The following is a 144179-nucleotide window of genomic DNA, read 5'->3' as shown; positions in this document are numbered from 1 at the left end:
CCCCAGCCCACCACGAATCAATATTTTGGATCATACTAAAGTTTGATATTATAATTAAAAAAAAAACTAACCTGGCCAATCAACTAGAGGATGGCTACGATGGCTGCTAGCTAGGTCTATGGTGAAAAAAAAGTTGAATGATAATAATATAGAAATAAGATATACAAAGACAGGGCATTTGTGTCATTTTTTGTGAAAATATTTGCTACACAATTTCTTTCCATCCGTTACACCCCAAATTGGGAGGTAAATCGATTCTATTAATTATAGTTACACAAGGTTAACCCTTTCCCCTTCTGTACCCCTCACCTCCACCAAAATTTTGTCAACCAAACACAATTGGAGGGAAAGTTTTTTTATCTATTCCATTCCCTCCCCTCCTCTACTCTTCATCCAAACATGGTGTTAAGTTAGGGCTAGTTATCCATCGATCTTGAGACCTGAATTAATTGTATATAGTGAATGTTTAAACCTAGTTCTAATAAGTACTTGGAGGTAGTTATAAATCAATTTTGATAGGTACAAGTATAGCTTCCTGGTACACGATTCTTGTGGTATTGGTATAAAAATACATGTTTTGGTACATGTCCTTGACTGGCATGCGGAAACTGTCAACACCAAAGTCACTGTTCAGTACTGAACCAGACATGTTTCAGGTATGAAATTTGGGATACATGTACCACTGGACCAATAGTGGATGAGTTTTTGGGTAGAAGATTTTTCAGCTGGGATGAGTCGATTTCTTAGCAAATTTGGAATTGGAGGCAAAGGAACAGTACCAACTAGTGTGAGAACATACAAGAAGTAAACAACAACAGTTGCTGGTAAGATTGGGATGAAGGTGAATGAGTCCCAATCTTACTAGTAATGGCGGGACTATTAGAAGGCAAGAGGAAAAGTACAAACAGACCCTCATGTTTTCACTTTCTCTGAATAATTGAAAGAAATGGGTATTTATATAATATAATATTGTCCTTTATTTTAAATGTTGTTTCTTATTTACAGTAAAGTAGATATAAGTTTTAAGCTTTTCAAACTGTAGCTGTCTTTTATTATGGCATTATAAACTTTATTAATTTTTCAATATATCACACCTGCGGGTTTCACATAAAAAAATAGTTGTTTTTTTAAGGTTTTTCAAATAAGTTGTAAGATATAGCAGTATATAAAAATTCAATAAAGTCACCTATGGGTTTTCCATAAAAAGAAAATAGTTATGTGCGAACCAAATATGGTAATGGCACATTCCTTAGAATGCTGAAGCGATAGCCAAGCACGAACCAAACATGATAATGACATATTTTCGATAATGACATTCCCTAGCATTACATTCTCCAAAATTCTTCTATTCCTTGGAATGACCAATAGCATGAACCAAATGCCCCTTAAGGAGAATGTGAACATGTGGAGACGGAGTTTCTCTTGTGAGACTCCATTAACCTTGATCTTGTTGCATACATTCTTGAACCTATTAAGGGGGATCTAAGGATTCTCGTCTGATTGATCTTCAAAAATACTCCTAGTCACCAAGTTGATGTAGGTATTTTTGACATCAAAATTATTTGCCTCTATCTCGGGCATTATGACGCTTGTATTAGAGTTGCAACCATCATCTTCCCTTGCCATTTGGAGGCACTACTAGAGAGTTGCAAAGACTCTAAACTCAACTTATCTTTTAGGAGATAGTTTAGTGTCTAGGATTTAGTTCTAGAGCTTTCCCAAACTAGCTAGTGTAATGCACTTTTAGGGCGCAAAGGAGTACACTAGCTCGAGCTATATTGCTCAATATACTTAAGTGGTGCTGACTGTTATATTAGGGCGTGAAGGAGTACCCTAGCTAGTAACCCTAATATAACTAGCTAGTGTAATCCACTTGTAGGGTGCCTCCATATAGTAAGAGAATAGGGTAGTTGCAACCCTAATATAACACTATAAATGAAGGTCTTTGTAGCACTATAGTAGTATCTCTATATGACAATAGAAGAAGGTAATTGCAACCCTAATACAACACTCCAATTGAAAGCCTTTCTAGCACACTAGTAGTGTCTCCAGATGACAAGAGATGTGGGTGGTTGCAACCCTAATGCAACGCTCTAATTGAAGGTCTTTGATGCACATTAGTAGTCTACATGTGGCAAGATAATAAGGTTGTTGCAATCCTAATACAACACTCAAATTGAAGGTCTTTGTAGCACTCCAGTAGTGTCTCTTTATGCCAAGAAAAGATGATAATTGCAACCCTAGTACAACACTCCAATATAAAATTTCTGCAGTACTTTAGTAGTGTCTCCATATGACAAGTAAAGAAGGTACTTGATATCCTAATAGAAAACTCTAATTGAATGTCTATGCAGCACATTAGTAGTGTCTCCATATAGCAAGAGAATAGCGCAGTTGCAACCTTAATACAACACTCCAAATAAAGGTCTTTGCAGGCTATATGGTAAGAGAAGAGAGTAATTACAACCCTAATACAACACTCTAAGGGTTTGTTCGGTAACATAGTAATTTTTTGGGAATGCAAATTTTTTATATAGGAATGGGAATATCAATTTGTGAATTCCCAAAGGCTTTTTACCCATGGAAAATTTAAAATATAGGTGTTTGGCAACATGAAATTTTTTGGGAAGTTAATGTATTAACCTTGTGCAATATATAACATTATATGTGATATGTTAGAATAAATTGTCACATATTAAACTACATTGAAAAGAAACCTATCTATACTTGTTTGGTTTAGAATTTTATGTGACAATGTTATGGCCTTATTCATTATTTTAGCAATTTTGTCAATTAAAGTTTAATCCTTTTCAATGCAATAATTGTCAAATAATGATAAGTGTTTTTTATCACCATTATGTTTAGCATTTCCTAGAGATATTTTAGAAACTTTACCATATTTTTAGATGAGTTTTATCCAGTTTTATTTGTTAAGTGAAATGTGTGTTGTTCACAGTATTTTATCATTTTTTACCAACTTCAAATCTCATTTTTGGGAAAACTAATACACATAATTTTTTGTACTTTATATAAATTTAAAGAGGGAAGACTAACCTATTTACCTGCAAATTTTCATAATTTTTTAGTTTTTATTTCTGTATCAAACAGTATGTACAATATAGGGACATTTCTGGAAAATGTGCAGAAAAATACATAATTTGACAGTTTTCAGGTGTGAGATTCAAAAATAGCTTATAAATGGTAGAAAAATGCTAAACATGGTAAATCAAACTCTAACTTGTGTATTTTTTAATGATCTATCTAGCTATGAGGCTAGATTTTCAGTTTGGATTTCAGATCAGCCTACACTTGCTTATGTACCAGCAAATATCTTTTTGAGCTTTTTTGGCACCAGTCAACTACTCCTATTGATTTCATTGCTTCTTCCTTCAAAATAATACACAGATGTCAAATAAGCAAAATATTAAACATTAAAATTACTGAAACTAGATGATGATAGTTTCCACAAAATCACAAAACTAACAATCTTAACATAGTTTTCAAAAGAACTAGCAAGCAACCCCAATACACTTAGCCCTAATACAAGACAACTTAAATACAATAAACCCTAATACACATAGCCCTAATACAAGACAAAAATTAACAAATTCACAGCTTATTGTTTTGCCTTGTGTTGTTCAATCATTGCTTTGATCCATTCTGCCCTTCTTTCCCCCTTACAAGCCATAAATGCCTCACACACTCTAGCATCAGCAATGAACAAATTGCTTGCAAAAACAAAATCAGTCATGTCAAAACCTTCCAACTCTTGAAAGGCATCCATTGCTACAGTAACTGAAAACTTCTCATCACGAGCTGCAATTCTCACAGATTTTTCTTTTATTGCATCACTAATGAGTTTCGCCTCCTCTCTCTTACATGATAGGTAATCATCATGAAATTTAGATATGGCTAATCTTTTCTTAACGGTTCTCAAATTTCTAGGTATTGGATCTGAAGTAGAGATAATCGGCTATATTGGAGGTGGTTCTTGAGTAAAGTTAAGGTTGGACTGAGCACATATGGGGGAATTTTGTAATTGAGTGGCCAGAAAATCATCATCAACATCTAAAAAGGGTATTGTTGGGCTAGGTGACTCAAATTCTGCTTCATTATTTGTATAGTAATTACTTCCCCTTTGACGCTTACCCGTTGCAATGGAACCTGCAAATGAAATTATGATCTTGTTATACAAAGTAAATTTTTAAAGAAGGAAAAAAAATATTGAATTTTATATAAACATATCACAATACACTTTATGTAGATCATCATAGTATGGAAATGGCTTATTATACCACCTTTTAATCTCCTTGTCCTTCAAAAGAGGAGCCCAAACTTCCTCCGGTGCGGTTACCATATTATTAGTATAATCCCATCCAAAACCACTTTGATCTCTTAGGCGCTGTATAGTTTTGTATTGCTTTTTAAGGGTGTGTTCTTGTTCTTTAATTTGCTTCAGTGAAAAATTAGTATTAGGAAACTTAGCATTAAAACGTCTTGTCATTTCATTCCATGCAACACTGCCCCATCCATTTTGTTGGTGTGCACTAGGTCGATCAAACTCGAGAAGCAATTCGACAAGAAAAGCTCTTTGTACCTCATTCCAAGATGCTCTATTACTTGTTTCCTTATCATTGCCTACATAAGATTTAAATGAAAGCATAGAGAGAAATTTAATGTTGTATCAAATGTAGTATAGTTACTTTGAAAATAAAAAAAATAATGAAACTAATGAAGTCTATCAGAGAACAAAAGTATAACCTTAACCTCTTTTATTTTTATCAGCATTGTTATTCAATTTTAACTATAATTTGTTAAAGTGTTCTGCTAAGTTTTTGCTGTAACTTTTTTTGACCTCTTATGACCTCTAATGGCATCAAGCTCAAAAAAATTAGAAAATAACTTACATACATTTCATCAAACACCTTGTGTGCTCTAAGTATTATACAATGAAATATCCATAAACAAAGGATACAATTTACCAATTTTGTACAATAACTAAATAGATAGAGAAAGACCTGTACCAAGGCATTGAGAATCTTGGTTACCTCCTCCAGCCATGAATACACTGATCGTTCAGACTAATAAAAAAGACATTAAAAAGGAGAAATAGAAAGAATATGATATGTGAGTTTTGTGCTGTTGAGAACTCACATAAAAACAATGATAACTTATGGAAGAAATCAAAGATGAATTGAGAGCTTATTTGAGAACAATAGAAAGAAAATGAAATTAAAAAAAAAACCATAAAGAGGAGAATGATAACCTGCTCTGAGTTCGGTGTTGTTCATTCAAGCCTAAGAAAATAAATGAGAAAGCAAAATAGGAGGAAGAGTAATCTCTTTTTATTATGTATCCAAATTTTTTCGCTCCCGCGCTCTCCAATTTTGCTCTCCCGCGTTTTTGACAGTGACATTCAGCTTTTGGGAAAAATACAGAGGTCCAAGCGAATTTTTTTTTCCAACGAAAGATAGCGTAGACAAACAGAATGGGTTCTAAAATGGGTACAATAATGAGTTTCTTAATGGGCTGCCGAACACCTTACATGTAAAAATACCATTACCTCACTTTTACCCTTTAAAACCCATAGGAATAGGTGCCACCGAACAGGCCCTAATTGAAGATTTTTGTAGCACTCTAGTGGTATCTCCATATGACAATAGAATAGGGTGGTTGCAACTCTAATACAATACCCCAATTGAAGGTTTTTGATGCACACTAGTAGTCTGATATGGGTAAAACATATAGGATTTTAAGCACCTTGAACCCCCCAAAACTAGGCCAAATTCCTCCTTTTGTTATGTCCTATTTTATACTTTTATATATTTTTATATTAAAATTGCCAAGTTCCAAGTTACTACTGAAATCTGGTCTTAAATGCAGAATGGAGCAAAAACAGACATTTCGTGCAGCCATAGCTCATTCCCTATGGCCACAGCTTCTTTCGATGCAGCCACAGTCCAATATGTGTGGCTGCATGCCTGGGAAACTAAAAAAAAATCAAGAAATTCAAAAGTAAAGAAAACTACTCCAACATTTTCAATGCTTCCGTGCTTCCCAAATCAGACCTGTGCGGCCACACTAGCAGCAAATTCAGCAAGTTCGCAGAAATTCCAACTTTCGTCACACCTTCTTATTTTGGCCATATCTGGGTCATACGAACTCCGTTTTAGGTGAATCAAAACCTGTTGGAAAGAGGATAATAAGATATACAATTATAGGAATATTAGAAATAAGAATTTATAATGTGCAAGTCACAGGAACCATTTTAGAGAGGCATAGGCTATAATATATTACCATATCTTACGAAATCTTGATTGATTCCATGCTTGGTTGCTTACTCCCTAAGTCATCTAAATGACTATATATCTAAGAATGGGCATAATAGAAGGGACCACCGTCTCCCTTTGGGGAGTCCACACATTTTCTACTCTTTCTCCATCCTTCTAAGGTGCAAACGAGGTGTAAATCAAGGTTGAACAAAAAGGAGACGAAGGACTCGAAGAGGACGAGGATTACTACATGGACTTGGTGTTTTCTAACTCCCTTAGTTATCTTTATTATTTTCTTATTTTTATATTTATTTTATCATGGATGCTTTCGCTACCATGAATGAATAGTTCCCTTTCTAGGGGCGTAGGCATGTAAAACTTGATAATGGCGTAACATCTATTATATTTGGATTTCATTATGATTGTCTTGATAGTATGTTTATTCTTAATTTTAATACTTGTATGTATGACTTGTGTGCATGAGACCTTCAATCTTGTGAGCTAATACTTCATACGGGGTTAGAGTTGAATTGATTGATTGCCAAGTCTTGTATGAGAAACCTTAGGTTAGAAAAAACCGAACCACTTAGAATAAAGGTTTAAGGTGTAAATCTTAATAGTGAAGCCTTAAGTTTGGGACACCTAGATTTTATCAGGGTTTTGATGTGAAAAACTAGTAGGAGTTTAAGTTGCAAATTGTCCCAAGTAATGACCACTTGAGAGGAAGGTTCTCCAAACCACCCTAGTCCAATAATAATGACTTTTGAGATAGGTTTATGCTAAGCCAAAATGGTTTAGAAATCCCCTTATTGTTATCACACCTTAGAATACACACACTCTCTCTCTCTCTCTTGGAAAAACAAACAAATCTCTCTGGGTATTGAACCCAAAAAAGAAAGGAAATAGCAACAATCCCCCTATTAACATTATTGCACTATTTTATTATTAATTTATTAAATAAAATTAGATTCTCCCGTTATCTCTTGGATCGATACCTTAAATACTATAATGATAGATTGTACGCTTGCAATAATCTTACTTTGTGTGTCTTGGTGTTTTATAAATTTAAAAACTAAAAGTTAGAAATAGACCACAATAAATATATACCCTTTTCCACATCACAGTCTCCATGTGGTAAGATAACAAGGTAGTTGCAACCCTAATACAACACTCCAAATGAAGGTTATTGTAGCACTCTGGTAGTGTCTCTATATGGCAAGAAAAGAGGGTAATTGCAACCATAATACAACCTTCCAATTGAAAGTCTTCGTAGTACTATAGTAATGTCTCCAAATGGCAAAGGAAAATGGTAGTTTTAGTCCAAATACAACATTCCAATGCACGGTCTTTGCAGCGCACTAGTAGTGTCTCTATATAGCAAGATAATAGGGTAGCTGCAACCCTAAAACAACACTCCAAATGGAGGTCTCAGTAGAATTCTAGTGGTATCTCCATATGACAAGAGAATAGGGTGATTGCAACCCTAATATAACACTCTAATAGAAGGTTTTTGATGCACAATAGTAGTATATCCATATGGCAAGAGAATAAGGTAGTTGTGGCCCTAATACAACACTCCAAATAAAGGTGATTGTTGCACTCTAGTAGTGTCTCAATATGGAAAGATAAGAGGGTAATTATAACCCTAATACAACACTCCAATTAAAGATCGTTGCACCCCTCTAGATCACAAGAGAAGAGGGTCCTTGTAACCCTAATAGAACATTCCATTTAAAGGTCTTTCCAACACACTAGTAGTGCCCTCCATATGGTAAGATAATATGGCATTTACAACCCTAATAGAACACTCCAATTGAAAGTGTTTGGTGCACTCTTGTAGTGTCTCTATATGGCAAGATAATAGGGCATTTACAACCCTACTACAACACTCCAATTGAAGGTGTTTGGAGCACTCTAGTAATGTCTCTATATGGCAAAAGAAGAGGGTAGTTGCAACCATAATACAACACTCCAATTGAAAGTCTTTGTAGCACTCTAATAGTGTCTCTAGATGGCAAAATAAGAGGACAGATGTAACCCTAAAACACTCCAATTGAAGGTATTTTGTGCACTCTAGATGGAAAGATCATAGGGCGTTTATAGTCCTAATACAACACTCTAATTGATGGTGTTTAGAACAATCTAGTAGTGTCTCAATATGGCAAGATAATAAGGCATTTACAATCCTAATACAACACTCCGATTGAAGGTGTTTGCAGCACTCTAGTAGGGTCTCCAAATGGCAAGATAATAGGGCAATTGCAACCATAATACAACACTCCAATTAATGGTGTTTGGAGAACACTAATAGCGTCTCTATATGGCAAGATAATAGAGCATTTACAAACCTAATACAACACTCCAATTGAAGTTGTTTCGAGCACTCTAGTAGTGTCCCCAGATAGCAAGATAATAGGGCATTTACAACCCTAATACAACACTCCAATTGAATGAGCACTCTAATAGCGTCTCGAGATGGCAAAATAATAGGGCAATTGCAACTCTAATACAACACTCCAATTAAAGGTGTTTGGAGAACACTAATAGTGTCTCTATATGGCAAGATAATAGAGCATTTACAAACCTAATACAACACTCCAATTGAAGTTGTTTCGAGCACTCTAGTAGTGTCCCCAGATAGCAAGATAATAGGTCATCGACAACCCTAATACAACACTCCAATTTAAAGTCTTTCCAGTAATCTAGTAGTGTCCCAAGATGGCAACATAAAAGGGTGGTTGTAACCCAAATAAAACACTCGAATTGAAGGTATTTGGATCACCCTAGTAGTGTCTCCAAATGGAAAGATAGTTAGGCATTTACAACCCTATAACAACACTCCAATTGAATGTGCTTGGAGCACTTTAGTAGTGTCTCTAGATGCCAAGATTATAGGGCATTTACAACCTTAATGCAATACTCCAATTGAAGGTGTTTTATGCACTCTAGTAATGTCTATATATGGAAAGATAATATGACATTTATAACCCGAATACAACACTCCCATTGAAGTTGTTTGGAGTACTCTAGTACTGTCCCCAGATAGCAAGATAATGGGCATTTACAACCCTAATACAATAGTCCAATTGAAAGTCTTTCTAGTACTCTTGTAGTGTCTCCAGATGGCTACATAAGAGGGTAGTTGTAACAGCAATAAAACACTCCAACTGCAGGTATTCGAAGCACTCTAGTAGTGTCTCTAGATCCCGAAATAATAGGACGTTTACAGACCTAATACAACACTCCAATTGAACGTGCTCGGAGCACTCTATTAGCGTCTCCATATGGCAAGATAATAGGGCATTTACAACCTTAATGCAACACTCCAATTGAAGGTGTTTCGAGTACTCTAGTAGTGTCTCCAGATGGTAACATAAGAGGGTAGTTGTAACCCTAACAAACTACTCCAATAGAAGGTGTTTGAAGCACTCTAGTTGTGTCTCCAGATGGCAAGATAATAGGGAATTTACAACCCTAATACAACACTCTTATTGAAGATGTTTGGAGCACTCTAGTAATATCTCTATACGGTAAGACAAGAGGGTAGTTGCAACCCAATTACAACACTCCAATTGAATGTGCACAGAGCACTCTAGTAGTGTCTCGAGATGGAAAGATAATAGGGCTGCAACCCTAATACAACACTCCAATAGAAGGTGTTTGGAGCACTCTAGTAGTGTCTCCCGATGGCAAGATAATAGGGCATTTTCAACCCAAATAAAACACTCCAATTGAAGGTGTTTGGAGCACTCTAGTAGTGTCTCTATATGGCAGGATAATAGAGCATTTACAGCCCTAATACAACACTCCAATTCAAGGTGTATGGAGCACTCCAGTAGTGTCTCCCGATGGCGAGATAGTAGGGCATTTACAGCACAAATACAACACTACAATCTAAGGTGATTAGAGCACTTTAGTAGCGTCTCCATATGGCAAGATAATAAGGCATTTACAACCTTAATGCAACACTCCAATTGAAGGTGTTTCGAGTACTCTAGTAGTGTCTCCAGATGGCAACATAAGAGGGTAGTTGTAACGCTAGTAAACTACTCCAATTGAAGATGTTTGAAGCACTATTGTGGTGTCTCCACATGGCAAGATAATAGGGCATTTACAACCCTAATAAAACACACCTATTGAAGATGTTTGGAGCACTCTAGTAATATCTCTATACGGTAAGAGAAGAGGTTAGTTGCAACCCTAATACAACACTCCAATTGAATGTGCACAGAGCACTCTAGTAGTGTCTCGAGATGGCAAGATAATAGGGCAATTGCAACCATAATACAACACTCCAATTAATGGTGTTTGGAGAACACTCATAGCGTCTCTATATGGCAAGATAATAGACCATTTACAAACCTAATACAACACTCCAATTGCAGTTGTTTCGAGCACTCTAGTAGTGTCCCCAGATAGCAAGATAATAGGGCATTTACAACCCTAATACAACACTCCAATTGAATGTGCACAGAGCACTCTACTAGCGTCTCGAGATGGCAAAATAATAGGGCAATTGCAACCCTAATACAACACTCCAATTAAAGGTGTTTGGAGAACACTAATAGCGTCTCTATATGGCAAGATAATAGAGCATTTACAAACCTAATACAACACTCCAATTGAAGTTGTTTCGAGCACTCTAGTAGTGTCCCCAGATAGCAAGATAATAGGTCATCGACAACCCTAATACAACACTCCAATTTAAAGTCTTTGCAGTACTCTAGTAGTGTCCCAAGATGGCAAGATAAAAAGGGTAGTTGTAACCCAAATAAAACACTCGAATTGAAGGTATTTGGAGCACCCTAGTAGTGTCTCCAAATGGAAAGATAGTTAGGCATTTACAACCCTATAACAACACTCCAATTGAATGTGCTTGGAGCACTTTAGTAGTGTCTCTAGATGCCAAGATTATAGCGAATTTACAACCTTAATGCAATACTCCAATTGAAGGTGTTTTGTGCACTGTAGTAATGTCTATATATGGAAAGATAATAGGGCATTTATAACCCGAATACAACACTCCCATTGAAGTTGTTTGGAGTACTCTAGTACTGTCCCCAGATAGCAAGATAATAGGGCATTTACAGCCCTAATACAATAGTCCAATTGAAAGTCTTTCTGGTACTCTTGTAGTGTCTCCAGATGGCTACATAAGAGGGTAGTTGTAACCGTAATAAAAGACTCCAACTGCAGGTGTTCGAAACACTCTAGTAGTGTCTCTAGATCCCGAAATAATAGGACGTTTACAGACCTAACACAACACTCCAATTGAACGTGCTCGGAGCACTCTATTAGCGTCTCCATATGGAAAGATAATAGGGCATTTACAACCTTAATGCAACACTCCAATTGAAGGTGTTTAGAGTACTCTAGTAGTGTCTCCAGATGGTAACATAAGAGGGTAGTTGTAACCCTAACAAACTACTCCAATAGAAGGTGTTTGAAGCACTGTAGTTGTGTCTCCAGATGGCAAGATAATAGGGCATTTACAACCCAAATACAACACTGTTATTGAAGATGTTTGGAGCACTCTAGTAATATCTCTATACGGTAAGAGAAGAGGGTAGTTGCAACCCTATTACAACACTCCAATCGAATGTGCACAGAGCACTCTAGTAGTGTCTCGAGATGGAAAGATAATAGGGCAATTGCAACCCCAATACAACACTCCAATTAAAGGTGTTTGGAGAACATTAATAGCGTCTCTATATGGCAAGATAATAGAGCATTTACAAACCTAATACAACATTCCAATAGAAGGTGTTCGGAGCACTCTAGTAGTGTCTCCCGATGGGAAGATAATAGGGCATTTTCAACCCAAATAGAACACTCCAATTGAAGGTGTTTGGAGCACTCTAGTAGTGTCTCTATATGGCAAGATGATAGGGCATTTACAGTCCTAATACAACACTCCAATTGAAGGTGTATGGAGCACTCCAGTAGTGTCTCCCGATGGCGAGATAGTAGGGCATTTACAGCACAAATACAACACTACAATCAAAGGTGATCGGAGCACTTTAGTAGCGTCTCCATATGGCAAGATAATAGGGCATTTACAACCTTAATGCAACACTCCAAATGAAGGTGTTTCGAATACTCTAGTAGTGTCTCCAGATGGCAACACAAGAGGGCAGTTGTAACCCTAGTAAACTACTCCAATTGAAGATGTTTGAAGCACTCTTGTGGTGTCTCCAGATGGCAAGATAATAGGGCATTTACAACCCTAATAAAACACACCTATTGAAGATGTTTGGAGCACTCTAGTAATATCTCTATACGGTAAGAGAAGAGGGTAGTTGCAACCCTAATATAACACTCCAATTGAATGTGCACAGAGCACTCTAGTAGTGTCTCGAGATGGCAAGATAATAGGACAATTGCAACCATAATACAACACTCCAATTAATGGTGTTTGGAAAACACTAATAGCGTCTCTATATGGTAAGATAATAGAGCATTTACAAACCTAATACAACACTCCAATTGAAGTTGTTTCAAGCACTCTAGTAGTGTCCCCAGATAGCAAGATAATAGGGCATTTACAACCCTAATACAACACTCCAATTGAACGTCTTTACAGCACTCTAATAGCGTCCCGAGATGGAAACCTAAGAGGGTATTTACAACTCTAATACAACACTCCAAATGCTGTTGGTTGGAGCACTCTAGTAGTGTCTCTATATGACAAGATAATATTGCATTTACAACCCTAATACAACACTCCAACTGAAGGTGTTTGGAGCAATCTAGTAGTGTCTCCGGATTACAAGATAATAGGGCATTTACAACCCCACTACAACACTCAAATTGAAGTTGTTTAGAGCACTCTAGTATTGCCCCTATATGGCCAGATAATAGGGCATTTACAATACCAATACAACACTCCAATTGAAGGTGCTTGGAGAACTCTAGTAATGTCTCGATATGGCAAGATAATAGGGCATTTACAACCCTAATATAACACTCCAATGGAATGTGTTTGGAGCTAGTAGTGTCTCCCGATGGCAAGATAATAGGGCATTTTCAACCCAAATAGAACACTCCAATTGGAGGTGTTTGGAGCACTCTAGTAGTGTCTTTATATGGGAAGATGATAGGGCATTTACTGCCCTAATACAACACTCCAATTCAAGGTGTATGGAGCACTCCAGTAGTGTCTCCCGTTGGCGAGATAGTAGGGCATTTACAGCACAAATACAACACCACAATCAAAGGTGATTGGAGCACTTTAGTAGCGTCTCCATATGGCAAGATAATAGGGCATTTACAACCTTAATGCAACACTCCAATTGAAGGTGTTTCGAATACTCTAGTAGTGTCTCCAGATGGCAACACAAGAGGGCAGTTGTAACCCTAGTAAACTACTCCAATTGAAGATGTTTGAAGCACTATTGTGGTGTCTCCAGATGGCAAGATAATAGGGCATTTACAACCCTAATAAAACACACCTATTGAAGATGTTTGGAGCACTCTAGTAATATCTCTATACGGTAAGAGAAGAGGGTAGTTGCAACCCTAATATAACACTCCAATTGAATGTGCACAGAGCACTCTAGTAGTGTCTCGAGATGGCAAGATAATAGGGGAATTGCAACCATAATACAACACTCCAATTAATGGTGTTTGGAAAACACTAATAGCGTCTCTATATGGTAAGATAATAGAGCATTTACAAACCTAATACAACACTCCAATTGAAGTTGTTTCAAGCACTCTAGTAGTGTCCCCAGATAGCAAGATAATAGGGCATTTACAACCCTAATACAACACTCCAATTGAACGTCTTTACAGCACTCTAATAGCGTCCCGAGATGGAAACCTAAGAGGGTATTTACAACTCTAATACAACACTCCAAATGCTGTTGGTTGGAGCACTCTAGTAGTGTCTCTATATGACAAGATAATATTGCATTTACAACCCTAATACAACACTCCAACTGAAGGTGTTTGGAGCAATCTAGTAGTGTCTCCGGATTACAAGATAATAGGGCATTTACAACCCCACTACAACACTCAAATTGAAGTTGTTTAGAGCACTCTAGTATTGCCCCTATATGGCCAGATAATAGGGCATTTACAATACCAATACAACACTCCAATTGAAGGTGCTTGGAGAACTCTAGTAATGTCTCGATATGGCAAGATAATAGGGCATTTACAACCCTAATATAACACTCCAATGGAATGTGTTTGGAGCTAGTAGTGTCTCCCGATGGCAAGATAATAGGGCATTTTCAACCCAAATAGAACACTCCAATTGGAGGTGTTTGGAGCACTCTAGTAGTGTCTTTATATGGGAAGATAATAGGGCATTTACTGCCCTAATACAACACTCCAATTCAAGGTGTATGGAGCACTCCAGTAGTGTCTCCCGTTGGCGAGATAGTAGGGCATTTACAGCACAAATACAACACTACAATCAAAGGTGATTGGAGCACTTTAGTAGCGTCTCCATATGGCAAGATAATAGGGCATTTACAACCTTAATGCAACACTCCAATTGAAGGTGTTTCGAATACTCTAGTAGTGTCTCCAGATGGCAACACAAGAGGGCAGTTGTAACCCTAGTAAACTACTCCAATTGAAGATGTTTGAAGCACTATTGTGGTGTCTCCAGATGGCAAGATAATAGGGCATTTACAACCCTAATAAAACACACCTATTGAAGATGTTTGGAGCACTCTAGTAATATCTCTATACGGTAAGAGAAGAGGGTAGTTGCAACCCTAATATAACACTCCAATTGAATGTGCACAGAGCACTCTAGTAGTGTCTCGAGATGGCAAGATAATAGGGGAATTGCAACCATAATACAACACTCCAATTAATGGTGTTTGGAAAACACTAATAGCGTCTCTATATGGTAAGATAATAGAGCATTTACAAACCTAATACAACACTCCAATTGAAGTTGTTTCAAGCACTCTAGTAGTGTCCCCAGATAGCAAGATAATAGGGCATTTACAACCCTAATACAACACTCCAATTGAACGTCTTTACAGCACTCTAATAGCGTCCCGAGATGGAAACCTAAGAGGGTATTTACAACTCTAATACAACACTCCAAATGCTGTTGGTTGGAGCACTCTAGTAGTGTCTCTATATGACAAGATAATATTGCATTTACAACCCTAATACAACACTCCAACTGAAGGTGTTTGGAGCAATCTAGTAGTGTCTCCGGATTACAAGATAATAGGGCATTTACAACCCCACTACAACACTCAAATTGAAGTTGTTTAGAGCACTCTAGTATTGCCCCTATATGGCCAGATAATAGGGCATTTACAATACCAATACAACACTCCAATTGAAGGTGCTTGGAGAACTCTAGTAATGTCTCGATATGGCAAGATAATAGGGCATTTACAACCCTAATATAACACTCCAATGGAATGTGTTTGGAGCTAGTAGTGTCTCCCGATGGCAAGATAATAGGGCATTTTCAACCCAAATAGAACACTCCAATTGGAGGTGTTTGGAGCACTCTAGTAGTGTCTTTATATGGGAAGATAATAGGGCATTTACTGCCCTAATACAACACTCCAATTCAAGGTGTATGGAGCACTCCAGTAGTGTCTCCCGTTGGCGAGATAGTAGGGCATTTACAGCACAAATACAACACTACAATCAAAGGTGATTGGAGCACTTTAGTAGCGTCTCCATATGGCAAGATAATAGGGCATTTACAACCTTAATGCAACACTCCAATTGAAGGTGTTTCGAATACTCTAGTAGTGTCTCCAGATGGCAACACAAGAGGGCAGTTGTAACCCTAGTAAACTACTCCAATTGAAGATGTTTGAAGCACTATTGTGGTGTCTCCAGATGGCAAGATAATAGGGCATTTACAACCCTAATAAAACACACCTATTGAAGATGTTTGGAGCACTCTAGTAATATCTCTATACGGTAAGAGAAGAGGGTAGTTGCAACCCTAATATAACACTCCAATTGAATGTGCACAGAGCACTCTAGTAGTGTCTCGAGATGGCAAGATAATAGGGGAATTGCAACCATAATACAACACTCCAATTAATGGTGTTTGGAAAACACTAATAGCGTCTCTATATGGTAAGATAATAGAGCATTTACAAACCTAATACAACACTCCAATTGAAGTTGTTTCAAGCACTCTAGTAGTGTCCCCAGATAGCAAGATAATAGGGCATTTACAACCCTAATACAACACTCCAATTGAACGTCTTTACAGCACTCTAATAGCGTCCCGAGATGGAAACCTAAGAGGGTATTTACAACTCTAATACAACACTCCAAATGCTGTTGGTTGGAGCACTCTAGTAGTGTCTCTATATGACAAGATAATATTGCATTTACAACCCTAATACAACACTCCAACTGAAGGTGTTTGGAGCAATCTAGTAGTGTCTCCGGATTACAAGATAATAGGGCATTTACAACCCCACTACAACACTCAAATTGAAGTTGTTTAGAGCACTCTAGTATTGCCCCTATATGGCCAGATAATAGGGCATTTACAATACCAATACAACACTCCAATTGAAGGTGCTTGGAGAACTCTAGTAATGTCTCGATATGGCAAGATAATAGGGCATTTACAACCCTAATATAACACTCCAATGGAATGTGTTTGGAGCTAGTAGTGTCTCCCGATGGCAAGATAATAGGGCATTTTCAACCCAAATAGAACACTTCAATTGAAGGTGTTTGGAGCACTCTAGTAGTGTCTTTATATGGGAAGATAATAGGGCATTTACTGCCCTAATACAACACTCCAATTCAAGGTGTTTGGAGCACTCCAGTAGTGTCTCCCGTTGGCGAGATAGTAGGGCATTTACAGCACAAATACAACACTACAATCAAAGGTGATTGGAGCACTTTAGTAGCGTCTCCATATGGCAAGATAATAGGGCATTTACAACCTTAATGCGACACTCCAATTGAAGGTGTTTCGAGTACTCTAGTAGTGTCTCCAGATGGCAACACAAGAGGGCAGTTGTAACCCTAGTAAACTACTCCAATTGAAGATGTTTGAAGCACTATTGTGGTGTCTCCAGATGGCATGATAATAGGGCATTTACAACCCTAATAAAACACACTTATTGAAGATGTTTGGAGCACTCTAGTAATATCTCTATACGGTAAGAGAAGAGGGTAGTTGCAACCCTAATATAACACTCCAATTGAATGTGCACAGAGCACTCTAGTAGTGTCTCGAGATGGCAAGATAATAGGGCAATTGCAACCATAATACAACACTCCAATTAATGGTGTTTGGAAAACACTAATAGCGTCTCTATATGGTAAGATAATAGAGCATTTACAAACCTAATACAACACTCCAATTGAAGTTGTTTCAAGCACTCTAGTAGTGTCCCCAGATAGCAAGATAATAGGGCATTTACAACCCTAATACAACACTCCAATTGAACGTCTTTACAGCATTCTAATAGCGTCCCGAGATGGAAACCTAAGAGGGTATTTACAACCCTAATACAACACTCCAAATGAAGGTATTTGGAGTACCCTAGTAGTGTCTTCGGATGGAAAGATAGTTGGCATTTACAACCCTATAACAATACTCCAATTGAATGTGCTTGGAGTACTTTAGTAGTGTCTCTAGATGCCAAGATTATAGGGCATTTACAACCTTAATGCAACACTCCAATTGAAGGTGTTTGGTGCACTCTAGTAATGTCTATATATAGAAAGATAATAGGGTATTTATAACCCGAATACAACGCTCCCATTGAAGTTGTTTGGAGTACTCTAGTACTGTCCCCAGATGGCAAGATAATAGGGCATTTACAACCCTAATACAACAGTCCAACTGAAGGTGGCTATATAAGAGGGTAGTTGTAACTATAATAAAACACTCCAACTGAAGGTGTTTTGAGCACTCTAGTAGTGCCTCTAGATGGCGAGATAATAGGGCGTTTACAGACCTAATACAACACTCCAATTGAAGTGCTCGGAGCACTCTATTAGTGTCTTCATATGGCAAGATAATAGGACAATTGCAACCCTAATACAACACTCCAATTATAGGTGTTTGGAGAACTCTAATAGTTTCTCTATATGGTTAGATAATAGAGCATTTACAAACCTAATACAACACTCCATTTGAAGTTGTTTCGAGCACTCTAGTAGTCTCCCCAGATAGCAAGATAATAGGGCATTTACAGCCCTAATACAACACTCCAATTGAAAGTCTTTGCAGCACTCTAGTAGCGTCCCGAGACGGCAACATAAGAGGGTATTTACAACCCTAATACAACACTCCAATTGATGTTGTTTGGACCGTGTCTCTATATGACAAGATAATATTGCATTTACAACCATAATACAACACTCCAACTGAAGGTGTTTGGAGCAGTCTAGTAGTGTCTCCAGATTACAAGATAATAAGGCATTTACAACCCCAATACAGCACTCCAATTGCCCTATATGGCCAGATAAAGGGAATTTACAATACTAATACAACACTCCAATTGAAGGTGCTAGGAGAACTCTAGTAGTGTCTCGATATGGCAAGATAATAGGGCATTTACAACCCAAATACAACACTCCAATGGAAGGTGTTTGGAGAACTCCCGTAGTGCCTCCCGATGGCAAGATAATAGGGCATTTACAACCCAAATAGAACACTTCAATTGAAGGTGTTTGGAGCACTCTAGTAGTGTCTCCCGATGGCGAGATAGTAGGGCATTTACAGCACAAATACAACACTACAATCAAATGTGCTTGGAGCACTTTAGTAGCATCTCCATATTGCAAGATAATAGGGCATTTACAACCTTAATGCAACACTCCAATTGAAGGTGTTTCGAGTACTCTAGTAGTGTCTCCAGATGGCAACATAAGAGGGTAGTTGTAACCCTAATAAAACGCTCCAATTGTAGGTGCTTGGAGCACTCTAGTAATACAAGAGAAGAGGGTATTTACAACCCTAATACAACACTCCAATTGAATGTGTTTGGAGCACTCTAGTAGTGTCTCTATATAGCAAAATAATAGCGAATTTACAACCTTAATACAACACTCCAATTGAAGGTATTTGGAGCACTTTAGTAGTGTCTCCAAATGAATAGATAATAGGTCATTTACAACCTTAATAGAACACCCCAATTGAAGGTGCTCGGAGCACTCTATTAGTGTCTCCATATGGCAAGATAATAGGGCAATTGCGACCCTAATACGACACTCCAATTGAAGGTGTTTGAAGAACTCTAATAGCGTCTCTATATGACAAGATAATAGGGCATTTACAAACCTAATACAACACTCCAATTGAAGGTATTTTGAGAACTCGAGTAGTGTCTCAAGATGTCAGCATAAGATGGTAGTTGTAACCCTAATAAAACTCTCCAATTGAAGGTGCTTGGAGCACTCTAGTAATTTCTCTATACGGCAAGAGAAGAGGGTATTTACAACCCTAATTCAACGCTCTAATTAAATGTGTTTGGAGCGCTCTAGTAGTGTCTCTATATGGCAAGATAATGTTGTATTTACAACCCTAATACAACTCTCTAATTGAATGTGTTTGGAGCACTCTCGTATTGTCCCCAGATGGCAAGATAATAGGGCATTTAGAGCTCCAATTGAAGGTGTTTGGAGCACTCTAGTAGTGTCTCTATGTGGCAACATAATAGGGCATTTACAACCCCAATACAACACTCCAATAGAAGGTGTTTGGAGCACTCTAGTAATGTCTCTATATGACAAGAGAAGAGGGTAGTTGCAACCCTAATACAACACTCAAATTGAATGTTTTTGCTGCATTCTAGTAGTGTCTCCCGATGGCAAGATAATAGGGCATTTTCAACCCAAATAGAAAACTCCAATTGAAGTTGTTTGGAGCACTCTAGTAGTATATATGGCAAGATAATAGGGCATTTACAGCCCTAAGACAACACTCCAATTGAATGTGTTCGAGCACTTTAGTAGTGTCTCCAAATGGCAAGATAATATGATATTTCAACCTTAATTCAACACTCCAATTGAAGGTGTTTTGAGCACTCCAGTAGTGCCTATATATGGCTAAATAATAGGGCATTTACAACTCAAATACAACATTTCAATTGAAGGTGTTTGGAGCACTCTAGTAGTGTCAGCAGATGGCAAGATATTCGGGTATTTACAATACAAATACAACACTGCAATTGATTGTGTTTGGAGCTCTATAGTAGCGTCTCTATATAGCAAGATAATAGGGTATTAAAAACCCTAATACAACAGTGCAATTGATGGTGTTTGGAGCACTCTAGTGGTGTCTCTAGATGGCAACATCATAGGACATTTACAACCCTAATACAACACTCCAATTGATGGAGTTTCGAGCACTCTAATAATGTCTCTATATGTCAAGAGAAGAGGATAGTTGCAACCCTAATATAGCACTCTTTGCAGCACTCTAATAGTGTCTCAAGATGGCTACAAAAGAGGGTAGTTGGAACTGTAATAAAACAGTCCAATTGAAGGTGTTTGGAGCAGTCTAGTAATGTCTCTATATGGCAAGATAATAGGGCATTTACAACCCTAATACAATACTCCAAATTAAGATGTTTGGAGCACTCTAGTAATATCTCTATATGGTAAGATAATATGGCATTTACAACCCTAAATCAAATCTCCAATTGAAGGTGTCTGGAGCACTCTAGTAGTGTCTATAAATTGCAAGATAATAGGTCATTTACAACCCTAATACAACACTCCAATTGAAGGAGTTTGGAGCACTATAGGAGTGTCTCTAGATTACAAGATAATTGAGCATTTACATCCCAAATACAACACTCCAATTGAAAGTCTTTGCAGCAGTCTTATAGTGTCTCCAGATGGCAACATAAGAGGGTAGTTGTAACCCTAATAAAAGAATCCAATTGAAGTTGTTTGGAGCACTCTATTAGCGTCTGCAGATGACACGATAATAAAGCATTTACAACCTTAATGGAATACTCCAACTGAAGGTGTTTGGAGCATTCTAGTAGTGTTTATATATGGCAAGATAATAGGGCATTTGCAACCCGAATACAACACTCGCATTGAATGTGTTTGAGTAGTGTCCCCAGATGGCAAGATAATATGACATTTACAACTCTAATACAATAGTCCAATTGAAAGTCTTTGTTGCACTCTAGTGGTGTCTCCAGATGGCAACAAAAGAGGGTAGTTGTTACCCTAATAAAACACTCCAATTAAATATATTTAGGGTACTCTAGTAGTGTCTGTAGAAGGCAAGATAATAGGGCGTTTACAACCCTAACACAACACTCCAATTGAATGTGTTTGCAGCACTCTAGAAGTGTCCCTGTATGGCAAGATAATAGGGCATTTATAGCCCTAATACAACACTCCAATTGAAGGTATTTGGGGCACACTAGTGGTGTCTCTAGATGGCAAGATCATAGGGCATTTACTACCCTAATACAACACTCTAATTGAAAGTGTTTGGAGCATTCTAGTAATGTCTCTATATTGCCAGAGAGGAGCGTCGTTGCAACCCTAATAAAACACTCCAATTGAATGTGTCTAGAGCACCCTAGTAGTGTCTCAAGATGGCTACAAAAGAGCGTAGTTGCTACCCTAATAAAACACTCTAATTAAAGGTGTTTGGAGTACTCTAGTAATGTCTCTATATAGCAAGAGAAGAGGGTAGTTGCTACCCTAATACAATACTCCAATTGAAAGTCTTTATAGCACTCTAGTTGCTACCCTAATAAAACACTCTAATTAAAGGTGTTTGGAGTACTCTAGTAATGTCTCTATATAGCAAGAGAAGAGGGTAGTTGCTACCCTAATACAATACTCCAATTGAAAGTCTTTATAGCACTCTAGTTGCTACCCTAATATGCGAAGATAATAGGGTAGTTGTAACCCCAATACAACACTCAAATTGAATGTGCTTGGAGCACTTTAGTAGTGTCTCTAGATGGCAAGATTATAGGGCATTTACAACCTTAATGCAGCACTCCAATTGAAGGTGTTTGGTGCACTCTAGTAATGTCTATACATGGAAAGATAATAGGGCATTTACAACCTGAATACAACACTCCCATTAAAGTTGTTTGGAGCACTCTAGTATTGTCCCCAGATGAAAAGATTACAAGGCATTTACAACCCTAATACAACAGTCCAATTGAAAGTCTGTATTACTCTTGTAGTGTCTCCAGATGGCAACAGAAAAGGGTAGTTGTAACCGTAATAAAAACACTCTAATTAAAGGTGTTTGGAGTACTCTAGTAATGTCTCTATATAGCAAGAGAAGAGGGTAGTTGCTACCCTAATACAATACTCCAATTGAAAGTCTTTGTAGCACTCTAGTAGTGTATATGCGAAGATAATAGGGTAGTTGTAACCCCAATACAACACTCAAATTGAAGTTGTTTGGAGCACTTTAGTAGTGTCCCAAGATGGTAAGATAATAGGGTGTTTACATCCCTAATACAACACTCCAATTGAAAGTCTTGGCAGCACTCTAGTAGTATATCGAGATGACAACATAAGAGGGTAGTGGTAACTATAATAAATCAATACAATTGAAGGTGTTTGAGGGCATTTACAACACTAATAAAACACTCCAATTGAAGGTGTTTGCGTCACTCTAGTAATGTCTCTATATGGTAAGATAATAGGGCATATGCAACAGTAATACAACACTCTAGTGGAAGTTGTTTGGACCACTCTTGTATTGTCTTCAGATGCCAAGATAATAAGGAGTTTACAACCCTAATACAACAATCAAATTTAAGGTGTTTGGAGCACTCTAGTAGTGTCTATATATGACAAAATAAAAAGGCATTTACAACCGAAATACAACACTCAAATTGAAGGTTTTTGTAGCACTCTAATAATGTCTCTATATGGCAAGAGAAGAGGGTAGTTGCAACCCAAATACAACACTCCAATTCAAGGTGTTTGAAGCACTCTAATAGTGTCTCGAGATTGCAAGATAATAGGGCATTTGCAACCCTAATACAACACTACAATTCAAGGTGTTTGGAGCACTCTAGTAGTGTCTCCAAATGGCAACATAATACGGCATTAACAACCCTAATGTAATACTCCAATGGAATGTATTTACAACACTCCAGTAGTGTCCCCAGATGATAAGATATTGGGCATTTATATCCTAATCTCTAGTTGGCCGGTTGACTTCCCGCTTGGATTGTAAGGCCTCAACGATTCACAAGTTGTAATCCTTTCGTATTGGGTAATCGAAATGTGCACCTAGAAGAGGTTGCGAAGCCCCGGAGACGTAGGTCTTTGTTTTGCCCAACTCCGTTAACATCCCGCATATCAAATTTCTCTAAACTCATCTATTTTACTTTCAATTGCATTTATTTTCAGTTTTTGAGTGATTAACGGTGCATTTAGTATAACTTTACAGTCATAGAAAATCTAAAAATGCTTATGGATGTCGTAACAGCATATTTATATGATTCACTTGACAGTGACATATAGATGAAAATTCCCAAAGGATTCAAAATGCCTAAAGCATATAAGTCAAAACCAAGAGAGATGTACTCTATAAAATTAAGAAGATCTTTATATGGACTAAAACAATTAGGTCAAATGTGGTATAATCGACTAAGTACCTTTTAAAAGAAGGATACAAAAATAATATAATTAGTCCGTGTATTTTCATTAAAATATTAAATCTAGGTTTCATAATCATTGCAGTGTATGTTGATGATTTAAACATTATTGGATCTCCTGAAGAGATTGAGAATATTGTAAAATTGTTAAAGAATAAATTTGAGATGAAAGACCTTGGTGTAACAAAATATGGTCTCGACCTGCAGATCGAACATCTAAAGAATGGAATATTTATCCATCAATCAAATTATGTTGAAAAAGTATTAAAGAGATTCAATATGGATAAAGCTCATCCTTAAGCACATCAATGGTCGTATGATAGCTAAATGTAGAAAATGATCATCTTCACCCACAAGAAAATAATGAAAAAGTGTTTGGTCCTGAAGTACCATACTTAACTGCAATTGAGGCATTATTATATCTTGCAAATAATACAAGACCCAATATCGCATTTGCAGTAAATGTGCTAGCGAGATATAGTTTCAAACCAACAAGAAGATATTGAAATGCAATTAAAGAAGCATTTTAGTATCTCTGAGGAACTAGAGATATGGAGTTATAATATCAAAATGATACAAAATCTAATTTAATTGAATATGCAGATGCAGGATATTTGTCGGATCAACATAAAGTACAATCTCAATCAGAATACGTATTCATCTATTGTGGAGCTGTAATTTCATGGCGATCGACAAAACAAACTCTTATGGCAACATCATCAAATCATGCCGAGCTAATCGCCTTATATGAGGCGGATCGAGAATGTGTTTGGTAACGGTCAATGATTCAAAACATTCAAGAAGAATGAGGACTTGAAAACATCAAGGAAAATCATACTCCGCTACATGAAGATAATGCAGCATGCATTGCAGAAATCAAGGAATGATATATCAAAGGAGACCGAACTAAATATATTGCGCCAAATTTTTTTTTGACACATGACCTACAAAAAAAGGTGTAATAGATGTTTGTCAAGTCTGATCAATCGACAATCTGGCAGACCTATTCACGAAATCTTTACCGAAAAAGGTTTTTGTACAACTCACAAAGAAGATAGGTCTACATCGATTGAAGAATATTCAATGATATCAAAATGAGGGGAAGCGTTATACGCACTGTACTCTTTTTCCCTTAATCAAGTTTTTATCCCAATGAGTTTTACTTGATAAGATTTTTAATGAGGCATTACATGATCTTGAAGTACCGTGTTAATATTGATCCTAAAGTATCATATTAACAGTGTATAATGAACATTGTTACACCAAATAGGTATAGTTTAAGTTTTAGTACAATTAGATGTACCTTTTATCCCTAAATACACTTTTGGTTCAGATTGCAAGTATACAATCCTACCGCGTAGTATATTATCGGGTATCGATCCGCAAAGAGTATGGTTAAAAACTAGGTTTAAACTTTGTGAATTAATTTCAGAAAAAGTAAAGAAAGTAAAGTACGATAAAGTAGATGGAGGGTTTGTTCTAATTAAATCTAAATTTGGGTTCAATACCCGAATTGGAGGAATTTTAAAACAATTAAAGTAAATAAATGGAAGAAAGATTGGTTTGTTTTCTAGTTGAGAAGATCTAGGGGTATTCGGTCTACAATCCCTTGCTAACTCTATCTATTCGGTATTTGTTTAAGTTCATGTATAATTTGATGAGGTTTTTAACCTAATATGTCATTAAGAGTCACTTTCGTGAATTAATGACGTGTTTATGTAATTCGGACTTCACGATTAGGTCCTTCACCCTAGCTACCTAGACCCATTGAGCTCTTGTTAGTCTCTCCTCTCCTCAAATATTGGTACTTCACAATTAAGTCTATCATACCAATACCTGATTCGATTTCAGATGTCCTAATTAGGGTTTGGCTTCACGGTTAGGTCCTTCACCAAGTTCCTAACCTTAATTTCTGTAGTTCCGGCTTAGATTACAAATTGGTTAGATCCTAATCCAAACCTAGGGTATTTGCATTCATAATTTGGTACTATCCTATTGATCCTAGTCAATTTTGGTTCTTTCGAATCCAAAACGGGGTAACTACAATTCAAGTACTAATTATGTAATTAATACAAATGATAAATCACAGAAATTAACATCAAATCCCAAAAAAACAATCATAACAAAAACAAATATCCGAATAAGATACAATTAAACAAGTTCATGCATTGACCTAAATCTCTAGAGAGAGATCTACTCCCTCATGGAGAGATCCATTACAAAGTTTGGCAAAAATAAGAATAAATGAAATAAAGAAATGATTACACCATTTATTGAATCAAGAACCTCAAACTTGCCGACTTCTTGCTCGAATCTCTTTCTTCTCCTTCCTAGAAAAGCTTCTAGAACTCCAAGAATTACCGCAGATTTATCGCTATATTTTATGGAAATGGACATGCACTAAGGGAGAGAGAGATGAGAATGGATGTTGATGTTTCCTTGAATGGGAATGAACCTCCCCTTTTATAGCCAAGGATCATGCCCAATTAAGAGGCTAGGAAGTGGAGTTAGTGGGTGTTATATTTGGATTGTTTCCCAGGATTGCCTTGTCCACATTTGGCTGTCAAAACACGTCCTTGGTGTGACAAAAATAGAAACCGTGTTGAAAACGTGTAATTTTGGCTGTCTGCGAGTTTAGTGCGTTCGACTGACTCCAAATTTCCTTTTTTTTAGTTTATCATGTTGTAGATCTTCTTGCTAGCTTTCCAAAAAGTGGTCGTATGCCCAAAACGGAGTTACGAGTCAAAAAATATGGCTATTTTAAGTTCAGGCTTCAGTTATACGTTCTGCTACAGTGCGGCCAGGTCACCCGCACTGGTGCTACAGTGCATCCGCACTAGGCTCAGATTTTTTTTCTGTATGTTCATATTTCATATGCATCAATATCCGTGCGTCCGCACGGATTTTGATGAATAGCTTATTATACATTTTTAAAATTGGCGCGCGTCCAGAAATCCATCTAAGTACTTCGTGCGGCCGTATCGCAAATCATGCGTCCTCACTGGGTATTTTTCTTCGTTTTGTCTTCATTTTCTGCAAATTAAAACCAAACAAACGCAGTAACTTGATCCTAGGTGTATTCTATTCACTTTATATTCAAAATACAAGATATTTGGTGTTATTTCGTGATAAAAATCAGATCGAATATGTATATAATTTAGGCCTATCAAACATCCAAGGGGATGTGTTGTAAATCAAATTAAATATGATTTAAGTACATGTTCAATATATAACTCTCAATATTAATTATCATCTTCATTGCCCCCACTACTCCACTACTATGGGCATTCATGTTCTTATTAACTATCGTAATGACTCTTTATGTACAATTTCTAGCCTATAAATAGAGACTTTATAAACACTTACATAATAAACAATTAGAAGAGAATAAAATTATATTATTACTCTTTTATCTCTCTTGTTATTTACTTACTTTTGTTACAACTTCATTTTAATTTTACAACAATTTAGAATATATTTCGAGCAGCATCATTTCGAAATGAGAAAATAACACAAAATTAAGTATCAACTAATCATATATATTAAGTTATTTGTCCTCTTTATTTAAAGACATGTTGGGGTTTATAGTTACGGTGCAATTAATGTTCTATAAAAGTGAGTATCTACGAGGTTAAAATGACTATTGTCAAAAGTAAATCAATAAAATTATTATTTGAGAGAATATCAGTGATGGAAAATCTGCCAGGATATCACTTTTATTACCATTACAGTATTTATGATTGCATATTGCATTTCAAAATAAATAAGACATTATTTCTCTTTTTAAGCTCAAGACGTACATTATTTAGAGAAATATCTAAAAATAAGAAATTACTAAAACAAGGACTGCAAGTCTGCATCCCTTGCCCTGCAATCTATTTTTTTCTAGTGCCTGAAAAAAGAATATTTACAAAACGATTTAATTGGTAAAAAAATTCTTATTAAGTAAATTCCACTTCTATTTTACAAGCTATTTTGATTCACAAAAAGATTGGTCAATGGTAAAACCTTTTTGCAAGTAATCAACTTTTAATTAGGACCATCGCATCAACACCTACCATACGATAATACAAGTAGAATAGCTGAATTTCAAAATTAATTCTACAAGCCGTCCGATCATAATCAGAAGGTCAAAAATATTCTTACTAGGAAATAAGGTATTAATATACGGATTAGCATACATAGTTCAATCCACTGAAAAACCTATATACCCAACCAGCTGTTGTCCTCTCTTTTAAAATATTTTTTGCACTAAAATAATTTTTGTTTGACGAGGAAAATATATTACAGGCTTTTAAGTATTTGGATGATAGTTGGGGAACTTTTTATTCTAGACATATAAATTTACGGTTCTCATAGTTTTTGTGCAGTCAAATAATATTGGCTATAATCATAATTTTGATAAGGCAAAAAAAAAAAAACTATATAAAGCTACTGTAAAAAACTAAAGATGCACGTGTATTGTTTCTAGTATGATATAGAATAGATAGATGTTATCATGATTATTTCTTTATTTATGTAACAGTAACACTTGGCTTATATATTACTGTTTAACATCATTCATATCCTGCATGCCATTCTAATTTAGTTTTCTTTAAACATAATTGATACAATTATATATAATCTACCTAACAATTGGATTTATGAGATTCCGTCAAAAGTTACAGTTAGTATCCGTTGCATTTGACCACAAATGTCATATTATCAAATTTATTTGTTTTATGTTAGTTATATATTTCGATCGTTAAAAGAAAATATCATTTACAAGTGGATAAAGAAAAACAGGTTCATTCACAGTATTTTTTTTTTTTTTTTTTTGTACTTTCTTCTCCCAAGCAACGAGGGTTGATCTACTAAGAAATTTAATAAAATTACCAAAAAAATTCATAAAGTTTCAACAGAATCTACTAAAACATGCATCAAACTACAAAATATTACTCTAAAACAAAAGCTAGCAAACATAAAACCAAACTAAAGAAAATAACATTTCCCCTAAAGCAAGTAGACTACAAAAAAAAAAAACAAATTAATAACAAAAACCACACGAACTTTGATCCTAACTAAGAGACTAATTACCCCAGACCAGATCATATCATGTTGCTACTTTTGGCGCAGTCAAATAGTCGGGCTCTTCTCATTTGGTAAGATGGGCAAGCTCATTGCGGATCATGTAGGTAAACATAATGATTACGATGGTTAACATCGCCAAATTGAACACATGATGCATTATCCGAGGATAAATAATCTGCAATTTATCAGAAAAAAACGTTGTTAACAAAAGCAGCATAAGAGTGAAACCGCAACCTCGAGATACATCGTTGCAAAATTCCAAGGTTTTTCTTTGATTGGGGAGGGAGAGGAAGGTGGAAACATCTAAGAAATAAGACACTGGATGAGGAAATACAGCAAGTAGTGTCATGCCAAGAATCAAATAAGCAAATATTTTGATGCTTCTGCGAAATATTCTTTCATTCTCTCTCATAACTTGTTCAAGAATTGCAATTTGGAATGCCAATTCGTTTGGGATTGGGTTTGCGTTTGTGTTTTGGGAAGTTCTTTGATTGCACATGGTTTTAGCGAAAATAAGGGAAAAGGAAAATGAAGAGATTGAAATTGAATTTTGGAGAGTATGACTGCCCCTTCTTATAGCCGAAATTGCAACAAATTATTTTGGCTTTTTCTGAAGAAATTAACAAAAAACAAAAAAAGTTTTCCTCTGCCAAAGTGTCATATGGCGATCAGGCCTCAGCCTTCTGATTTCTGCCCTCTGCCACCTGACCTCTGAATGCTGTCCTCTATTTTGACTGCCTCTTTTTTATTTTTAACATATTTGCTTTTCATCCAGCACTCCGCCATGGTTTTGTTTTTCATGACGAAGGCGGTGAATGCGCGGAATTTTTTTTATAAACCATAGATAATTAAATAAAATTTACGATAACAACATGATTTTTTTTTTTTTAAACTATAAGTACCGAACAGTCCGTTCGGTCTCACAGTTGCATTTTTTCCAGACCGAACGGACCATTCGGTCTCAACTTTTCTTTTCGTTTTTTTTTTAGTTTTTTTTTTCATTTCTTTTTCGATTATTCTTCGATTATTGACTGTGACTACCACAGAAAATTCGATAGTTTTCTCCAGACTGAACAGTCCGTCCGATCTCTATTTTTTTTTCTCCAAATCGGACGGTTGGTTCGATCTTTATATTTTTTTTTCCTATTCAACCCGTGGCTCTGCGTGGTCCTTCTTCATTCTTTCTTTCTCTCCCTCCTTCCTTCTCTCTGCGTGGTCCTTCTTCTTCATTCTTTCTTTCTTCCCTCATCTAAATTTTTTTTTAAACCCTTATAATTAGTGTGATTTTGATTCTAATCACATAAGTTTGTTTAATTTTGAAAGAAGAACAATAAAAGCTTCAGATCTACAAATTTCGTTAGGTATGTATTTAATTCTTTTATTTTTGTTAAATAATCCGTAATTATGAATAAATGATTAGAATAAATGGTTTATGTAGTAATTGTAGTATAAATAAATAGTTTATGTGTAATTTTTTCTTTTTGTAGTATAAATAGTTTATGTAGGAATTGTAGTATAAAAAAATAGTTTATGTTGGAATTGTACTATAAAAAAATAGTTTATGTAGTAATTTATTTGCATGTAGTAATTATTGAATTATTTATTTATTTGCATGGTTTATGTAGATGCATGGTTTATATGCATGTAATTTTTTTTAGTGTAGATGATGCATGTAGTATTTTTTGGATTATTTATTTCATAATTATATAGATGCAAGGTTTATTTGCATGTAGTTTTTTATTAGTGTAGATGCATGTAGTAATTGTTCAATGATTTTTTTATTTGCATGATTTATGTAGATGCATGGTTTATGTGAATGTAGTTTTTTTGCGTATAGATGATGCATGCAGTATATTTTGAATTATTTATTTCGTAATTATGTAGATGCATGGTTTATTTGCATGTAGTTTTTTTTAGTGTAGATGCATGTAGTAATTGTTGAATGAATTTTTTATTTGCATGGTTTTTGGTGAATGTAATTTTTTTTAGTGTAGATGATGCATGTAGTATTTTTTGAATTATTTATTTTGTAATTATGTACATGCATGGTTTATTTGCATGTAGTTTTTTTAGTGTAGATGTATATAGTAATTGTTGAATGAATTTTTTATTTGCATGGTTTATGTGCATGTAGTTTTTTTTTTAGTGTAGATGCATATAGTATTTTTTGAATTATTTATTTTGTAATTATGTAGATGCATGGTTTATTTGCAAGTAGTTTTTTTTTAGTGTAGATGCATGATTTATTTTCATGTAGTTTTTTTTTAGTGTAGATGCATGTAGTAATTGTTGAATGATTTTTTTAGTGTTGAATTATTTTTTTTAGTTTTTTTTTATTTTCATGTAGAATGAATGTTAATATTTGATTGGGTTTGCATGTCATGCATGTCAATATTGATTTGGATTTGCATGTTAATTTTTTGTGTATGTATTTATTTATATAGTGAAAAATGGAACATGAAATGCAAGGTGACCAAACTTTATTGCAGTTGCCTCATGCACAACATCAATCACATGCGGCGACTGTAACGGTATTTGTTTAATATCGGTTTAATATCAGTTTGGCAATAATTGTTGTTCTGCATCATAAGCGCATGCCATGAATAATTTCCCTTTATACCTGCCGGATAGGTGTCCAGCATCTACACTTATAACTGGTCGGAGATATGGCCAGGATTCAATGCATGGACCGAAAGCCCATACCACATGGGTGAAGATACGAATACCCATTTTTGTAGATGGTTCATGCTCAATTACGTATTTTGTGCCTGGGGTAGACGTCTGGATTGCACCGAGCAGAGAAGGTAGCAGTTCGTAGGCTTTTTCTCAAGAACCAAATAAATCAGCAATAGCCAACTCCCTCCCTCTCTAAATTTTGTTGTATGAAGGCTGAACCATTTTGTATTGATTTCTAACTGCAAATTGACATGCTTTAATTGACATCTCCAGGTCCTCCTTTAGACCAGGTTTGATTATATCTGCAATCATCTTGGAAGTCAGCTAAAGACTGTCTACTTTATAAGCAATACTGTAACAATTGTGCTCGTCTGGGTTTGTTGCAATTGTCCAATTTTCTATCTCAGTGGTTTTTGCGTATAACCTCTATGGACACCCCTCTGCTCTATATACAACTACATAACCAGTACAATTGGTATATTTTTTTTTTAATTCTAAGTTATTATCTAGGGCAAATGCACCTAACTAGGATTTAAGATTGGCTTTGGATTCAAACATCTGTCCCACTAAAAATTGACCGTCAATTCTGGGTGGATAACTAAAAAATGTTTCATCTTTGTACGGCATCGGCACATCGTCATTAAATACCGGTAAAGGATGCTGCAATCCTTAAGGGACTAGAATTTACCCACTCCTTCATTACATCTTGTATTCTAATTTGATCCTCTATTTCAACCATATCATCTTCCCCGACAGCTGACCCACCAAGGTCAGAGTTCGTATTTGAGTTAGAGTTTGTGTCTGAGCTAGTATTATTATTCAGCTCGTCAAAATGAGTTACCAAATCATTCACTATCGGTATTTCGGGTGGATCATACACAATATATGGGTGAATCAGACACCATTGTGTCTTTGCTACTTCCAGGTACACTACCCGGATATGGGTCATAATTGGTCTGACTAACAACTGGTACTGACTCAACCACTAAATCAAGAAGTTTAAAATTCAGTACCGGAGTGACATATTCAAGTATCATGTGCCATATCGTTTCCTCGTCTACGCTAAATAACTGGTATTTTCTGCTGAGCCAGGTGGTGCCATGTTCAAATGAGCCTTGATTGTCAGATCGAACTGGCTAGGGAGCAAATGAATGTTAACATATATATATTTTCTTAGCTCATCAAGACTCGTTAAATTAGTAACAGAAAATGTGTAGCTCAGTGCGTCTAAAATTTCGCGTCCATAATAAACATTTATTATCACTTGAGACATTATCTGAACAAAAAAAATTCACAATCAATTGTCGATATCATTTTCAATTTTACAACCTAAAATATGATTGTAATTGAAAAAATTAACTTACTACAATCTTTAGATGAAAGCTATCAATACAATGCAGAGGCCAATCTGTAAAAACACAATATTTTTGATAGCTTGGTTTTTAGCTGAAAATGGTGGAGAAGAAGAAATCAATTGTATGTTGGAGGAAGAAAGAAGATGGATATTTATATTAAAAAAAATTACATGGAGACCGAATCCCTAATTCGGTCTCCAATTTAAATTCTCGAGCCAATAATAACACTTGCTTAGTCAAACTAATAATAATTATTTCTTTAGAAAAATTAAAAAGTTTACTTTATCTTTATTTTAAAATTATTTACAAAAAGTCACAGCAAACAAACAAAAACTGGTTGCAAAAATGATGAAAACAGTAATATCAATAACACTTGTTTAGTCAAACTAATAATAATTATTTATTTAGAAAAATTAAAAAGTTTAATTTATCTTTACTTTAAAATTATTTACAACAATCATGACAAACAAACAAAAAAAAATGATGAAAACAGTAGTATTAGAAGAAAAAATATAGAGACCGGCCGGAGAGCATTTGGTCTGGACCATTCAATAATTGAAAAAATTATTGAAAAAAAATGTCTGGTTGAATAGGAAAAAAAATAAAATAAAATATAAATATCGAACCAACTGTCCGGTCTGGAGAAAAAAAATAGAGAGCAGACGGACCGTTCGGTCTGGAGAAAACTGTCGGATTTTCTGTGGCAATCACAATAAATAATCGAAGAATAATAAAAAAAGAAATAAAAAAAAACTAAAAAAAAAGTTGAGACCGAATGGTCCGTTCGGTCTGAAGAAAAGGCAGCTATGAGACCGAACGGACTGTTCGGTACTTATGATTTAAAAAAAAAAAAGTAATCATATTGATATCGTAAAATTTATTTGATTATTTATGTTTTATAAAAAAAAATTCGAATGCGCGCCTGGTTTTCTCTGTAGTGGGAAAAAGAAGGAGACCAGTAGAAGAGAGCGAAAAGTGGTCTTAAATTTGTAATACGCTCGACTGCTCATCATATTCCATGACAACATTGTTTTTTCTTTTTTTCACTAAATTATTTAAAATGTATCATAAACTATAATAATTAATTCTTGCTCGAAGAGAAAAATGTTGGAACATAAAGGGAAAAAAAATTGATGGAAAAATAAACTAACCAGCCACGAATGGTTTAAGTTTAAGCAATAGTTTATGCAGTGCCGGCCCTGGCCTGGACCTTAAATTTCAAAAGGCCCCAAAAAAATAAAATAAAAATTTATATATGTTGAAAATACAAAATGTAGAAAGGGTAGAACTGTTGGATTATAGAAGAATAAAGAACCTAGTTTATAACAGACGGCCCAAAAATGTATTTGTTTCTTCAATCTTCGCCCAAAATTAAGGAAGGCTTGAATAACTTAACGAACAGCTGACAGGCGACAGCCGACAATCCTTTTGTTATTTCTTCGTTTCTTCACCCAAAATATTTCTTGTTTTGAATAACTTATCAAATCAAAAGCAATGCAACAGCCGACAGCAAAATATTTAAGAAGAAAAATCAATTCTTGAAAACCTAGTTCTAGTCTGCCGTAGAAGAAAAAAAATTAAAAATCTAGTTCCATCATTCTTCTCTGTAAATTAATAAATGAGGGAAAAATAAATTAAGACGACAGCGACATCGACTGGACTGGGTGAGGCAAGGCGGCGGACTGCGGCCTCTGAATTAGACGCCTCCACTTAATTACCTAGGTTCTATCCTTCTATTACTTGTGTTATTTTTAATTTAAAACAATGCTTCCTATAAAATATGCATCAGGTAGCGAAAAAAGAAACAGAAAAAGAGAGAAAAGAAAAAATAAAATCCAAAAATGTTCTATTCAAAAACTTTGGAAGAATATTAAACCACATAATGAGTCTTTGAAAAAACAAATTGAAAGTGGGGTGCTTGAAGAAACAAGAAATGCATCTGAAAACCAAAATCAAAATGAAATAAATGAAGATGAGGTAAATCAAGAAATAATAAATGTGTCTGAAAATGAAAATGAGGTAAATGAAGAAATAATAAATGTGTTTGAAAATGAGACTAGTGAAAAAAAATTAATCATGTGTCTGAGTGCTTAGATTTTTCATTATCTATAAATATATATGATTATAGAGTGTGGGATGGTTTAACTTCTAAACTAAGAGATTTGCTTATTGAGAATGGTCCTATTAGAGATTCTAATATTATTTTTTCTAAGGATAATTACAATAGGGGGTTTTCCACGTATTATTTTGATCAAAAATTAAGAAATGAAGAACTTATTGATAGGAAATGGTTGATTTACTCAAAAGATTTAAATAAAGTGTTTGGTTTTATTTCCCTCCTATTTTGTATGATCTATTGAAATATTAATGAAAAAAATTATTTATATTAAGACCTCAAAATTTTCTCTCGCCCCGAGCCCTGAAATGTTCAAGACCGGCCCTGAGTTTATGGTTGAGGGACCAGTATGCATTGTTAGAGAAGAAAATACGTAACAAATACACCGTGATTTGATTACGTGACGTGATTTTTTTTTCATGTGGCATGATCAAAATGGTGACACACAATCACATCACGTGTGGTCATGCCGTGACCACACGTGACGTGACGTAAATTAGTCACATCAAACTTATTTTATTATATTTTAATTTAAATTGTTAAAAATTATATAAAAATATATAAAAAATTGTAAATTTTTAAAAATAAGTAAATAATGTTGCAAATATTTTTTTAGGAAAGGTCGTTGGACATCTGACATTACTTTAAAAATTCAAATTAAAAATATTTATTGGACTAAAAAATAAAAACCCGTACTACATGAGTACCGATATCACTAAACCTACACTAAAAGAGAAATCTGGATATTTTGTGTACCAAAAAAAAACTGAAAATTAACTATAAAAAACTGGATACTCCATGTTTCATACCGTGATATGACCATGTAACATGACGTGACGTGTAATTTTCGCTCAAATGCAGCAACGTCACGCAAATGGCGACGTCATGCGACATACAAGTCACGTCATGTGATCGACACACATAACATAACGTGACATTTCATAACATGACTAATAACGACCTAACAAATTTTCTTCTATGCATGGTCTACGTACCATTATATTTTTTCTTTTCTTTTTATGGTCTTCGGCAAAATGCCGACAACAATTAAATTAAATAAGAAATTGTTTATTTACAATAAAACATCCATAAAATATAGGAAAATCTCTCCCATCATCCACGGCTTCGTATATACATCAATTCGCTAGTAATTGCTCATCCGCAATTTGATTAGGGAGATGTGAGCACAAAATCTATCCTAGCCATTATATATTCAACCACCTCTAAATCTCCAGTGTCGTGTCATTGAGAAGACGCGACACCGGCTTTCTCTTGTCTGAAAAGAGTCTTCTGTTTCTTTCTCTCCATAGTGCCCAGGCGTTCGCTACCCAGATTACATAAACCTCTAAAATGACAAGGCAAAGGTACAGTTTCGCATTATATGATCCCTGGTTTTCAAATCCGACCTTGAACATAAGTGACAACCTAGCTGGACCGCGCACCCTCTGAAATGCAGGACCTGTTGTGTTAGGATGCAATGTTTCGTATGCTGACGCGCAGGAGAATAGTCCCGAGGACGATCATTTCCACTTCTTTACTTCTTCCATATCAATCGAGATAAAGAGCAAAAAGGTAGTAATTGGCTCAGATCTCTCACGAAGAAGGCTTCTGAGTACCTTGTAATATACTAAAAAAGTTATTTATTTTCTGTGTCAGACTAAGCAGGATGCACTTATTTATGAAAATTGATTCGTTCATTTGAACAAGATCTGATGAAATCTCCGGGCTCAAAAGTTATTTTGTCTTCAATCTGTTTCAAACCTAAAAGATTTTAGTTCATGTCATAGTAGTTAAGAATTGATAATTAACATATTCTTCAAATACAAATATATAAATTTTCTCTTCATTAATTGTAATAATTTACTTTTACACTATTCATATACTTATGTTGTCAAAAAATATATATATAATTTATTTATCGGTCATGGTTTAACATAATGTTACTCGAAATATATTCTAATTGGGTTTGTTGTTTTATCAGAGTTGTTCATTACTTGCAGAAGAACATTGGACAAACTGTAAAAAAAAATTTGTCTACTCATTTTTCAAAAACATAATGTAATATATTTTTTTAATAATTTTAGGAATTAGTATATCTACCCACAAAATTGATCAGCTTTAATTTGATCTGAGCTTACTATGAAAAAACAAAAAGAAAACAATAGCCGATTACTAGCTTTAAAAAAAGAAATGAAAACAAACGCAGGGGTGGTTTATTTTTCTACAAACAGTAATCTCTCTTATTTTGAGCAGGCAAAGCAAGAACGTTATTTATTTGTTTTTCCAAGGATTTTTTTAATTACACACAAAATTCATATTTTTGTAATTACTGTATCTCTATTCTTTACTTCCTGTCTGCTTATTTGATATAATTTAAAATATGATTTTTAAGAAAATTAAAGACTGTAAGAGATATAAAAGACAGATTGTTGTGGAATGTAAAGTTATGCTTCTATCAGTGAAAAGCGAATGCATGTAGGAGGTGCTATGACTGCTGATGGGCGGGCTTTAGCCAAGAGCCCTGTCTAGTCCAATAGAATTGAGAAGCGATGATAGCATCATGGCAGTTAGCCAGTTACAAGTGTAAGACGTGCTTCTAAAAGGCACCCGGCCTGAAATTTACCCAACATAACGGGCCTCAATTAATTATTAGCTTTGACTAGGCTTTGCAAACGTTCAGTTGAGATGCCTGAAATTCATCCATCATAACGGGCCAGGTCTGTTCCCGGTTTCGCGCATGATCCGGTCACCTCCAAGGAGATCCTTGATGTGTTAGTGTTTTTTTTTTTTTAAACCTTGCCAGTGACTGACAAGTTGAACATTAATATAAAAGTTTTACATATAGGCCCTCATCACAGTGCTGATAGCAGCATATTTGGGCAACAAAAATGATGAAAGTATGCAACAAAACAAATAATAAGAGAGTATGCAACAAACAAACAACTTATACGAAAACTACAGCACAGCCATAATCTCACTTCCTGAGTGCATCTCCCGGCCAGCATTTTTGCCGGCAGCCTTTGACCTCGAAATACCAGTGCATTGCGTTGCTTCCATATTGCCCAAGTTACTGCACAGAATTTTACCATGCAAAACCATACAAGCAAAAATCTTAACGGTTGGAGGTATTTTACATTTCCAAATGTCTCTGAATTGCCACAAGATTAATCCCGCCTCCCCCCCCCCCCCCCCCCCCCCCCCCCTACTGCTTTGTACAAAGTTTGCATCCCATCTCCATCTAATTTTGTCATCCTCCTCTGTGAAGGTTATTGAGTCAAGAGGTAGTGTCTCATCTAAGTTAATTGTATGTATATCCTGCCATGCTTCTCTAAGTGATATGGTAGGTCTTTGAGCTATTGGTACCCCTGATATTGCTCTAGGCAATCCTTTCCATGAATCTAGCCAATATGAAATTGTATCACCTCTTCCTATTTCCCATTTAGTGCTCCAATCAAACAGTGTTTTTATTTTCTTCAACTAAGCCCAAAAAAAGGATCCAGTGACTAACCAGAACCTCGGCACAGAACCGTTTGCCCCCTTGCACTTTAACTTGGTTACTGTAACTAACCACAGGCCTCCCGAGTCTTGATAGGCCTTCCACCACCACTGTAATAAGAGAGCTATATTAGCCAAGTTTAAATTTGAAACTTCCAACCTATGTTACCTTGATACTCCTAGAAACCTATCGTACCCGTGTCCGAACGTATCCGACACCGACACGCCTCCGACAGGCTAGCTGGCGCGTCACCTTACGTGGCGTATCGATCCTTAGTCCTTTGATACGGCCTCCGACACGCTCTAACTTGTCTGGATACGGCCTAGACATCGATCTGACATGTCCGAATACGCTATGGATACTGCGCAGTGATAGACCTAAATTATATACACATTCGATCTGATTTTTATCACGAAATAACACCAAATATCTTATATTTTAGATATAAAAATAATATAATACACCTAGAATCAAGTAACTGCGTTTGCTTGATTTTAATTTGCAAAAAATAAAAAAAATAAAGCAAAACGAAGAAAAAGAACCCAGTGCCTGTATCAGCCAGTGCGGACGCACTGTAGCAGCCAGCCAAAAATGGAGCCTGAACTTAAAATGACCATAACTTTTGACTCGTAACTCCGTTTTGGGCATATGATCACTTTTCGGAAAGCTAGCAAGATGATCTACATTCTAAGAAACTAAAAAAAGAAATTTTGGATCCAATGCAGACGCACTCAATACTTAGACGAATTTTCAGCATCTTAGCACTTCACAGAAAAAAAAAAGTCCGAACCTACACTACAGCAAAACCAACTATTTGGGACTGGCATTTGGGATCAGTATGTTAGCTGGATGCAAAAGATCCACCGGAAAACCAAAAAAAAAAAAAAAAAAAAATTCAGCTGGAACGGATTTGGTGCACAACTTTCTGAGACCGGCGCCCACACCTTCTGGGACCCATTTGGCCCGGTCCCAGAAGGGTCTCCGCCCAAGCCTTCTCTCTGTCCCGCGTTTTCGTCCCTAACCCTAAGCAAAAAAAAAAAAAAACAAAAAAAAAAAAAAAAAAAAGCTGAAAATGGAAAAAATCGGCTGTGACCGAGTTCTTCTCCTCTCCGCCTGAAATCTCTGAAAAAAGCTCCTCCTCTCCGTCGTTCTCTTCTACTTCAGCCACCGAGTTCTTTTCTCCTTCGATCGACCACCTCTTCTCCGCCCCGTTCCTCTCCCTTCGGCGATCTGCTCCTCTCCTCTCCGTTTTCGATCTGTTCCTCTCCACTCGCAACATCTCCTCTCCGTTTTCGATCAGGTTTGCTCGATTCTTTTGAGATTAAAGTTTTGAGATAACAGTACCTAATCCTTGCTCTGTTCCAATTAAAGAAATCTGAAAATGATTATCTAATGAAAACAAGTTAGCAATCAATGAATCAAATCAGCATGTGCTTCTGAAATTTACTAGTGTTGATAAAAAATACATTTTAATTGTCCAACTACAATCAATATTCAAGGAGAAATTGATTGGTTATTTCAGGAATATACCCCCATTTCAAGGAGAAATTGTAGTTCTCTGTTCGGTTTAGCAACTATGGTAGTCAGCATCATGCTTTAGCAACTATGCTTGAAAAAATATCAAAAATCTCAAGCATTGATGACAGGAGAAATAACCAATCTATACATGTATGGGGGTATATGATTACTTTCATTGAATACATATTTAAAAATAAAGTAGATTGTTTGAAGTCATTGATCGAAAGCCTCAACCCGCTTCTCTTCATGCAGTCATTGAAGTCAATCCAGACGCGTTGACTCAAGCTGCATGTGCCGATCTGGACCGGGAAAACAACTCTTCTAACCAAAACAGGTAATCTAGTCTGGTACAGCTTAACACTTCAAAAAAAATTGTGGTGCTTTAATTGTGCTACTTTAATATATACTTCAAAAATAATTATATTTTTTGTGAGCAGATTGCATGGTATACCAGTTTTGTTAAACGATAACATTGGCACTTCTGACAAGCTTAACACTACTGCTGGTTCCTTTGCATTACTTGGTTCTGTTGTGTTTTTTGTCAGATTATATGTATCATTGAATACATATTTACTAATTTCAAACAATCTACTTTATTTTGTTTTTTGTTTATTTTCATTAGCTTTCCAGTGGTATTGGCATATGCACTACAGAAAAACTAATTTTCAGTGACCGGTATCAGATCAGACCGGTCCATTCGCCGGTCTATTGCCTCAGCCGGATCAGGTTTGCTCGATTCTTTTGAGATTAAAGTTTTGTTTTGTTTGATTTGGGTAAAAGTCGATAACATAATAAATCCCAAGGACGGAAGCTGCTCCTTATTAATTCAAGGTAATCATGTAACTTTTGGCTGTCTTGATGGGTATGAAGAGGTTTGTAGAAATCAACTGATGTGGTGGGTTTCTATGCATTGTTTTTCATGCTACTGTTGCTCATCAAATTAAGCCTAACATGCATGCAAACAGTAGGTCTGAAATTTTATTGGTTTTAGGATAAGAGCTCATGCAATTCCTTAAAAAACAATATTTTCCTCTTTTTCTTAGAACTATGCTGCATTCACAAACTATGGTATTGCATCTATGTTTAAATTAGGTATCAATAGCCATTAGTGCTTACTTAAAACTTGGATTCTTATATTTCTTTGAATTTCATAACTTGATTCATATTTGGAGCGTCAAAATATTAGCAATGTAGTAACACCATACCAATCTCAAATTTATTTTCAATTTGGTTGTTGCTGTTGAGTGTCTCATAATTAGATGGATTATTGAATTACCTTTAATTGAGAGACTTATTTATGTTTATGCCTGGTAAGGAAAAGCTCTTGTTTATATTTAATTGTCCCTTTCAAACGGTATATTCTGAATTCAAATTCCATGAATAGGAGAAAAGAAATATTATTTTTCCTTGGTATTTATGAAATTACCTTAATTTTTCATTACAATTCAGATATCAAGCTACTATAAAACAAAAAGGCATAGAAGAAAGGCACTCAGGAATGATCAAAGAAAAGATAATAATTCCTGGCACAGAGAAGAAAGGAGCTGATCATCGCATTCTAACAGCACTAATGCAATGCAGGTAACATACAACAACACACGTTTACACTTGTATTCAATTTTCAGAGGACTTCTTTATCAAGTATGTTGAAGTTTGTGTTTCTATTTGTAATAGCTGAAAGTTTAGGGTCCTTTTGGTAAAAGTTTAGTTTTTTTGACACCTAGTTCGTTTAATATTTTTATGTTTAGGTGTCAGTGGAAATATTTTTATACTTGGAAGCATTGCTTGCCAAAACTAACAAATCGTAACCTAATTTCCAGATGTCAATGCAGTTGCTCAAAACTCAAAAGTCTAACATCTAGAATTCCCAAGTGTGGTTATATATAGAAACTATTTAACATTTTGGTAAATACTTAGCAACAGCTAGCATGTTGAGTTATTAAATTTTCAAATTTAAATTGCAATTTGTTAATCTGGGGACTCGCGGCTATTATATAACCATACACATTTGAAACCGTTGCAGTTTCTAAATTTGAGACTGTACCATATATTTTGCTCTTTACTTTGTTTATGGTTAGTAAAGATACATTAATTAGTTAATGCATGGTGTTTGTAAATTTGTGCTTGAAATTTAGTGCTTGAAATTCTTGCAGTAAATAATTAATTGTGTTTGCATTGGTTATTGTAGGAAAAGACGAGAATGATTTGTATGAAGTTCGTCTAGTTTCGCAAACTTATTAAATTCAAAAATAAAAGTTGTTATAATAATTAGCAAGGTGCTTCCTTTTCCCTTTGTAATGTTGAAAAGTTTCTTATTTTTGTGTATGATTTTGTTCATAACAGTATAAATGATGAGTTGAAAAAGAATGCGTCAGCTGCTGATTTGGAGCATAAAGGCTTTAATTTAGATTGCCATGTTTTATATTTGGTACCATAGACTCACTCTTTGCATTCCACTGTAATAGTTGTATTTAGTGCTATTTGGAATTGTTCAATGGTTTGAAATTTTTGACGAATATTGCTTAGATTTTTGGATGAATATGATCATGTTTTGGGATAATTTATTATTTGCAACATGATAGTTTGTTGCTTGTGTTGCATATGAATGATAGTTGAGTTAGGCTACTATGACATTGGTGTTATTTGAAATTAAATAACACCAACTTTTAAACCCTTAGATCTGCCTTGAGATTCGTAATATCCGCTTTTACTGTTCAAGCACTTTATTTTGTACGAATCTCAAGGCATATCTAAGAGTTTAAAAGTTGGTGTTATTTAATTTCAAATAACACCAATGTCATAGTAGCCTAGCCCATGATAGTTTGTTATATTTGTTTGGTACATTTCATACCAATTAGGATTAAGAAAAATAATAAAAAAAATACCAAAAAAAAAAAAAACCCTTCTGTGACCGATTTGGAACTCTTCTGTGACCGCTCAGTCGGTCTCAGATAGGTCTCTAGCCACGTCAGCATGTCGCATCCGTGATGGATGTAGTCGATCACTGAAGGGGTCATCTGCGACCGGCGCCATACCCTTCAGAGACCGGTGACGTCAGCGGGGCAGTCATCAGTGACGGAGCAACTACGACCGGGTCATCTGCAACCCATTTTGGTCATCTGGGACCGGCACCCACCTTCTGCGACCGGCGCTTCACCCATCTGCGACCCATTTGATGGGTCGCAGAAGGGTATTTCTGCTGTAGTGCTAGTACGGACGCACTCACCTCCAATGAGGCCCGAAGCATCCACACTAGACCCACAGACGGCAAAAAAATGCGTTTTCGACAATTTTTCTATTTCTGACGCATTCAGAACGTATTTTAACAGCTAAATTTAGACATGACAGTCTGGGAAACAATCCAAAGATAGCACCCACTAACCCCACCTTCTAACCTCTAAATTGGACATGGTCTTTGGCTGTAAAAGATGAGGTTCATTTCCATTCAAGGCATGCATCTCTTCGTAAAGATCATCTCATCTCTCAAAATCTTTTCTCCACCAATACTTAGCGTAAAATTCTGCAATCAATGAAGCAATTCAAGAAGGAGGAAGAAGAAGATTTCAAGAAGAAGGCAAGAATAAGGGTTCTTCATATAGATAAGGGTGTAATCTATTTCTCTATTTAATTTCTCTTTATTTTATGCCAATCTTTGTAATGAATTTTTTGTTGAATTCTTACATCTCCATGAGAGGCTAGTTTTCCTCTCTATGGATTTTGGTCAATGCATGAACTTGTTTAATTTTATCTTATTCGGTTATTTGTTTTTATTATGATTGTTTTATGGGATTTGATTGTTAATTTATGTGATTTATCATTTGTGTTGATTACATAGTTTAGCACTTGCAATCGAAGTAGTCTCGCTTTGAAATTTATTTGTAATGCAAAGAATCCAAAGAAGTTAAGATAAGATGAGAGTACAAAATTATGAACACAAATAGCTTAGAATTTGGATTAGAAGTGACCGTACTTTGATATCCATATCTGGAACTATAGAAATTAAGGGTTAGGGTTTGGTGATGAACGAAAGTGAAGTCAAACTCTTACTTAAGACACCTAGATTGACTAAGTATTGATATGTATTTTGTGTACAAAAGATTGTTAAATATCCCTTTAGGATAGGATGGTGACAGCACCTAAAATTCGAGGAACATTAACCCACCGCACCAAAATACTTGTATCAATAATTAGTTGAAATAAGCTAACAAGAGCTTAATGGGTCTAGATATCTAGGGTGATGAACGACGGTGAAGTCCGAAACTATATAGACACGTTATTAATTCCCAAAAGTGACTCTTTTTAACACTTTAGGTTAGAAACATCATCAAATCATACATGAATTTAAACAATAACGAATAGATAAAATTAGCAAGAGATTGTAGATCAAATGCCTCTAGATCTTCCCAATTGGTTGAAAGCAACCAAGATTCTATTTTACTTTTATTGTTTTAAACCTCCTCTTCTCGAGTATTGAACCCCAACCTTAGGATTGTTAGAACAACCCCCCCCCCCCCTCAATCAACCTTTACTTTCTTGCACAAGTCTGAAACAAATCAATAGAGTTCAAGACTAGTATTTTCCAATTTCTCTGTGGATCGATACCCAAAGTACTATAAGGATAGGTTGTGCGCTTGCATCCGACCATTCTTTGAGTATTTAAGTTTATAAATTTAAAAGTTTAAAGAGTATAAAAATAAGCATAAAATCCTATACTTAAAATACTCATCACGCAGTTCACCTGGTCCATAACTGCTCCCTGTGCACCGCACCTCCTGTGGTCCACCCCGCTAGGTTGCTACTCATGGTGCACCCAGCCTGCTGTGAACCGCGTCAAAAATTGGTTTTTCATTGCGGCAAGGAGGAATTGAACTGGGGTTTCGGCTGATAGCGCCAAAGGCATTAACCACTGCAATACTTTACCTTTGATGTTATAATCTAGTAATGTTTATATTTAATGTATATCCAGAACTTTTGATATTTAATTTATATAATACAAGTATTATTAAACTAATCATATAATATAATAGACGTATCGTATTCTTGATTTTTCATAATTGCCATATCGCCGTACCCGTGTCGTATTCAATATGATATCCATACCCGTATCCATGCAACATAGCTCCGAACCCTCCAAAATTATGCGGTATACAAACTGCTGCCCAATTTGTCAACGAGAAACCACCCATTACAACATCTCCCTTTTCCTCCATAAAAAATCTCTTCTTACCTTATCAATTCTTGCAATAACCCATTGCGGTAATCTAAAACACAACATATAATAAATTGGTATGGCCGACAGTACCGGCCTCATAAGCTCTAATCTGCCCCCTTTTAATAAAATTGTCATGATTTTTGAAGGTGTTTTGATATGTTAATCAGAGGTGCAAATTTGGGCTCAGAAGCACTCCTTCAGCAGTTCGGGCAATTTTTGAGAGTCGATCTCTCACGATCTGTTTTGAGATTTTGTATGAAACTTCACAGTCTTATTCTATGAAGTCAAGAATACATGTCGGTAAATTTTCATGATTTTTGAAGGTGTTTTGATATGTTAATCAGATATGCAAATTTGGGCTCAGAAGTACTCCTTCAGCAGTTCGGGCAATTTTTGAGAATTGATATCTCACGATCTGTTTTGAGATTTTGTATGAAACTTCACAGTCTTATTCTATGAAGTCAAGAATGGATGTCGGTAAATTTTCATGATTTTTGAAGGTGTTTTGATATGTTAACCAGAGGTGCAAATTTGGGCTAAAAAATAAAAAATAAAAATTTGGACCGTAAATATTCTATACTGTCCGAATTTTTAAATCAAAAAAAAAAATTCAAACCATAAGGAATATTTACGGTTTGAATTTTTAATTGAAACTATAAATAATCTGTACGGTTTGGGCAAAAATAAAATTTTGACAAAAATGTAGTTATTTATAATAAAATATTTATAAAAAAACTCGGCAAAAATACATCACAACACCCGCCTGATCCACTCAATATCATGGTCTTCCAAATTGATAGGCACAAAATTACTTTTTGCAAAGTTAATTTTGAAGCCCGAAACTGATGTAAAGATTCTTAGAATTAATTTCAAGATCGCTAAGGTTGTGATATCTGTTGGGGCTACCAATGCCGTGTCATCGGCTTATTGTAGCGTTACTATAGCTTCCTTTACTCTTCTTGTCATGTATAATCCCAGAATTTCATTTACTGAGCTGGCCATTTGCTGTAGTACATCTACTGCGATGTTGAAGATGATAGGGGACAATGGGTATGGCAGAAATATTTTGTTTCCTCGCCATTCACCAACGCTCTTGATTGAGCAGTTTGTAGTAGTGCCTTGACTCATACTATCCATCTGCTCGAGAAACCCCGTGCCTCAATTACTTGAAAGAGAAACTCCCATTTAACCGTGTCAAATACCTTGGCAAAATCCAATTTTACAAAAATAGCCTTTTTATTTGAGGCCGAGATATGGTGCAATATCTCTCTTGTTGAGACAAAGTTATCTGTTATCGTCCGTCCCTATATAAACGCTATTTGCTAATGCGAAATCAGTTTTGGTAAGGACTCTCTCAATCTATTAGCCATGATTTTAGATATTAACTTAGGAATTATGTTAATGATGCTGATTGGACTAAATTGCCTAACCTCTGTCAAGGCAGCTATTTTAGGAATCATTATAATATTAGCAAGATTGACTATTGCTAGATCCACTTGGTGGTTTAAAAAACCTATGACTACTGTAGTGATTTCATGTTTCAGGTGAGGCCAGTACGTTTGTATGAACTCGGATGGTATCCTGTCAGGGCCTGATGTCTTATTCTTTGCAAGACCTCTAACTGCCGCTTCTATTTCCTCATCATGGATTGCTGCATGCAGATGTGTTAAGTCTGGATTGGAAGGTTATAGGGCTTTTGGGTCAAATGGTTTGACCGGAACCATAATGCCCAATGTTGATCGCATCTGTTGCAGGAATACATTTTTGATCTCCTCTTTGTCTGAAATCTGATGACATGCAGTAAGGATAAAACCGCATTCCTTCTCATTCGGCTTGATGCATGTGATGTGTTAGTGTTACTGTGTTAGGAAGAAGCCGTCAGTTCAAAATGGGTAATTGCAATTATTTCCCGGAAAGTTTCAAAATTGTCATCAAAAGTTGTTTGTGGGTTTTTCAGCTCATGAAAAGATTTGGATTGTGATGCATTTTTTTAGGACTTAGGAACCTGTCTGAAACCATTCAGACATAACTGCTCTCCAAAGCTTTTTCTGGCCGGTGGATCAAAATTTTATCAAGATAGATGAAATTAATGCTAACAGAGTTGCCTTATCTCTGTTAAGCAGACAAGGAAATAATTCTCCTTTTTTTTCTTTTTTGTTAGTCAAAGATAGAAACTCTAACTCTATTGAAATAAAATCAAATCAGTGAATCACTCTATTGAGGCATCGGCTACTTCATCCTACATGCTTACGATAACAAAGTCTCGTTATGAGATTATTGCTCTTTCGTTTGGTTTTTTTTTTAAAAAAAAAGAGGCTGAAAACCTATTTTATTTCTAAAACAGTAAAATACATAGACTAGTTGGCAATAAAGAGAACAACTTCCTTGTGTGCTGTCTCACAAAAGCATAAAAAACATTAACAAAACAATCAAGTAAACAGCAAATTATCTAGCTTCTAGATATAGCTAAACTCCAGAAGTAAACTAAAGTTGCTAATACTAAACCACCGAGTAAAGAGTTGAAAATAATGCTAAGGACCAAAAAAGTCACATGGGTCTTGTTCTTTCATTCATCACTTGCATCAACACTAAGTGGAGGCTGGTACATCACCACTTCTAGATTACAATCTAGTGGTATAGCATCTTCAATAAGTAGCATCCATCATGTTAATGTCTCCTTAGCCTTCTTCTTCACATTGCATATTCAATAAGCAACAGTAATTTTTATTTATAGGATAATAGATCTAGCAGATTTAAGAGCACAATCATTAAAGCACATGTCGTTTCTATGTTTCCATAAAACTCATCATACAACACTAAAAACAATCAAAAAACCAGTTTTCTCAAAAGAAGGCAAGGTAAGATAATATTGAAATATATTATCCCAGTTAGACCAATGTTCCATGATAAGTTGGTTCTTACCTAACTAGAATCAGATCTGTTAGGCTAGGAGGCATTGTAGAAAAAGATGATCTCTAGATTCTAATGCTACACATAATTGACACTAACTGGAATGAAATATATCATCCCAGTTAGACCAATGTCCCATGATAAGTTGGCTTTTACCGTTTAATTTTATTTATTTGATATAGTTTTTTTGTTAATTTAACTGCAGGTTATTATGATCTTCCCCGATATAACAAATTTGGATTTTTTTTTTTTTTTTTTTGTTCATTTCCCTAGTGTAAGAATTCATTCATGTTAATTGTGATCTTGAGTTTCTTTTTTTATCCTACTCCTGTCTCCTAGAAACGGTACAAACAGGGATTTAGTTTTCTCAATTGTGAACTAATAACGATACAGGCTGGGGTTTAGTTTTCTCAATTTCCAAATACCCCAATCCGATTGTTTATCGTTGTCCATCAAAACCCTTCTTTCACTGGGTTTCTCCTTCAAAAGCCCATTGGGCCTAGAAGGTACATTTGGTCGAATCCGTATCCTCTCAGGTATTGTAGAGGATCACCTCACTTTACGGTTAAATCTCAACTGACTTAGGATTCGGATCAGCTGTATTTTTGTTCTTTGAGATTCGTGCCAAGTTAAAAAGTACGGTCCATATCAAGTAATTGTAAAAGATTCCCTTATCAGGTATTGGAGAGGATGTGAGTTCCATTTGGTCACCCCGGAAAAATAAATTAATGATGTCAAGTCATTACATAAAACTTAGGTAATGATGTTAGCATTGATCAAAATATAGTACAACTGTTGTTGTATACGTTAAAATTAGCAATAAATATATTGATTTTAGCAATTTCCGAATATAGTTATATATTGTGTGCAGCACTGCAGCTGTGCTATATAGTTTCAAATTTACAGTTTCTATTAATTACATAAAAGTCTAATATTTATATTTTTCTCTTCACTTTTAGTTGCTATAAGAAAAGAAAGGTGGTCAAGAAATATAAAGTATGGTGGTTAAGAAACATAAAGACGTCACAATTAAAAGGTAAATGAAAATTAATATTAAAGATAAATATAACACTAATTATAGTAGTTCTAGAATATCATCATTATGCAAATCAATTTTAAGAGATAAAGATACAGGAGTGAGACTATGCTACTATGCATAGCGCGGATTGATATGTACTACGGATTAATATTTTTGGTTTCGAAATTTTAACGATTGATTTGAACCTTTCAACATGATATGCATATTCATATGTAATTGTAAACAAAATTTACATTTTTTTTCAAAAAATTTAGATGTATAGAAAATCACTTAATTTGGAAATTCTAGACCATCTAACAACAATAATTTTTTACCCATCCAAAATAATAGTTAAAAAATTCTAAAAAATGTAAAATTTAGCTTACAAGTAGGAATTCATACGTAGATCATATTCAACGGTTTCGAAAATAAAAATATTAATCCGTAATACGTACCAATTTGCGGTATGCATAGTACCATAGCCTCACTCAAGATACAATTATACTTGGAATCAAATTGATTCTTATAGTTTTTGTATAAAACAAATCTATCAAATTGGTTTGATAAAATCTATTTTTTTATTTATAGTTTCTAGAAAAAAAAATTCCTCCTTCACTGTACTACCTTCCTACCACCCCTTCACTCTACTACATTCCTTGCCAATTTTATCTTTTAGCAAATCATATCTAAATTTAATTTTAAAAAATATGAATATGTATATGTTATATTTTTCTATTTTGATAAACATGTTATTTGTTTTATTTATTTATTATAATAAAATCAAGAGAAATGTTATGGTACTCCGAGCCATCATACTCGAGCGCGTCCCCCAAGTAGTTTAACAGAAAAAATTTCCAATGTTGTCTAACTTCCATTTCCAGCGCTAATATCAAAACATTTAAAACTATATTTATAACATTTTACAATGCTACTCGTAAGCATGTAAACCTTTGTCTGAAAGCATTAAAATTCTAAATCTGCATAATTTTAACTCCTAACTACTTTTGTCTTTGAGCCAAAAACGAAAAGATTCTTTTTACCCACTCTTTTTTATTTTTTCTCTGATCATTATAATTTATTTTTTTGATAATCTGTGATGAATTTTAAGAATCTAAAAATACGAACATTATATATTCGATTTTATCTTTCAAATAAGATCCATGAAGAAATACTTTTGAGTAATTTTAAAGTCATTTTTTTTTTAAAGTAAAACTCATGAGTACTTTAAATTTTCAAGTTTTTAAATCTCAGTCTATAACCATTAAAATTTTCAAGGCTTTGTACATGAGATTTATATGCTTTGTAAATGCAGTGTTATTGTCGAGGTTTATATGCTTTGAAATGTTATTGTTGAGGTTTTAATTCTTTGTACATGAGGTTTATATACTTTGTAAATGCAGTGTTATTGTTAAGGTTTATGTGCTTTGAAATGTTATTGTTGAGGTTTTAATTCTTTGTACATGAGGTTTATATGTTTTATTCTAGAGATTTAAAGTGTTATTAATGAGGTATATATGCTTGTACATGAGGTTTATATGGTTGTGAACTAGGGGTGTAAATGGTCGGATACGGATCAGATAGTGGTCTTACCGTATTCGTATCCGTTATAATTTTTCGGATATGGATACAGATACAGATCAGATATCAGACGGATACGGATATTTTTCATAATGAGCTTGTTAGTTACAAAACATCTATTATATTATTAAAATGTTAGTCACTAATTATATCATAGTGTTATATATATATATATCTATATGCAATTTAATAAATTATTCGTACAATATACAATTTAATAAATCAATTTAAGAACATATATCACATTTGTTGTGATTTAAAAGTGTAAGCGGTCGAATACGGATAGTTAAAACTCTTACCGTATCCGTATCCGTTATAATTTTTCGGATATGGATACAGATACGGATAGTCTCGGATATGGATATAGAACGGATAATTTAAGTACTTTTCCGGATTCGGATTCAGATGAAATCATATATTATCCGATCCGTTTACACCCCTATTGTGAACAGAGGTTTAAATTATTTTGAATCAAAATAAAAAAAAACTTAAAGCCACAAAGATTTAAAGTGATAAAAAAAAATTACGACACAAATATAACTCGAAATTTATTCTTTATGGATCTCATTTGAAAAAGAAAATCCGAAAAAAAAACGTTCATATTTTTATATTCGCAAAATTCATCATGGATCGTCGAGAAAATGGATGAGAATGATCAGAGAAAAAATTAAAAAAAATGGGTGAAAGGAATATTTTCGTTTTTGGCTTGAAAATAAAAGTAGTTAGGAGTTAAAACTATACAGATTTATAATTTTAATGCTTGCAGACAGAGATTTAAATGCTTGTGAGTAGCATTGTAAAATGTTATAAACAGAGCTTTAAATGTTTGGATATTAGCACTGGAAATGGAAGTTAAATAACATTGAAAGTTTTTTCTGTTAAACTATTTGGGAGATACGCTCGGAGATTTTATTTGAGGTACAATTATCGGGCTCCTAAAATCAAATAGTGAAAAATTATATTATTTTGTGTTACATAGATATTGATTTTTATTAAAAAAAATAATATATAATATTTAGTCATTAGCCTTTATACTTAAAATTGTTTTTTGTTCCTTGCCTACCCATGGAAATAAATTTGCCTATCCCTGATCCAAATTAAATTTCATCCAATATCCTTCTTCTAAATCCCAGCTTGGATCAATCAGAGAAAGAAAAAAAATATCGCAACCCTCTTTGTTTAGTTTTTATTTGTGAAAAAATTATCGCAGAGAAATAGAAGAAGGTATGTTTGGATGGTATGACAATAGTGTTATTTTCAGAATAGCAGTGTCATTCTAAATCAAGTCCATTCAAATAATCACACTTGCTATTTTGAACAAGCAGAACAACGCTATTATGCTGTTCCAACAAAAAGTCGGAATAGCGACTGTTGCAAAGAGTGCATTCAAACAACTTTTTAGCTATTCCGAATAACTTTGAATTAGCGTTATTCTCAAATAGTAGCTATTCTGGCTATTCTAGAGTGCATTCAAACGTACCTCTAGCGCTTTTGGTGGCAAAGTAGTGCGATGTGTGCGGAGAGAGGAGATCGCGGACGAAGAAAAGAACACGCAGAGAGAGGAGAGGGATATCACGGGGGAAGAAAGAAGCACGGAGGAGAAAGAGGGCGTATCCGCCCTTGCTCACCACTATTTGACCACCAACTACATGTGTTAAAGTTTGTTTAATTTTATTTCTTTTGATTGATTTCGGAATTTTGAGGGAAGCAACATATTGGTTGATTTCTGATATCGGAAGGAAACAGTATATTGAACTTGCAATTTTCATCGGATTTTATTTTAAATTAAATTTATTTTTTCCCTTTTTAATTAATTTGTCTTTAAATTTGTCAATGAAACATGTTGTAAAAAAACAATGAATTGATTAATCTTATCAATTTATTATACAATAACAATTTTTAACCCGATCTTCAATTTATTCAGAGCTACTCTCAATTTATATTACTTATAACCTAGAACGATCAGTCCAATATTCCTGATTATGTTACTGGGCAGTGGGCACACAGCCCACACTGCACTAAGTTCATGAGATTCTCGCAAATTTTAAAATTAAATTTGTCAATAAAAATTGAGGAACATTAAAATAACCTATTCTATTTCAGTATTCAATACACACCAGTATTTAATATACATTGGAAATACAGATGCAGCCTACCGATTTTTTTTATTTATATCCAAAAAATAAATAAAATTTTAAAAAATAATCAAACTGGTGGTGTATTTCGAATACTACTCAAACAGGAAATCTTTTTTTCAGAAATTCATGCCTAAAACCGGGAAAAAAAAATTATGATATCCAATTCCGGAAAAAAAAATTCCAATTTTTAATCCCAAAACCGGAAAATTTTTTTTCCGGAAATGAAATTTCCCCTTTTTTTTGTTTTTCTAAACTCATTTACATATATACATATATGAGTTTGGCTAGCATAACATCAGTGTCATTTCAGCCTATATAACACCAACTCTAAAACCTATCCAATCGACTTCGAACGACTAATCCAAACCGTTCAAACCGTTTTACATTATGAGTGATGCGTTTACATACAATTTTTTTATATTTTCGAGTTATTTTAGTATCAAATCAAGCGGTAAAAATATTGAAAAATTAATGTATTAAAATTAACTTAAAAACTCACACATTTGACCGCTTGACTTAATACTAAATAAATTCAAAAAGTTATAAATTTTGCATGTAAACGCACAACTAATGAAGTAGATCAGTTTGAACGGTTTGGATTCACCGTTTGAAGTCGATTTGATAGATTTTAGAGTTGGTGTTATATAGGTTGAATTGACACTGATGTTATACTAGCCAAATTCTACATATACATACATATACTTGTATTATATTATATAATCATATATTATAAAAAAATAAACCAAACGACGTTTATAAACAAAATACCGATCGCTGTATGCCTACCGTTGAACAAAAACTTAAACTGAATTTTTGATGCATTAAATTTTTCCGGTAATTGGTGTTAAGATCGGAAAATTTCTTGCCAGTTTGGGTACTTTTAAAATTTTAGCTCATGTTTGGTTATTTTTAAAAAAAAAATTTCGATATAAATAAAAAATTTATATGTATAATATATGTATATCAAATTTGACCTCTGCTAGTAAATCAGCAAGTTTGAACTAATACAGGGACCAAACTGCAAAAGTGATTACACCAGCATATAGAGCATTCAAAAATACACAGAATTGACACAAATTTCAATTTATTTTGATTTTTCTACAGTTAGTTATGAATTTTCAAACTTCAGCTTTCGAAAAAAATTTAAACAGCCATAACTTTGGCTAGGACAGTCGGATTTGGGCGTATGACAACTTTTCGGAAAGGGGGGAACGAGACGGATTCGAATATCGCCTAGAGGAAACTCCCGGACATCCAAAGTATCAGAATTAAAAAAAACGTCATTTAGTGTCTCAAAAATTCACAGTAGGTATACAATGATCGGTATTTTGTTTATGAACGTCGTTTGGATTTTTTTTTTATAAACTCATTTTTTTATAATATATGTATATGTATATGTATATACATGTTAGTGTAATAATCTAGAAGTCAATAATACGATAATTTATCATAAAGCTTTGTTCATGAATTGGATGATTAATATCATTTTGTTGCCTTGAGTATTATTGAATTTATGGATCATTTCGAGTTCATGATTGAAATTGTGAAACTCCATAATATAGATAATATATACTCTTAAAAAGTCACTGACCAAGGTAATTATCAGGAACACTAATTACCGCGATAAGGTTTGTATGTGGATTAAAAGATGGTTAAGTTTTACAAACCACCTGACACGAGATGTCATTTTAATCACATAGATACATGTTCTAGGAACATGGTATTTGACAGACCCCGAATGAAACATTAAATAGAATTGTGTTCGTGTCATTTATGTTTTCATTCAGTGTCAAGTTCTACAGTATGAGGTATTCATCTTTCCTACTAAGAAATGTATATGTGTGATTGTTATCAAACGCTGTCGGTAAAATGAAGTTATAACGGTAGCTCTTCGGTATACATGGCTTAGCTGAGGTAGTGATGGTTTACCAAGAATACTATTTGTCCCTCGTATCTCTATACGAGTTATAGCATCACTGGGCCCCTTGATAGAGTAAGATTATCTGCTAGCGGTATAATTACAAGAGTAATTATATTTGATAATCTGCTCAAGATCAAGAAAAGATTCAGTTAGCAAAGATGACACACATCTACCTTGAAACTAATCTGATAGCTATGAGACAGAAGAACAGACACAAGTAAATTGTTTACTGGATCGTGATATTGTACTGTACATCATCATATGTGTAATTGGATGGTCATGATGTGTTGCCAGATGCCGCTCATGATTATAGAAGTTAAAACAGTTTTAACTCTGTTTACCAACATAACATAGATCCTATTGGGTCACACCATATAGGAGTTAATCGGAGAATCTTATTGTGATTGATTATAAATTGGTTATGATCAATAGTAAGATGGTTATAATTAATTATACGTGTTATAATTAAATTATAAATGTTATGTAAAAATAACAAGCAAAACAATTGGTTAATTTATAAACGTGTGTGACACGTTGTATAAAAGTTAACCGGTTAATTTATAAATGTGCATGACACATTGTATAAATTACCGAAATAACAAACGCAAGAAAAATATATATAATTGTTCAGAATAATTATACGAATATTATTTGTATTCGGGCCGAGGGCATTCAGGTCTTTTCAGATTCGTCCTTATCTGCATGACATGTTATTGATCCTATCTAGATGACACGTCATCGATATCGAAACGAACAACCGAAGAAAAATATATATAATTGTTCAGAATAATTATACGAATATTATTTGTATTCGGGCCGAGGGCATTCGGGTCTTTTCAGATTCGTGCTTATCCGCATGACATGTCATCGATCCTATCCAGATGACACGTCATTGATCTTATCCACATGACATGTCATCCTTATCCATTTAATGGCATATCTTGTAAATAGGCCGAACTTGGAGGGCATTTTGGTCTTTTGGCAACCGACCCTAAACCCTATAAATAGGGGTGGAGGGGTAGAGAGAAATTTGCTAATTCACTCATACCGTTTCGTGTCGAAACGGATCGGTATTTTCTCTCTTTCTCGGTTTCTCTCCCAAATAGTGTTTCGGTTGAGAAAAGAAAGTTATACGTAGTTGACGTATAATCTTGCGAGTTGTTGCGAGGTATATTTACGGGATCGATGAATAGTGTTTTACCGAATTTCGCGGTATGTCAGTTTTGCATATTGATGAAATTGAGCAACCGAAAATTCGTGTTTATGGGTTTTCGTCTTTTTCCCGTGAATAGTGTTTTTGCAGAATTCTGCTGTTTACGGTATTTCTGGCAGAAGAAATAAACCGCTCTCCGATTAGTCCTGGTGGATAACCGATAGAGGTATCACACGTGTGATACTCCGAGTCGATTCTTTCCCTGGTGAGGCTCTACTCGCTCGGTCTGCAATCCAACTGTGATTTGGAAACAAGGTATAAATATGTTATATTAATCTATTTAATTGGTAAGTAGATTAAAGTTTTAGAAATCAATCATGGAGTAGATCTGTAAAAGGATTAAATTGGGTTTTGATGCCAAAGGAATACTGAAGGTGGACCGCCTTAGAAAGTTTCCTGACATACCCCGTTTAATCCTGAGCTTAAGTTGGCCGTAGAAATTTTTGTTCTACGGTCATTCCGCAACTTAAGCCTAAACGGGTTTTTGGTTAGCACCGTCAAACTCCAACAATACATATGTATATGTATATATGTAAATGAGTTTATAAAAAAAAAAACAGAAAATCTCATTTTCAAAATTTTTTTTTCATTTTGAGACTAAAAACTGAAAAAATAAATTTGGAATTAGATACTGGAATTTTTTTTTTCGTTTTTAGGCATGAATTTCCATTTTTTTTTCCGGTAATCAGTGCTAAAATCAGAAAAAAGAAAATTCCGATTTGAGTAGTATTCGAAATACACCACCGGTTTAATTATCTTTTAAATTTTTTTTTTTTTTTAATATAATAAAAAAATCGGTGCAGCCTACCTCATATAATATTGTGTTACGGAGCGTTGCGCCGAGAAAGAAACGACGACACCAAGACCAAGCGACATAACCACCGGGCAGCGTGCTCCCAACGGCGCATCGGAATCTACAACGAAAAACAACAAGCAAAGCTGTGAAACCCTAACCCTAGTTCTCTCTACTTCTAGTTCTACTTCTCTTTAATCTAAAACAAACAGAACCTAACAATGAATCCATCATAGGTGGGTTCCTCTCTGGGTTGACTAGTCAAACGTGTGGGGCTACGAGCCTGAGATGAGATCTAACCTTGGATCCTGTCCTTGTCTGTCACCTGACCTCCGCGCACGTTAGCTCTCATGGCGCACTGCACCGTTGTCTCCTGCATTTCATTGCGTGCTCCTGGTCCAGCAAAATCCCTCTAGTCCGGACCTAAATTATTAAATGCTGTTCAAGTGAGGTTACGGTAGTATGCATATTACCTTGTCTCAGTCAACGTTGTTCTTTAATTTGGTTTATGCACCTGGAGCAAATGGCAATACTGGTGGATGCTTTTGTTTCGTTCGAAAGGCTCCGGTGTTGTCTGGTCCTTTTCAATCTGCTTTCAAGTAAGAAATTGAATTAGTTAGGTTTTTCTTTTTTGCCCTTTTGCAACGTATCATTTGTAAAATTGTAGATTTTTGTCAATTAGCCCATTGAAGGGGGTGTAGAAATGAAGAAAAGAAAAGAAAAGAAAAGAAAAGCAGGTCATGTTTGCTCCTTTTTCCTGTTTAGTCTTTTTCCTCTTCTCACTTTTTAACGATATTTAGGACATGTTTTAATATAAAGAATGCTTCCTTATTATATCCCCTTGGCCCCACCAGGCCACCATAAGTATTTGCTTGCAAGTAATAGATGATTTTGCTCTAAATTAATATAAAATATGAAATATCATTTCTTTCAGTATGAGAGTGCAAATATAAACTTGTCATTGATGACATTGTATTCAAATTTGAGACAAACTCATCTGTCAATTAATGTTTTTGCACAAAAATCTTACCAATAATAATATCTTACTCAATGTGCTCGCTCTCATAAATTGATTGTGTATAAGTTTCATGTAATTTTAATATATTTATATTTATCAAATACCATTACACAGCACATAGATTAATTGTGTGAAGTTGATTTTTTCTTTTTAAATTCTCTTTACACGTATACGACATGTAATTTTTCTTTTAGTAATTATCAGCATTTTGAAAATTAATCTGATATCAAAGCAATAATAAACTGTACAAAAGTCGTATCACCAACTTAATTAAACAATATCACCTTGGACAGTCTGAACTCCCATTCCTTCTCTCTCAAACAAATTTTATCTATTTCTAATGAATCCGTTGACATCAGTATCATTTAAATATATATAACATCAACTTTAAAACATATCAAATCGATTTCAAAAGGTAAATTCAAGTTGATATATTTCATTAATTGTTCATTTAGAAACAAAATTTAATTTTTTCAAATTTATTTATTATAAAACCACACAGTCAAATTTGAAACTTTATAAATTAATTTTAATGCATTTATTTTTCAATATTTTTAATCACTGGACTTATATGTTTGAAAAAATAATTTCCGCATGTAAACAAATCAATCATAAAATAAATTAGTTTGAATAATTTGAATTAGTTAGTTAAAAAAATATCAAAAAATTTAAGAATTGTATCGTATGATACTAATGTCATTCTATCTGAACTCATTATTAATTAATTCATTAATTTTGTTCATCTCCCGCTTTCGTACAAATAATACAATGTCAACTCAAATAATATTACTTTCATAATTTATATATTGCAAACTCAAAAAAGGTATAAATCTTTCGATAAGGATTATTCATGTTTGGTCAAATTTTTTTTAAGGCCAGTTTTATCCAGCTGTACTGATTCAATTCAATCATATTAATGTCTCTTACTTACACCAATCAATGAAATTATATGTTTCCGAAGTTAACAACACGGTGAGCTGTCTCTTTACCACAAAAAAAAAAAAAAAAATCTTTAATATATGGCGATTTATTTCCATCAATTCAAATTTATATATTATGGGTATATGTCTACGGAAATAAATCTGCTGTGATCCAATGGGATTGCAGGGACCCAGTTATTTAAAATCCAACCTTTTATTTGTATTGAGATTTGCGCACAAAAAACAATTTTATTGAGATTAGTGTATTTCAAAATATGAAAGGTTGGATTTGGAATAACAGGGTCCCTGCAATTCCGTTGGATCGCAGCAGATTTATTTCCGTGTGGGTACAGTAGAGAGAGAGAGGAGAGAGAAATAGAAAGAGAGAAGAGACACACATGTGAGTGGTCAGAAAGTGCAGAGAATCTATTCAATCCTCTTGTCTTCCCGAAACCTCGTCTTCTCTCTCTCTCTCCTCACAATACCATTTATTTCTCCAAACCCTAACCCTACCCCCCTCAACTTCCTCTTCTATAAAAACGACCATTTCATCATCCCTCCACATCAGATTTCTGCATCAGCCGTAAATTTCTCTTTAATCCCTTGTTTTCTGTAAATAAATTGAAAAGAAACTTGTGCCTTTTCAAAATTAGGGTTTGATAGATAGAGCTCCCTGAGGTCCAAACAAGGTTCATGGAGAGGCGTATTACAGCTGCTTGGTTATGGTTACCACTATCCCATCTCATTTTTAATTGATGATTGCATCTGTTTTCATTGCGAGAGAGGGGAAGAGAAACTTATGAGATGGGTTTGTGGCTTGCATAACCTCGGAGCTGTGTCAGCCTTTTCTGATCTTTATTTGGATTGAAGGGAGCTCTATCTTTCTAACCATTTTTCCAACTTTTTTTGTTCATAACAAAACGTTTTTATTACTGTTTATTTAGCATTTATCCATGAAGTGATGCCTAATGCATCCAAGGTGTACTGGGCTTTACAATGTTTATGATTGGTGATGATAGAAAGCATATTGAGCAGTTGGTATTGGGAACTGTTTTGTTTAGATTCCTTGTCTGATTTCGCGTGATATTTATTTAATCCCTGATAGATATGGAATAAAGCTTCCCTTTTTTTGTGGTATTGTTTAACACCTAATAGTTATGTGGTGTTTATACACACTTTTGATAGATTCGTTCTATTTGCTAACCGATTTTTATAATCACAGTGCGGTTTATTCCAAATAATCTCTTTTGTCATCTGTCTAAAGCATTGTAGAAGCATCTTTTGATTTATTTTTAGTTAGATGTAACTTTCGTCATTGTGCAGCTCTATTGTTTTACTGATGATTTTGTAGATCCTAGCTAATCATATTTTATATTCACTAATGAGAATAATGTAAGTTTAATGCTGGGCCTGGGTCTTAAATCAGTCGTTATACAAAGAATGATAGTTAACTTTATGTAGTATTAATGGTTTGACGTTGATTGCTATTTTTAAACCTGTGAAATGCAGCTACTGGGGTCTGGGGTCAATTGAAGTGCAGGGAAGTTTTGTAACATCTTGTTTTTTATTCATAATTATGGTTGGATGCATTTCTTGAAGGTGTTGTGTGAAATGGATTTGCTATAATTTCTTTCTAGAAATGCCTGCTTATTTGTATGTGAGTATTTAAATATTGAATACCAGAATATTATACCCACTGAACGGATTAAGCCTTTTTCTTAAATACCTTCGGAAAAAAATAGCAACTATGCTCCCTGATTGAATTTTTTTGTAAATAGCAAATAAACTTCTAAATAATGCTGTATTTTTAAGTAGTGTTTAAAAACTGAAGTGTTGTAATTTTATATGTTGTAATGTTTTATAATTTGTTATGTTTTTATTATAATTTTGTTAATTTGTTATAATATTATTGTTATAATTTTGTTGTAATGTTTTGAATTGATTGTGGACGACTAAATAAATTATAAAACAAAAATAATATAATACCATGTCTACAATATAGAATCTACTAATTCGAACATGAAATGTTACAATTCCAATATAAAATGCTACACATCCAGTCTAACATAAAACTTGTGTTAGGTAAACTAAATTTGTAGTATTTTGTGTTTGATTTGTTATATTTCACGTATAGGATTAACTGAATTTGTAGTATTTTGTGTTTGATTTGTTATATTTCACGTATAGGGTAAACTGAATTTGTAGTATTTTTTATGTTTGATTTGTTATATTTCACGTATAGATTGTTAGAGTTTATGTTTATAATTAGTATTTTGTTATTATCGTTTTGTTGTTTATTTAGTCGGAACAAATTCAATTTATATCATCACAAGAAAATTCTAACAAATTATAAAGTATTACATAAAATTATAATCTTAAATATAGTTGTACAGTATTATTTAAAAAAAAATATTATGTACTAAACCATTCCCCTGGACAGTGGTTTGATCTGGAGTTGACCGTTTCCTTAGGTTTGGTATTAGAAGTTGACTGGGTCTTAGTGGAGCGGTTAAGTCATTTATAAAAAAAGGGTTCAATTAGAGCAATTTTTTATAAGAATATTTTTAAAAAAAAAAGTAATTATAATTTTTCTCCACTTATCCATCTCTCCTTGCATCTCTCAATTAATTTTTTATTTTTGCTATTAACTATTATTTCTAATAATTTTTATTTCTTTACTCTTCTTTTCCTCTTTTACTTGCTCTTCATCTTTCACTTCCATCTTCTTCTTCCATCTTTGCCTTTCTCTCTCACCTCCGCCTCTCCCACCTATGCCTCTACCTCTCTCTCCCATCTCCCTGTCCTACTTATGCCTCTGCCTTTCTCTCTCATCTCTCTCCTCCGTCTCGAAATTGTAAATACGATAAGCTCCATCCCTCTCTCACCTTCGCCTCTGCCTCTGTTTTCGCGTCTATACATGTTACTTTCACTCCAGTTGATATAGTGGCGAGGCTAGGAATTCAATCAAGGGTAGGTAAGCATAACTATATTAATAGTTGTAAAAAAAAAATTTAAATAAATGAACATCAAAGATTTCAACTAAGTCAAAAGTTTATAACAAATATTATTTTACATATCAAAAAATAAGAAATTAATGCTACAAAATCAAGTCAATGGAGGGAGCTTTTCTCTACAGTTATTTATATTTTGCTATCGTTGCATAATTCGTTCATCAATTACCTTATCAAATAACTCACTCTCAACGTAAGTAACCAAACAATCATTCAAGAATTGATCTCTCATTGAATTCCTTACTCGGTTTTTTCACATAATTCATTGCTAAAAATACCCTTTCAACACTAGCCGTAGCCACCGGCAATATCAATGCTAATTTCACTAATTTGTAAACTAATGGATAAACATTGTGCCTCCTCTTTTCCACCATTTTTTGAGAAAGTTCAACTATGTCCTTTAACTCCAAAAAATCATCATCACTTTGAAAATGAATCAATTGGAAATTTATGTGCCGTCGTGTAGTATCTGTCCATTGTCTATTAACAAATTCAAAAAAAAAATAGAGTTAACCAAGAGTCTAAGCAATTCTAAATTCTATCTCACTAATTCATAAGAGGAATTCGAAAATATACCAATTAATGATAATATTGATTCTCCTGTCTGTCTTGACCAAGTTATGAATTGTTCAAAGTCATGTGCAGTACTGCAAAATAAAAAGCATTATACAATATATTAGCAATGGATCCACATGTATATCTTCATGAAACAATGAGTAGTTCTTAGCAGCTTTGATGTTTTTTGTTTGGTGAAATTCAGAAATTAATTAAAATTGGTTTAAAAATCCTAAAAATGGAAATTTTACATAAGCATGCTCCTTAGGATGTGTACTATCTACTATTCAAATACCATGACCTAATTCAAACTGAAAAGACATTTTTACATTTTATTGGATTTTACTGGTTTTTAGGGCAGTAGTGAGTCAGAGAAGGTTTCATCTGGCTTTTGATTCACTCTGTACCAGTGGTACATGGGAGCTGTACCAAGGGTATTGCGCAGGTTTAAAACAAAGTGCCAACTTAGAAAATCTAAAAGGAGGGGAATTAGGTCATAAACCCTATGAAAACCCATAGTACACTATACTATTATACACCATGGACTTGTTCTTTATATATATATATATATATATATATTTATAAAATCTGAAGAACTAGAAAATATTCCAATATATAAATATGCAATATTAATCCAATTCAATTACTCATTACAAAATAATTCAATTCAATATGCAATATTAATCCAATTCAATTCTTTATATAAATATGCAGTATTCAATTATGCAATATATTAATTGACCAATTGCCCAATTAATCTGTTATAAAATTGACCAATTGCCCAATTAATTGACCAACCTTTGCAATTAATTGAGCGACTGATGGTCTGATGCGCAGGAGAGAGCAATACTGAGGCGCAACCGTGCAGCAGAGAGGGGCTAAGGCGTTGACAGCAGGAGAGAGGGGCTGAGGTGCTGAGCGACGGGCAGGAGAGAAGACGCCCAGCTTTTCCTTCGCGCAGGAGACGCGCAACCTTTTCTCCTTCGCGAGAGACGCGCAACTTTCTCTTTTCCTTCTCTTTTCGTTCGCGCAGGAGAGGTTCTGGGCCTGGGGTAGGCAGGATTTAACTTCTAGGGTAGGCAAGCCCATAATAAAAGTCCGGTCCAAAAAAAAAAAAAAATTCTAGGGATAGACAAGTACCTACCCGTGTTGTATATTGTACTCGCCCCTGAGTGGATGTTTTGTCGGAGATCATCCGGCACTCTATCCTAATCAAGCACGCTTCTGGTAGGATTGAATACTTCAACATGTATGAATGAATACTTGAGCACGCCTCTGCCAGGTCTGAAACGTGTAAAAGATGGATGAATGATGTATCCAGTTTTTGTATTTACACTTGCACGACGAGAATAAATACTTTCTCGATAAGGTATGAATACTTGCGTGACGAAATATGAATACCGGTGCAACAAATAATTCGAAAGCATGCTATTATGGATCTTATTTGAAAGATAAAATTGTGTAGAAAACATTCGCAGTTTTAAATTTGCAAAATTTCTCACAGATCGTCAAAAATATTAGTTAGATGGAACGGAGAAAAAAAATCACCTCTAAAAACGTGTAAAAGATGGATAAGTGATGTGTCTAGTTTTTATATTTGCACTTGCACGGCTTGGATGAATACTTTATCGACAATTATGCTGTGCAACGGACAACTCGAAAGTATGTTATCATGGATCTCATTTGAAAGATAAAATTATGTAGAAAATATTCGTGGTTTTAAATTTGCAAAATTTCTCACTGATCATCAGAAATATTAATTATATTAAATGGAGAAAAAAAATCATCTCTAAAAACGTGTTTAGTTTTATTTTTTTTTAAATACTTGATATTTTAGGTATAAATAATTGATGTGTTAAGATGAATAATTGATGCATTATATACGAATACTTGTGCGCCAATTGTAAAATCTTTTAAATATTAGATGGTCTTCAAATATTAAGTTGTCCTTATAGATAGTTAGCAGTTATTCAAGTAGTTAATGACCAGATGATAAAATGGAAGATTTTTACGCGGTATAGCTAGATGCTCACTTAAAAAAAACAGGGGATTAAGCTTAAGCAAATCAAATCTCTTTAACGACGCTTCAACTGTGTTGTTTTTTAAGTGCGCAACACGTAAAAGATTGTAGAGAAATTGTTGTAGCTTGCATCTAGCAAGATTTTTCAAAAATAAAAAAATTGTTCTAGCTTGTCGCCGCTCGTACTTGAAAAGGCAGAAAGGGAGCACTATTTAAATGTAAAAAAGAATTCGTTGGACATTAACGTGATATTGAGATTTTTTACCAAATAAGTTTGAAAATGTCAAAATTTTATATTACACGCGCTTATTACTTGGAAGTATATCGATTTCTGCAAGTATTACTTGTGAAGCAGCCCTTGTTCTGTGATGAAGTCTCCCGTAGATTAGTGTCCTAATATTTTCATGTGTATAACGGTTTTTGTTTGATGACGTAATTTCAAATGGAAACCTATTGCAGCAATGCCAAATTTAAAAAAACGGTCCTTAATATTAACTTAATTTCTGTTAATAGTCCAAATTGCATCCCAATTCTCGTCATGCCAAGTAATATGATGTCGACCGTACTCCAACGGTTGCATTTGAATTTAAATCTGCACCATTTGTTTCAACTAATTAAAATTTGAATTTAAATCTGGAACATTTGTTTTTTAAGTTGACAAGATTTTTAAAACTGCCTCATAGATTTGAAAGCTGGTATGGATTTACCCGAATTTCAATGGGATGGTCAGACGAATTCAACATTTGAGTTATTTACAAGGGAATTAGTTATGTTGTTCCTGTTTCATCACGTTAGCCGGTTATGTGTGATCATATTTTTATATTTTGTTTATAATTGTTGAATTAGTTTCTGTGATGTAAAATTTGAAAAAATTATTTAAATGCAATCAATCACGTAATTTGATCAGTCATGTGACGTGACTATCTTTCACTATTTTAATTTCATTATACTATGTCTAGTAAAAATAAATTTAATCACTTTTTTGTGACGTTACTAAGTCTCAGTCACTGTCAAGTTTTTCCTTAAATTAACAGTCCTTTGGATGTGGTAAGGAGGATAATACATCTTTAATCTTTAGAAAAATGAATTATTTTTTTCCAGTCAAGAAGGCAAAAGAAAGAAAAAACAACAAAAAGATATAAAAAGAAAAAGAAGAGCCAGTGATTTGGCAGTTTTCATGTATATAATTGTAATTTGAATGGTGGAAAGACTGGAAAAGAAAATTAAACTTGAATTTTGAATGAAAAATTCTATTCAAAATCATTTTTGTAGATAACTAAAAAGTAAAAACAATACTATGAAACAGTTATGTTTCTTCCTTAAAATCAATTCCAAACTATTGGATCAAAAGCCCATAACTAGGCCTAGAATTGATTTATCCACATTTTAAGAGGTTAAAGCCCATGCAGTTGTCCAAATGTTTTTAAATTGTTTGTACCAGGAAAAATGTTTTTTTTTTTTTTTTGAGTTGATGGAGGACAAATGTTAGTGTATTAAAGTACCAGTTGTACTTTATGTCTCATATTTGCCTCAAAAGAATATTAATAGGCACACCAACCCTACACACCCACTAACCCAAGACACAAATTTCAAACTCTAATAATCAATATTTCTGAACCACTTTAATTATTGGTGTTTATCAATTATCTCTTTCAAAGAACCAACACCTAATGTTTTTCACTGTACAACTGTATGGTAAGACTTTGATATTTGTTTGGAGTAGAGTTCCAAATAGCTGCGTAATAATTTTTCGAACTTTAAAATATAGTGAAATAAAGAAATTTAGCTTAATGGTACGAGCATTCCTATTCTATAGAAACCACAGATTTTTGTATGTCATTGTTATTGTGGAGATATGTAAACTCAGAATGGAATCAGAATTCCTAGTCTCTGAAATTCGTCATCATCCGATCAATCGGATTAGCAATGAAAATAACCTCATAAAGCACTATCAACCTTTTTTGACGCTATATCTATAGGGTTTTTTTTTTTTTTAGCATTTTCGCGATGACACAATAGTCGTTATTTATAATTTTATTTTGACAGAACTTGATTACTGAGACTCGAAATAAATTAAATAATAAAATAACTTAAGATCTAAATAACTAAGGAAATCATACCATTCATTTTGAACAAAATAATTAAATAATAATTGAAACAAGCACATTTAGGTTGCAAATTAAATATACAAGGACATAATTAAGTTTTAGAGGTATGGAATAAATCAAAGATTGATCCAATTTTGTCACATATTATTATTAGGAAACAATTCTAGTGTATCCATACAAACTTTTAAAATAATCAATTTTTCCATAAAAATATTATAATATCTAAAATCCCCATTAAAACTTATAATCCTTTCTTCTATCATTGTTATTTATTTAATCTATTGTTTTGTTATTTTAAAACTAAAATGGACAAATATATATATCCTTCTCCCTCCTCTCTCCTTCTCTTTCAAGAAACCAACATTTAATGAAAATACATTGATCAAACGATTGGTGTAATTTACAAATATCTAAAGAAAATTGGGAGCCAATTGCAAATAAAAGCTTTTGTGTTGTCACATGCAATGATTAGAATTGGGGCAATTTGCAGTAAGATACAACTCAGTAGGTATGTACCTTGTTAGTGGTGCAAAACTAAACGCAGGCTTTACGACTCACTTAGTAGTAGTTAATGTTATAAAGATGATTATTTGCAAATTGCGCCAATGATTTTGAAGGATTAAGTCTGAAGCATATGGGCAAAGAAAGAAAATAATCATGGACATTACCGACATGGCCTAGAATCTCAGTGTTGTAAATAAGTCGTAGACGGACAGGGTACCGTCAAGCAATTAATCGGTATGCGGCCGATTAATCAGAATTATGCAGACAATTTAACATGTTTTATTAAATATAAATATATATATATATATATATATATATATATATATATATATATATATATATCATAATTTATTAAAAACAATTTATTTAACTCATTACACTTATGAAATAAACTTAATTTAACTTAGTTCTATTATTATAATATGATACTACGCTTATTTTTTCTTAACGCATAAGCAATTTACATGTGTAAGTAACACATTTATTTAATGAAAAAATAAATTCGAGAATTAAGCTTTTTCAAATACTAATAATATATTATTTGAAAGAAATGAAATATTCCACCATAAAATCACTAAATTTAGTTTATGATAACAACTTAGTTTCATAATTAACACATTGTACTAATTGAAAAAAATTACATCAGTAAATAAGAAAAATATATAGTATATAAATAACAAAAGAATTAATCAATTTCAAAGTAAGTAAGAATAAAAAACATATATACAAAAATATTAGATTTATGTCTAAGCACAAATAAAACTACAATACATGATTTATAAAACTTATTATCACACACAATCACAGAAAAAAATTATCAATGTGAAAATAAACTGGAATAAATTGAAAGAAATGGGAATAAACGGACGATTAAACGGTAAAATGGTCGATTAATCAGAAAAAATGACCGATTAATCGTTTTCATCCACAAATAGTTGTCCGTTAAGTGTATTCGTAACGGTTTGACCGCCGTTAAAGATTAAACGGCCATTTAATCGGCTGTTAAGGCCGTTTTTTACAACACTACAGTCAGTCTTGTGCTTATGAAAGCAAGTGCAATTTGTGTTATGCTGATAACCACTACACCAATTCTTGAGTTTACTGCTTAAGAGAATCCCATTGAACGATTCCACAGAAAACTGAGAAATTTGTAACCTTTGCCAATTTAAACTTCACTGAGATGTTTACCTAAACCATACAATCAATTCTAGATCGTCACTATTATATAAGTTGGAACAAATTTGTGATAAAATTGAGGAAAATGGTAATCCAAATAATTTGGAAAATAAAAGTTCATTCTTGTTCTTTGCGAAAGATTGACAAACAAGAATTAAAATCAGAGAACCCTCCTTGTTGCTATAGCGAAGGAGAAGAAGAGAGTAGGGAGAAGGATATATTTATCAATTTTAGTTTTCAAATAATTAAATAATAGATTGAATAAATAAAAAGAGATAAAAAAAATTATAAATTTTTTTGGAGATATATATTGTGGTGTTTTGATGATTTTTTTTTTAAAAGTTTGTATAGATACACTAGAAAATTTTCCTTATTTTTATTATCTTCAAACAATAACAAACAAACGCAACCCTGGGCAGCTTTTGCCAAGTTCTAAAAAAAAAAGAACCAAACACAACACAAGTACACAACGGAGGGGAATTGCCAGGAAAATAGCCGTCCTAATCAAACGGTTTGATCATCAGCAACTTTTTTCGTTTGTTTGTTTGTTTGTTTGTTTTTTTGCTTCAAAACTTTGTAATAGTAAAGTGTACGTGTGGCCGTGTGGCTGGCAGGGGGGAACTCTCAGGTAAGACGTGTGAGTCGGATAAGAACCGTGAATTTGTGGAAGTCATTGTCAAGTGGAATACTGATAAAAAGATGACCCCTTAATAGAAAAGGCGGCTGCGACACATACATTGTCTGAGTGTGTACATGTCCAAAAAAATCGTGGTTCTGAAATTTATATTTAGGGCATGTTCGGCAGCAGCAGTGATACATACATTGTCTGAGTGTGTACATGTTCAAGAAAACCGTGGTTCTGAAAGTTATATTTAGAGCGTGTTCGGCAGCAGCAGCGACACATACATTATCTGAGCGTGTACATGTCCAAAAAAATCGTGATTCTGAAATTTATATTGAGAGCATGTTCGACAGCAGCAAAGAAATTACTGTTTACGTGAGAAAATAAAAATTCATTCAGATTGAATTTTTTTTATTTTCACGAAAACAGTAAAAATTAGTTCAAACTTTTTATATTTATGTTTCTATTTCCATTTCATTAGTTCTGCCGAATAGGGCCTTAAAAGTTAAATCTTTCCCTAAAAATATATATATAATTTAAATAATTGTCATAAAAGTTAAATCTTTCCGTAAAATATTTTCTTTTGACAAAAGTGGGATATCATATACCCACCAATTTCTCATTGAAATTCCAAATCATACAAGCATAATATTTTTATAAGGAAATTAAGATACTATAAATTCAATAATTGTACCTTAATATTTACAGTTTCAAAATCTATTTTCATTCGTGGAAAGAAAGTCTGAATAGATTAAATATTTACATTTTCTTTAACAAAATATTAAAAGAAATATATATTTACATCATTTATGTACCTTAATATTTACATCATTTTCTTAAACATAATATTACCGGCCATTTTTATTAATACCCTAAAAAAAACTTAATTTTAAAAATAACCCTGCATTGGATTTTTTTTTTAAATGTCCCGACCGCTAGGATCAAGGGCGACCCAGAAATGCCACCAGACTGCCCCCCTCACGGGCGGGTCACAGCACTAGCGGACCGCCCGTGGGACGGGCAGTCCTTTTTTTTTTTTTTTTTTAGAGATCTTAGTATTTTGGTTTAAATAATTTTGTAAAGAAAAAATTTTATTGTTTAGAGTGTATGTCAAAAAATAAGACACTTGATATATTTATGAAGTGATGTCACAACTCTTTATAACTTTGATTTTTTTTTGTGAACTTTGATTTTATTTGTCAGTTGGATATTACAAGTCTAAATATAACACTAATTAAAGACTTGGCCTTTATTCAAAAAATTTCAAGTTCTAATAGCTTGTTGATCTTCTTTTCTTTTTCCAATTTTTATAATATATGTATAATATATACATATACACATACATATACACATACATATACACATACACATACACATACACATACACATACACATACACATACACATACACATATCCATACACATACACATATGCATATACATATACATATGCATATACAATTATACATATACATACATATATATATACACATATACATACACACACACACATATATATATATACATATATACATACACACACACATATATACATATGTGTGTGTGTGTATATATAGACACACACACACACACACACACACACACATATACATATATATACACATATGTATATATATGTATATATATATATACAGAGATAGGCTAATGTGCTTTCAGTAACATATGGGCCGAAATACACGGTCAAAATTTGAAATTTCAAAATCCAAAAAGTCGATCTGAACCGTTCATCTTGTTCTCCATATTAATATGTGCTTGGAGACCAAATTTTATATTTTTCTGAATTTTTTTACTATTTATTAAGTCACTTTGAAAATCGTTGATCCAACGGTTTTACTGTTTTGTTAAGCCACCGTTGGATCAGCAATTTTCAAAGTGACTTAATAAATAGTAAAAAAAATTCAGAAAAATGTAAAATTTAGTCTCCAAGCACATATTAATATGGAGAACAAGATGAACGGTTCATATCGACTTTTTGAATTTTGAAATTTCAAATTTGAACCGTGTGTATTTCAGCTCATATGCTACCGAAAGCATATTAGCCTCTCTATATATACATATATACATATACACATATACATATACACATATACATATATACATACATATATACATATAGACATATGCACATATACACATATACACATATACGTATAGACATATACATATATACATTTTTTGTTAAAAAAAATATAATAATATATAAATAACAAAAGAATTAATCAATTTCAAAGTAAGTAAGAATAAAAAACATATATAAAAAAATATTGAATTTATGTCCAAGCACAAATAAAACTACAATACATGATTTATAAAACTTAATATCACACACAATCACAGAAAAAATTATCAATGTGAAAATAAACTGGAATAAATTGAAATAAACGGGAATAAACGGACGATTAAACGGTAAAACGGTCGATTAATCAGAAAAAATGGCCGATTAATCGTTTTCATCCACAAATAGTTGTCCGTTATGTGTATTCGTAACGGTTTGACCGCCGTTAAAGATTAAACGGCCATTTAATCGGCTGTTAAGGCCGTTTTTTACAACACTACAGTCAGTCTTGTGCTATTGAAAGCAAGTGCAATTTGTGTTATGCTGATAACCACTACACCAATTCTTGAATTTACTGCTTAAAAGAATCCCATTGAACGATTCCGCAGAAAACTGAGAAATTTGTAACCTTTGCCAATTTAAACTTCACTGAGATGTTTACCTAAACCGTACAATCAATTCTAGATCGTCACTATTATATAAGTTGGAACAAATTTGTTCTAAAATTGAGGAAAATGGTAATCCAAATAATTTGGAAAATAAAAGTTCATTCTTGTTCTTTGCGAAAGATTGACAAACAAGAATTAAAATTAGAGAACCCTCCTAATTGCTGTAGCGAAGGAGAAGAAGAGAGTAGGGAGAAGGGTATATTTATCAATTTTAGTTTTAAAATAATTAAATAATAGATTGAATAAATAAAAAGAGATAAAAAAAAATTCTAAATTTTTTTGGAGATATATATTGTGGTGTTTTGATGATTTTTTTTTTTAAGTTTGTATAGATACACTAGAAAATTTTCCTTATTATTATTATTATTATTATTATCTTCAAACAATAACAAACAAACGCAATCCTGGGCAGCTTTTGCCAAGTTCTAAAAAAAAAAAGAACCAAACACAACACAAGTACACAACGGAGGGGAATTGCCAGGAAAATAGCCGTTCTAATCAAACGGTTTGATCATCAGCAACTTTTTTCGTTTGTTTGTTTGTTTTCTTTTTTTTTTGCTTCAAAACTTTGTAATAGTAAAGTGTACGTGTGGCCGTGTGGCTGGCAGGGGGTAACTCTCAGGTAAGACGTGTGAGCCGGATAAGAACCGTGAATTTGTGGAAGTCATTGTCAAGTGGAATACTGATAAAAAGATGGCCCCTAAAAAAAAGGCGGCAGCCACAGATACATTGTCTGAGCATGTATATGTTCAAGAAAACCGTGGTTCTGAAATTTATATTTAGGGAGTATTCGGCAGCAATAGCGACACATACATTGTTTGAGCGTTTACACGTCCAAGAAAACCGTGGTTCTGAAATTTATATTTAGGGCGTGTTCGGCAACAACAGCGACACATACATTGTCTGAGCGTTTACACGTCCAAGAAAACCGTGGTTCTGAAATTTATATTTAGGGCGTGTTCGACAACAATAGCGACACATACATTGTCTGAGCGTGTACATGTCCAAGAAAATCGTGGTTCTGAAATTTATATTTAGGGCGTGTTCGGCAGCAATAGCGACACATACATTGTCTGAGCGTGTACATGTCCAAGAAAACCGTGGTTCTGAAATTTATATTTAGGGCGTGTTCGGCAGCAACAGCGACACATACATTCTGAGTGTGTACATGTCCAAAAAAACCTTGGTTCTGAAATTTATATTTAGAGCATGTTCGACAGCAGCAAAGAAATTACTGTTTACGTGAGAAAATAAAAATTCATTCAGATTGAAATTTTTTTTCCACATAAACACTAAAAATTAGGTCAAACTTTTTATATTTTTGTTTCTATTTCCATTTCATTAGTTCTGCCGAATAGGGCCTTACAAGTTAAATCTTTCTCTAAAAATATATATAAAATTTAAATAATTGTCATAAAAGTTAAATCTTTCCGTAAAATATTTTCTTTTGACAAAAGTGGGATATCATATACCCACCAATTTCTCATTGAAATTCCAAATCATACAAGCATAATATTTTTATAAGGAAATTAAGATACTAAAATAAATTCAATAATTGTACCTTAATATTTACAGTTTCAAAATCTATTTTCATTCGTGGAAAGAAAGTCTGAATAGATTAAATATTTACATTTTCTTTAACAAAATATTAAAAGAAATATATATTTACATCATTTTCTTAAACATAATATTACCGGCCATTTTTATTAATACCCTAAAAAAAATTAATTTTAAAAATAACTCTGCATTGGATTTTTTTTTTTTAAATGTCTCGACCGCTAGGCTCACGGGCGGCCCAGAAATGCCACCAGACCGCCCCCCTCACGGGCGGGTCACAGCACTAGCGGACCGCCCGTGGGAGGGGCGGTCCTTTTGTTTTTTTTTTTAGAGATCTTAGTATTTTGATTTAAATAATTTTGTAAAAAAAAAGTTTTATTGTTTAGAATGTATGTCAAAAAATAAGACACTTGATATATTTATAAAGTGATGTCATATACATATACATATACATATACATATACATATACATATACATATACATATACATATACATATACATATATACATACACATACACATATACATATACATATACATATATATATACACATATACATATATATACATATATATATATATATACAGAGATAGGCTAATGTGCTTTCGGTAACATATGGGCCGAAATACACGGTCAAAATTTAAATTTCAAAATCCAAAAAGTCGATTTGAACCGTTCATCTTGTTCTCCATATTAATATGTGCTTGGAGACCAAATTTTATATTTTTCTGAATTTTTTTACTATTTATTAAGTCACTTTGAAAATCGTTGATCCAACGATTTTACTGTTTTGTTAAGCCACCGTTGGATCAGCAATTTTCAAAGTGACTTAATAAATAGTAAAAAAAATTCAGAAAAATATAAAATTTGGTCTCCAAGCACATATTAATATGGAGAACAAGATGAACGGTTCATATCGACTTTTTGAATTTTGAAATTTTAAATTTGAACCGTGTGTATTTCAGCTCATATGCTACCGAAAGCATATTAGCCTCTCTATATATACATATACACATATACATATATACATACATATACACATATACATATAGACATACACATATACATATAGACATATACACATATACGTATACACATACACGTATACACATACACGTATACACATACACGTACACGTATACACGTACACGTATACACGTACACGTATACACATATACCTATACCTATACATATACCTATACCTATACCTATACCTATACCTATACATATACCTATACCTATACATATACATATACATATACATATACATATACATATACATATACATATACATATACATATACATATACATATACATATACATATACATATACATATACATATACATATACATATACATATACATATACATATACATATACATATACATATACATATACATATACATATACATATACATATACATATACATATACATATACATATACATATACATATACATATACATATACATATACATATACATATACATATACATATACATATACATATACATATACATATACATATACATATACATATACATATACATATACATATACATATACATATACATATACATATACATATACATATACATATACATATACATATACATATACATATACATATACATATACATATACATATACATATACATATACATATACATATACATATACATATACATATACATATACATATACATATACATATACATATACATATACATATACATATACATATACATATACATATACATATACATATACATATACATATACATATACATATACATATACATATACATATACATATACATATACATATACATATACATATACATATACATATACATATACATATACATATACATATACATATACATATACATATACATATACATATACATATACATATACATATACATATACATATACATATACATATACATATACATATACATATACATATACATATACATATACATATACATATACATATACATATACATATACATATACATATACATATACATATACATATACATATACATATACATATACATATACATATACATATACATATACATATACATATACATATACATATACATATACATATACATATACATATACATATACATATACATATACATATACATATACATATACATATATACATTTTTGTTATAAACTCATTTTTTTATAATATATGTATATACATATACATATATAATATATAATAAGGCTACGTTACTTCGCGAATTAAACGGGGTGTTTTAATTCACACTTATATCTCTAATGATTTTTGAGGCCCTAAACGATATTTTTTTGAAATTCTGATGCTTTCGATATAACAATGCCCGAGTTTCCCCTGGGGCAAAATCGGATCTGTCTCGTCCTCCCCTTTCCAAAAAGTACTCATACGCGCAAATCCGACTTTCCTAGCCAAAGTTATGGCTGTTTAAGGTTTTTTCGAAAGTTGAACTTTAGAAATTTATAACTAACAGTAGAAAAATCCAAATAAATTGAAATTTGTGTCAATTCTGTGTATTTTTTAATGCTGTACATGTTGGTATAATAACTTTTTTAGTTTGGTTCTTGTATCAGTCCAGACTTGCTAATTTACTAGCAAATGTCAAATTTGATGTTTTTAGTGCATTGCACTATACCAGTGGCCTTTGCCTAGAGCTTGGCTACTGAGTTTGAACTTGGTACCATACCAGAAGTCAGTCTAGGATGCTTTGTGCATGGATAAAGATCTAATTTGAGATTTGAACATATTTTAGTAGCTCTAAACTACTATTTTAATACCATAAATAAAGAGAAGAAGATCAACAAGCTGTCAAAGCTTATAAATTTTGTAATCAAGGCCAAGTCTTTAATTAGTGTTATCTTTAAACTTATGATATCCAACTAACAAATCAAATCAAAATTATAAAAAGTTACGACATCTCACTCATAAATATATCAAATGTCTTATTTTTTGGCATACACTATAAACAAGAAAACTTTTTCTTTTCAAAATTATTTAAATCTACTAAGATCTCTAAAAATTAAAAAAAAAGGACCCCCCCGTGGGGTGGGACGGACGGTCCGCTAGTGCTGTGACCTGCCCGTGAGGGGGGGGGGGGGGGGGGGGGGGAGGTGGTATGGTGGCATTTCTGGGCCGTCTGTGGGCCTTGCGGTCGGGACATTTAAAAAAAAAAAAATTCAATACAGAGTTATTTTTAAAATTAAATTTTTTTAGAGTATTAATAAAAATGGCCGTAATATTACCCACACTATACTCTCCGCTATCAACTTAAAAGATTCAGATGACAACATACAAAAATCCACATATCAATCAACAACCGAACCACCAAAATTGTGGAGGTAGAAACGCTGATTATGAACAAACCCATGATCCCTAGAGCCAAACTAGGTCTTGTGTTGATCAACAAACCCTGCAAAATCCCCATCAGCTCGAAAACATCGGTACCATATTGCATGTGGTACCGCTTCTCCCAGTCCATCCATTCCATCGGGGGTTCGTAGTTGCGCTCTGCTTGCTTCATCTCATGCATCCGCTTTCTCAGTGTGATCATGCTCTCGTCAACCAACTTCCGGTTATCGCCAAAATACCGGCTGTCTAATTCCCTCCCATAGACACGGCAAATCATCGTTGATCTTTTTACCGGCATTTGCGCCTGAGATTTGGCCATGAGGAATGTTGGAAAGGTGGAACGAATTGCACAACTTGTTGCTGCCATGGATAGTACTATATAATACCTTCTATTGATAAGTGAAACTTTCTTGTAATGTGGATTGTTGAGATTTGATGAAAAATATTTTGGGGTTTGATGTGTTTCAGCAGAGGTTTAAATAGATTTCAAAGGGGGATGGAGACGAGTGAGATCCATGGAATCTTACCTCCTAAGGCAATCGTGGAAAGCGCGTTAGAGCGGGTTGTTTTCTGTGTGGCCAATCATGAAACGGGTTGTTTATAGTATTGAACAAGTTGTTAAGCATAAACAAATGGTACAGAAGTGTTATCTCTTTGTGTCAAGGAACCAGAGTATTACGATGGGATTTGATCAAAGTTGTTTGATCTGTATTAAAATTTTGTGCATATAGTTTATATTAAAATTTAAAATCCATCCCGTTAATCTAAATAGAGCGTGTAAATTTTGGCATGGATCAAACTTGGTCCGATGCCCATAGAACCACCTCCCTTACTCTGGTCAAGGACCAAGTAGTAATTCAACACATGGAAGGCCACACGGAGTGTACCACTTTAGATCTGGCCTATTCAGCTGCCGGCTGGCCGCCTCATCTGGCCGTGTCCAATGATGAAGTAACATAATGGAAATATAGAGTAATTGAAAAGGGCGGCACAGCGGATATTAAGTTGTTAGCTACTAGGATAAATTGTATGTATTCTCATAGGAAAATATTGCATGCCTATTAAACTAGTGCGGATTTTCTATGGCAGGCGTATAATTTGGGATTCTGTCCTTCTCTTAGTTTCCTAAATAGATTTCAATCTGAAATGGACATTTCAAATTTTATTTGGTTCGGTCAAATGAAATATGTATTATCTATGGTCTTGTTAAATAGGAGGTTAATTTTGTGTGGTTGTACAGACAACTGCACAAGTTGGTTTGTCAAATTTAGCCATAGAGAATCCGGATCCAGATTATCGGTTGTTTTATTAATGAATAAACATTACTTAATTTGAGCCAATTGACTTAGTCGCAGAAATTGGGTATGTTCGATTTAAAATAACGTTTTTTTGGTAACAGAACATGACACTTATAAATGTCAAAATGTCATAAAAGAGAGGCCAAGTCCTGCAACAAACATATGTAATGAAGTCATCTAATTCTGGCCATATAATATAATAGCTACCAGTTATCAATTAATTATTATTGATAAAGTAATATTTTCCCAATTATTGATGATTATATATCTTGCCGGAAGAAAGATTTATGACTGAAGGAGTCGATGACTCTCGCCGGCCCTACTTGAAAGGGCTTCGGAGTCCCGGATATATATAAAATAAAATATCATTGGTTTAAAAGTTTCTAGACTATTTAAAAAATAATGGTTTTTTATCCATCTAAAAATAGTATAAAATTAGAAAAATATATAAAATTTGATTTCGACATATATTTTTATATAGTGAGCAATTTGGGTCAATTGTTTTAACTTTAAAAACGGAATATGAATGTAAAATTAAACATGGTCCTTCACAAAACATATTAGTTCATATGTGTGTGTGTTTTTTTTTAAATCATATATTCCGTATATAGGTACTGAATTTGTCACGGAGAAAAACATTAATTGGTTTTCTTCCTTCGCCTATTTCAGTTGCAACAATTATCTCTTTTATCCTAAAATAAAATTAAAAAAAAAACAATTTTCTCTTTCTTACTTTTGAATTAATGCAATAGTTAGCATTTTTTTGCTTTGGACACGTCTTGATCATCACATTAATTAATGCAATTAAAAAAAGTCACCTTTCCTCTTAACAAATTCATCAAATCCGCTGAAGTAATTTGAAGAGTTCAACTCAATTTAGCAATTAAGCTTATATGATCTTCTAGAAAATCAATCATATATGGTCTGAATATCATCATGAAAATAATTTTTAAGCATGACATGAACTAAAATCTTAAAAAAAAATTTAATATAGACATTAAGTTCTGAATTACAATATTTTGTTTAGCGTTTCAAAGGATTTAGTTACATGTTCAAAGTTGTGATTTGATTAGTTGGCACAAATCATATTAGTACATGTTCTTAAATAAATGATGACCAACATATTTCTCTCATATCACATATCTATACCACTAATTATCTACATCCTGCCACAAATTCAACAATCTATAAAACAAGCCACGTACATTAATGATAAATTCCACCCAAATGTAAAAAAAACATAATCACAGAAGCTGGTACACTCAACATGAACAATATGAGCATAGCGATCGCCACGCTAGGCCGGCTGTTCATCAGTAATAACTGTACCAATCCGACAAAACTACACACGCCGGAGCAGTATTTATCGTAACATTCTCTCTCCCATTCCATCCAACATTTTTTCGCTTCTAGTTTCGACTCAGCCGCCTCCATCTCTTGCATCCTTCTTCTAAGCATAAACATGTCCTTGTCTACCATTGCACCGCCGAAATCTCCACCATGAATATCTTTCTTTGCACTTAATCGGATGGCTCGTGATTGCTTCTGCAAGCGGGGTCCAATGCGCTGGTGCAACTCAATGGATTTTAATGGAAATAGTGGAGAATTGCTACTATAAAAGGAAGGTTTATTTGACCAAATAGTAGTTTCCATAATTAGATGTCAATTTCAAGATAATTGCAAGGAAATAAGATTGAAATGCTGAGGTTAATGTTTTGCTTACGAAGTCTTTCTCCTACTTATATAGGCTTTGGGTATGAGAGAGACGACTGTGGGGAAACCGTGTGGCCAGAGAATAACGCTGGACACGTGGCAGTTACGTAGGAGAATTATTCAACTGGGGTAATTAAAAAATATTATCCCAATTGGAAGTTGACAGTTATATACGCCTATAGCTGGGGCGGTGGAATACTGTAACATGTTTATTCCTTCTTTTGGAATCAATCCTCTTCCCTTGGTAGCATCTACCAAGTTTCTCAAAAAAAAGGAATCAATCTTGTTTTATAACTGTACAGATTTACAATAAGTATAACACAGGGGATCACCTGATTCTTGTGTTATTGTGTTAACCCATCAATACAATTTGAATGAGATATTTGTTAATTGGTCTTCATTTCGATTGATGCAATCGGCAATTTAATTTCATGATTGACTGTTAGTATAATTTGGGGGTAATTTTTGTTTAAATTGATGGTCCTTATTCCTTAATTACTAATAGGGAAAAAAAGAAGATGAACAATACATTAATCCGAGTAACTTGTTGAATTATTTGCAGGTTACTGATACTATCAACCAATTCTTTGGTAAAAAAAAATACAAATGATGATGCATCATTTACAAATTCACACTTTTTTTTTGTTGCAAAAGATATGGTTAACTACGACAAATACTAGCAAAACTACCTTTCATGAGATGGTATATTTTTATTTTCCAATTATTTTACACCACAATTTTGACAGTATTAATATATATATTTTTTTTAAAAGGAACGGTACCTTTTCATAATTAACTATATACTTCCGGTCTATTTTCTGAAATTTTGATTTCTCAGTTCAGCAACGGAATTCCTAAAAATGGCAACTTTATTTTAGCAGAATAACTTCGAAATAACAAACCAGAATAAGCATACTTATATCACCACCTAAGCAGCTAACAAGTAACAATGCCATGATACCGAGTACAGAGTTATATAAAACTGAGTCAACATATTAAGACTGGCCTAGAACCGAATTTCTTACAAAAATATGCCTTAATTATGAAATTAAAATTACTCGGAGAGAATTTGTTGCGACTGATCGGGGCAATCAGGGTTGGTTGGAGCAGAGGGGGGAGGTAGGAGAGGTTGGTACTTTGGTTTGTTTTTCTTGAGCAAGAGGTAAGTGGTACAGTACCAAAACATCAGTATGCGACCCTGTGCAACTATTGTGTCCTTTATACGGTTTCCTCCAAATGATAGCCTCTCCAATACCTAAGTTTTATTAGATTAAAAAAGAAAAGAAAAAAAAGATAGTAAAAAAGATGATAATAAAAATCTGGTGTAAGTGGGGATTATTGTATTATTACTATATAGGTTTCACTCAGTTATGGATATCAGGATATGTATTAGCCTGTGAAACCAATTTTCTTTTTCTGTCCGTCTTTATTTTTCCAATTTTTTTATCGGTAGCATAAACAAATAACAAAATTTCATCCTTACCATCAATTTTAGACAATTTCATTTTATACCACAACCGTTGAATTATTGAGCGGTTAAAATCTGTGTTATGAGAATGCCGGTTTCAACACATATTTCAACAGCTAAATTATTCAATGATTGTGGTATAAAAACAAAATTGTCCAAAATCATCAGTATATCTTTAATTTGATTATTGTTTTTTGCTACAGATAAAAAAATTGGTCTCTTTTCTTTGTCAATCCCTGTTATTGTTTGTTTTCTTTTTCTTTGGGTGTGTTGTGGATTTGGGTGTGCGCTATTTTTTTTTTTTACTTTTGGCACGTGTGGGGTGGGGTGCTTCATTGTGACCTGTGTATGGCTTAAGTATACAAGGCAAGCTGATTATATAGTTATTACCACACAAAAAATAAATAATATACTCAATAGTTGGAACTTTCAAGCACCTGCTCTCCAGTTCGGACGTCATAAGACTGTTTCTGTTCAAACTTGAGTCCAGTGAATTCATTAATGCAAAGCCCTTGAAAAGCCCTAAATAATCCAAGGAAAAGGCAATTATTATATCATTAATCTGTAACTTGAAATTAATCCAAGGAAAAGCCCTAAATCACAAGTCCTGACATTAGTGCTTTGCATTAACCCATTAATTTATTATTGTATAACTTTCTGTATACTTTGTAATAGTTAAGATCTACAGTTAAGTTTATATTTATAAGTGCATCTCTGACATAGTTTGTTCTACCCGCTTTCAAAGCAACCAACTTTTGCAATTTCAGAAGATCACAGGCTATGGTACTATGCAAAGCGCATATTGGTCAGTACTACGGATCAATATCCTCATTCATTTCATAAAAACAAATTAGCAGAACATGCCTCGTAAGACAAAGTACATACCATCTGATGAGAGAGGCTCGAGGGATCCAGCGAAAGATGACAGGGGTATTGTCAGAATTTACATAATACCCACCAAAGACTATGAAAACCGTCATAAGGGATGGCCCAAGAGCCATTGCAGCCTCTGTTGTTGGCACCATGGCCCCCACTGTCAGACCCATTGCTGATGCAGCAAATGACTCCACCGTCACAATCCCACAAAACTTTGCAAATCTGAAATAAAAAAATAAAAAATAGGAAAAATCATGCTTTATTTTACAATCAGACTCAGTATATTGTTAAGCATTCATGCACAAAGTACCACCAAAGTTTTTCAAACTTAAAGGATACAAACTCACCCAAAATGGGACTCCAAAAAATTATTTACAAGTGAAAATTAATCTGAAATTGTAACTATCCCATATATTGCAAATCTATATGAAGAATGAGAAGAGATAGCAGGTAGTCTTCAGTATTTTTCAAATGAAAACAGAAGAGGTTTAGACTGCTAACTCCGATTTCTAAAGATTTGTTCATATTTTTCATGGGAGATGCAATTTTAAGGTTAAATACGGATGCACACAAAATTTTAAATAATTGCACGTAAAGTCTTGAACATGTTATAATTTAAGGCATACATTTTTTTAAATGCACAGAGAACAATAATTTTGAACATTTAAGCCCTTCCATATTTATACAAATGCATATTGCTTTATCGTTTAACATAATTGTAAGCCTCTCCTTATTTTACAAATAAATAGAGAAGAAAAGAAGACCTGGTGATGGTAGGATGAAGGCGAGACATAGGGTAGAGAATTGTGCCAAACAGAAGTGGGAAAGAGGCGCTAACAGGGATTTCGGCTAGTAATTTTGATAAAAGATAGGGACCCAATTGATAAGAACCCTTTGCACGTTCTCTGTCAACTATGGTTCGCTCCTTGGGGAAAATACCGACTGTCTTTGTCAAAGCTGCCATTGCTGTGTTAATAGCTGCAACCTTTCAGAAATAATGAATTCATTTAATTACTTATGGAAGAGAAGAATCATTTAGGCACGTTTTGAAATTTTATAGTAGTCCTTATTTTGAGGATTATGCATGATGTTTTGACATTTGCAAGGATACATACGAAATCCAATTACAAAAAGTTATGAAAAAAGTCCACATGTAGTTCCTTTAGAATATGTCATTTTTTGGTATTTGTTTGTAGTGAATAGAATTAAAAAGCAAAACTTCCAAGTTATGAAATATCATCAATAGCATACTTGGAGAAGTCCCAAGCGATCCTGAATGGAAGTCTGGCTTCTTCCCATTCTCCAGAAAACCGACCCGAAAATGATTGCTGAAGCAACCGACATGCGGGCCCTGACCTTATTTGTGGGTCCATCTCGAAAAGCCTATATACAATCAGTATACATTTCAGGTTAAAAAGGAACATCAAGAATACTATACAGGATTTAGGGACATCTTTGATTTTGTCGTGCATTTATTGAGCTTAATTTACACACATTTAAGCCCATATGAAATTACATTGGGTTAAATAATGCTCGATTGATGCATGTTTCACCGGAGAGAGCTAATTATGCAAAGTTAAGTTATACAATTGGTGCTTAAGTAATCAAGGCATTAACTGAGGTCGTATTTTGTTAAATTGACACTTAATTTGACAGTTGTTTATTAATCATCAAGTCCTAATCACTTTATCAGACATTAATTTCAAGTTTCTGACAATGCAGGCATTATTTTCAGCACAATAAGTATACAAGCAGGAGTGAGGCTATGGTACTATGCATATCGCGGATTAATCCATACTATATATTAATAGAGGAGGGATCCAATTACACCCTTTTTTGGTGACACCGAATTACACCCTCCATTTTCAAAGTTTTCAAATTCCAAACAGTTGATCCAAACCGTTCAATATAATGGGTATGTTAAAATGTGCTTGCAGATCAAATTTTACATTTTTTGGAATTTTTTTACTATTTATTAAGTATTTAACAAAATCGCTATATTCAGACCATTGAATTTTTGTACCCATCTTAATAAATAATAAAAAAATTCAGAAAAATGTAAAATTTGATCTGCAAGCACATTTTAACATATCCATCAAGTTGAACGGTTTGGATCGACTATTTGGACTTTGTAAACCGGTGTCACGAAAAAAGGGTGTAATTGGATCCCTCCTCATGTTAATATCTCCGTTTTCAAAGTTCAAATAGCCGATCTGAACCATTCAACATGATTTCCATATGAAAATGTACTCGAAGACAAAATTTTACATTTTTTTTACTATATTTTGGATAGGTAGAAAATCACTACTTTTGAATGGTCTAGAATTTTTAGATCGAGTGATTTTCTACCTATCTAAAAAGTAGTTACAAAATTGTAAAAAATGTAGAATTTGATCTACAAATACATTTTCATATGCAGATCATGTTGAACGGTTTAGATCGAAGTTTTGGACTTTGAAAGCAGAGATATTGATCCATAGTACAGACCATTCCGCACTATGCATAGTACCATAGCCTCACTCTACAAGCAGAAAAAAAAAAGGAAAAAAGAAAAAGAAACCTGCATCCATGCTCGTTTAAGAAGCAACCGGAACTGCCGCCACCATCCAAGCGGCCCAATCCTCTTCTTGACCACAAATTTTCCAACTACTTTTGCATGGGAATCAAGGCCATGCAATTTCGGGACTGGACTGGTACAGTCAGTGATTGGTATTTTAGTAGCAAACACCTCTATGAGTTCATCTATTCTTTTTTGAGAAGAGAAGACACTTGAAGTTGAGCTATAATCTACTGATATGAGGTCGGCTAAGAACTCTGCGGGATTTACATGCTCTGGGCATTCGTACCTACAACAAATGTCAACAGATCTGTTATATTTATGCTTTTTTTTTGTTTTAACAGAACATTAAAACTAAATGTTTTATCATACTGAACTCCTATCCAGTTAGAAAATAAAAGGCAAAAGGCTACAAAATTAAGAGTGAGGCTATGGTACTATGCATAGCGCAGATTGGTCTGTCCTACAAATCAATATTTTAGTTTTCCAAGTCCATATTCGATCTGAACCATTCAACAAGATTGTCATATGAAAATGAAATCGCTGACTAAATTTTACATTTTTTGAATTTTTTTACTATTTTTTTAGATTGGTAGAAAATCACTAATTTTGAATGGTCTAGAATCTTTAGATCAAGTGATATTCTGCCCATCTAAAAAAATAGTAAAAAAATTCTTATAAAAGTAAAATTTGATCTGCAAGTATATATTCATATGGAGTCATATGGAGATCATGTTGAACAATTCAGATCGATTATTTGGAATTTGAAAATCGAAATATTGATCCACAGTACGGACCAATATGCACTTTGCATAGTACCGCAGCCTCACTCCAAAAATAATATAACAGAGAGGTACATAACGTACAACAGCTATACAAACGGCACCAAGTAGGCTGCTCGTCATGATAATTTTGGCTTGAGAAAATATAGTAACAAAATATAGAAGTGTTCATGAACAAATTACAAACCCCAATGTAGCAAAGTAAGATAAAGGTTCCTCCTTTGCGGCTCCCGCATACACCACCGACCCCTCTGACAACAGAATGATGTCATCAAACTTTGCATAGACTGAGCTCCTTGGCTGGTGAATAGAACAGATGACAGTATGGCCATCCTCCGCCAATTGCCGGAGTGTCTCCATTACTTTCTCCGCTTGAAATGCATCAAGACCTAAGTATTACAATTCACCAAATCAACAAAAAAGGACCAGAGAGGGAATTAAGGAGCATTTTGTATTGTCACCAGTTCGTGACATACAACTAAGCTCATAACATGAGTATGAATTGAAAACAAAATCATATCTGTACCTATCAAGGTACAATACTTTGCAGATTTAGAATAAAAACCAAGACGACAAGTTAAAGAAATTCTTTGCAAAAGTTCTACAAAAGAATGGTGCATTTTTAGTAATTTAAAAAAAGGCCTTTCATTGTTGAAGAAACTACAAGTTTTGTTCGCTTTTAAGAACGTCAAAATTAAGTGCTAATAAAGAGTAAATGAAAAAGACCACAATTGGAATGCTTCATATAACCACTTCCATTACCAAACTCAGAAGATGTATCTATAAATATTACCACGGGTCAAGAATTTAAAGTAATAATGCACCCATTAGTCTTAAATAAGGGGTTTCTTATTCTTGGAAGAATAATTCCATGATACCAAGTAGTTAACAGAATGTTTAGGCATTACACTAGCAGTGTAAAAGTCTAAAACCTAACTATCAGGGTTATTTCAAATGTCTCAATAATGCAGGGGCACTTTTGAAATTTGTTTGGGAAGGTAGGGCCTTTTGCAACTTTTACAATAAAGGGGAATTTTGCACATAGCTCTAATTAAAAAATTAGTATTACCTGTTGTTGGTTCATCCGCAAATATAACAGAAGGGCTAGCAATCAATTCACAAGCGATAGAGAGGCGCTTCTTCTCACCACCACTTATGCCCCTTACTTTTGCATCACCCACAATTGAATCAGCACAATTCACCTTTTTAAAAAGGGTATAAACAAAAAAAAAAAGTTAAGGAACTGTGATTATTTGAGAATTAAGCATTATTGTATAAATATTACAAGCAACTTACCAAACCGAGTTTGAACAAAAGGTTGTTGATGTATTTCTCTTTACTTTCAGGTGACAAGCTATTTGGAAGTTGCAGTTCAGAAGCAAGTGAAAGTGTTTCATGCACTGTCAGTTGTGAGAAAAACAAATCTTCTTGCCTCACATATGCACTCCTGAATAGAAAAAAATAAAAAGATAAAAAGATATATGAGAAAGAACAAATAATATGAAAAATCATGCAGTAGTATGGATCTTTCGTTGCACATGATGAGTACAAAGCACCAGGTACTTGTGCGACTCAGCTTGTATGTAATTATATATCGTCAGTTTTTAATGACGAAATTCTACTTAAATACGATTACTAAATTACACATGAGATAATTCAAAGGAGAGGAGTTCTTCAGATTGCGTTTCAAGGGCAGATTTAAGTGTAGGGAATGTCCTCCATTCTTTTTTTAATCATATATGTACATATTATTTTTTTGTGGTGCATATGTATTTTTTTAAGAAAAAATTATATTTCAACCCCATAAAATTTAGATAATCATCCTATTATTGACCCCCACAGTGACAATTTACATTTTTTATTTGATCATTATATTGATACTAATATTTGATATAATACTTGAACCCCATTTCAAAATTTTCTGGCTTCGGTCATTGTCAACCAAAAATCCAGATTTAATTAAAAATCAAACATGCCTTCATGCACTTATTCTAATAAATCATTAGTTTTTTTGTATAATTCTATTTCAGCAGATAGGTTGTACCGGCATTAGTACTTACTTGTAACCACTTCTAGACATAGGTAGGCCATTGATATCCAGATGACCTGAGAGGCGCAACTTAGGAGAGGCCGCCATCTGTCCTGCTAGTACATTGAGTAGAGTTGTCTTGCCAGAACCAGATGGACCCATGATAGCTAGTAGCCTCCCAGGTTTCGCCTCGCCACTCACATTTGTCAAAAGAAATCTCACCTTTTTGATGAAAAAATCATCCTCTAAACTTCAATTTGAAATTTTGAATAACATTATTGTATTTAAATAGGCATTAGTGGTTTATGTGTATACTATATCAGACCCTATGCAACAAAATTGAACAGACATAAAAAAAACCAACGGAGGCACCAAAATGAGATATCCAAAATTTCAGGGGCCAAAACAGGAATTTCATGCTAGTGCATTGCACTTTGCACCGGTCTACTAGCGGAGAACTAAGTACATACAGTGGTCCCGTGCTTGTCAGAGAGAGAACAGGTGATACGGTTCCAGCGGATGGTGACAGGCGGGACCCCTCCGCCATCACCGGCCGTAGATTCCTCATCTCCGGCGTCCTCCGTCACCTCCTCTGGTGGAGCTAAGGCGGGTCCCACTCCGGTAATGATTCGCACGAAGAGAGCCGCCGCCACCGCCGCCAGAAGCTGCCCCAGCCCCTTCACTTCTATCCCCATATGTCTCTCTCTCAAATTCTCTCTGATGAAGAGATGCTCTACTGCCTATACTGGCGCTTTGTTTTGTCTCTCTGACGAATACAAAGAGCGCCATTAGGTGCCACCTGTCAGTGAGAATGAGGCAACTCGAAGGTAAAAAGTGTGTGGACGATAATGAGTGAGGGGATAACTTGGGCCTTCTGTTAAAATTTAAATGGGCCTATTTGAAGTTCTTCCTATCAAAGCACAAGCCCGGTTAACACCAAAAGGCCGCAAACCACTAAGTCCGTCCAAAACTTAGAAACTGAAAGTGATAGCAGCAATATTCACAGATTAAATGAGACTAATATAAATTATGTATTTAATTGATTCATATTTTGAATTTCATTAAATTTGTTTCATCCAAGGAAAAATATTAATATAGATAAAATCTTGATGGATTTAATATTTTTATATAGAAATTTTAAATGTCCTTTTTTTTTATGAGTATGCACTAAATTTTATCATTATTCTTTCCCGCACCTGATCACAGGCCACAGCACAACAACACTCGACCTTGTTTCTCTGGCTCAGGATTAAAATGTGCATATAAACTCCGAGTAACCGAATCAGGTTCCTTCTGGTGCATAAAAATAAAAAAACTATGACAAAATATTTAATATATTTTAAAGGCAAATTCTGGAATGGATCAAAAATATTTTGGACCGTTCATTTAGTTAAGATCGAACGGTTTAGATGATTTGTAAGGATCAAAATTTTCTGTTAAATTTAACAGACTATTTTTTCGGAAGGGTATAATAGGTATTTACAATGTGATGCTCTCCGTTAGTCTAATTGCTCCGTTAACTCTGTTTTTTCACCACCTCCCGCCGTGAGACGCAATCCACAGTTCCACACTACAACAAAAATGAAAATGAATGAAGTTATACCGGCGCCGACTAAAACGCCGTCCTTTCCTCTCCGCTCGCCAGACCAAATCTTTGCCCAAATTAATCGCGCCAGTGCCAAACCTCAAACCCCTCCCTCTTTGCTTGTCCCCTTCTATTTGATCTCACCGGCCGTCAAAAGAGGAGGGGTGGGGACACGCCAGTTGGTTCAGTGTCACCGACTAGGTATTGTTCTTGTTTTTTTGCTTCTGCCTATTTTCTTTCATGATTTTCAGGTCTTAATCTTGTTCTCTCTCTCCAGTCCTTTGAAATCCTTGATTAAAGGCAACCGGGTAATTAACCAAAACTATGGTTTTTCTAGCTTTGCAAATCAATTGTTCTCCACAATTGGGCAATTTAATAAAAAAAATTTACTTTTTCATGAACGCAATTAAAAGTTTTTTTTTTAAATAAAATCTATTTTTCAAAAGTTTCATTCCAATCAGAGGCTTAATGCACGAAACCATGTCCAGTGTTGGTTTCATTATCTTTTTTGCAAATTGAAATGCACTGCCCCTTTTTATTATCTTCTTCTTCTAAGCCTTATCCAAACTATAGGAAAAGAAGAAGCTAGGCTGAAAGGGGTATTTGACACTATTTTACATCCTCAAGGGCTTTGAGAGGCACATGCAATCTGGTGGAACCACCAACTGCTGATGGATCCAGTTTCCTTACCAGGTGAGAACTAATTGCTAGGGTTGCAAAATCGATAGAGATCAAGTAGGCCAGGCTCACGACAGAGCTGATGAATCCAGATCCACATGTTACACTGTATGTGTTATGTGGGACCTTCCCTAGTTCAGTATATTGGATGTAGGGTCTTTGATAGGTTATGGTATATTTGTTGGCCATCACAATGAATTGTGGGACATGAGCTGTGATAAGTGCATTGTGATTCGTTATATTGTGATAAGGTGATAAAAGATATTGATTTGTGGTTTGTATGGCAGGCCGTCTACAATATTAAAGACGTCGGTCGGTAGTTGACCGGTCTGGGCATGTTCAGTGAGCCTTTTGGAATTGCAGGCACAACTGGAGATGGAGGATAAGCTGAGCAGGGACAAGAAGCACTGTCAACTGACCACAAGAAATATGAGATTATCGACAAGTCTATGCATGATGGCATCATCCACCAAACTCGCCTCTTGTTATGGCATCAGCCTTGCTGAGGAGCTTTAATTCCCCCTCCTTTATTTTCTGGCTGTCTATCGCTCTCTTTAGAGAAAGGATAACTTTCATGGTTGTAGATTTTAGGGGGTTTAACTGCGTGTATGATGAGAAAGTTCATGTGTATGTGATGTTTGCTTGGTATCTCAAGATATCTGTACCTATTGAAACCTGGTTGCAAATGACTAACGATATTTAGATTGAATGGTTTCTGATTTACAAAATAGTCTGCTTGTGATCCCAAAATAAGGAGCCAACTCATTGTCTTTTTTTTTTTAAACTTGACTGATGCAGCCAAGGATATTTTAAAAATTCAATTACATCATGTATCTCAATTGTGCACAGCTACCCATCATAGTAGTGTGTTACAGCCAATGTTATAAGAACCGGACCGGACATCGACTCAATAAAGCTTCGGGTCAACGGGTCACTGGTCGGACCGATGGATCAACCGGTTCAACCGCTGATTTTTTTGATACAATTATAACCTATAACTTAAAAGCCCAACAGATTATTTATTTTACGTCTAAGTCCATGTCATATTTTACAAAATACACATTCTATGTTCAAAAAATGTGAATAAAGTTTGCATAAATGTCCTTATAATCACAATAGAAATTGTTAGTACACATCAGTGACATCAAAGATAATTAACTGTACTAATTTTTTTTTTCAAAATCAACAAAGTTAATTGTCACAAATAGTCAAACACATCTCAAGTAGCCTCATACATCAAAAATAAAAGTTTAGCATTTCAAATGACTAAGAAAAATAAAGAAACAACAAAGTTGAAAGACTAAAAGTTACAATGTAAGATCGCATAAAATGCCACTGGGTAATTGAAACATCTTGACAAATATGATGTCACCATTAGCATTTGCATATCCTAATTCCTCGCCTACATCTTCCCTAACCCCGACCCACGCCTTAATTGTCTTGATCTTGTACTATTTTTATAATGTTTGTGCATAACTCTGCAACTTCGTTTTCGCTTCTTGCAATGTGATTGCAGATGAAATTTTTGTTGAGTTTGAATGCCTTCCAGATCATGAGGCACTCCCTGTGTGCCGTCCAGTCAGCTTCAAGGGGCGGTCCCAAACTGGTGCACCATCGAACCAGAGCTTGATTGTCTGACAGGAAATCACAGCCCATAATTCCCATGCTTCCAACATACTTCACTGCCTCCAGGAGCGCACATGCCTCAGCTTGAATTGGACTGCACGCCCTTATACTATTTGATTTGTAGATAACCAGGATGCCATCCTTGTAAAGTACAAAACCAGTACCTCCTAGCCATTGATCAACCCCTAATACGACTACGAAACACGGTACCTATTTTCAGAGTTTACCAAAACCAGTACCGGTACACCCGATTGACTGACATAGGACCCTACCTTTGCTGAATTTGCCAGTAAAGCTTCATAGGTGATGCTTTTCTGGTACGACCTGAAAATCTGTGCATTGATTGACCAGCGTATGCCTTATCGTTTCTACATCTCCACAGAGCCACAGAGCCACAGAGCCCAGAAGCAATTTTGCAAATCTGACCATTGTGAATCTGTCAATTCTGGTCCCAGTCTGCCTAAAACCTCCTTCAGATAGAGAGAGTATATAACGTTTGTGGAGATTTCTTTGGCAAGGGTCAGAACTTTCCAAACGAAAGTATTATCTAGTGAATTGGTATCGAGCATGTCTAGCTAAAGAATACGGTGGCCTAGGCATCTTGGATTTACAGAAAATGAATGTCGCCCTCTTAATGAAATGGTGGTGGAAGTTTAAAGATCCTTCCTACACACATTTGTGGAAAGATATAATCCTCTATAAATACTATTCAGGCTCTTCCTTACCACATTCACTTTTTTGGAAAGAAATAGTTAAATTAGACAACTTAGGACAATGTAGTGTTACTTTTCAGCCAGGGATGCATTCCTCAGTGCGATTTTGGACTGAAGTATGGCATACCCACACCACTCTCTCAACCACCTATCCTGAACTCTTTGCTATATGTAGTACTCCTAATATTAGCTTGCAAGAGGTTATTCACTCCCAAGGTGGGGTTGTCCAATTCAAACGACAGCTAGATCCTGTCATGATCCAGGAATGGACACACATACTATCTCTCTTGAGTAACATTTCCTTCACCCATCAAAATGATCGAATCTCTTGGAAATGGGAAGTATCAGGTTGCTTCTCAGTTAAATCTTTATACAGGTTGCTCAATTTTGATGGTATTCAAACGTCTAGACCTTTGCTATGGTGGCCTCTACCCCTCCCTCATAAGATTAAAATTTTTATGTGGTTACTTAGTAACAATAAAATTTTGACCAAAGATAGACTCAAAGCTAAGGGTTGGAAAGGATGTACTGCCTGCCAATTCTGTTCAGCTGATGAGAATGTTAATCATCTGTTTTTACATTGCACCCTGGCACACCAACTTTGGTTTTGGATGGGGCTTAGCAAATATTATTTGCAGAATTGGTCCTCTGTCACAGATATCATTGATTTCTCTTTTACCTTAGATAAACAGTCTCAAACTGCTTTCCTTGTAGTCTTTAGTGCTTTCTGTTGGACGATTTGGAAAATACGAAATGATGCTTGCTTTCAACATATTATTAATAAAACTTTTCGATCTATTGTACTAATGATTGTGGCTTTGGTTAATTATTGGGCAGGGATGCTCAAGCGACAGGTTCGGGAGATTGTGCTGCGGTGGATGCCGACTAATATTGAGGACATTCCTCTAAGGATCTGGGACCCTGAAGATACACAGATGGTACTCTATCAGCCGATTGAGGAAAAGACCGGGGCAGCAAGCAGCTCTAACTCCTCTGCTTAACACAATCTATCTTATTTAGCTTGCATTTATATTAAACTACAACAACTCTTAGTTTCCTGTTTTGCTGTTCCTTATGTTTCTGTCTCACCATTCGGGTGTGGAACAATTTCTAGGTTTTGTTTGTTTTAGTTTTGCTTTTTGGATATTTGTGATTGGACACGAACTGTTTTTGTTGTTGCAAACTGGGTTTCTGAAATGAAACGGGCTATAAGCCTTTTATTAAAAAAAAAAAAAAAACCTCCTTCAGATTCTGTCAATTCTGGTACCAGCAAGTTGAGCACCTGCTTTCATACAGTTTTTTGGTTTCTATTTATTTTTGTTCTCACTTGAGGTCTTTTCTCTAAGGAAACCACATAAGGCTCTATAACTTACATTTTTCTTACTGTTAACAGCAGGTCGGTGCTCCTTTTAAGCAAACGGCATAAATAAAAAATGAATTACATATCCTAATTTGTAAGGGAAATAGAACAATGGAACTGGAGAGAGGAGAAAGCAACAAAATCAAATTTGTAACGAATAACCAAAAAATTTGGGGAAAAAAGATTGACTGCGTCAAAATTGGAGACAAAAGATTGATTGCGTCAACTTCTCCCGGCCTACACTAAATTTAGAAGAAGGAAGGTGCAACCAATGCTTCTGTTTCTTTGTCTTCTCATTTCTTATTTCTTATCCTTTCGACATATGGACACCAAAAAAGCAAAGGAGCTATGTTCCGATCACAGCCTGAATCAGGAGGAGGAGAGAAGAAGATGCTGACCTTAATCGAATAAATTCTTTCATGATTTGGACGGCTTCTGTGCACGGACGTTGTGAAGGAAAGCCTGAACATGGATGAAGGTTTGCACTACGACAAAGCAATTCTCGCGAAATCTCTTGCTCTTGGGTCGGATTTCACTGTGTGAATTCAGCCTTTCAAAGTCGCACCAAATCAATTCTAATCTCGTTTGTCTTCCTCTTTCGATCGCTGGATTTGCCGCAAATCCATTTCCAAATCGCGTTTGAAGAATTTTTTTGAAGTTCCGATCAGACCCCGAAGAGACGACGGGAGGGAGAGATTTCTCAGAGATGCGAATTCGCAGGGGTGATCTACGAGAGGAAGAGACGGGAGGAAAGGGACGGAGATATAACGGAGAAATTAACGGAAAGATTATTATATGGTGCTATTCCAATTTTACCCTTTTGAAATTAACGGCTGTGATTAATTCGGACAAAAATCTGAAAAAAAAATTTGATCCATGACAGCATCACTCTATTTTAAAAATTATGAATCGGCGGTACCACGCAGTACGGCATTTAGATATTGACTATAGAATCAACTAAATTAATTAAGAGAGCATAAAATAAATAAAAAATAAAAAAACAAGCGTGTGGATTCTAGAATGAGAGAACCAGTAATCATCCTTATTTATTTGATTTGATTTGAGACTCGATCGGTACATGATGCTAATTGACTATTCATTAGAAATAATTAATTAACCATAGCCCATTCAAGAAAAATGGTCTTTTTACTAAATCGTTGCCAACCGTGATAGCAAATTGTTGGCTAGTTTTAATTAATTGTTTTGATAGTATTGGGTTAGACTAATTGCATGCTGTAATCATTTTTGTAGTATAATATTAAGGAAGTTGCTAACCACTCTCGGATACTAATTTTTGAATTATTTTAATATTCAACTGAAAAGTATATGTAAACTTCAATACCAAATTATGTAAACCAATTTAACAAATTCTACAAACATAAGAATTTTTCATTACTATGTGGTCTCCAGTTTAACAATGTTAGCAGTTTAACATCTGCCATCTTCGATCTGAAATTTACCCAATTACGATCAGCGATTGCATCAAGTGCGAGAGTGAATTAGTTTATTCTTAAATTGATATACGATTTTGGTTCTCAATTTGTAACATTTCGCAAAATATGTATATGGAATTTATAATTGAAAATAATGTATGAAATGTCTGAATATGTTTTAAGTAAAATAAATTGCATTTTAGTATGAAATATATAATTTTATTTAGCAGACATGATAATTAAGTTGCTTTCTCGAAATATATGTTGTTAATTTGAAATTCTAAAATGTTTGAATATGCTAAAGTAAAACAAATTAATAGATACAATTAAGGATTTAACACCTAGTAATAATCTTCTTATTTGTATTTGGACTATTTTGCAAAGCTTGGAAATATGAAGGTTAAATATGAAAAATGCAAACTTTATATACAAATGGCACAAGTCCACGCGTTGGTCACTGGATGAAACATACACCTACTTGAATCTCACTTAACTAGTTAAATTAGTAAAATGAATTTTATTTACTTTGACTAGTGGGACCCACATGACCTTATTTTTTTATTTTTTTTTATTTTTTTGGTATCTACATGACCTTATTTCTTGCTTTCTTTTTTCTATTTCCTTCTCTCTTCTTCTGAAAGCCTCATATCTCTTTCTTTTCTTTTAAAATTCCACCGTGTACCTCCAGAAGGTTCCCATTTTATTTTCTTTCCTTTTATGAAGCTTTCTTTGCCTCCTCTTTTTATTGTGCAAATTGAATTGGTTGCCGAGCAACCTTATGATTCAAGCATGTTGGATGTTGCTCTCTCTTTCCTTGAACCATGTTGCACATCTATTGGTATATTTCTCTCGTTCTTTCTTCAATTATATGAAGAATTAGGTTATTTGTAAATTAATGAGTAAGAAAGCCTATTTTATTGTGAAACATGTTAACAAAGCTTACTTGAATGTTGAAATTTGTGAAATTTTAGTATTTCGTTTTTCTCCTGTTGAATGTACTGTGTTGGTTTGTAAGAAAGTATAAAATGAAATGGAAAATTTTGTAAAATTCCTATGGTTGGGTAATATCCCTTTGTCAGAGGGGTCAAATTGAAAAGAAAAGGAAAACTTTTAAAAACTCGGCTGGAGCCTGGAAGTATCCCGATCAATGAAATTTGAATTAATTAATGGACCTTTAATTGGATGAAGGGAAATGTGATAAGTAATAAATATTTGAACTATTGGACTTGACTTTCGGGCTTAGCTTATAAAAGATAAAAGTTACTTGAACTGAATTTGAACATAAATGGACTTGGAAATTGGATTAGATTCAATTAAAAGAAATGATTAAGGGTATAGTAAATGATTAATAAAAAAAATGTCATTAATTAGTAAGGGTACTTTTGTTAATTAAATACTGACTAATAACCCAAACTTCAAATGAAGTAAATTGTTTTGTTGCACTAAATGATTATAAGTATTGATCATTATATATTATAATGATATAGGCATAATTAAGAAAGAGACTGATGATACAGAGTGTTCAGGAAGAATGGACTGCTAGCGACCTCACCTGTTACCATACGATATCAGGTGCGAGGTTATTGGATTAGTCTGAGATTCATAACTAGAAATTAAATCGTAACTCGCTGTGCATTTTGAATATTTGATTGACTGCATTGATTGAACTGTTGCATCATATGCATAGCCCAATACAACTGAAACTGAATTACAGGTAAGTCTGTTGACTGTCATGTTGATATTGTTTATCGATTGATTATTCTTAGTGAAAATGATTGATTGAAACCACAGTGACTGAATTTATTGAATACTGTAATCCTTGAACCTCTATATAGTGGAGAAAAATGATTAATATATCGTAATGTCTAGCTAGCTACTAGACTTTACTTCAGGACCCTTATGCGCATATGGTGAATGGCCCCAACTGAATCCAGTACCGGTTGGATAGGGGATACTGAATAAATGTAAATTGTGACTGTGAGATTAATGAACTGTGGTAACTGTCTTATCACTGATTTTCTTTCCGATAATGACAGTATTGTGATATTGATTTCATATTGTTTCCGTTAATCAGGTGTCATGATAGTTAGAACGGTATAAACTCTGACACGACAGATACATGTAATAGTATCTATCGGTGTTACCTGACTAGAAATTGTAAAGTTAAGAAACCAAACGTTACCAGGCTCAGTGGTTATAAAGATTAGGTCCCAAACGTTACCTGACTTTATGGTTTAAAAGATTTTGACCCAAACCATTTATTCTGATAAGATTCCTAGAGTTCTGATTTATTTATATAATTTTTGTTGTTCAATTGGATACTGTTATTGAGCATTTGCACTCGTCATTATAGAACTGAACTGATAATTTCTCGTGCGGTGATTTCATTCTGAATATGGATTTCCTTCGAATCCAATAATCTGAGTGGCAATCAGCACTGAGAAATAATTTATTATTTCTCACTCGTTTTTCCTTGTGGGTTACAGATTTATTACACGAAGATAAATAGCGTTTCTGGGTAATTGACAGCAGGGCCACCTAAAGGTATGAGATTTGGGTTTATTATATCTGACAGGGTGCAGAGAATATATCTCTAGCATCATCCACTATAAAATGTTAGATAATGGTTGTAAATAAATTGGGATGTGGCAAAAATAATGGATGCTATTGGCAATGCATAAAAAGATCCATGCCTAGTGTTAACTATATTAAATAATAAATAGACACGGGTATAGAATCGTCGCACCTCCGGATCGGGGGTGTGACACAATTCATAAGGCAAAATCGTATATCGTAAGGCAAAAAATGATTTTAAAGTGTAATATCTAACCGATCAGAGATTTACAAAATCAGTCTAACGTAATCACTTAAATAAATACAAGAATAAACCAATTTGAAAGAGTGAGGACATCAAGTACCAGCCATGAAGGCATTTGTGGAGATTAATCGTGTACTCCTTAGTTCTCTGTCGATCTTTTCCTAGTGTAAAAAACCAGTCCAACGCGATCACTATCTCTTTCTTGTTCTCTCTCGATTGATCGATCTCTGCTCCAATCGCCATCTCTCTCAAGCACTGCGGAAGGACTTTCTGAACCGCTTTTCGATGATCTTCCTACTAATGACGACGCCAGCAACGACGGCAACGGATGAAATCGATCCCCTTGGCTATGGCCAAGTGGAGGTCCAGAGGTAGCGCTAGAGAGAAGAAATCAGAAAAGAGATTGGAAGGAGTCAAGGAGAGAAGAGAAAATAATAGAAGAGAGAAATTGGGAAAAAGGAGATCGATTAGGAAAAAAAAAAGGAGATCAATTGAAAAAGAGAATAAACAAGGCAATTTGTAAATCGTTAAAATCAATTTAGAAAGTGTACTTGAATCGAAGTGGAGATAAATGGAAGATTAAATTTTGAATGATATATTATTTCTTCTTTTGATCAATTTTTTACAAAACTGTTGTAACTGTTAGTACAAAATATATCGACTATTGTAATATTGTTGCAAGTGTTTTTTAGAATAATTATATAATTTCTCTCACCCTTGTCCCCCTATTTATCCCCCACTCTCTATCTCCAAATTAATTTCATTAACTGCCTTTTACTCCCCCCATTAATTCCGCTAAGAATTTTCATTTATCTCCACATTAATTATTCTCATTTAATAACGACCATCGCATTAATTATAATGTCCTTTTAATAACAATCATCGCATTAATTATACTGTCCTCTAATAACAATCCCCGCATTAATTATATTGTCCTTTAATAACAATCCCCGCATTAATTATGTCTAAGAAATATTTATCCATGTAACATAAAGTATATATCATTATGCTTGAGAAGTATTTATCGTTGTCTTTAATATACATATATTTTACTGAAAATTGCAATTTAAAGTTGATAAAAATTGATAACAGCCAATTATTAAAAAAAATAATGTTATATGTTTAAATTATTTATATGAAAAATATACATTAAACTTCCGTTGGGCCAATTATTATATATGAATTCATATAAAATCATAACAAATTTCAATTCATGCAATATATATACATATTGTCTTTTGTACACATGCAATCCCATGTGATCCACATAACATATACTCCTCAAGATCCAATAAAATGTTTGTATAGAAGTTATGTCTTTACCACTTAGTAATAATGTGATCAAGATTTGGTCCAAAATTCATAAAGTTGGGCTCATGTTGCCAAAATGCTTGGTTATGATCTAGTTTGGACCGAAATTTCATACATACCTAGTTGTATTAGATCTAACATATCAAAAAAGGAGTGTGGATGTGATCCATGACACGATGCCTTTTGGTTAAAGGTCTTCAACAAAATTGCATCTCCAATGAAAAAAAATACAAGGATCAACATATATGTGCATACATACATAAGAAAATTATAATGTGCATACATACATAATAGAGAATAAAAATTCTCAGTTAAAATTTTCGTCCAAAATTATAATAAAATATTTATACCTAAGAAAATTGCAATTACATCTGAAAAGTATTTATCCATGTAACATAAAGTATTTATCATTATGCTTGAGAAGTATTTATCATTGATGTTTTATTAACAGTTACAGTTATGTCTGAGAAGTATTTATCCATGTAACATAAAATATTTATTCATGTAATATAAAATATTTATTATTATATATGAGAAGTATTTATCATTGATGTTTTACTAAAAGTTGCAGTTGTGTCTGAGAAGTATTTATCCATGTAACATAAAATATTTATCATTATGTCTGAGAAGTATTTGTTATTGATGTTTTACTAAAAGTTGCAATTATATTTGAGAAATATTTATCTATGTAGCATAAAATATTTATCCATGTAACATAAAGTATTTATCATTATGTCTGAGAAGTATTTATCATTGGGTGAGGGGATTGTTTATTTAATGGTCCCCAGTTGTGCGGAGACAATAAAAAAAAAAAAGAAATTTTGTGCGGGGGTAACTGACAAGTATTTATGAGGAAATTGTTTATTTACTGGTCCCCAGTTGTGCGATGACGATTCAAAAAAAAAGGAAATTTTGTACTGAGACAATTGATGAATTGATTTATTCTTTTATAATAGAGATCATTGCATAGGGATTAATACTTTACAAATTCAAGATAAATACTTTGATGCTTCAAGTTAAATATTAACAGTTTATGAAACGCTTATTAATAATCGAGCAGTCCCCTCATGATTTTTTTGACAGTTTGTGCATGATTTTTTGCGGGGATGAAGCTGCGGGGATTGTTATCAAGATCTTGTTTTTTATCATACAAAAGAAACAGTTAATGTTTAATTATTTACGCGAAATTCTTTTTTTTAATATATAATTCTTAGTTTTTACTGAATTCTTGCAAAACCATTGTAACAGTTTATGCAATATTCCTACTTCTGATTTTGTTTAATTTTCAATAATTTGACCAAGCAGTCGTTAGCCCTGAATTCGCCATCTACGACTTCTTAGACCAACTTTAGAAGTTGATTGTTTGTGCAAAATTATTACTTTTGACCGAGTTCTTGCAAAATCATATCGTGGTAACTTTTCCTATAACACGAAATAAACAGTTAGTAATTATTTATACAATTTTAAGTTTTTACTAAGTTCTTGCAAAATAAATCGTTGGTAACAGTTTATGCAATATATATTCCTAGCTAGTTTTGACAAAGTTGTCCTTGAACTTTCTGATTTTGTTTAATTTAAATAATTTGACCAAGTATTATTTAGCCATAAATTCATCATCTATGAGTTTCTTAGACCAATTTTAAAAGTTGGTGAAGATTTGTTCTTTAAAATTGTTACTAATTAATACGATATTGTTTTGAGATCGTCAAATCAAATTAAAGTTCGTTTAAAACAATATAATCTAATAGTTATGGCTTAATACATGAGAAGATGCAAACTTATTTTAATGTCAATTTGATCTTGTATGCATATTTTTACTTCATCACATGACCTCAACTTATTAAAAAGGAAATGAATTAATTATTAATCTTCCAAACACTAGGCTAAAATAGTATTTCCCATGAATTACAATTTTAATATCGCTGAAAATCATTTGAAAAGGTTAAAAAGTCATTAGTTGAGCTTTAGTTTAATTAGTTCTAATTTGGCTCACAGATTGAGGATTGAAGTAGTAGAACTTGGGTGTTCTAAGCTTATCAGATTCTTTGTGCGCTTAAATTTAAAATTTATCGGATTGATTTTAAAGACAAATTCAAACCATTGAAATGATCCACTTCACAAGTGATAAACTACAAGTAATATTTATAAATTTTCAAATTAATTTAGTATGAAGTTAAGCGATACAAAAATAAAGAAAAATAAACACATTAGAATTAACTTATAAATCTTTTTTTAGCACTTTGCTTTATATGAAATTAAGTCTAAATTTTATAAATTTGGCATGTATACGCATCACTTGTAAAGTAGACCGGCTTCAACAATATGAATTTATTATTTGAAGTCATTTCGATAAGTTTTAAATTATTTGAATAAATACATTAAAATTAACTTATAAAATTTTCTTTTTACCACTTTGCTTTATACCAAATCAAGTCTAAATTTTATAAATTTGGCATGTAGACACGTCACTTCGTAAAGTAGATCGGTTGTTGATGTATTTCTCTTTACTTTCAGGTGACAAGCTATTTGGAAGTTGCAGTTCAGAAGCAAGTGAAAGTGTTTCATGCACTGTCAGTTGTGAGAAAAACAAATCTTCTTGCCTCACATATGCACTCCTGAATAGAAAAAAATAAAAAGATAAAAAGATATATGAGAAAGAACAAATAATATGAAAAATCATGCAGTAGTATGGATCTTTCGTTGCACATGATGAGTACAAAGCACCAGGTACTTGTGCGACTCAGCTTGTATGTAATTATATATCGTCAGTTTTTAATGACTACTTAAATACGATTACTAAATTACACATGAGATAATTCAATGGAGAGGAGTTCTTCAGATTGCGTTTCAAGGGCAGATTTAAGTGTAGGGAATGTCCTCCATTCTTTTTTTAATCATATATGTACATATTATTTTTTTGTGGTTCATATGTATTTTTTTAAGAAAAAATTATATTTCAACCCCATAAAATTTAGATAATCATCCTATTATTGACCCCCACAGTGACAATTTACATTTTTTATTTGATCATTATATTGATACTAATATTTGATATAATACTTGAACCCCATTTCAAAATTTTCTGGCTTCGGTCATTGTCAACCAAAAATCCAGATTTAATTAAAAATCAAACATGCCTTCATGCACTTATTCTAATAAATCATTAGTTTTTTTGTATAATTCTATTTCAGCAGATAGGTTGTACCGGCATTAGTACTTACTTGTAACCACTTCTAGACATAGGTAGGCCATTGATATCCAGATGACCTGAGAGGCGCAACTTAGGAGAGGCCGCCATCTGTCCTGCTAGTACATTGAGTAGAGTTGTCTTGCCAGAACCAGATGGACCCATGATAGCTAGTAGCCTCCCAGGTTTCGCCTCGCCACTCACATTTGTCAAAAGAAATCTCACCTTTTTGATGAAAAAATCATCCTCTAAACTTCAATTTGAAATTTTGAATAACATTATTGTATTTAAATAGGCATTAGTGGTTTATGTGTATACTATATCAGACCCTATGCAACAAAATTGAACAGACATAAAAAAAACCAACGGAGGCACCAAAATGAGATATCCAAAATTTCAGGGGCCAAAACAGGAATTTCATGCTAGTGCATTGCACTTTGCACCGGTCTGCTAGCGGAGAACTAAGTACATACAGTGGTCCCGTGCTTGTCAGAGAGAGAACAGGTGATACGGTTCCAGCGGATGGTGACAGGCGGGGCCCCTCCGCCATCACCGGCCGTAGATTCCTCATCTCCGGCGTCCTCCGTCACCTCCTCTGGTGGAGCTAAGGCGGGTCCCACTCCGGTAATGATTCGCACGAAGAGAGCCGCCGCCACCGCCGCCAGCAGCTGCCCCAGCCCCTTCACTTCTATCCCCATATCTCTCTCTCAAATTCTCTCTGATGAAGAGATGCTCTACTGCCTATACTGGCGCTTTGTTTTGTCTCTCTGACGAATACAAAGAGCGCCATTAGGTGCCACCTGTCAGTGAGAATGAGGCAACTCGAAGGTAAAAAGTGTGTGGACGATAATGAGTGAGGGGATAATTTGGGCCTATTTTAAGTTCTTCCTATCAAAGCACAAGCCTGGTTAACACCAAAAGGCCGCAAACCACTAAGTCCGTCCAAAACTTAGAAACTGAAAGTGATAGCAGCAATATTCACAGATTAAATGAGACTAATATAAATTATGTATTTAATTGATTCATATTTTGAATTTCATTAAATTTGTTTCATCCAAGGAAAAATATTAATAAAGATAAAATCTTGATGGATTTAATATTTTTATATAGAAATTTTAAATGTCCTTTTTTTTAATGAGTATGCACTAAATTTTATCATTATTCTTTCCCGCACCTGATCACAGGCCACAGCACAACAACACTCGACCTTGTTTCTCTGGCTCAGAATTAAAATGTGCATATAAACTCCGAGTAACCGAATCAGGTTCCTTCTGGTGCATAAAAAAAAAAAACTATGACAAAATATTTAATATATTTTAAAAATTATGAATCGGCGGTACCACGCAGTACGGCATTTAGATATTGACTATAGAATCAACTAAATTAATTAAGAGAGCATAAAATAAAATAAAAAAACCAGCGTGTGGATTCTAGAATGAGAGAACCAGTAATCATCCTTATTTATTTGATTTGATTTGAGACTCGATCGGTACATGATGCTAATTGACTATTCATTAGAAATAATTAATTAACCATAGCCCATTCAAGAAAAATGGTCTTTTTACTAAATCGTTGCCAACCGTGATAGCAAATTGTTGGCTAGTTTTAATTAATTGTTTTGATAGTATTGGGTTAGACTAATTGCATGCTGTAATCATTTTTGTAGTATAATATTAAGGAAGTTGCTAACCACTCTCGGATACTAATTTTCGGATTATTTTCATATTTAACTGAAAAGTATATGTAAACTTCAATACTAAATCATGTAAACTAATTTAACAAATTCTACAAACATAATAATTTTTCATTACTGTGTGGTCTCCAATTTAACAATGTTAGCAGTTTAACATCTGCCATCTTCGATCTGAAAGTTACCAAATTACAATCAGCGATTGCATCAAGTGCGAGAGTGAATTAGCAAGTGAATTAGTTTATTCTTGAATTGATATACGATTTTGGTTCTCAATTCATAAGGCAAAATCATTTTTTACAAAATCGTATATCGTAAGGCAAAAAATGATTTTAAAGTGTAATATCTAACCGATCAGAAATTTACAAAATCAGTCTAACGTAATCACTTAAATAAATACAAGAGTAAACTAATTTGAAAGAGTGAGGACATCAAGTACCAGCCATGAAGGCGTTTGTGGAGATTAATGGTGTACTCATTAGTTCTCTTTCGATCTTTTCCTAGTGTAAAAAACCAGTCCAACGCAATCACCATCTCTTTCTTGTTTTCTCTCGGTTGATCAATCTCTGCTCCAATCGCCATCTCTCTCAAGCACTGTTGAAGGACTTTCTAAACCGCTTTTCGATGATCTTCCTACTAATGACGACGACGGCAGCGGATGAAATCGATCCCCTTAGCTATGGCCAAGTGGAGGTCAGAGGTAGTGCCGGAGCGAAGAAATCAGAAAAGAAATTGGAAGGAGTCAAGGAGAGAAGAGAAGAGAATGGGAGAGATAAATTGGAAAAAAGGAGATCGATTAGAAAAAAAAAAAGGAGATCAATTGAAAAAGAGAATAAATAAGGCAATTTGTAAATCGTTAAAATCAATTTAGAAAGTGTACTTGAATCGATGTGGAGATAAATGGAAGATTAAATTTTGAATGATATATTATTTCTTCTTTTGATCAATTTTTTACAAAACTGTTGTAACTATTCGTGTAGTACAAAATATATCGACTATTGTAATATTGTTGCAAGTGTTTTTTAGAATAATTATATCATTTTCCTCACCCCTGTCCCCCCATTTATCACCCACTCTCTCTTAACTTCCTTAACGACCTTTTATCCCCTCATTAATTCAGCTAAGAATTTTCATTTATCCCCACATTAATTATTGTCATTTAATAGCAATTCTCGCATTAATTATAATGTCATTTTAATAACAATCATTGCATTAATTATACTGTCCTCTAATAACAATCCCCGCATTAATTATACTGTCCTTTAATAACAATCCCCGCTAACAATTATTTATCTATTTATTGATGTTCAAGAAAGTATTTACCATTGTTCTGACAAATATTTATCATTATGTCTCAGAAGTATTTATCATTATTTCTGACATGATAATACTATTTGATTAAACATTACTTATTGATAAGTTCAAGAACAAAATTCAAGAAAGTATTTATCATTGTTCTGATAAGTATTTATTATTGTCTTTGACATACATATGTTTTACTGAAAATTACAATTATGTCTAAGAAGTATTTATCCATGTAACATAAAGTATATATCATTATGCTTGAGAAGTATTTATCGTTGTCTTTGACATACATATATTTTACTAAAAATTGCAATTTAAAGTTGTTAAAAATTGATAACAACCAATTATTAAAAAAAAATAACGTTATATGGTTTAAATTATTTATATGAAAAATATACATTAAACTTCCGTTGGGCCGATTATTATATATGAATTCATATAAAACCATAACAAATTTCAATTCATGCAACATATATACATATTGTCTTTTGTACACATGCAATCCCATGTGATCCACGTAACATATACTCCTCAAGATCCAATAAAATGTTTGTATAGAAGTTATGTCTTTACCACTTAGTAACCATGTGATCAAGGTTTGGCCCAAAATTTGTAAAGTTGGGCTCATGTTGCCAAAACGCTTGGTTATAATCTAATTTGGATGAAATTTCATACATACCTAGTTGTATTAGATCTAACATATCAAAAAAAAGAGTGTGTATGTGATCCATGACATGATGCCTCTTGGTTAAAGGTCTCCAACAAAATTGCATCTCCAATGAAAAAATATAAGGATCAACATATATGTGCATACATACATAAGAAAATTATAATGTGCATGCATACATACATAATAGGTAATAAAAATTCTCAGTTAAAATTTTCATCCAAAATTATAAGAAAATATTTATACATAAAAAAATTTCAATTATGTCTGAAAAATATTTATCCATGTAACATAAAGTATTTATCATTATGCTTGAGAAGTATTTATCATTGATATTTTATTAACAGTTACAGTTATGTCTGAGAAGTATTTATCCATGCAATATAAAATATTTATCATTATATCTGAGAAGTATTTATCATTGATGTTTTACTAAAAGTTGCAGTTGTGTCTGGGAAGTATTTGTTATTGATGTTTTACTGAAAGTTACAATTATATTTGAGAAGTATTTATCCATGTAGCATAAAATATTTATCCATGTAATATAAAATATTTATCATTATGTCTGAGAAGTATTTATCATTGGGTGAGGGGATTGTTTATTTAATGGTTCCCAGTTGTGCGGAGACAATAAAAAAAAAGGAATTTTGTGCGGGAATAACTGACAAGTATTTATGAGGGGATTGTTTATTTAACGATCCCCAGTTGTGCAGTGATGATTCAAAAAAAAAAAAAATTTTGTGCTGGGACAATTGATGGATTTATTTATTTTTTCATAATAGAGATCATTGCATAGGGATTAATACTTTGCAAATTCAAGATAAATACTTTCATACTTCAAGATAAATACTAATAGTTTATGAAACGCTTATTAATGACTGAGCAGTCCCCTCATGATATTTTTGGCAGTTTGTGCAGGATTTTTTGCGGGGATAAAGCTGCGGAGATTGTTATCAAGATCTTGTTTTTTTATCATACAAAAGAAACAGTTAGTGTTTAATTATTTACGCGAAATTCTTTTTTTTTTTTAATTCTTAGTTTTTACTGAATCCTTGCAAAACCGTTGTAACAGTTTATGCAATATTCCTAATTTTGACTAAAGCTATGATCTTTCTGATTTTGTTTAATTTTCAATAATTTGACCAAGCAGTCGTTAGCCCTGAATTCACCATCTACGACTTCTTAGACCAACTTTAGAAGTTGATTGTTTATGCAAAATTATTGCTTTTGACCGAGTTCTTGCAAAATCATATCGTTGTAACTGATTGTGTAGTACATAATTTATCGTTACTAACCATTATAATCGTTTTAACTTTTCCTATAACACGAAATAAACAGTTAGTAATTATTTATACAATTTTAAGTTTTTACTAAGTTCTTGCAAAATAAATCGTTGGTAACAGTTTATGCAATATATATTCCTAGCTAGTTTTGACAAAGTAGTCCTTGAACTTTCTGATTTTGTTTAATTTAAATAATTTGACCAAGTGGTATTTAGCCATAAATTCATCATCTATGAGTTTCTTAGACCAATTTTAAAAGTTGGTGAAGATTTGTTCTTTAAAATTATTACTAATTAATACGATATTGTTTTGAGATCGTCAAATCTAATAGTTATGGCTTAATACATGAGAAGATGCAAACTTATTTTAATGTCAATTTGATCTTGTATACATATTTTTACTTCATCACATGACCTCAACTTATTAAAAAGGAAATGAATTAATTATTAATCTTCCAAACACTAGGCTAAAATAGTATTTCCCATGAATTACAATTTTAATATCGCTGAAAATCATTTGAAAAGGTTAAAAAGTCATTAGTTGAGTTTTAGTTTAATTAGTTCTAATTTGGCTCACAGATTGAGGATTGAAGTAGTAGAACTTGGGTGTTCTAAGCTTATCAGATTTTTTGTGCGCTTAAATTTAAAATTTATCAGATTGATTTTAAAGACAAATTCAAACCATTGAAATGATCCACTTCACAAGTGATAAACTACAAGTAATATTTATAAATTTATAAATTAATTTAGTATGAAGTTAAGCGATACAAAAATAAAGAAAAATAAACACATTAGAATTAACTTATAAATCTTTTTTTAGCACTTTGCTTTATATGAAATTAAGTCTAAATTTTATAAATTTGGCATGTATACGCATCACTTGTAAAGTAGACCGGCTTCAACAATATGAATTTATTATTTGAAGTCATTTCGATAAGTTTTAAATTATTCGAATAAATACATTAAAATTAACTTATAAAATTTTCTTTTTACCACTTTGCTTTGTACCAAATCAAGTCTAAATTTTATAAATTTGGCATGTAGACACGTCACTTCGTAAAGTAGATCGGTTTTAACGATTTGTATTTATTATTTGAAGTCATTTAGGCTTTAAAATTATCTCACCCTAAATTTACCCTTAAACAATATTTTTAATGGCAATCCTCAGTAAATTACTAAGGGTGAAAGAAAAAAAAAAAAAAAACTAAAATGAAAAGGATTATCTGTTGCCAAGTCAAACTAATTAAACAATCTCAAGCGGAATATTCACAACAAATAAAAGCCTTGTCAAGTATTTAAATCAAGATTGTAATCTTTATGAAAGCGAGAGGTTATTGTTTTTTTTTTTTGTTATCTCAAATTCAGAACGTTTCTACTTTCTTGTTACATTTTTTTATTATATCTGTTTCTTCAATACACTGTACGTTGTATTTCTTGGAATCTAATACAAAAAATGTAATACATTTAATTATTGCTTCCATTTCACCATTTCACATCACCAGGAAAAAGTAAGGCATTTAATACAAAATGTAAGACATTTAATTCATTATTGGAAAGTGTGATTTTTTTCTTTTCTTTTTTTTTCCGTGAAAATTGACTATTTGAGTATTTGTGAGAATTGAAGAACTTCCTTTTTCTCTGTAAGGCAATTAAGGATTCTCTTTTTGCGAATTCAAACACAAACAAAATCTTCAATTTTATTCATCGCTTCATTCCTTATTGTTTTTTCTCTTTCATCTAAAAGCAGATCTCATGCATCACAATATTTACAACCTCTATCACATTGTAAAACGACATATTTTTTTGGCTTTGAACCACAAATATGATGCATATCCTTTATCCAAGTAAAATATTCTAACACCATTGAGTAGATCTTTGTGATGTTTTGTACTTGAAATTGATTAATTCAAATATTTCGACCTCTTGTTCAAATGAAGTTGCCAACTCATCAACATCTATCTATTAAACAAAAGAATATATAAATAAATAATGCAAAAAATAATGAATAGTTAAATTTTATAAACAATTTTCAAATATTTTTTTTGTGTGTTTGTTATCATGTCATACTGTAATCTATTATCAAAGAGCTAAACTTTATTTTTTTTATGGAGCAAGAATAGCACTAACCCGAGAATAACACTATTATTTTGAGCTAATTGATATTTGGATGGAGCAAGAATAACACTAACCCGAGAATAACACTATTCTTTTAAGCTATTCGATATTTGGATAGAGCAAGAATAACACTAATCCATTATTCTACTAATCCAACCAAAAGTTGAGTTAGCTATTATTCTCAAACTTGAAATTAGCCCTATTCCTTGTTTCATCCAAACGTACCTAAATATTTATCTAAAACTTATGTTGTCAGCTTTTATACACATCTAACCTTTGAAATAAAAATTGACTAAACGTTTAAAATTACTTTTCTTTAGAAATTTTGAAAATTGAGAGTGACTCTTTGTCGGAAAAAAAAATGGTCCACGAAACTCAAAGCAAGATTTTTTTTCAGCAGCAACTTTTTTTTTTCTTTATTAGAAAGAGCCAACTGAGATTGGTTGCTATTCAAGAATTAACAGTTTATTATATATAATTAATGAGGTGTTCATTAAAAAAGTAAACAATCTGTTTATTAGTTTCCTTTCTCAAACTTGGACAGAATGGTCCAAATAAATTTTTTCTCTCACCTCTTTGTTGGTTTGAGCCAAAAATTTGTTGTTAAAATCTACACCCGTTATGTTATTCAAAATACATGCTAAGATAATTTTTATCTTAAAACATAATTTACCTTATCCGATTAAATTTTCTTGAGTTGACTTCTTATAAAGGTGAAGAGTAGTTTCTATTCAAGGCATATTTTTTTCAGAGGACTCAAATGCTTCATTGCTTCATGCTTCAATTGTATTTCAATATCTTTATTTTTTATTTCAAAATCTAAAAAGAAAAATTCAAACCGCTCAATATGATATCCACGTTAAAATTTGCTTCGAGATCAAATTTTATATTTTTTGAAATTTTTTTAAGAAATTGTGGACTATTCCAAATCAATGATTTTGTACTTATTTTAAAAAATAGTAAAAAAATTTCAAAAAATATAAAATTTGATCTCGAAGCATATTTTAACATGGATATCATGTTGAACTGTTCAGATCTTTTATTTAGATTTTAAAATTAAAGATAAAAATATTGACATACGATTGGAGCATAAAGCAATAGAGCACTTGAACGAAAAACAAAGCTTTAGCATAAATGACTCCTCTTTCTTTTGAGCCATATCTCCTTGCTCGGGCCATAAAGTATAATTTGAAAGTGTTTCTTTATGAAAGTGGAGCGTAGGAAATCAAAAGTGTAGAAGCTCGGGCCATATCTCCTTGTTCAGTCTTACGACCGAGTGCGAATCCTCTGAGATATCTCAACTTTTGCGTGACCGACGTGTCCGGTGCCTATTCGGGGGTGATGGAGGGGGTCCGTATTATATGTGCTTTGAGATTCGTGCAGAACGTATTTAAATGGTTAGAATTTTTCATAAAGTCACGCAAAGTTTGAGATATCTCAGAGGATACGAATTCCTTACGACCCCTCTTTCTTTTGAGCCACTACATACACTGAAGTTAGTCTTTCCAAAAGCAAAAAAATCAAGATTCTGCAAATTATTTACACGAAGAAAAAGAGCTTTTTGACTTCAATATGAATTAATGGTGAAATTTGATATCATCTTTTCAATATAAACATCTGCAAGTCTTCGATGACATTTATTAATGTAAAATATAGTTAATTTCTTATGTGTCCTTCAATTCTTTCTTATTTTCTTATTTATCTTTCAAAACTTCAATATATTCTATTTACCTCTCAACTCTTCTCATTTTTTCTTATTTACCATTTACACTTAGCCAGCACACTTTAATTTTAATATTTTCGATTATACCACTCTTTTATTTGTTCTCCTTCAATTAAAGCAAATGAAAGACATGTGAGAGAGACAATGATGAGCTTAGCCATTTTTTAGTTTTTCCTTCGCTTCTCTAGTGGAGCTTTTTCATTCGCAACAATTTGGATCGAAGTGCGAGTAGTAGTGCAAGTTTGGATCTCTCGGTTACTTTTTGCGCTTGGTCGGGAAAGAGTTAGGCAAGTAGAGACCTTGAAGGGTAAATGAGAGAATAAATGTAAAGCGAACAATGCCAAAAATAATGTGCTTCGGTAATCCGCTAACCCAATCATGAGTTTAGCCCAACACTCCTACTAAATTTAGAGTGGGGTCCTAAAATGCACTAACCACCATTGTATCTCTTCTCTCTTCCATGCCTTCATTTGCTTGAATTGAAGGAGATGAAATAAATGAGGGGTATAATAGGAAATATTGAAATTAAAGTTTGTGAACTAATTGTAAGGGGTAAATAAGAAAGAATAAGAAGAGTTGAAAAATAAATATAATATATTGAAGTCTTGAAGGATAAATAAGAAAATAAGCAAGAGTTGGAGGACATAAAAAATTAACCCTTTAAAATAAGTTCATTTTAATCAAAAATTTATATGTGACAAAATTAAAAAATAATAAAAACATTATGAACAACACAATGAATTGCGTAACAATCTTAAGTTATATTCTCTTAAATTGTTATGTAACATCTTAAGCACGACAAACACACTTTTAAATGAAGAGAGATGCAAAACATGTAATGAATCCTCTGATCAAGAAAAATAGAAAGAAAAAAAAGATCATACGGTAAGTATTGAGTGAGATGTGACATGACTAAAACATTATAAAAACTCAATTATTTTTATGAAGTATAAATTATTATAATTACACTGCATCACCATTTTCCTAGAGCCGTCTAATCAACGTTCAATTAGATAGGGATGGAGGAAAGATGGTAAAGTCTCTCTATAAAATATAAATTGAAATCTTTCATTTTTAATTTGTGAAAGATTTGATATTATTTGACTCTCTCAAAAAATAAAATTATAAAATATTTATCTATTCAGTCATCTAATTTGAACATTGTCCCGAAAATTTTATTTCTTCCATTTTGAAAAAAAAAAACCAAAAAACCTCGATTTTTGGGAAATTCGACTTTTATCATTGCTGCAGAACACCGGTGCATACTCAAATGCTGGGGGCCGCACTATGCTGATGCGGCCCAAATATGGATCCACATCAGCATAGTGCGGCCCTAATATATTTTTTTTCTAAAAAATATTATGTTTGTTTCCTTAAAAATCGCGTCCTCTGAGATATGCAATTTTTTTTGGCGCCCCAAAGTTAAATTAGATGATTGAAATTGAGGTAAGAAAAAAAAAAATATTGGGGCCGCACTATGCCAATGCGGATTCATATCTGGGGCTGCATCGGCATAGTGTGGACTCCAGTATTTGAGTCGGCATTGGCATAGTGTGGACTTCAGCATTTGAGTCCGCATCAGTATTCTGCGTCCGTAGTAGAAATTGAATTTTTCAGAAAAGAGAATTTTTTAATTTATTTTTCTTAGAAAAATACTAGAAATAAAAATTTCTGAAAATTGTCACTCCACTTCTGCAGTTGGAATATTAATATTATCATAGTTGTAATTGTTAGATTTCAAAATACAAAGTTATTATAGCGGTTGTGAAACTTGTAAGATGTATTCATTATCAATAGACTCCAACCCGATTAAACTTCACAAGACATCAATTTTTTTAACTTAACTTTTAGATCAAGAAATTAGGTTAATGAAATGGATGTTTTTCATAATAATTATATAATCTCTCTATTGTTATTTTTAAGTTATTAAAAATGTTTTATTCCACTGTATATTTTTTTCAGACCATTTTGCTAACTAATGGTTAGACCTTTTTTTAGGAATCTGTATCCTCTCAGATATTGTAGAGGATCACCCTCACTTTACGGTTTGAGATTAAATCTCAACTGATTTGGGATTCGCATCACCATAGGAGGCAGTATTTTTGGGCTTTGAGATTCATGCCAAGTTCAAAAGAACGGTCCAGATCTAGTAATTGTAAAAGATCCCCTTATCAGGTATTGGAGAGGATGTGAATTCTTTTTTTAGTGAGATAGGGAGGGTTATGATAACAAATTTCTCAAGCAATTATTCACATAATAGTGTTCTAGTATTTTGTCTGTGCTTTTGTTACAGGTTTAAAATTCAAACAAAAAATACAAAAAATAGAAGTAAAATCATACCAAATATTTTCATCTTTATCTATTCAACTGGCAGCATCTATCATGCTTTTTAAAAGAAAATAATATATGTATTTTTATAATTTCTCTTTATTTAACAATAAAATGAACTATTTTGTCTTTATCTCCCCATTAAATAGGAAGATAATCAATATTTAGTGAGCAAACATGTTAATTGCTTTCTTATTTTGTTGTAATTAATAACATAATAATAGAAATAAATGTTAACAATTAATTGTTTTTATGGCAATATTTATATAGAAAAATTGTAAGGAGAAAATTAATATAGTAAGTGTTCAGAGAACTAAATAGAGACTTCAACACAATAAATGTTAATACATTGGTAGATAAAATCACAATTGCATAATTCTTTTATCTTAACTGTTTAAAATCCAGCATGTTGAACAACAATTGTCAATGAATCAGGACATCTACGTACTTAATACGAGAGGATTAATTATTATTTTTTTCCACCTTTCCAATGAATAAACGAACTAAGCGGATATTTGTGAATAATACGTATTATTTCAAATGTCAAAGAAAATCCACATTATTCGTGATTTATGTCCAAATTATTTGTGAAATTTATAAATATTGTATTATTTACTCTATAATAGAAAATATCTAAAATCATATCTATACAATTACTAATTAGTTTTAGACTAGTTTTAGATGTGGTTCATTTTTCAAATTCCTTAATAACCATGTCCGGACTATAATTACTAGAAAAAGACTTAACAAGTCAATTTTTTTTTAAAAATAGGGGTCATGCCCATTAGGTTGGAATTGGATTCACGAGTTCGGGTTTACTATAATGGATTCGGGTTTTTTGTTGTTGTTGGCGTAGTGGCTATTTAATTATTTATGTGCGCCAATAATTTGTTAGGTGAGTTGTCTCTCTTGCGGGACTTCCGTGAATTTAAAGTTCCCACATTTCTTACCTACTTGATTTAATTATTTTTATTGTTATTGATGTATTAGAGATTATTTTTATAGATGGATATTAATTAGTACAAGAATAAAAAAAAAAAATGAGAGAGAGAGAGATGTGCATAAAGCCATAAACTAAATAATATTAAAATTTGAAAACAAATAAATTCTCGGCAATTATACGAAATATTAGGACAATTTCCTAGTTATGCATTATAATTTTCAAATTCTGTTGTCTAGATTGCAAAACGAATGAATTGTCTCTACCTTCTATAACGATCAGAAAATTGTGAGAATCATAAATTTTAAACTTGTTTATTTACAATTGACATGATAACTAGCACATGTGAATTGTATGATTAATATTACCTCTAAAAAGAACCATTGGATTTGTGTGAAATTTGATATGCAATATGGATTTTTATTAAAAGAATCGAAAAAAAAATATAACAATTTTTTTTTGAAATTATTACCATCTGGTAATTTAATAAATAATTACATCTATTTGAAATTAAAAATAAGTACAATAAAGCTTCGTCTACATAAAATTATTCAAAGTTCTCTCAAAATATTAGAGCACATAATAACTTATTGATGGAAAAAGAATATGCATTCCTTGCCATTATTTATCGTCTATTTTTATGTAAAAAAAGTGACAAGTAATATTTTATAGTACAAATATTATACTGCTTAGAGCATCAAGTGAGTCTCACAAGATAAAACAATATTTCAATCCAGAAATATATTTTTATATATAGAAGCAGAATTAGACTTTCAAACTACAAGAGTCAAATACACATTAAGAAATTATTAATATAAAATTTTCATACTCACCAATTTTATATAAACAATTACATTTTATTCTAAAATATATACAAATCACAGAAATTTTAAAAATTAACCCATATATACATCCTACGTAGATTTGTGCCTGTTGTGATTCGATTGACCTAGCAAAACTTGGATCATGACTTTCAGATCTGGTAAAGCTTCATTTAATTTGCAAAGAACAGATCACGGTAAGGGTGTTTATTGGGTCCGGTTTAATCGGTTTTGAACCGAACTAAATTAGTTTGGATTAAACGGTTTGGTTTTTTCGGTTTAATGGTTCGGTTCGGTTTGTTTATTTAGCACCAAGTTATAACTTCGGTTCGGTTTGATTTAAAAAATTTCAAAATCGAAATAACCGAACTGACTGAACGTTTATATATTATGAATTTGATCCGGACCGCCCCGGTTTATTTCTTAATACCCTGATTTATTTCTTAATCAATTGCTTTAAATACTTCAATTTATTTATTAATATCTCAATTTATTTCTTAATAACCCGGTTTATTTCCTAATATACTTCGGTTTATTATAAGTCAAATACTTTAAACAAAAAATATTAATATATTTCAGTTTAAACCGAACAAACTGAACAAACCAAAATAAAACTTTGGTTCGGTTCAGTTTGGTTTGATTCGGTTGCAATACTAAATCTGTTCGGTTCGGTTCTATTTTTAAAACCGAATTATATAAAACCGAACTGAACTGATGAACACCCTGTGTCACGGTAGATAAACAAATCTAATAAAACATGGTGATCTGAGCTGAGAAAAAACCGACCCGACCCGTTTCCCAGCGGGTGAGTGAATCGTGTACAAAATCTAAAATTTCGGCGAGAATAGGAGCCGCTTGAACCGGATGTCCAAGCAATTGATTATTTCTTTCTTTTTATCAAGAATTCAAGATAGATAAGATGACCCAAAGACACGTATAGAATTTTCAAATTTTAACAAAAAGACGCAACAACAATTGTTAAACTAATCAGACGGCTTCGTTCGCTGCCACGTCCAGCCTGGTCGGACAGCATCAGCACTGTAGCTTCACTCGATCCATCTATGCCAATCATCCCTCCATTTTAATGGTGACCTTCTTCTCCAGTCATCTGGAATTCTCCTTTACTTCTACCTACCCATTTAAATGTAATGGAGACGAATGAACATCCTGCAACGAACAACTGTTGGATTCTATTTTTCTATTGAACTGCGCGATCGTCTCCAATTTTCTCCCATCAAATTAATTGCTATAGTTCCATCCCTCCAGTTCTTTTCAAATGGTGAGAAGTTGATATATTTCTTCCCGTCCGTGCCTCTCTTCCTCTTTCCGACGTCTCGTATAATACTCGCGCACAGAGAGAGGAGGAGAGAAAAATAGAGATTATAACCCTAGCGCAACTCGGTTGCCTGATCTTCTTCCTTTCTTCGCAATTACTCCTTGGTCGAGGGGGAGAGAGAGATCGTCCATTTTCTCCAGTTCGATCTCAATGGATGTACGCAATCTCTAGCCCGAAAAGCGTCGGTGAACAGAGTTTGAAGTTTCTTTATCATTGTTTCGAGCACACTTAAAGGTTAAAAAGGAAAGAGAGTAAGTTTGCGGATCTTGATCTCTTCTAAATTGGGGAGACGAATAGGTTTTATTTCCCATTTTACTTGAGAGATCAAAGGTGAAAGGTTAATTTTTTCTCCATCCTTTCTTCGCATCAAATCTCTCCGTTTGAGGAGGAAATTAACACAATACTGTATCGCATTGTATCCTCTTTTGCCAATTTGTCGTTTGTTTTCTCACCAATTTTGCAAGATCGAGTGTACCAAATTGTATAAGATACTCTCTTTTCTCCAATTCCCCCCCCCCCCCCCCCCCCCCCCCAAAATCAACTTCGCTAGGCAGCATCTATATCACTATTCTCTCAATTTCCCTCCTTTTTATCTTGAATGTGATGGCCCCATCTCCATCTTCGGCCTTGTCTCTAGCAGAGAAATTTCTATTCCCGCTAATCTTAATTTCCTTGATCTCACTATTCTTATTCCTTTCCACCTTTTCTTATTCCACTTCTTCCATCTTATATTCGCATCCATCCTCGCCTCCATTCCTCCGTGGGCCCTCCCACCCACCTTCCTTTGCATATCTCTTATCGGGGCACCGCTCTGATTCCGCCCGTTTAATCCGCCTTCTACTTGCACTGTACCATCCAAGAAACCGGTACCTCTTGTACCTTTCAGCTGATGCATCAGAGAAAGAACGGGTCGGGTTGGTTGAAGCAGTTAAGCAGGCCCTACCTGTTTCGTTGGCCTTTGGGAATGTGGATGTTGTGGGAAGGCCATCAGCCGGGACCCCCATGGGTTCGTCAGAATTGGCTGGTACACTGGGGGCTGCAGCGGCAATGCTCAGATTGGATCATGAGTGGGATTGGTTTGTTACTTTGAGTGCAGCTGATTACCCGCTTCTCACTCAAGATGGTATGTTATAATATCGATTGTTGATTTGCTGAATGCATTTTACTTGATTTATCTGAAAATATGTTGTCTCTGATTCTTACAGTTTGAATTTGTACATTTGGCAAATCAGCTGATACACATTCATTCTCACAGATCCCAAATAAAAGTCGAGGGAACAAACCCAAATACTAGTTATAGCCCTAGTCGTGCTTGTTTTTTCTTTCTCACCCTAAAGTGTTGGTTGTCTTTTGTAAATATTATTTTTATTCTCTTTTCATGAGAAATGGGGTCATGTGAATCTTATTGAATCTCTTGAAAAGGTCTTTATCATACTTTAGACTTTGGCCTACATATAGATAACTCTATTAAGAATCTCAGGTGATACATTGAAAGTTGAAATTATAGAAAAACAAGACCTAGATTATAATAATTCTGATAAGTTCAAATCAACTATCAATTGAGAAGAAGAAATCCAAACAAAGAATTGGATCATAGAAAACAGAGATAGTTAAAATACTGGTAATTATGATACCGAACCAGATATACTGATATTTCTTTTTCTGAACACCAAATTTCAGCCTATATTCAGTTGAGACTTATTATTCTGTAGACCTTAATTATGATCGGGATATACTGGTATAACAATTATGCACTTGATCTAATATGGTTTATGTAATATGTATTTACCTATTGGTTGTAGATTTGATTCATGTATTTTCGTCTGTGCCGAGACATCTTAACTTCATCGATCACACTAGTGATATCGGCTGGAAAGAGTATGCACTTTTTTATTTTGTTTACTTAATTAACTTAAGCAAATACACCTGATCTAGCTATTTTCAAGCGACACTAGATTTATTATTATTGTAAAACCACCAAACAGATGTCAAATTTGGTTATAAGGTGGTACTGAGTTGTATGAATTTAGAAGCAAAGGTGGCACCGCAGTTATTTCTGGAGTTTAACTTTACCTTGGTTTAGCAGTTGGGTTTCCTTGGCAATGCCACTCAAAAGATATGGCCGGCTCTATATTGTGAATACAATAATTGGCCGGACTTATTTGCAAGTATTGGAAAAGAGCTGGAATGTTGGATGTCCTTTGCAAAAAAAATCCCTCTTCTGTCCTTTTTCTTGCCTAGTTCATTCAATTGGTTTGTGATAACACCCCTGTATCTTACATATTTGGAAACTTACTGTTCTGTAAACTGAGAGCTTAATGCTCCTGCAATTATTCATTGGATCACTGAAAGGCTGCAGAAAAATTAAAATGCAAAGAGTGAGGCTACTAATATGCATATTATGGATCGACCCGTGCTATGGATTCATATCTCTATTTTTGAAGTTCTAATTGCCGATCCAAACCGTTAAACATGATTTCCATGTGAAAATGCACTTGCAGACCAAATTTTACATTTTATAGGAACTTTTTACTATTTCTTTAGTACGCAGAAAATCACTGCTTTTGGATGGTCCAGAATTTTCAAATCAAGTGATTTTCTACCTATCTAAAAATAATAGTAAATTTTTTTCTAAAAAATGTAAAATTTGGTTACCAAGTACATTTTGGTACAAAGATCATGTGGAACAATTTAGATCAACTGTTTAGACTTTAAAACAAAGATGTGAGTCCATAGCGGGAGCCATTGTGCGACATGCATATTACCATAGCCTCACTCAAATGCAAATATTTAGACAGTGCGTGTCATAACAAAGTTGAGTGTTTCTTTTTCTTCTAATAAGGGTTTTGATAAATTTCTGAATTCAGGCAACAAAGGGTGCAGCCAATCATAGTGGATGCCGGTGTTTACTTGGCAGGTCGAAAGCAATACTTCCAGGCTTCCGAAAAGCGTGCCACTCCTGATGCTTTTAAATTCTTTACTGGTACTGATTCTCTTCCCTTGGATGATCCTTGGATTGTTGCTCTTTCTCTTAATATATTCTTACTTGGGCCTGTTCGGTTAGGGAGGAAAATGAGAATTGATTGGAATAGAGCTTCTATTCCAGCCGAACAAGAATGAAATTGAGCAGAATTGTGGAAATTGGAATAGTGGAATTGAGTTTGAACTTTTGCAGTCAAGCACCTGCTTTTTACTAGTTAGTCCCTCCTCTATTCCACTATGAGTCAATTTTCTATTCCATGGGGTTGATGCAATAGTGGAATTGTCTCTTTTTCAAGAGATGGAGTTGGCTCTCCACCCGATGCTTTTCCACCTTTTCACTATTCCACTTTCCCACCTTCAACAGAACACAACCGGATAGTCCAGAATTGAAGCCTATTCCAAATTCTACTTTTCCTCACTTTTCCTCTATTCTGATATTTTGCTGAACAGGCCCAGCATCAATTATTAAAATTATTATTCTTAGTACTGTTCTTTACTGATTTGACTATTGTGTGTTGTTGTTGTAAAAAATCAAGGAGTCAACTAAAATTTTAAAAATTAAAAGGTGCTGACATGGCATCTCACTCCCTTGTTTTTTGGTAAAAACAAATCTATTTTGTGCGGGCACGTATAGTGCAGACTGCAGAGTTAAGTTATTTATTGGGCTAGGTAAAAAGAATGCACAAATGATGTTTTTATGCTTCCAATGAGCTTCTAATAGCCTTATTGTTATTACTGGATCTAATAAAAAAATATGTATATATATTTTTTTAATGTAAACAGGTTCTCCATGGGTAATACTAAGCCGGCAATTCATAGAATATTGCACGATAGGCTATGAGAACCTGCCACGCACTCTCCTCCTATACTTCACAAATGTATTACTCTCCCAAGAAGGCTATTTCCACTCAGTCATATGCAACTCAGGTTACCGCAACACAACAGTCAACAATGACCTGCGCTTCACTGTCTGGGATGACCCGCCTCAGATGGAGCCGCACTACCTCAGCCGCACAGATTTCAGTGCAATGGTTGAGAGCGGAGTTCCCTTTGCCAGAAAATTCAAAGAAAATGATGCAGTTTTGGACTTAATAGACAGGAGGATTTTGGGAAAGTGGCGGAACTTGGTTACACCAGGCGCATGGTGCACTGGTTCGAGAAGGTGGTGGCGGGATCCATGTTCCCAGTGGGGGAATGTGAACACCGCCAGACCTGGTCCCCAGGCTGAGAGGTTCCAGAAGTTGATGGATCAGGTTTTGAAGGAGTGGGAATCTGGTGCCAATTCGTGCCAGCTATAGGAGTTGCATATTTTCTTCTTTTTTTCCATTGGTCTTGTTTCTGAAAAAAAATTTGGACGGGTTTTAGTAGATCTAAGGGTCAAGATAGAAGAATGGATGATGATGCGAATGTGGTGATATGAAAGATGGTGAAATAAGGGAGGATGGATCGAGATATAAATAGTGTAAGTAGTTGAGGTGAGGTCAGATTGTAGCCTGGCCGATGAGGGGGTCTCTTGTTCATACAATCGAATTCTCGATTTAAATGTGCGCTCTGGCATAGACTTGAGAAGAAAAAAAAAAGGGGTAAAAGGAGATTGTAGGACTCTTCTTGTCCTAGTTTTGGTGTCTAACTACATTTCTCTAATTATATTATTTATTTCTGTAGTAATTAGACTCAAGTCTCTTTTGTTGGTAGTCACAGTTGGGATAGCTTTATTATATTATATTGAGGAATTAATGTCTTGGATGGTTGGCACAAGAATTAAAATGGTTGAAATAGTGAACAGCTAAAAATTAAGCCTTTACAGAATTGTGTATGCTAATTTGTTAAACAAAATGAAATAGAGTGAACATATATGTATTCAGTATTAGTTTAGATTAAAATTTTACAAATCAACTTTGTATATTCTGGAATTTTGAATTGTTTCCGGAGTCTAATAAGGGGTGTAAACGAGCTGGCTCGGGCCGAGCTGGGCCTTAGCTCGGCTCGTTTATTTTGGCCCGAGCCTGGACCTAGGTCATTCGAGCCGAAAACCCCTGGCTCGCTCGTGACAAATCAGCCCGAGCTAGCTCGCGAGCTGACGAGCTGGCTCGCTAGGCTTTATTGGGCTGCTATTATACAAATTCAAAAATATAAAAATAAGAAAGCTCATTCAAAAAAATTAAGAAATCGTTCAGCAGGCACATCTTCAAGCAACTGAAGCCCATATCCTTTTTTCTCAGACCAAAAATACATCAATTTTGCATAATTGTGTCTTTAAAAATGGGACTGGACTTAAAATTATACGGGGCTAAATCCTAAATCCAATGTAGCTTAACGAGCCGAGCTGGCTTGGTTCGAGCTGACCCCTGGCTCAGCTCGTTTATTTTGGCCCGAGCTTGAGCCGAGCTGGCTCGTTAACAGCTCGGTCCACTACCGAGCGAGCTGTTAGCGAGCGAGCTAGAAGCGAGCCGCGAGCTTTTTTGACAGCCCTAGTCTTAACAGACTTCGAAGGAATTGTGATGCAGTATTGAACAGGCCATCACTGTCAATTAGGCTTTAGGATTTGGAAAATAGTGCAATTTGGCTCTATTTAAAACAAAGATTGCTCCTCGCTTCAATCCTCTCAAGCATATATATACCTGTAGAGTCCGGATCCTATGAAGTACTTCAAATTTCAAGTTTGAATCTGGACTGTCCGACAAGAATTCGGGCCAAGTCGGCCCGAGGTGAATGCATCGGGCCCCTTTAATATTCGTGCTAGAGCATAATGGACAGTCTGGATCTAAACGGATTCTCCACTTTAATTTCAGAGGTGTGTTTCGATGCAACTCCGAGAATAGCAAGAATAGCTTCATAGGCGTGTTTGGAATTAGATGCAACTCTGGAAATAGCAAGAATAGCGCTAACTTGGAGTTAGCGCTATTTGAGTTTACTTGGCAAGAATAGCGCTAGCTTGGAGTTAGCGCTATTTCATCGTTAGGATGGGTTGGTAAGAACAACACTAATTCCGGGAATAGTTCTATTGTTAGGGTGATCCAAACGTAAAATACTGGAGCTGGAGCAGAATAGTCACTAATCCAAAAACAGTGCTAACCCCACGCTATTCTTGACGATACAAACGCACCCCAAATTTGAGTTTACTCGGGTGATATGAATTCATATCTATAAATAATTACATAAATCTAGAAAACATGTACTGTGATACTATGATCGTCAATTAATTTTGGAACTTAACCAATTATAGCAGCCAGCTGAATTTAAGTTAGTATGAAACTTCTTTTTTTGTTTGAAATAAGAGAATTTTTCACCTGTCTCTATTTATCTGGGAAGACAAAAACTAAATTACATGTATGAAACTTATTTTAACTGTCTCTATTTTTATGGGAAGACAAAAAGCAAATTAGGAGTTAGTATGAAAATTAATTAAAAGTGACCAACATGCATGACACTAACATTTTAATTATAGAAAGTATTATGTGACTTTTCAACGCATTACTAAATGTGATGGCTTGGCAATCAAGTTTCTTCATTAGTACGATTCTTCTCTCATACAATTAGATTTCTTGTTTGACAATCAAGTTTTCTTCCATATATATAGAGTGAAGTTTTTTTTATCACAGGAAGCATAGCAATTGCAACCTCAGTTTTGTACAAAAAAATAAATAAATAAATAATGGCAGCTGAAATTCCAACTCTAGTCTGGGAGGAGCTCGACCCGTTTCCACCGTTGGAAAATATAAGTGAAGGCGAAGATGAACCGTCCGATGTCAGCATTTTTGTTTCAGATCATGATGTATTAGATTGCTCCATTTGCTGTGAACCCTTAAAGCCTCCAATTTTTCAGGTAATTTCATCTCCATATCTCTCCACTAAATATTTAATTTTTATTTTTATTTTTTGCATGTTCAACGCCCGTAGGCAGATATTTAAATTATCAAGAGGTAAACATATCTGTTAGCTCTACAAGTTTATCTTACCTGATTCAAGTCATCAAGTGTTAGGTTTTGAATTTTGTAATGACATTTCCCTTTGTAATTAATTCAAGTTATCCTCTCATTACCCAAGAAATTGTGTCGTATCGCAAAAAAATCACTATATTGAGCTTTTTTCCATTCTATCAGTGCCTAGTCGGTCACGTCTGTTGCTCCTCCTGCTGCCAGATGCTCTCTGACAAGTGTCACATATGCTGTCGCACGACGGGCCACAACCGATGCTTCGCTATGGAAAAGCTTGTCACCAGTACGAAAGTCACTTGTACAAATAAGAGATACGGTTGCAATGCTATTATGCCTTATTACAAATTAAAGGAGCACGAGGAAACATGCTTTCATCTCCCCTGCTACTGTCCCTACGCCAACTGTTATTACACGTGCGGTTGTAAGCGATCCTTTCGCAAACACATGAAGGCCGTGCACAAAGAGCGTGTCATTGATTTTCGGTATGATGAACAGTTCAAAGTTGGTCTCTCTAAGGCATCTACATTTAAGGTACTTGCCAATAAGGATTTCATATTTTTTCTCCACAAAAGAGATGAAGGTTCGTTGGGAGTATACGCATTGTCCATTGTTTGCATGCGGCCGTCTCATTTCAAAGAGCAACAATTTTGGTACGAGATAAAAACTGATTGTTCGGTTCGTAGCAGTGAAGATAGATATCTCCAGCTCAGGTCAAAAGTTGAGAGTTGTATACCAAAAGGCGGTTTCAAAAGGAGTAAGTTTTCTCTCCTGGTACAGCCTGAGTTTTGTTTGCCCAATGGAGATATCCATGTTTTTGTTCAGATTAACAAGGTGAAATCTAATGATACGAGTTAATGTGGATGACAATCAACTTGTTGATCAAGGTTTTGTGCATGGTATTACTATTGTATTCATCTTTGTCGGCACATCACACGAAAAGATAACAATATTTTGCATCTTCATTGCTTGTTTTCTGGTGGAATTGCAAGTACAATCTGCAAGTAATCAAAGGCGGAGCTGTGAAAGGTATGGTACTGGTAAATACTGGTACGGTGGAGGGGTTTTCCCGGAATAGGGAGTGCTGGTGTGATGTTTTTTCACATTACAAGAATGGTACCGGTACTGGTACGGCTCAAACTGCTACAGGTTTTTGTTTGTATTAACAGCTAACTGAGCCATCATTTTCTTTGTTTTGATTTAAAGAAGGGTTGAGGCCTCCCTTATTTTTTGTAAGAGATCTGTTTCACTGAAACAAAATTTTTTCCTCTTATTTTATTTTTTCTTTACTAGCCTTTGGTACGACTCTTGGGTTTTTTATTTCTTTGTAAATTACATAAATCTCTTTCGATCTTTCAATATTTTTGCTGGATGCAAATGTAATACATTCTCAAGTTCTACATGATCCATTCTCAGGTTGAAAGTTTCAACTCTTTGAGTGCTCTAAGTTAAATGTTGGTGCGAAAATACTGCTGAAATGTTTCATTTCAAATTATATTGAAAATATTGCTTGGTAGGTCCTTGTAAATGCCTAAAGAAGATAATTTCTAACTTCATACCATATCTACGTTTGTTCTCTGTTTGTTTTTTTTTTTTTTTCTGAGGAAATTGTTCTCTCTTTATTTGTTATGATCACAGACTTCTGTATTTTCATGCTTCTCTTCTTATTTAAAATGATGTGTTTGATGTATATAAGATAAAATATATTTTTAAAAGTAATAAAACTATTTTACGTTTATTTCTAGAAATTCCGCATGACTTATCATGTTATTTCTGTTGTATATATTTTTAATGTTTTGTAAAAGATAGCGAATACATATTTTTTTATATAGATCGTCTAGTTATAAAATTTTAATTGTTTTTAAATATTTATTTTTTCAGAGTGAAATATGAAAAACACTTCTAATTATTAGAAAATTTAGTTTTTTTGTTTCCTTTTCTAAATTAATTTCTCCATCTACGATTGTACTAATGTACTTAGTTTGAAATTTTGTGTAACAATCAATCATCTTTCGAAGTTTTTGAATAAATAGAAAATATAAAATTTATACGACACAAAATAGGAAAATAAATATTTACCATACGAAAGAAATCTCAAAATCATTGAGTTAATTAGAAAGTTGAGTCCAAAGAAAATTTGCTGCATTTTTATATTTTGATTAATATCGACTTAATTAGAAAAGTGTATTTGTGAAGATTATTAGCATTTAGATTAATCTCAGCTCTTTTATCCGATTATAAATAAGAAGAAATTGTAGGACTCGATTTAAAAGAGGGAAGGGTCAGGCTGTCCAGAATTTATATATATACCCATTGTAACTTCATCAATTAGATATTTTCCCATCAAAACCTTAAAATTAATTATTTCCCTATCTAAATTCACTTATATTATTAATATACCCATTTGTTGATTAATCCATTAAAAACACTGATTGGTATTAATGGATATAAATAAAATTAGAATTCTGCCCTCCTATCATCTCTTCCAACTCAGGGAATAAAAATATAATTCTTCTATTATATATTTGTTATTTAGTTTACAGATTCTAACAGCGATTCTGTGTTTTTTTAATTTTTTCGTTATCTTCATTTCTTCCAACAATTTCTCATTCTCCTCAGATAAAGCTTTCATTCTTTAGAAGATTTAGTAATTTCGGTTTTTGTTTTCTGGACTTATTGTAAATAGAAACTCGACTTCTCCATGTCCATCTTCACACTCTATCTCTGTTTTACCTTCTCCACATTTTCATAGAATGATTTTTTCGTTTTCATTTCATCCCACCTCTCCTCTATTCTTGATTTTATATAAAGGTGAGACTATACATAAATGGGGGCAACACCATTTATGGTGAGACTATACATAAATGGAGCCGACACCATTGGCAGATGCATGTTCAAATTGGGGTAGGCAAGTGTCTATCCTTGGATTTGAATTTTTTTTATTTCGATCCAATACTAATTGTTCAATGTGCCTATCCCTGGTTCGAGTTAGTTAGATTCTTAAATCGATTCCTTCTGAGTTTTGGTTGATTATGTTTATTTTTTTTTTCGGATATGTGATACCCTATTTCGTAAATATAATGAAAGAAAATAAGTGAACAAGAAAGATTTGATGATGGGATATATTATTACAATTCTAAAAAATGGATCGGTCGAACTTTTTGTGTCGTTTATTATTCAACACTTATATTTCGTTTTAATTTTATCTAAACTTTGACTTCAATTTTCTAATTGGCTAAGAACAATCCCACTATAAATTGTGCCAAATGATTTTTTAATTAGTTTACTAAAGTTATTTCAATGTTGTGTCAATCGAATTTATGATTATAACATATTTTATAATAAAAATAGTTATAGAGATTGAGTTGTAGTTGTGTACCCGACAAGTTAATGGATTTGAAATCGATTAACTATTTGAATCTGATTAGTGCCCTACCCTGATAGAAATTCTGAATCCGCCTCTGGCGAACACCCAGGTAGGCACTCATTGAAGTTTACATTAACAACCATTACATAATCGATGAATTGAATTGGATCACCTGATAACATTTCAGCTTCAATTTTTTCAAACGCTCAAAGAGCTATTTGAAACTGATTAGTGCCCTACCCTGATAACATTCTCTATTTCAAGAATGATTTTTTTTTGTTCTCATGTCATCCCAGCTCTCTTCTCTATTCTTGATTTTATAGAAAGGTGGAACTGGAGAAGGTGAAACAAAGATAGAAAGATGTAAAGAGGAGGTAAATATAGATATGGAGAAGTTGAGTTTCTCTTTACAAGAAGTCCAGTTACAAAAAAGAAGAAGAACAAAATCACCAAACTTTTTATAGAAGAGGCAATAGAGGAGACCCAGGAAAGAATGAAAGTTTTATGAGAGGAGAATGAGAACTTGTTGGGTGAAATGAAGAAGAAAGAAGAGCACAGAATTGCTGTTTGAATCTGAAAATTGAAGAACATATATAGAAGCATATATAGAAGTAACTAGAGAGAAGAAGTATATCTTTATTCCCCGAGTTGAAGGAGATGAAAAGGAGGGCAGAATTGTAATTTTATTTATTTTTACTAATACTAATCAGTGTTTTTAATGGAATAATCAACCAATGGATATATTAATAATATAAGTGAATTTAGATGGAGAAATAACTAATTTTAAGTTTTTGATGGAAAAATATATAATTAATGAAGTTATGAGGGGTATATAACTAAATTTCTCCAAATAATTTGTGAAGAACCTGAAAGATGATTTTATTTTCGATGCCACATTAAAAAAAGGATCATTTGTTCCTTATAATTTGTACCGAGATTTTTATTAATATCCAACGTAAAATAGAAATCTTCATTCTATTATTAAGCACGTTGGATGTCCGATCCGCCAACGGTTACGATTCAAAGTTCAAATTTCGGATTCAATCTCAGTCCTCCAATCACATAATCTGCCTTCCTTTGATTAAATACATCTGAATAATGTGTAGAAGCTTAAATTTAACTCAAAACATACTTGCCACACGTACCGCCACACAAAAAATTATATTCTCAAATTTAATTTTAATTGAAACGTACTATATTGTTTTGTTTCCTTATTTACTTCTTTCCCTATTTCTCTCTTTTTAATTAGATACAACATCTGTATAGATACAAAATTTGAAATCATTTATTATTTAGATACGACATCTGTTTGTAATTAGGGAATGACCATCTGTTAGTTTGTATTGCTCAATTAAATACGAAATTTGAACTTTCCATTTTTTTTTTCCTATTTCTCTCTCTCAAACCAAAACACTTTCTCTATTTCTTTCTTTCCGATGGTCATTCCCTATTTCACGTCCTTATTTCTATTTTTTTTCTTTCTATAGATACTACCGTGAGATTAAATAATAGAATGGAGATGTGAGTAGAAGGAGAAACCCTAAAGATTTATTAAGAGGGGTGGTGGCTGCCGTTGTTCAACTTGGAGTTAATTGCCATTGTTCAACTTGGAGTTGATTGCCAGGTATTTCTTTTGTTTCTCTCTTCTAGGTCTCGATCGTATATGTGTCTCGCTTTGGTACAATTCAAAAAGTTGATATTGACCACTCCCCTTTCTTTTTTGCCAAGAAGACCGCTTTGTGATTCTTATTCCATCTATGTTTTTCTTTTCATTTGTTCAGACGATTACAGAGCTGGGTAAGATCCTTTAAGTTGAGATTATTTTGAAATTGGAACTTTAATGTTGTGCAGCTTGCTTTAGAAATGATTTCATTTTTGGGAATTGAAAGGAGGACTTATTATAGTTTGTATTGCTCAATAAGTATTTCACAAGCTAGGTGGTTTTGATCTTTACAGTCTGTTCTTATCTGCACCTGAGCTTATTGGCATGTATGTAATGATTAGAGTTCATAGAAACCCCAATAAAATCATTCAGAAGTCCATACTGACAAAAGTAAGACGAAGAGAACCAAACATTATTTGTGAAATGATTTTGTTCAGCTGCTGGAGTGGTGTGAAACCTGTGATATTATCTAAACATGAAACCCGTTTATACCTTTATGTGAAAAAGATGATTTTTTTTTTTTGTTTTAGAAAAAAAGGCAGAAATGTCATTAGTTGACTAAATTGACTTTGGTTGCTACTGAACTTGATGGCATTAGTTAGCTTTACCTATCTTTTTGGTTGACTTTTCAAAAGGAAATTTCTGTTAGAGATCACTAGGCTTGAATTGATCCGAGAAACCAAAATTCTATGCCATTAGAGTACACGGCTGTACTTGCTTAGAAAGAATTTTGGTGTTGCCCTTTTCGGTCAGTTTCACCTGCCTTAACTTACATTTCATTATGCCAGTCAGGTCTGGTTGTACCAGTAGTACCAGCTCGTAGGCACATATTTTTCCTACATTTATACCTCCAAATATTTTAGCTTATTTCATCACATCATTAAAAATACAGCATGATGTAATGTTGCAGGTTTGACAATTGTTGTCAATTTTTTGGAAGCAATTTTGGCCCTTTACTATTTTTTTACTCACTAGATACCTGATTAATGTACGTTTCTTTGGTTTAATTTTTGATGGTACTAGATACTGTTAAATGACAACCAAAGGTGGATCTCATGTGAATGAGGATGTCACTAATAGCAATCTACAATCCAATATTGTTGAGACGTCTGTCACAGTTACTATAGGAGAAGATGAACCGAGTGGACAAAAGGAATTTACAATAGAAATTAATGAGAAGAAGGAAGAAAATGAGTCTCATGAACGGTACTTTTGCTTTATGAAAGTTCAACTTATAAAGATTATATCATCCGTCTTTGCTTGTTGTTCATGGTCTCTTTTATTTATTTATTTTTGCTATTTTCATAGATTGAAGAGGAAGAAACCATTTCCTCCATTTACTGTTCTTCATTCCTATGGATTACGCAAATGGAACTTGTGTGCACGAGTTGAGCAAAAGTTTAATGTTCAGCACTATCCGTCAAAGAAAAGAATGAAGCTACTGCTTGTTGATGCTAAGGTAACGTTTCTTTGGTTTAAATTCCTTTTCTCCATTCTTATACTTTTTGGTACAAGAAGATAGATTTAAATGTTTTTGTAGGGAACAAAATTGGAGGCTTCCATGTATGATGTTGAAGTGGATCGACTTCAAGATATAGTTAATGAAGGAAAGATATATTTTCATGGTTATTGATAAGTATGTTCATATGCCTATGTTGGATGGGATAATGTTCAAACTTAAATATCTTATTTTCTAGGTACGTATTTAAAATGGAGATTATAGACCATACTGGTTGTCAAGATGTCACAATTTTTGATGAGGTGGGCGAGAAATTGTTGGGATGCAAGGCAAATTTTCTCTTTGAGCTCTTTAAGAAAGTTAGTTTGTTTTCTCCTACTCTCAACTATATTTCCATATTAAGTTCCAATTTGTCAATTTTTATTTGTATTTGTTTTGTTTTTAGGATAATTCTCATGTTGTTATATTGGAGCGTCTTCGGTCAATTACTTATAATAAATATAATATGTTTGTGATGGTTGGAAACAATAGAAGTCAAATTGCACGATCTACATCTATGCCACCCCTCTTGATCTAGCAAAAGAAGCCAAGTATCTCCTTGAAGTAATAAATAGTTCTACTTGATTTAATAAAGTGTTTCAACAAAGCTACTTACTGTGTGTTTCATTAAGTGCATTTTTCGGAATATCTCTCTTATTTTATTGGATGCCTAATTTTCAAGTCCCGTGTTGAAGCACTCTTGTTGGTGCCAGTATGCAAGAAAACTGAGATTTTCCTATCATACCAAATGCTTTAATTTATGTTTATTATTTTTTGCTTTAGAGAGCTTAATTCAAGTTATCATGATGTGACAATATTATCTGAAATGTTTATCTAACAATAAGGGAGGATCCTAATTAAATTGCCAAATAAGAAATAAATAAAAAATTGATAAAAAAAAAGGAATTTAATTTATTGGTAAAAAGTGAAAAAATATTTGGAAAATTTATTGGTAGTTAAAAAGTGAAAAAAAATATGCATGACACGAAAGAATTTACAATCATATTCCTCTATTTCTTATCCCAAAAGATTATAGCACCGTGTACTATTTTGACCTCAGTAAGTTTTTAGTTGTATAAAAATTAGTAGCAATTGAAAATTTCTAAGAGAATTGAAGAAATAATTTAAGTCTGCGAATTTTCTTTTATTACGATATGTAGTTATCAATTAAGTATCACTTGTATCACCAGTATCGCTTGTATCGATCTCGAAATTGATTCTGATGTTTTTTTTTTGTTAAGGTATCTTTCAATTTTTAATTTAATATACCTACAGATTTCACTTTAAAAAAAAGGAATCAAATAAGAAATAAAATAAATCAATATACTTATATGATAAGATTGAACAATCAATTACGACCATATCTTTATTATTGAGATATTTTTGATTTGGACTTTATTACATCCATATCTATATGTACTTTTGGACTTTATTATCGTCCATATGACATGATTTAAAAATCTCTTATTTTAGATAATATCCATGGCGCCATGTGCACTTACTCAATTTATCAATTTCATTCTATAAGCTTTGTTCTCTTATAATGTCTCCGTTGCAATGCACGGGCACGATATTAGTTAATAATTATGCTCATATTTTCTGAATATTTGTTCTATTTTCCACTAAATGGTCGATTCTTAATCTTTTTATTTTTTTTTATTTTAAGACATTATGAAGAGCAAGATGCTGAAATCTAAGATTAAACTTTGAACTTTTTTAAATATTTGTTAGATGAGGAGGGTTCAAATGCCTCTATTTTTTGTGCCTCCACTACGCCTCTATTTTTAAAAACTTTAATAACTCAAAATTTAAAATTTAGAAGTTAAAATAAAACCGTTGGATATGATCTACATCATTTTATCTATGCACGTGTAAAAAATTATGGCATTTCAATTTTGTTTTGGTTGTTATCAAGAGTAAAAAACGTACTAATGTAGATAGTTTCTAGACGTTAATTTTTCAACTTATTGATTCACATAAAAACAAAATTGAAATGTGAGCACATAGAGAAAATAATATAGATCACATTTATTTTGACTTTTAAGTTTTAAATTTTGAGTTATTAAAGTTTTTAAAAATGGAGGCACGATGGAGGCACAAAAAATGGAGGCATTTGATCCCTCCTCTTGTTAGATTACTTCTTTTGATGTATAATTAGCATAATTATACTAAAATACGTTAAATTACTTGAAATTATGTTAATTTAAACTAAAATACGGTAAATTACACTATGACACTAAATGACACTAAATTACGCTAAGTACACTAATTATATTGAAATATGCTAAACTATGCTAAATTAGGCCGATTTTGTGTCTTCTTTCATAAATTATAAAATATAGTAAAAAAATTTCAAAAATAGTAAAAATTGATATTCTATAAATTTATTATATAACCAATTTACTGAATCACTTAGATTGGAAGAAATAAAAATCTTAATCAGAAACTTTCACTACAGCAAGACGATTCATCTACAACCGATTTTTGAAGACCAGTCTAATCGCAGGACGCGGAAGACCCCCCGAAAAACATAAATAAATAATAAAAGAAAGGGAGATGATATGAGTACCCGCACTCTCATCCCCCCATTGTACCCCCAATTTTATTTGTTCAATCTTGTCCACATTTCTCATGATCTATAAGAAATTTTGCGAATCTAAAACCATGAACGTTTTCTACACAATTTTATCTTTCAAATGAGATCCATGATGACATACTTTCGGGTTCGTCATCATACAAGTATTTATACCTCATCATTTAAGTATTTATACCTAGTATTTTTCACATATGACACTGCTGACATTTAAAAGTATTAATATCAAGTATTACAAGTATTTATATCTATGCACTGAAGTATTTATACCTATGTGGTCAACTATTTTTGTTAGAGAAAGGTTGACGCAGGGACGATTAGGGAAATGTGATGCGGAGATGCGGGGTCCACGATTGGGGATAAATACTTACAAGTATAGGTATAAGTATGATGCGGTATAAATACTTGCACAATGAGGTATAAATACTTGTGTGACGATGAATCCGAAAGTACATCATCATGGATCTCATTTGAAAGATAAAATTGCGTAGAATACATTCGTGGTTTTAGATTCGCAAAATTACTCATAGAACGTGAGAAATATGGAAGATATTGAAAAAAAGAAAAAAAAAACTCATCTCTAAAAATGTGTATGATTCTTCTCCTCATGTAGTTTGAGTGGTCCCTCCATATAGTTATATCAAGTTAGACATGCAAGTATTAATATCTTAATTTGCAAGTATTAATATCGTAATTTGTAAGTATTAATTTATTATCTTCCAAGTATTTATACTAGTGTTTTGAATAAATTAGTTAGTTAAGTTAGTTTATGGAAAGTTAAAATCTGTTTAAGAGATGGGAGTACAATGGAGGTACTGGAGTGTTGGGATTGAAATAATTATTCTAAAACAAAAGAGCGCCAACATGGGACCGATTTGGCCCGGTGCAGAAGGGTCCCGTGAAATATACCTCTCCCGCCTTTTTGTGTTAGGTCTCCCACAAAAAAAAAAAAAAAAAAAAAAAAAAAACAAAAATCGCCGCAAAATCGACCATCGACGCACGACGCACGCCTCCTCTCCGCTCGACCATCGACCTCCTCTCCGCTCGACCGCCGACCATCTCCTCTCTTCTCCTCTCCGTTCGACCCTGTCATTCTCGATCTCCTCCTCTCCACCGATCACTGTCGTTCGATCACCGACCACCGGCTCTGAGCCTCTGACCCCCTTTTCCCAAAAGGTATTATGTTTTTCTTCTTTTTTCTTCTTCTTTTTGGCTGACAATTAGTAATGACTTCTAATTTCTTTTTGTTTTTTTTATGCTTCTATACAATTAGTAACCAGATTTGGTGATTTTTTTGGTTTAGATCTCCAAATTTGTGCGACCTTTATCAAATTCATCTAAACACACACCTAATGTCGATTAAGAAATCACATTATGTGTGAATTTCGAATGGTTCGGGGCAATTTTTTTATTAGTGGTAATATTTGCTGATTTCAAAGAGTAGGAAAGATGGTTTTGAGTCATCTGGTAAGATGCTTTTCAGATTGAAATCGTTTTGTCCAGCTTAATGTTTTCTTTTGTTAAGGAAAACCTCTCGTCAAATTTTACTAAATAATGACTTCCTAATTTTCTTTTCAATTTGTTGATGTCTTGATATTTTCTGATCATTGACTTCTTTTGAATTAGAATAACTAACATACTTATACCTTGGTTTTTATTAAACCTTGCATGTCATTTTTAAATATGTTGTAGCTTGGCTGGCTCAATTGATGTAAGGTGTTGACCGCCAACACTTCTAAAGCTGAAAAGGTTTGTTCTTTTCACAGACATTATTGTTTTAAATGGTTGTATAATCTAGTGCTTTGCTTGTATTGTTTTAATCTCCGCCTCAAATATCCGTAACAGTAAGATTGGTATCATTTGTTATGTCCAAAACATAGTTGAATTAGTTGTTTGATAAATTAATTTGAGCTGAAATTGAATGGGTGTAAGTATGTACTTTAGAGACATAAGGTCATTCTACTCAAATAAAATCAGTTCATTTTTATTAGGCGTGCATTTTAAACAATAAATAGAGAAGAATTGAATTCTTGTTTGATTTCTCATTTTATAGGTTTAAACAGCAAATTCAATCTAAGAATTTGTCTAGAATTACATGGGCTCACTGGTTCAAGAAGGCTTCATAATCGGTTAGATTTTGATTGGCTTTTTTTGTGAAGTATTGGTGGATTTGTCAATATGACCAATCTTTTCAATTTGTAGGGTTTTATAGGGGAGATTAAAAGAAGTTCAAAGTATAGCCGGATAGCCCACTGTGGTACATTTCTTTATCAATTTTTGTATTTTTCATAAATCTGAAATTTAGAAGTTAAGAGCACAGGAACAAATTTGCAAAATTAGCATATTAGAAAGTTTCCAAACCCGACCCCTATCTATGTTAGATCATTAAAAATATATATACATATGACTATGTTTTGCATAGAGAGTGGTAATGAATCTCATATCAAAGAGACCTAACATGCATGCAAACAGTAGGTCTGAAATTTTATTGGTTTTAGGATCAGAGCTGATGCCTTTTCTTAAAAAAAATATTTTTCTATTTTTCTTAAAACTATGCTGCCTTCACAAACTATGGTATTGCATCTATGTTTAAATTAGGTATCAATAGCCATTAGTGCTTACTTAAAGCTTGGATTCTTATATTTCTTTCAATTTCATGACTTGATTCATATTTGTTTGGACAAATATTAGCAATGTCTGTTTAAGTTATGTAAGGTTAGTTTTTTTTTTCTTCTTACATATGCTTTTTTTTTTTTTTTTGCTTAGAATGTCTGTTTCTCTTTAATTTATGTAAGGTTAGTTTTATCAAATTAGAAGAGTTGTTGTTTAAGTTAGTCCTTTAATTTACCTTGTTTTAATGTAATCCTATGTTGAATCTGTTATTTCTCAAGGGTTAAGTAAATCAAGCAGGACTAGTTATGATGGTTAAACAAATTATGAAAATTTGGAAGCCTTGGATAATAATTCTTTTATGTACTAAAACTATTTTTCTTGCAATTTTCTTCTCTTTTGCTGATGATGTAATTTCCATAATTTGTGCAAGAAGTCAAAGAAGTCATGTATTTGATTTAGACAAGTGATCATATCTGTTTAAACAAACATATATACTCTTTTAGATATTTGAATAATAAATCTGGAAGTTCAACATATGTAGTCAATTAAAATTGAATCTGCTTGTTTTAATAGTAATTGATTGGTTTGAATCTGCTTGTTTTAATAGTAATTGATTGGTTAATTGGTTTTAGGAGTTGTAGAAGTTAGGTTAATCTTGGGAAGAAAGGTCGAGAGAAAAACGTCAAATGAGGAATTAGGTTAATATTCATCTTTTAATTTATTTATAAATGAAAGTGACATTTAAGTAATGAATTATTTTTTGTTGGAATTGTATATAAAACTAATTGTCAAGACAAACTTTATTGCAGGTATGTCGAGCAGAAAGCGGAAGGAGAAGGAGGCATCTTCCAGTGGATCTAAGCACCCTCCGCGCAGCCGAAATAAATACATTGCGCCGCCGGGCACGCCGAAGAAGAGACCAGTGATTCTTCGGGTCGGTTATAGGTAAAATTCATTTTTTTCTAATTTTTGTGTATGTAGGATTATCCATTTGTAGTGGTTTTAATCAATATTGTTTGTAGAGGTTTTATTGGAGAAAAGATGGAAGTGACCAAAAATGTCAACAAAATAAAAATCGGAAAGAAGATATAGAAATCTTAATCGGAAATTCAACTCAAGTTTTGAGGCTCTTCCCTTTGATTTTTGAAAATTCTGAATATCGAAAAACAACTAAGCTGTCACCGACACATGCATCTTTTCACAAGCTTTTTGAAAATTGATCATTTGTTGAAATCGGATACTCGAGCGCTGTTTTGTGGCCGTTTGAAGTTTCGTCATTGTTTTTTGCCTTTCTTAATGAAGATATTATCTCTCTTTGCGTAATTTAACAATCAAGTAATTTAGCGTATTTTAGTATAATAATGCTAATTATACATTATAATTAAAGTTCTAAATAGCACACTATAGCGTTTTCGGACCATAAAAACTATGGCGCTATTTCGCACTATAGCGGTGCTCTATGGGTATAGTGTCGTTTTCTTAGCCATTCCACTATGATGCAATAAATGCTATTTAAATCTTTGATTTTAATTATGCTAACTATACATCAAAAGAAGTAATCTAGCAAATATTAAAAAAAATTGAATTTTTAATCTTAAATTTCAGCATTTTGCTCTTCGTAGTGTCTTGAAAAAAAAAAATGAGAACCGGCCATCTAGTGGCTGGTTTTGAAATAGAGTGAAAACCGGCTACTAGATGGCCGATTTGGATATTTTTAAAAATACCCAGAAAATATGAACATAATTATTATTTTCTATTTTATTTTATGTTGGATATTAATAAAAATGTCAGGAATTTGTATGCAGATGAGACATTTCCAGTGGCTAAGAATTAAGATATAATCTAAAAATTACCTTGTACAAGCTTGTGAATTGATTTGTACAACATAGAACAATATTTTACGTATATTACGTAAGTATGCTGATTTACATGAAATTGTGAATGTTTGTTGATGTTTTCAATAATTTGAGATTTCATTTCAAGTCCAGTAATCACCAAAATATAAAGAAATGCTTGAAATGTTAACTTGTACGTGCTCGTGAATAATTTTGCGCAAAAAAACAATGATAAACATAAAAAATCAATTGAATTTTTTTTCATTAATTTAATAGATTTAAAAAAAAAATTGATTGTTAACATATCGCTTCTTAATTAACAGACTTTTTGCAGTGAGATATTTCTTTTCAAATAAGGTCTTAATATCTTTAAGTAGCATCAATTGTTAGTTTGTTACTTCTTATATTTTACGTCTTGTTTGATAGTTGGAGTTATGATTTAAATTAATTCACTTTAGTAACATGTTGGAAAATATTTGTTTTTTTATTGACAGTGATATATAAGTAGAGTAACTGTGGAGTAAGTTAATCTACTTAGTAAGTGAAATAAATTATTTCGGATTAAATCACCTCGTATTCTATTTTACTTCTCCTATTTTACTTTTTATTTAACTAGTTAAGTATGGAGTAAAAGATACTTCACGACCAAACAAACATAACCAATTAACCATACGTTTTACTCTTAACATTGGAGTCATTCATGCAATTTATAGCAATTATATGGCTTGCAAAACCTAGAAATACCATCGTGAACAAAGAAATATCCAGAATGAACGGACTGGTCCCTTTGATTTTGGGCCTGACAAAAATATATAAAAGGCCCAATAGTTAATAATTTCTGGGCCGGAATATAGATGGACAACATAAAGAGTAGAACTAGGGTGCTCTTAAGCTCACCAAAGTTTTGGTGAGCTTAACTCTAAAACTCATCAAATCGATTTCAAATGACGAATCCGAACCGTTGAATCCATGTAAGGTAGGCGGGTTTCAACGGTTCGGATTCGTCATTTGAAATCGATTTGATGAGTTTTAGAGTTAAGCTAACTTTGGTGAGCTTAAGAGCACCCTAGTTCTACTCCAACATAAATGGCCGTAGAGATTGGATACAGCAATCTAAACCTAAAATAATTAATTTGAAGCTTATAAGAGAAGTCACAACAGTTACTTGGCAATTTGTAGTGGGGAAGAGGGAATGACATCGATGGAAGGTGGAGATGATCGGAGGAGCAATAAAGGGATGGTGATGGTGATGCTTGATGGAAAGCTGCTGAGCTGTCCTATCTGTTCTCAGCCATTGGTTGATCACCCTCCTATCTATCAGGTCACCTTCTATTGAACTTTTCTCTCTATAATAAACCTCGCTTCTTCTTTGAAGTTTGAAAGAAGTTGGGTAGGCTAGAAATGAAATCCAATCGGAATCAACAACACATGGACTTTCCAGGAGGTCACCCATCCTAGTACTACTCTTGTTCAATTCGTGAGGTCATTTCCATGAAGAGGCGGTTTCTTTTTACTGCTGGTTTGCCAAGTCTATCATGAACCCTTCTCCTTTTTACTAACTTGGAACAGGCTACGTAGAAACTACACAGATGGAGTTTCTCTCTATAATAAGCATACATACAATTCATGTCGCCTTCTCTACTTGAATGTAAATGAAGCTGCAATATTTGGACTTCATTTATGAGAATCAAAAGCATGCCAACCCAATGTCGCTTTCTCTACAAATTTTGTTTTTGTAACTTCAATTTTGTAAAACCATTATTACATTTCAAAGCTAAAATGTGATAGACAAGAAAATTGGAATATTAGTGACTAAAAAATTGAGTCTTTTCTACGGGTTGCAATTAAATTTTGGCAAGCATAGAATAATCTATTCCATTATGGTGGATAAAGAGGGATTATAGAGCAAAATGAGGCGTTTGACTACATTCGTAACCCCAATTTTGTGTTTTCAAATTTCCATAATTATATTCATTTACAATCCCATTTGTCATCAATTCCAATACAATTTCCATGTAATTCTTGAATTTCTTTCTCTAACAAGTCCATAGAGAAATTGATATAAGATAATATCTAACAGCTTTAGTTTGTTATTTTATATATATTTGAACTTATAATTACTTTTGGTCTATTGCCTCCAATAGAGGCTGGTTGCATCGTAGGTTGTTGGTTGACCTCTTATCTTTTCTTACTGTTGCTATGACTCAAATTCCTCGGTCATCTGGCTGATGGTGCTTTTGTAATTATACTATTTCAGCAATGGAATGGGCTTCTAGCCTCTTTTAAAAAAAAAATATTTGAACTTATAAAATGCAAACATAATGGAGAAACTAAAAAAGCAGAGGTATGTAAATCCTAAGTTGCAATGGTTGTATATTTTGGGAAGGTAAGGATTGGATGAATTAAAAGCACTGTAATATATTTAACTAATTAATATATGGTAAGGGGTTCTTGAGGATGTTTCCAGTAGGGAAAAGAAGTGAAAGAATTAAAGATTAACATGTTGGTAATAGTATCCATAGGTGGAGAGACATGCGGTTTGCTTATTTTCATTTGCTACTTGGTTTTAGAAATTGAAAAGGAAAAATCCATAAATTCTTTTTTGTCATTTATGCTTTATAAATATAATACAGAATAGTTTACTGCGGTTCCATTTGTTTTGCTAGTAATAGGCTGGTCCAGTTTTCTTAAATAAGTTTGTAATTCAGATTATCAGAAGTTTTTATTCCAGAATGCTAATTGGGAAACTTTTATACCCAAGATTAATTAAGACCATCCAACACAAAAATGGATTGATCGCAAACTTTTGACATGGTCCATTTTTTTTCTTATTCCGAGTGGATAGCAAGTTGGATTTTCAGATTTGGATCAAAAATAAAATGCGGATCACACCCATTGGATTCTGTCACACTCTTTCTATGGACCACTTCAAATTGACGAGTATCAACCTAAAACACACTCAATGGGTGCAATCGGGTTTTACTTTTTTTTTTTTTTAAACCCCATCAATCAACCTGCTGTTTTGTGATAAACAAATGAGCGCACCGCAGACTAAATGTGTGGTACTTTATTTGTGTTTTGGAACATGATTAATGATCACTATCTTTCTTGTTTTAATTTTTGCAATTTTGATATGTTCTTAATTGACTAATCCAGTTTTGCTAGTGTATAAACTTCTAATTATATTAAAAAATGGTAGCAGGGGCCTTGACCCTGTCTTATTTCTTCAACTTTTTTTTTTTTTATGATTTACGTTCCAGAATAGGAATTTTAGGTTTTATGAATAACCAAAGTGTTGGCTCCCGATCTCATTTAGGACTCAATAACAAATTATGTTGTTTTTGTAATATAGGTCTTTTGTTTGTATCTCCTTGTATTTGTGTCGACTATTTATGGAATTCTGTACCTTAGTTTTATGTGAGAGAAATAATATAATATTTGCTCCAAAAAGTGTCTTTCCTCTTTTGCACACGTGTGCTAAAACCCTAACACAGAAAATGAGAACTTGTAGCCTCGGATACCAGTAGGACCTTTTAAATTATTTATTCATACACATTCCTTTTTAATGCTTCCATGTTTTGAAATTGAATTGATTGCGTCCCTAACAAGAAGCTTTTATAAAATTATCAGACGAAAAACTAAACTAAAAGACGTTGTCTGGTTACTATATATATGCTTTCTTCTGGAATAATAGTTGAACAAAATATATTGACACCATATAGTCAATTCTTCTCACATTTCAGTGCAATGCTGGACACGTTATATGCTATTCCTGCCGCAAGAAACTTGAGAAGCATTGCCCGTCATGCTCTGCCTTAACCGTTTACCGGCGTTGCATCAGCCTCCAAAACATTGTAAACTCTGCTACAATTTGCTGTGTGAACAGCTTGTACGGCTGCAAAGAGCTGCTCTCTTTGGCTGAAAAGAAGGCGCATGAGGAAACTTGCATGTACTTCCCGTGCTTTTGCCCAAAGACATTCTGCAACTTCCAGGGATCAAAGGAGATGCTTGTCGGTCACTTGGCAGTTGAACACAACCTAAATGCGGAAAGGTTCAGCTACAACTTGAACTTTAACATTTATATTAGCCGCCTTTCCAAGCACAAAGTTCTCATTTCTGACCATGACAAGTCGATATTCATCCTTAAAACCATCAAACAAGAGCAGGGCATAGCTATATCATGTGTTTGTATCCGCCCGCCCAATTTTTATGAACCTGCATTTTCATGGAGCTTGAGAGTACTAAAGACAGCAAAACGTGGTGAAGACTCTAACATGTTCAAATCTCGGATGGCGAGTACAACATTTGAGGACGGAGTTAAAAATGACCAGGTTTCTCTCCTTGTTCCTCTTGAAATGTTCCCATCAGTTGGTGCACTGAAAGTAGAAATTTGTATTAAGGAGGTAAGTGTTTAGTTTAAGAAGGCCTTAATTTATATAATTATGTTTTGTTTGGGGTAGTTTGACTTGTTGCCTGGTGTAGCAGTAGTGTTACTGTGATAACTTACTTTTGTCCTTTCTTGTGAAATGGTAGCTAGAAACTGAAACAAATTAACTGCTATGATATGTAGGTGAACTTAATTTAGATGTATGTATTCTATAGTGCATCTTTTGTCTTTTGTGTTTTTGGGAAAAATAAACTTTATGCTCCTGTAAAATGAAAATTGTCCAACCTGAAACTAGACTATGTAGTCCTAACTGGGAGCATGTCATTAAAGGTTTCTGTTAAAAAAGTTATAGTGTAGTTGTAAAGGACATTCTTTCCCTTAAAATTATTTAATAAAGTGTGATGATTAACAACCATCATTGTGGAAGCACCTTAATTTTCTCTGTGAACTGTTTTTCCCCAATATAGACACATACAGGACATGTTGAAATTTGAAAGAAGAAAAGAACTAATTTTACTAATTTCTCAATCATGTATATGATGCCTAGTGGTTTGCTAAAACCCGGCGGGTTTGAACCTGGTCTGGTCCGCCCGTGCCCTTTACCCGACCGGACCGTGCCCGTGCCCGGGTTTGCACAGGTATACGGGTACAGGTTTGAAACGGGCTGGACTTGGTTTTTCGCCATTAAACCCGGTCCAAACTACACCCGTGCCTGCCCGGACCGGTCCGTGAACCCGTGCCCATTGTACCCATATTCGTACCCATGCCCGTTGTACTCGTACCCTTTACCCTTTGTACCAGTGCCCCTTGAACCCGTACCCATGGCCGTTGTACCCGTGCCCTTTACCCTTTGTACCCGTGACCGGTTTTTTTTTTCAAATTTCAAATCTCCTTCCCCCCAAACCCGGCTACCAGTGACCTGTGCCCAAATGACCCGTACCCGGGCTACCCGAACCCGGCCTGTTTTATTTTATTTTATTTTATTAAAATTCAAAATTTATTCTCTCCAAACAAAACTCTTTAAATGCACCCCTCTTTCTCCCAATATTTTCACATCTCCATCTCAAATTGTCAATATTTTCATCTCTATTCTCTCATTCTCTCAATCTCAATCTCAATCTCAAATTTTAAATTTATTGTTTTAAAAAAATATAGTTATAAATTTAATTCATTCTACAAATACGCAAACGGAATTACGAATGTATCAAAATAACGAAGTTCGGCAACTCCCGCTAGATTTTCCCGTGAGATTTAAAGGTTACATTTATTTCATGTTATATTAATTTATTTTTGTAGAGTGATTTAAAATTTAAATTTGATGTTAGATTTATTTTTGTAGAGAAATTTAGAATTTAAACTGAATGTTAGATTTAGTTTACGCTAGATTTATTGAATGTTAAGTAATTAGATTTGTTAGATTTATTTTATGTTAGATTTGTTAGATTTATTTAGTTTATGTTAGATTTGTTAGATGTGAATATTTAGTTTATGTTATATTTATTTTTAATAGGTTAAAAAAATAGGTTAGATTTATTTTTTTTGAATATGTGAAGTAATTAGATTTATTTTGAATATGTTAGATTTTATTTTTCAAATTCGGATTTATTTTTAATAGGTTAAAAAAAAGGTTAGATTAATTTTTGTGAATATGTGAAGTAATTTGATTTGTTTTGAATAGGTTAGATTTTATTTTTCAAATTCGGATTTATTTTGATTTTAAATGTTAGATTGTAACATATGCAAAATATAATTATGATATTAATAATCGAAATTGATATACGAAGTGTGAAGTTTCTGAATGAAAATATTCAGGAAAATTTGTAATATTTTAAACAATAAGTAATTTTCTTTGTTAACATATCAATAAGATGATTAATTTAATTTAAAGTTAATTATAGGCGTATATTATTAATTTGAAATTTCTTTGACATATTTAGAAACTTATAAAACCTGTAAATAAAATTAGGAATTTAATAGATTGTAAATGTACGGGATAAATTAAATGGAATATTTTATACAAACAAAATAAAATAAAAGAAATAACAAATTATAAGAATGAATCTTACAGTGGGACCCTATGTCATCCTCTACTCTTATCTCTATTTAATTATTTCACTTTATTTCTCTCTTTCCTTGCGTGGCAAAAGCTTCTTGCGCCACAGTGGTTATAAATTGATTAAATAGGAGAGCTACCGTGTCTAGTAAGTCTCTCTTCTACATAGGGAATATTACAAACAGACCCCTGATCTATTCAGAATTTGATAAAATAGAAGGGGCGGGACTCAATAGAAGGGACGCGACTCAAGGCTTCCAAATAGCCTGTTAGATGGAGGGCTACGATATTCTATTTAATTTCATTTTGTGTTTTTTAATCTCACCACAAATAGGAATTAGTTGTTTTTTCCTTTTTTTATGTTATTTTCTACTTTAAGCCGTAAACGTTTCTATTTCTATTAATGCAAAACCTACGGGTCAATTTCCTCAAAAAAAAATTCTCTCTTCTACTTCTCACTTTTTCTCAAATCCTCTTCTCTCTCTCCTCTGTTTGTGTGAGGCAATGTTAGAAGAATTGCACTGATGTGCAATTTCTCTCTTAATATCAGCGCACATAGAGCAAGTACAATCTCTTGTTGCTATGTGACTCATATAATTTCAGCAGTGAGCTTTAAGCAAGTCTAGTTGTTATTTGACTATTAAATTAATTAAATTAAGGAACTTGCTTAATAGCTGAAAGTATTTCTGTCTTTTATATATATGGCTAGTCCAATCTGTTGTGAGATAGTAATATCCTTATAAGAAATTAAACATTTAAACTCTACTTCATGGTCTACGAGTGCACATATTTTTCCTTGTTTTTTAATTTAATATTAGTTTCTTAATTTCTGTAAAATTAGGCAACTAAATCTTTGACCATAACAATACAATTTTGGTGTATATGTATTCTTAGCATCAGTACTTAAGTTGCTTTGCTGCACTGGTTCTAATTTGCAACCCTGCTAAACTAAACTTTAGAAGAAAGCTTAATTGAGGTAGTAAAACAAATTGCTTTGAATATAGACACACATACATGTGTATTACACGTATCTTTCTACATATATAGATGGTACTTTGTTAAAGATGAAAGTTTGTTTCATTGTCCTTTATAGCTTGAATAACTACATGTTATTTTAAAAGAA

General features: G+C 33.5%; 6 protein-coding genes and 1 long non-coding RNA gene across 7 annotated transcripts; 5 read left to right on the top strand and 2 right to left on the bottom strand.

The window, feature by feature from the left end:
* The first annotated feature begins 40861 nt into the window (after positions 1-40861).
* LOC144568726 (E3 ubiquitin-protein ligase SINA-like 10) lies at positions 40862-141264 on the top strand. The gene is made up of 5 exons (XM_078319097.1): positions 40862-40913; positions 135414-135479; positions 135591-135726; positions 137796-137937; positions 140360-141264. The coding sequence occupies exons 3-5, from the start codon at positions 135593-135595 to the stop codon at positions 141029-141031; spliced, it is 948 nt and encodes a 315-aa protein (XP_078175223.1). The 5' UTR covers positions 40862-40913; positions 135414-135479; positions 135591-135592; the 3' UTR covers positions 141032-141264.
* LOC144567972 (uncharacterized) lies at positions 59188-60395 on the top strand. The gene is made up of 2 exons (XR_013515574.1): positions 59188-59386; positions 60313-60395. It is a non-coding gene; the product is annotated as an uncharacterized LOC144567972 (long non-coding RNA).
* Positions 80358-88030, bottom strand: LOC144567971 (ABC transporter G family member 7-like). The gene is made up of 11 exons (XM_078318175.1): positions 87683-88030; positions 87244-87434; positions 86480-86630; positions 86253-86385; positions 85371-85572; positions 84405-84690; positions 83096-83227; positions 82609-82829; positions 81854-82066; positions 81406-81490; positions 80358-80755 (listed from the first exon to the last, which is right to left on the bottom strand). Exons 1-11 carry the CDS (start codon positions 87905-87907, stop codon positions 80555-80557), a joined length of 2040 nt encoding a protein of 679 aa, XP_078174301.1. The 5' UTR covers positions 87908-88030; the 3' UTR covers positions 80358-80554.
* On the bottom strand, positions 101156-102748 carry LOC144567970 (ABC transporter G family member 7-like). Its single transcript, XM_078318174.1, has 3 exons — positions 102397-102748; positions 101958-102148; positions 101156-101351 (listed from the first exon to the last, which is right to left on the bottom strand). Exons 1-3 carry the CDS (start codon positions 102619-102621, stop codon positions 101171-101173), a joined length of 597 nt encoding a protein of 198 aa, XP_078174300.1. The 5' UTR covers positions 102622-102748; the 3' UTR covers positions 101156-101170.
* LOC144568279 (Core-2/I-branching beta-1,6-N-acetylglucosaminyltransferase family protein) lies at positions 115978-120780 on the top strand. Its single transcript, XM_078318571.1, has 4 exons — positions 115978-117253; positions 117933-118008; positions 118998-119113; positions 119896-120780. Exons 1-4 carry the CDS (start codon positions 116734-116736, stop codon positions 120408-120410), a joined length of 1227 nt encoding a protein of 408 aa, XP_078174697.1. The 5' UTR covers positions 115978-116733; the 3' UTR covers positions 120411-120780.
* On the top strand, positions 122768-124367 carry LOC144568615 (E3 ubiquitin-protein ligase SINA-like 10). The gene is made up of 2 exons (XM_078318989.1): positions 122768-122938; positions 123216-124367. Exons 1-2 carry the CDS (start codon positions 122768-122770, stop codon positions 123903-123905), a joined length of 861 nt encoding a protein of 286 aa, XP_078175115.1. The 3' UTR covers positions 123906-124367.
* LOC144568614 (uncharacterized) lies at positions 129111-129710 on the top strand. The gene is made up of 3 exons (XM_078318987.1): positions 129111-129283; positions 129386-129536; positions 129618-129710. The coding sequence occupies exons 1-3, from the start codon at positions 129111-129113 to the stop codon at positions 129708-129710; spliced, it is 417 nt and encodes a 138-aa protein (XP_078175113.1).
* Positions 141265-144179: the final 2915 nt, after the last annotated feature.

The sequence above is a fragment of the Carex rostrata genome, chromosome 17, assembly GCF_964058835.1.
Source record: "Carex rostrata chromosome 17, lpCarRost1.2, whole genome shotgun sequence".
NCBI classification, from domain to species: Eukaryota; Viridiplantae; Streptophyta; class Magnoliopsida; order Poales; family Cyperaceae; genus Carex; species Carex rostrata.
This window is presented reverse-complemented; position numbering and strand designations above follow the sequence as displayed.

Excerpts from the sequence above, each read along its gene's own strand:
- LOC144568615 (XM_078318989.1), top strand. The coding sequence starts at position 122,768 with ATGGCAGCTGAAATTCCAACTCTAGTCTGGGAGGAGCTCGACCCGTTT. Across the intron at positions 122,939-123,215 it reads TAAAGCCTCCAATTTTTCAG|TGCCTAGTCGGTCACGTCTG; the intron begins GTAATTTCATCT and ends CCATTCTATCAG.
- LOC144567971 (XM_078318175.1), bottom strand. The coding sequence starts at position 87,907 with ATGGGGATAGAAGTGAAGGGGCTGGGGCAGCTTCTGGCGGCGGTGGCG. Across the intron at positions 85,573-86,252 it reads TGCGGATGAACCAACAACAG|GTCTTGATGCATTTCAAGCG; the intron begins GTAATACTAATT and ends TGTAATACTTAG. Across the intron at positions 81,491-81,853 it reads CGAGCCTCTCTCATCAGATG|GGCTTTTCAAGGGCTTTGCA; the intron begins GTATGTACTTTG and ends TGGATTATTTAG.
- LOC144567970 (XM_078318174.1), bottom strand. The coding sequence starts at position 102,621 with ATGGGGATAGAAGTGAAGGGGCTGGGGCAGCTGCTGGCGGCGGTGGCG. Across the intron at positions 102,149-102,396 it reads CTGACAAGCACGGGACCACT|GTGAGATTTCTTTTGACAAA; the intron begins GTATGTACTTAG and ends TTCATCAAAAAG. Across the intron at positions 101,352-101,957 it reads ATGTCTAGAAGTGGTTACAA|GAGTGCATATGTGAGGCAAG; the intron begins GTAAGTACTAAT and ends TTTTCTATTCAG.
- LOC144568614 (XM_078318987.1), top strand. The coding sequence starts at position 129,111 with ATGACAACCAAAGGTGGATCTCATGTGAATGAGGATGTCACTAATAGC. Across the intron at positions 129,284-129,385 it reads GAAAATGAGTCTCATGAACG|ATTGAAGAGGAAGAAACCAT; the intron begins GTACTTTTGCTT and ends CTATTTTCATAG. Across the intron at positions 129,537-129,617 it reads TACTGCTTGTTGATGCTAAG|GGAACAAAATTGGAGGCTTC; the intron begins GTAACGTTTCTT and ends ATGTTTTTGTAG.
- LOC144568726 (XM_078319097.1), top strand. The coding sequence starts at position 135,593 with ATGTCGAGCAGAAAGCGGAAGGAGAAGGAGGCATCTTCCAGTGGATCT. Across the intron at positions 135,727-137,795 it reads ATTCTTCGGGTCGGTTATAG|TGGGGAAGAGGGAATGACAT; the intron begins GTAAAATTCATT and ends GGCAATTTGTAG. Across the intron at positions 137,938-140,359 it reads ATCACCCTCCTATCTATCAG|TGCAATGCTGGACACGTTAT; the intron begins GTCACCTTCTAT and ends CTCACATTTCAG.
- LOC144568279 (XM_078318571.1), top strand. The coding sequence starts at position 116,734 with ATGGCCCCATCTCCATCTTCGGCCTTGTCTCTAGCAGAGAAATTTCTA. Across the intron at positions 118,009-118,997 it reads AGTGATATCGGCTGGAAAGA|GCAACAAAGGGTGCAGCCAA; the intron begins GTATGCACTTTT and ends TTCTGAATTCAG. Across the intron at positions 119,114-119,895 it reads TGCTTTTAAATTCTTTACTG|GTTCTCCATGGGTAATACTA; the intron begins GTACTGATTCTC and ends TAATGTAAACAG.